We start from the raw sequence: 144,179 nt of genomic DNA, 5'->3' as shown, positions 1-144,179 counted from the left end.
TGAATGAGGAGATACAAGCTCTTTGGGTCAGGACCTTTACTGATTCTTTGGAGACTTCTCCTTCAAGCCAGGTAGAATAATTGAAAGAGAGAGAAGACCAAGTCAGCAGCAGTTAAGAAGTTAGGAGGTTTGCTTTAGAAAAAAACCCTAAAGGACCAACATATATTTAGAATACAGCTGGCAGATGGCTTTGTTGGAAAGCTATGAATCCAAATTCATTTGAATAGTCCATGTGCTACTGGAAAGAAATCACTGGAGCAGAGGAAGGTATAAGGAAACATGGTAAGAATTTAAAGTAGGGGTGGGCGAGGGGAAGTCTAGGCTAAATACAAAGCCTGGGTTGAAAACATGTATGCAAGAAAAAGACTAAAATCTTCTTGGGAAAAGAAAGCTGAAAAATGGCCATAGCACATTACTGAGAGCAGGGGGAAGCCTCTTCCAACTTCAGTTTCAAAGAGGGTCTTGCCCAAAACGTTCTTTTTAGAGACATGTCATTTAAGTGTTGGACATAAGCTACAACTGCCCACTCTTTCAAGCCAGGCTCCACACTCCCCCCTTGACACTTCCCCACCTCTGTCTTGCAGCCCACTCTGCACACACGTTCTTCCTCCTCATTCCACCCCCTCTCCAAGGTCTAAGAGAACAAGAGGTTGTGAAAACAGGCAGCGCCCAAATGTGTGAGTGTACAATCAAATCTAGATGGTGATTCAACTTGGCCAGTTAACTGTAAGCTATGTGAGGGGAGGCTAAAGTTTATTGCCAAAATCTCTCTGGATCCACTTACTGTGCCGCTTGAATTCCTTTTGCAGTTTGCTGATTTGATTGCTCTTTATTCTGCTTCCAGACAGAGTTTTCATTTTCTTTGGTTTCAATGTTGTTTTAAGACTGGGTCCAGCCCTGGCATCTACCACCTACAACACAGAAAATGCATGCCTAACACTTTTGCATCATGCCCAGATACTGCCCCAGTCAAGGCACCTGTACTGACTTGGCTGAGGGTGCTCAAAACCAATTTAGTTAATCCAAGGCAGTTCTGTGCTGTGACACTCTTATGTTTCATTTAAATCTGGCTTGTAAGAGGCTGAGTCTGCAGGGAAACGCAGAAACTAGTTTTAAAAGCCCATTTAGTTCAACTTTTGCCAACTTACCATTTTTGACAAATTCAGTTTAGCCCACAACAGTTGTTTGAACTAATACAGGTACAGTTAGGAGTGTCTGCCAAGCATTTGCCCTGCAGTTTTTGGTTTTTTAATCATAAATTTAACCTCTGAGGAAAGCTAGCAGTAGTGATAGCTATAGTTCTGGCTGCCATTACCATCCAGGCTTCCTGGATAAAGATTATTACATACACAAGGAATCCTGATCATCTTCCCAGCCCTAGGCCCAAATTGAATTAGGTGTATCAAACCAGAATATATGAGTGGGAATTGCTGCGAGATATTAGTCATTGTAATTATCTGGTTAAATGACATTGATTTATGTGTTGCTGGAGCAAGTCACTTGCTTGGAAAAAGAAAAAGCAACCCATTTTGGATAGAGGCCAAATTTGAAATGTTTTGAGTGTCATAAGAGACTTTTGGACAAAGTTATGAGCTTGTGAAAACAAGGAATTACAAGGTAAGTCAGTCTGTGACTCCATCTCGGGCTTGCATAATCACCATTTGCACATAAGCCAAACGAAGGCAGGTAAGAGCCACATAATAGGAAATACTCCAGGAAGGATTTAGAGATGCTGAGAGTGGGAAGAGAGAGCGTGGGGGAAACAGCAACCCCCAAATCTTTACCAGCACCTCCCCTCTCTAGAAAGAGTTGGTTTTGGGAATGAAGAGAAATAAATTACTAACGTGATTCCAGTTTTTTTTGGATCCTGCTGGTAATTTTTTCCATCTTTTCACCAAAAGAACACAGGCATTGCAAATATCTCCTGAACGGGCCTCATGGAGCCTGGTAAAAACAAAAGGAAAAATCACTTAACTACAGTTAATAAAAGCATACCTCCACTTGATAACAGCAAGAAGCATAAAAATTGATGAATAAGAGGAGTTCTGAAGCTCTGTTTTTCGGGCATTACAAGTCATCTGGGGTGCTCAAACATTGCCATTTAAAGACCAGGTCTCACTTTCAAAAAGCACTATTCCACACAGAAATAAAAGGTGTCATAATCTGCCTCCAGAGGGGCACTGAAAACAGCAGTCCTGTCACCTTCAGGTTTTGGGGTTCTTTCCCCCAAAAACCAGAAAACAACACACAGTTCCAGTGGGTTTGTTAGTTTGACTGAAGAAGGAGGAATAATCATGTTCTTCAAACGTACATTTGGGAACAAACATGAACAGCTTACTCAGGTCTTAACTTTCTCACAGAGCTTCAAGGATGAGTAACAAATACCACCTAACACACTCCCACATAAGCACAGGATAAGGTTTCAGAAACAGCAGTCACTGGAATGACAGCAATACTCGCTCCCTTTAACAAGCTTTCTTCAGGAATCATCTCTACTGCTAATCCTTGCTAAAAGAAATATAAAGGGGAAACCTTGTAGAATTTTACAAGCAATTTAAATAGGAAGACTTTGAAGATTTATAGATGAATGGGGCAGGCTTAGATATTTGCTCAGTGTTAAGACTGCATTTTTACCTTGGCAAACAGAAAGCATGAGACCAATGGCCCTGGTACACTGCAAGCTGCTTTACTGTAGTTAACAACAACCAAAAAAAAAAAAGCAATGTATCTTCACACAGTCTTTGACTGCCAAGGACAGTAGTCAAGAAATATGATAAGGAAAACTGTCACCACCAGACTTATGTACAAAAATCCCTGGTAAATACAAAGTACTATAAAGTTGTACATGAAAGTAGTGTTTCTAGAAAAAGAGGGGAAGAGGGAGATATTTATACATAATTTCAAAGCTCTTCGAAAGTAATTTAAAAAATTTAAAAGGTCACAGTAATTGGCACAAGAAATCACTTGTATTTATAGTTTTATTACCAGTGCTTTCGAGCAACATTACCTAATTTGAAAGCTAATTACTTGATGCTCGTTTTTTCCATTAGAAGGGGTTTAAAACGAGAAGTTTTAATTACTTGTTGACATGTCCTATTTGAACAAAGACACCAATATCCATAACAAGTCCTTCACATAAACGCTGCTGAAACTCCTAAATATTTCTCCTCAAGTTTTATCTAACATTCTTGAATCTTCAGAGCCACAGAGAGCCTCCATGGACCTGTACAGTTCATCATTTCGTGTAGGTATTTACACCTCTGTGGAACAAGCGAAAAATGCACAGTTTGAGAGGGGTTTAAATCCCTGCATGTGCTGTGAGGTGGGTGAGGCATGAGCCCAAAACTTTGCTGTTAGGAATTAACAGCTCTCCATGGGCAGTGACAGCAGACCAAAACTAAAATGGTACCGTACACAGCAGCAGAGGATCCAGCCTCTCCTTGTCTGCTCAGGAAAGCTGTGAGGAAGCCACAGGCAGGCTTTTCCCACCACTCACCTCTGCTAACCTAATCTTTCAGTCTTATAGAGCAAGGACAGCACACCAGGTTAGAGGCCCGGAGATCAATGTCACAACTGACCACGACGTTGACTAAAGAAAGAATCTTACCCAAAACAATTCTGGAAATCCTTTTCATAACGTTTGCTGTCAGTGAAACGGGAACTGGAAGACTTAGCTCTGCAAATACAGCAGCCCTCTATACTGCGATACATCTTCGGTTTGTGAAAGCCAAACATCTTTTCCTCCCAGCAGTAGCCTGTGAAAACAAAGAGAAACTGGTGTTACTTATCACTGTAGATACTGAAAGAAAAACCTGGGCAAAGGTAAACTATAATTCAGGTGGGAAACTGCTAGAGTGGGGCACCATTTTTTTTATGCCATGTTGCCTCAGAAGAGCAGAGGCATCTAGAATGCACTTGTTAAAAAAATTATGTAATTAACAGCTGGGATATTAAGCAATACCCAGCAGGACTCGTAACAACCTCATTTACTGCACGAATCTACTCTAAGGGCACATCTAGAACAGCACAACCCAGAGCTGTGAATGCAGCTGACTTGGCTAATGAAAGCCCTATGTATGTGGTAAAACAGGCTGCAGGACAGGCCATGTGAATCTGCCTGAGCTCCTGGATAAGGAACTGGCAGCTGAACTCCAGGTCACTGGAACTACCTCGTCACCACCACCGGTGTTGGTTGGAAACAGCCCTGCCAAACCTTGCTGAAAGTGAGTAGGAGTCATTTCAAATGAGCTGCAGTCATACCTCGAGGCTGTAGGGCAGACATACCTGAAAAGCCACTCTAAAAACAGCAGGGTGGAGTCCCACCCAGCCCTCAGTGGCCATGTCTGCGCTGCAGGACCAAGGAGCACTGCTCTGTTCTCAGGCCCGGGTGAGCATCCCAGCCACATCCCAGATCCATGTCAGCACATGCTCTGTTCTCACCCTCCTGCCTTCCCCACCCTGCTTTCCATGGGAAGCAAACCTAGCTAGAAAAGGGCCAGGGAGCAAGACCCTGGGGCACATCTCAGCATGTGCCTACCACACATTGCTGCCAATAACCCTGGAACTCCAGTTACAGGGAATTTTTTAACCACCAGCTCTGCAAACTCAGCACCAACACAGAAAGCCAAAAATGCCATCCTGCTCTCACAGGTCTGCCTATTCTTTTCCTAAGCTAGGATTTGCTATCAGAGCAGGTATCATGCAGTGAGGCTGTTTTCCAGGCAGAAACTTTTCAAGTTACTCACAAGTGGATTTACTGCAGTCCCTACGACACAGACCCTTTCAACACATGATGTCCCCACCACCAACAAGTTCTCCACTGGTGCCAGCTACTCCCCAGTGCAGATTCCTGTTAGGCACAGTCTGACACGGCATGAGAAGCTGTCAGAGCAAACACAGTTCCCACAGCACTTCAAAAAACCAAACCAACAACTGAGCAAAGCTGGTGCTTTTCTGGCGCTGGGCCTGGACACACAGCAAGTCCTCACAGGCCACACAGCCTCTGCCTCATAACACAGGCAAGGACTGTTCCAAGAAGTTCTCTTTTGAACAGACCCTGGTGCAAGGTTTGTCTCAACCACCTGCTGCAGGGACTGAGCAGCCACCCCTGCTGCTTATAACACACTATCTGCTCAGAAGGGGACAGGCCACTGGCTGCAGGAAGCTCCGTGAGAACAGGTTCCCACTGCTGGGAACTTCTGCTTTTAAAAAATTAAAATTGCATGGAGCCCTGCAAATAACACATTTCCCCCTCTTCCCTTAACAAAAGACCAAGTCGTTATAGTTTCGTAGAAACTACCAGAAAACTAACTGACCTTCCCACAAATGCTACTGAAAGACCCAGTAGCTCAGGCAGGACTTTTGGCAAAGGAGCATCTCCATCACTTGTGGGCTAGTCTAGTGAGAGGGAACTCCCAGTCACTTCCCAGTCCCAAGGACTGCCAAGTCCCAGCAACCTAACCTGGGTTACTGGTTAATGTATGTGGCATAGGCATGTGTCTCCAAATCTTCCACCTGCAGGAAGGTAAGGAGTGTAATTCTAATATCTTCCAGTGGGACAGAGAAAATTAATCTCAAATCTTCAGTCTACACTGCCAAGACTTGCCACATCATTATGGCAATAAAATAATTTGAAAAGCAGGTTCAGGTGAGGTCAAAAACATGCTTCCACAAAACAACTGTATGTAGCATTGTGCTTACTTTACTGCAGAGAGATTTTGTGCAAGGAAAAGAGATTCTGTGCATTTTTGTGGGACCACAGCAAAAGCTAGTAAACCACCCAGGCCTAGCACAGTCTTCTACACACAGAGGTGAAAACACATCCCCCCCACTAACCCCAGAGGGGAAGATCAAGAGCACAGCAGTACTGCAAAATAAACACAGAGTTTCCCAAGCTGTGAGAATAAGAGAAAAGCAAAAACTGTATCCAATATTTTTGGTTAATACTCTTACACAAAATCCATTAAGGAACCCATATCCAGCTGAGAGTGTATATGTTTACATTTCAGTATAGCACACACAAGACCACTTGGTGCCCACTGAGGTTGAGTCTCCTTGCAATTACCACTGCAAAAACACTTAGGAAGACACCAGTCAACTCCCCATAAGGCTTGTCTTGACTTTGCAAAGCCTGTTAATGGCAAGGGACTAGTGCCAGCTGAATGCCAAAGAGATCCTCCAAGCTTAGGAGAGAGATGGAGGGGATAGGTGTCTCCTTCCCCGTCCCAGCTCATGCTGTCTACCACAGGCTTGAGGTGCTGTATTCCTTTCTTCACATTTGCACCACACTCACCTAGGGCTACGTTCTCCCAAAGATGACTTGTGCAAATATCCAGCAAACTCACCCCAAACGCTGCCAGGCTTTTCAGAACATACACTGCTCCCTGCGCTAGCACAGCAGTGGCCTGGAAGCCATGAGCAGGTACAGTATCCAGTGCGGGTGGCAGCAGGTACGCAGTCCATGACCCGCTGAATGGGCTCACTGAGGGATGGTTACTACTCTCAGCTTCTGCTGGGTGTGTTTTCAGGGACACATAGCAAACTAAAGCACAACCCAGTCAGGTCAGTATCCCTGCCCTGTGAAGGCAAATACGCAACAGTGTGTAGGCAAACACTCAGAAGTATGTATTTTGTTTCTTAGCATCTGATGTGCTTCTCCAAGAGACACTCTATTATGAACACTTTAACAAGCCTCCGGAGATCCAACAGCATACTCATCTGGGAATTTTCAACTTCCAAACAGCAATTTTAGATGTTGTTTGACTACCCCAATGTTAAATCCATGGTCTGGTACTTTTATTTAGAAAGTTCAAGACTAATTGCAGACACAAGGTTCACCAATGCTGCAAAACTTATGCAGCAAGTACATCTTGACTGCTGCATGGCAAGCACAGAACTCGTATCAACATCAACAACGTGATTTACTTTCTAACCCAGATTCTTCCAGAAATCCAGACGCTGATAAGATGATCTCTGTCACCAGCTGGTATTTACACCACAGTAGAACAAGATATATTAATGTTCTGGCAAAGACTGGCACCAAACACATATTCTGAAAATATTTTGTTTTGCATCATTGCTGCCATTCTCACAGGAGCGGCCTTTCAACACCATCCTTCAATAGAAGGGAAACTAGTGCCATCTGTTTCCCACTTGATGAATGGTCAGCAACAGTATTACCATACATCATGCCTGAATGGGGAAGAGCTAGTAGCAAAACCACAAGTTAAACAGATTTCTCTGACAACTGCATTGAAGTGCAGTTATAAATGGAAGGCGTCAGTTCAGTCACAGATTTAATCCTAAACAGTTGCCATTTGACCATTATACACTAAATATTCTGTCAGCTGGAGAGCTTAATAGCTAATATGCACTTAGAAGTATATAAGACTGTGCCCTTTGAAAGGTTTTAACTTGAAAGCTTTGCTATTTAGATCTCAAATTAGAACCAGGGAGTTAGACTGCCAGCTACCCGAACACCTGAATCTTAGCTGTGGTATTTTAACCATGTGAAATCTGGGACAGATAAAAAGATGGCAAGTAGGAAGTAAGTAACTTGCACAGAAATTAGAAAGAATTACACAACATAATTTTGCCAAATCTAAGCACATTATTAATGTTACTTAAGCTTGTTATTATTTGCCAAATTTAAGCATGTTATTAAAATATATATGACATTTTTTAAATCAGCACTTGCGAGAAGTGAAAGGGACAGCTCACCAGCCACAAATCAGAAATCTCAGCGGAGCGTATCTGTCATTCTACAGAAATGGAGATTTACCTGCATTAGCAGGGAAGCTGTATTCCCCCAAGTTAGGGGAAAAGTGTTTCTCCTCCTCCTCCTCCCTGGTCTCCCTCTCTGCAGCTTCTCCCTGCAGAAGTTCCTATTCCCCCAAGTTCTGCTTCAGCAACTTGAATGGACTCAGAAAAGGCTACAGGAAAAACCTCTCTCCATTACTCTACCCTCTCACTTTTGGAAAAGCAGCATCAAAACCAGAAACTTGTCTTGCAAAAAAATTTGGAGTTAGGAAGAGAACAATAAAGTAGATGGGAAATAAAAGAATCTCCACACCCTGCTTATTACCTTTGTGAAAGGTTGGTACAAAGCAGCATGCATCATTACATGTGTGAAAATAGTTTCATGCTTTTGTTGCCTGTCAGGACTAGAATTTAGTGCTTAGTTTTCTTTGCAAAATTTAATTTGATGATCTAAATTAGAAGGAGGCATTGCTTCAGATACTCATTAAGTTTTCAATTTATGGAAGAACTTCTGAACTCTTAGATTTTAAAGTAAGCTGAGCCACTTCCATTTGCTTTTCCAGATTCCTTCTGCATTCTTTCTGATCACCCAAGAAGAATGAAAACCTTTTATAATAGAAAGGATGGAATTCCTAGAAGGCAGGCATGTCTCCCTTTGTAACACAATTATCAGGCCAGTTGGAATGAACGTGCTCACCTGCTTCTTGCAAAGATGAAAGAGAAACATTCCCTGGAGTTATGGGAGAGCAGAGGGATGCCGGTCCAACTACTCAATACCTTCCTCTCTTCCTATTTCCTCATTCTGACCCTGAATTATTCACCCTTTGTACAACCCAAAACTGCCAGTACATTGACAGAGAAGAGGAGAACAATTTGATTTGCCTTTATGTGTACAAAACAGCCTTGGCACAGCCTCCCTCAAGTTGGTCTACAAAAAAATACGATCTAGCCTACATATGTTGATGCAGCCGGTTCCTGTCAGTAAAAATCTCACAATTGTTGTCTCTATAGCATCACATTGGAACTAAGAAACATAGCCAAAATGGTATGATTTTTTTTTCTTTTAAAGGGAAAGAAACAGATGCCTTAATACAGAAGGAATATACATGCTCTGCCTTTTGCATCTGCAAGTGCATACACCCAGGCACATGCACACACACGAAAAATGCTTCCAGAGCTGTCTAAGGCGCCAGGAGCAGAGTTGTTTCTCGCAATAAATTCTTGGGCCTGTCCCTCTGCTGAAATAAACTGCAATACCTCTACTGAAAATCAACTGTAGGACAGAAAACTGTACATCAACAGAGGAGCTGATCTATATCAGAGACTCAATGTAAACATACCTCCACCATGAGTTTACATGCTGCAAAAAAACCCCCTTGGAACAGAAGTTAAAATTGGACCCCCCAAAAAACACTTTAACATGCACAAAGCCAGAATGCTCCAAGGACATAAGAGACCAATCTAATTGGGGTCATCTGAAAATGCAATTTCATTATCTGCAGCAACATTTCTTTTACTCGGTCATCTGTCCTTATAGCTCAAAAAAGAGTGACTAGTTTCCAACACCCATAACCTAGCATTGGGCATACTGTACACTCCTCTGGCCCCCTATATCCTCAGATTTTCCTTCCATTTCCCTTCCTCTCTCCACCCAAAACAACTTTACTTGGAGGAAAGCTGTATTTGGCCATTACAGCCTAGGACACATCTGAATATAACAGCATGCTGTGGAGTTGTCAGCACTTGATGTCCTGAGCAAAACCAGCAAAACTCAAAACTACATTTCAGGAATCTTTTCTCTGCCAAAATAAGTAACTCACTCCTTTGCTGGTAGTTGTCCACAGCTACTGTCGCGTGCTCAGAGCTGCAGTAAAATCTTAGCACACCAGATGCAACTGGCAGCAAATACTAACCACGTACCAAAAATCAAATTGGACATTTCTTTCCCGTGTTTGAGCATTCACAGCATCCTGGCTGGGTCACAAGCTGTTCTGAGTTAAGTTTTCAGGAGCAATCAAGTCACAAAGGAGCCTAGTTACCTGCTGCTCTTCACTGGGAAGTAAGTTCCTAGCCCACTTAAACTACAGAATTGAAGGGCTAAGTCACTTGGGTGTTCCTCTAAACTGCCATGTGGTTAGTCCTCCAGAAGAGAGAGGCCAAAGCATGAAAACAGTAATCAGTAAGATTTGCATAGGGGTTAAAAAGAAAAAAAAATACCTAACCTGTCCCACCTGCAGACATTCCATCTTGAAAGATGACTCCCCCTGCTCCCTGTTGCATAACTAACATCATGCTCAGTCTGAGCATGAGCCCAACAAGGAGAATCTGGGATGTTCTCAAACAAGCGCTGGAGTTGTCTGCGATGCTTATCTGAAAACAGTCACCACAACTGTTATGATGCTGTTTGCAATCACCTGCTACTGAGAAAGCATCACAGACACTTGTGATCATGAGACACTGAACAGTTTTGGTTTGTGTTTTTTGGCTGGGGTTTTTTGTTTGTTTTTTTTTAAAGAAGGTAACATACCTAGACAGGGATTTGAACAGAAGGTGTAGTAATTATTTGGCAGAACAGCTGAAATGACTTCATTAAAAAGGATACATTTTCATTTCATTAAGTAATATTACTGATAATTCCACTTGGACTTTGGACTGAGCACATTCTAAAATGGCAAAGGCTTAAGCTGTGAAATGGAGTCCTGCTCATGCATTCTGCATAACCACTCAACTTTCAAGCCCCAGCTCCCTGGCTTCTTTTTTGTGTTAAAATGTAAGTGCTACAAGAGGTGCAAGTGTGAAGCTGATTGTCAAGTAGAACCATGTGTATGTTGTTCATCTCGTTAAGAAAGAGGTACAAAGCATCAGGTGTTAAGAATCAATGCAAAGCAGAGTTTGGTAACAAAGAGCTGTTTAGCACGAGTAAGACAAACCATTACAGTTTTAACTTTATTTTTAACATCTGTGAATTTATCATCTCTTTTAACGTCTTCTACTAAGAAATCAGTGATATTTTCTTCTTAAAGGAAGACTGATCACATAGGCAATTAGCTCCTTTTGGAGAATGAAGTGAGGAGGAATTTTTCCCAGAGGCACTGGCACTCAATCCCACCTACTTTCAGTGGGAGCTGGATGCTGCATGCCTGTGAGTGTGTTTGAAAATTCCGACTTGCTACTTGCTGATTCTCTACCACATACCACAGATCTCAAGAAACCTAGAATTTACCTGCGTGCCAAAGGAGGTCAGTGTCCACTGGTGTCAGCAGAAAGGTTTCCAGTTCACTGTCTGTCCCTATGGTGCAGAGTTTGTGCGATCTTGTTCTCTTTACTTAAAAAAGCTGTAAACTACACAGTGAAACTGTGTCCAGATTGGAAAGGGGTGCACACACCCAGCACATGGCTGACAGAAACTGTCTCACCTCTGTAAGTACACACACAGTAGTGAAGGAGTTCGCTGAGGAAGCACTGCTCTCCTAGTGTGCCTTATCAATGAGTTAAAGAGTTGTCTCCATGGCCATCAAACGGATCCAGCTGCACTGCCACCTTCGTAAGCACCGAATTAAAACTCAAAATGAAAAAGAGAGCATCACTGGTTGCACTCAAGCAAGTTACTCGCTCTCCACCCCAAGTGCAATGCTATTGCAGTTCTGGGCTCAATTCAGGACGCTGGGCCTTCTCTTCCCCACTCCCCAGCCACGAGGGGACGGTGGCAGGGCCCGGCCTTGAGCCCAGAGAGACACGTGTTCCAGGCGCACAGCGCCAGGTTGGGGGGCAGCATCCTGCGCCAGCTGCCTGCGCAGCCATAGCGCAGCTCCAAACTTCTTTGCAATTGTAATGATTATTAAATAATTTGGGTCGGAAGGACGGGCTGCCAGCAGACTGAAGCAGACAAGGCTCTTAATAGTATGAACCGGGGCCGTTCCCGCCAGGAAAGAGCCACCGGGGGAGCCCAGGGGCAGGCGGGATTCAGCCCAGCTCGCTGCGTTAAGGGACGGCCCGAGTAAACAACAGGTTTGGCAGGTCCCTTTAAATCCCCTTCACGAGATGGATGTACGAGAGGAGTCGGCAACTTTTACCTCACGAAAGGGAGAGCGCGACTGGGAGCACTTCCTCGGCGCAAAACACCGCAAGTTTAAAACAAAAACAAAACAATAGCGAGTGAGAGATGCCCGAAACGGCACAGCCCGGTCGCGCCGCTCCCGCCGCTTTCCGCCGGGCACCGCGTGGCGCGGGGAAAGCGCCGGCCCCGGGCACGGCCCCGCTCCCCCCCGTTACCGCCGGCGGGGCTGGGGCCGGGGCCGGAGCGGGAACAAAGACCCTCCCGGGGCGAACGACCTACTTTCGCGGGCGGCCCCGCCGGTCAGGTGGAGCCGCGGGAGCGCACACGCGGGTGGCCGCGCCTCCCCTCCCTCCCTCCCTCCCTCCGCGGGGCTGCCAAGCGTTCAACTCGCCGAAAGACGAACAAAAATTAAAAATAAATGAGAAGAGCGCAGGAAGGGGAAGGCGGCGCGCCGGGGAGGAAAGCCCCGAGCGCGAAGGTGGGCGCTCCGAGGCGGCCCCCGCGCTGCAAACACCGCCCCACCACGCGGTCTCGGTGCAGGCGCCCCATCCGGCACCGGGGGAAGCGGCGGGAAGCGCGGATCCAGCCGCACTGCCGAGCACCGGGACCCCCGTCCCGGCGAGGTGACGGCCGCCGCCCCCTTCTCCGGTCCCGTCCTCCCCCCCCCGCCCCGCGCCGGTTCCTCATGGCTCGGCCCTGACGTAATTCAAACATGGCAACAGTTTCACTTCAAAGGGCCGTCGCAGACCTCCCAGCAACGCGGTCACGCCGCGGCGGGGGCCACACAGACCCTCCCCCGGACCCCCGACCCCGCGGCAGCCCCGGGGCGGCCGGCGGGGCTCCCCCGCCCGCCCCGGCGCCGTGCGTGCGGCGCGGCGGTGACACGGGGAGCGCGGGCGCATCCAAAGTTTCGCCGCCCCTCCAAACTCCTCCAAAAACGGCAGCCAGCCCCCTGAAAAACACTGTCCCGCGCGGAACAAGTGTCACCCCCACCGACAACCCCCAGGCGCCAGGGCCGAGCCCCCCCCCGCCCCGGCGCGGCCCCCCCCCCACCCCCGGCGCGCCGGGAGCCGCGCCGCCCGCAGCACATGCGAGCCCTTTGTTTTCCCTGCAGCCGGGCGCTGCCTACGTGCCGCGCCGGGGGCACGCCGCCCGCCCCACTCCCGCTCCGCACAAACGCCTCCCGGAGCCGAGAGTTAAAACTTGTTGGCGCCGGGCACAGGCACACGCCGGCGGGGACCGGAGCGACTTGAAGCGGCGCTGGGCTGCGGGAACGGCAGGACGCCATCGCCGCCCGCCACACTGTCCTCCCCACGCTGGCAACGCCGCGCACCGGGCCGGGGGCAGGAGGGGGAGAGGCCCCACGCCGCGACCTGCGCGACCGACAGCACGTGTCACACACCAGCCCACAGACACGCGTTTTGCCCCGTCTCGGGGCGTGCACACACTCCGACCTCTCCGCGAGTAGTAGTGATAACAGAAAAGCAGCTGCCGGCTCTCCCCGCCGTGAAACACGGTGAGGGAGGGATGGCGGGCACCGGCGGCCCCCCCCTCCCCTCCGGCGCGCCGCTGGCACCAAGTTGTGCTCGCCGGCGCTACAGGTGTGCGCTGCGGGGCGCACCCGGGGCCGCACCTGCGGCACCCGCTCCGCACCGGGCAGGCACGGCCGGCGGGGACACGCCGTCCGCGTGGCGAGGATGGGCAGCCGCGGCCCGGGAAAGGCGCCGTGCAGCCCGTCATCGCCAGGCAGCCCAGCTTTCCCAACCCGCTCCGCATCTTGGGACCGCTTTCGAAGTTAAGTCGTAGGAAACCAGCTACTCGTTCCCCCTAAAGGCTTTAACCGTACTTTGGGGTGGGGAGGACAAGTCAGAATTATCGGGAAGGGTCTGCAACAATGCGGGGGGCGTTTCTCCCCGCCCGCACCTCATTTAAAACTCCACTAATAGATGAAAAAGAAAAGGGGAAAACGCCGCGCGCAGAAGCCACGCGTGTCAAACAGTTTCAAGGAGGCAAAGTCTTTTTGCCGCTACAGAAACTGCAGACACGCTCCAGGACAGTAAAACTTGTGTGGAACAGAAACCACCGGCTGCTGGATTTAAAAAAAAAAAAAAAGAAAAAAAAAGAAATCCCAACAACAACAAAAAATATTAAATCCCCCAAAAGCTAAAAGTTTAAACCCGCCGTCCGCTCTCGCCTGTACTTTTCCTCCCTCCCTCCCCACCGAGGAGCCAAGGGAAAGTAGTCACTCACCGCCGCGCTGCGCCCACCAACACACACCCGTGCGGTGCGCGGCGCTCCCGCCGCTGCGCGCGCTCCCGGCTCCCCGCGCTCTGCCGCCGGCCGCGGGCGGGGGCGCGCGCGCGCGCCAGCCCCCCCACCCCTCCCGCCCACACTCCCCTGCCCGCCCCGCCCCCTCGCCGCTCTGCGCAGGCGCCGTTCCCACGGCCCCATTGTGCTCAATCGAGCCCTCTCCGGCTGCGCGCGCCCCGTTGTCCTTTTAAGGGAGAAAGGGCCGCGCGGGAAGCGCGGGAGGGGGCGGGGCCCGCGGGGACGGGCGGAGGTGACTTCACGCGCCACCCCCCTCCCCCCCGCACCTGCCTCCCGCCCCTCCCGCGGCCCCGGAGCGCTGCATCCCGCGAAACAACACGGTACAACACGACACCACACCAACACAACACGGCACAACAACACGGCACCGCAGCCGCCTCCGCCGTGAGACGCCGCTCCCCCGAGCGCGGCGCGTCTCGTCCCCGCAGCGTGGAGCGGCCGTCGGCGCCTCTCCGCACGGGGGGACACCGGCGCTGAACCCCTCGGGCGGAGCGTCACGGCCTCCGGGAGAAAGAAGGAAAGTTGTGGTTTTTTGGGTCTTTTGGTTTAGTTTTTGTTGTTGTTGTTTGATTGTTTTTTGGTTTTGTTTTGTTTGATTTTTGTTTTTTTATTTATTCTGATCTTGAGAGGTTTGGAGGTTTTTTTTAATTTTATTTTTTTTTCCCGCGATGGGTGCATTTTTTTAAAGCGCTTTAGAAGTCGTCATCAGCGCCTTATGTAATTTTTCCCGCGGCGTCAGAATGAGCGAATTAGAAAAAAAAAAATCGGTTCACGCTCTTTTGTGCGAATGTGGAAGAGCTGCTTCACGAGGCGGCGGGCGGGCTGTGTTGAAATAGGTTTCCTTTAAAAACTATGTCAGACGGATTAGCATGTGATATACAAGGTAACACCTAAGGAGTTATGACTTAGCACCATTACAGCCGATAACTGCAATAAAGTTGCAAGCTACTCCCTCCCGGGCTGACACTCAAATCAAGCCCGAAGATGGCATGCCTTCTTTCAAAGTGTTTAAAATTTTCCTACTGAATGAACAGCAGCTCAGGCACAGTGTGCAGTTGTTGTTGAATACTCTAAAATACTAAAATAATACCATTTCTATATTTCTATAACAATTTCTTTCTTTTATCCTGCTAGTGACCTTTTCAGTCTAATCCTGATTTAGGCACAGATTTAGCAACTCACAAACTGCTGAAATGCTGCTTCTTCTAGCAGCAGCACTAGCTAACCTCCAGGAATTTTCAGGAGAGCAGGAGAGCAGGACAGGTCACTTTTCCTTACCTTCGTCTGAGCATCTCACATCTTCTCCACTTGTGTGTAAATACCTGGTAGTTCTACACCATCTCCTTCCTCCATGCTGCAAAACCAGACAGTTTGGGCACACAGTGTGAGAGGATGTCTCCCAGGGAAGTCTCCAGGGTTTTTTGATTTTTTGTGTTTTGTGTTTTTTTGTTTGGGGTTTTTTTGGGTTTTTTTGAATGATCATAACGTGCTGCCTTTGGTACCAGTGCTTCCTTCCAGACACAGCTAAATCAAATCACATTCAACTTGTGTAGCAAATGCTGAATATTGTCTCAAAATACATCTATAATTTTCCTGGTTTCAACTAGTCTAGGGAACTCTTCTAGCACTTTTGGCAACTTTTGTTTGCACATAACATGTGTCTGGGTTTATCGGCTTCTTTCTTTTTGGTTTGAGGGAGTGATTCTCCCAGATTTTCTCCCATTGTTACCCCATTTTTTTGTTCTCCGTACTTCTCAGGGCCCCTTAGTGACATTCCATTTACTCCAGTGCCATCTAGTATGGCATTTAAATCCCCAAATGAGGATGAAACGGCATTTTCAAGGAGAATTCTTGTAGGTATCAAGCTGCCTTTCAGCATCCAGTGGAATGAAACTGATCTCTCACTGCCAATCAATTGCTGCCCTTGTCATCACCGTGCTGAACATCCATGGAACAGCTCAGGGTGAGCTCTGACTGCAAGCAAACCAGGGCCAGGACAACTGCTTGGATATTTATTTCACAGTTTATGCCCTTACACTCTGACTTTCATGAACACAGTTGTTGCTGTAACCTGGGGAAGATCTGAGTTTCCCAATTCTATGTTGCTCTGGCCTGTGAACAGCTCGGCCGCCCCTGGCCTCTCAGAGGAAAACAGCTTCTGTCCACAGAAGGCCAAATGGCAACAGATAGATAAAAAACATGGTCAAACCCTTCATTTCTGAAACATCTCCAGTCTCCTTGAAGTGTTTGCCGGGGACATTTCAGGGCTGCCCTGTAACTCAATAGTGGGTTGAGTTCTCATTTTTGGCTGGTAGCCGGCTTGCAAATAAATAAAAGGCACTTAAATAGCTAATGAGCTTTCACCAAGGTCCCTCTAGGCCCTTACCCTTGAGCAGGCCACTTGTGCTCCCCACACCATCAGAGGGACACCTTGTCTGACCTTGCTGTGTGGATAGAGGGTGATGAAGAATAGCTCCAAACTTGGGACTATTAAACTCCAAGCCTAGGGAGTTTTATTTGGAAAATGCAGAAACCACATATGCACCTTTACACTATGGGTAAAGCCTCATTTGACAAGGCTCTGTTTTAAAAAATTAAGCATCTTCCTTTCCACTCAGAGCATGGTATAAAGGAGGAATATGGGATTTCATGGAGATCCCAGGTGACCTGGAATATGAGCTTTAGTCCAGGGAATTTATTCTCATCCAGATCAGTTCTAAAAAACATTTACTTTAAGAATGTGTGTGGTCTCTGGAAAACTAATGGGACCGTTCTGTGATCCAGTTAAACTGGTACCTTTCCTGCATGGGCTCTTAATTATTTTATCTGGGAAGCTAAAGTATTTCAATGGTGTCATAATAAAGCTAAACATGAGGGGGTTTTAAAGATAAAACATACATGTATCATCAATGCTGAGGCAGAGGTGCTAACATAGAGGAAAAGTAGGGCATTTGCCAGCTAGGACATCCGATCCTATTGTGTTATTTTTCAATATTAATGAATAAGTAAACACAAATAGGCTGCTTGTTGTGAGGTGAAGAGCAGCTGTCAAGATCAAACCCAGGCAGCTGTTCCTGCTTTGAGATTTCACTGTAAAATATTTTTTATAACTTCAGTAATCTGAAAATTTGCTTTATTGGCTATATGCCTGGCCAAAGGGTTTTGAAAAAATTACCAGGAGTTCTTTCAGGAAAAAGAAAAAAAAAAGGTGTTGATTGACTTAGAGTTGTAAATAAGATTTTGCCAAGAAGTACAATTTTAGAGGGAGATATCATCGACAGATCCGTTCTTTAGCTCCAACTTGAACCAGTTGCCTGTACGAGTAACAGGATGTTAATTTTTTGAAGGTGCAAATGCTCCCATAATTGGTAGTTTAAACTAAACAAGCTAATAAAAAAAATGTGATTTCCCCCTCTGTTTTATGTTTTAGCCCAAATAACAGATGGCTACAAACGATGACAGCAAAGTTTGATGATGATAGAAATTGATACTATGATATTCATGCTGCCAGAATGAAGTACTCAAGTTATGTGGCTCAAAGAGACAGGACTCTCAACTGGTTTACTCCTAGGAATAAGGCAGATCATTTATAGCCCAGCCTAAGAAATCCATCAGGGCTTAACAGACGCTTTCTGAAGCATTTTTAATTGGCATTTCAAATTCCTTAAGAGGAAGATAATTCTCTTAAATTCTTAAAAATTGCTCAAAATCTATTGCAAAATGACCATTTTCTATTACTGCTTAAACACCTTTAATGCAGCTTCTCAAGTGCTGCTCATTTCTTTGCTTCCATACCTATTAAAGCCAGTAAGATTATTCTATGGGGATTTATATTAAGGCGATTTGAAGACACCATTAAGAAGATCAGTCCTCTCTGCCTGCCAGGCTGTTTCCTGTCAAGAAAGTTATCCCCCCTCCTCCTGCCATTTGGGGCAGTTCTGAAAATGGAGACCAAGTGTTTGGAAACCCAAAAAAGATCTCTCCTCTGAACCAAGACCCCCATCTTTCCCAACAGCATGGAGAGAAGTTCCAGATTTTGTACTGATGATTTCAGAGTAATCTTTGGGGAAGAGAAAGTTAGTAACTCCTTTGGAGAGTGTTGTGTAGGCCTAGTCTCAGGTGAGATCATTTAGGGGACAGAATTAGCTCTTTGAAGTTTCTTACTGAACCTAGGACTCCCAACCGAGTGAATCCATCTCCTTAACCCTGTTTACCACTGCATGTCCCTGAAAACAGACATAGGTGGCTGGGAGAAAATGAAAAGCAATGGTAGGTAGCTGGGACAGCATCCATAGTGCCTAGAAAGCAATACCTCAGTGTGACAGGCTTTTTCTCTTGACCTCTTTCTCAACAGGAATCAAGCAGGTAAATAGGGATGCCTGGGAATGGAAACACCTAGGGAAGCAAATTGATTTTTGTCATGTTTCAGAAAAGAGGTCATGTCCTGGTGCCTGATATCCTCTCCTGGGAGCAGCCAGCATGTTCAGCACAGGGGGCAACAGGACTCCTAGTGGGAGCTGCCAGGAAGGATTTTCTTACAGGTGTAGGCACTCTAGGCTCATACCCAGAACTCTGCTAAATAAAAACAAGCAACCTGAGGCACTATCTTTCCAGGTTAAAGCATCACCCGTTCTTTCTTTGGAAAGGTCTGTCCTCAGTGACACCACTTCGTAATCTACAGTACCAGCAGACAAAGTTCCCTTTTTTCAGGGGGAAAAAAGCTACACACACACACACACACAAAAGAGATAGCCCTAGCAAAGGAGAAAGGCACTTTGTGGAGGTGACAAAATTTCAGATTTTGACTACAGGGAGCCAAGTAAACCAGGGATAAAGCATATTTCTCTGTGGGCAATTTTTACTCAGTCAAAGCAAGGCAGAGGATGTGTACAAAGAACAGGTCTCATGAGGGGATAGCACTTTGATGACCTTATTGCCAAGCTGCTAGAGACAGAGAGAGTACTTCCAAGTCTTCTGTGAGAAAGAAGAACTGTGGGCAGACCTGACTAACCAGGGAAAGGAGGCAGTAGGAGGAGATGGTCCTTGGAGAAAATATGCAGAACCTGCAGTCTCAATCATAAGCTTTGATCAAGTAGCCAAGAACCAAGTGGAAATCTGCCTCCAAAATCTGGAGGGGGCAGCTGGAGGCATAAATTTTTGCAGGGGTAGGAGGGAATGGAGTTGACTAACAAAGCCACCACATTACAGAGGTAACTTCAGATAGCTTAATTAGATTGAGTCAGCTAATTGGACTGCAACAAATCAACCAAATTTGACACTTAATATCCTCTAAAAAACAAGCCAAGGGCAGGTAGAGGAAAAGGGCCATCAGGAAGAGTGCAGCACAAAGGGAGGAGGCAGCAGGATATATCTCCCCTCCTCAGGGCAGAGGCATCCCATTCTGAAAACAAAAAGAAGATAAGGGAAGGTGAAAGACTTTCCAGGAGGAAGTATTCACTCACTTCACATGTAGATAGAGGGAGGCAGAGGCAGGATGGGGAAGCTTCAGGCAAAATTTGAGCAGAGTTGATCCCGGAGATCCCCAAAAGCAAGTTGGGTCCCATAATGGATGGTCATAGTCAGGAATTAACTCTACAGGGTGATGAAAGAGACTTAAATAAACCCAAGCCAGGGCACATGTCTGACCATAGCGACTTCCCTCAGATCTGACTGCTCGTTCATATTGCAGATTACAGCATGCAGAGAAGTCAAGGGACCCAGATGCTGCCTGCAGGGCAGAAGTAGCAGAGCCTGAGCCACAGAGCCAGTGTGCAGCATGAGCCCTGTGCTACCCAGGCACAGAGTGATCTGATAGACATCTCAGGGCCAGCGGGAAAGCTCCTCTGCCCTCACTGACCCAGTGATGAAGAGACCACCAAGGACACTAGAACCATGTGGGTATAGAAAAGAAGGGATGCAAGAGAGCACTGCCCTGCAGGGCCAGAGAAGGTATTTTGCAACTTATCTCCATCCCCAGGAAAAACATATGAAGCCTCTAAGAAAGGAGAAGGCAGCTTTTGAATCAGGAAAGTTTAAGACTCCTATACCACATACATTTTAGCTTCCAAAGAAGTGTGTTTGGTTAGAGCCATGGTTGAGTTTTTTTCTTTTTCAGTCACTGGGATGTAACTGGGTTTAGCTGTGAGGGGTTATGGCTGATTAGGAGCTGTGGGAGGAAGGATACTCCAGCTGGGACTGAGCTTACCTGAGCGAGCTGGGGGTTCAGCCAGGCAGCAGTGCCCTGAAGCACATGGGAAGTGCAGGAAGCCCAGTCTCCTCACAGCACGGCAGGTGAGCATGTCTAGGGTGGCTCCTTGAGCAATCCCCAGGTTGGGCTCCTGGGGACACTGAATAAGAGCATCCTGCAGGGATGACCAGGCTGTGAGGAGGTGTCCTAGGATGGTACTGTCCTTGAAGCATGGGCATTTTTTGAAAAACAGCTAAACAAGTGATGGCTATTTACAGAGTAACAAGCTGGCCAGAAACACTTCAAAAACTGGCTTTCCTAAAACCAACTAGCAGTGTGGTTTCTGAAATGCTATTTTCAGCATGCTGTCAAAACAAATCTCTATCCACAGCTGAACTGACTGACTCTTCTTGTCAGGATAACTTCCCTTAGCAGTGGCTGAACCAGTCCTAACACAAGGTTTCAAAAGCAAGAGCAATATTTACTGGTTGATTTGTTATCTGTAGGAGGGAAGTCGGAAAACTGGATAGCTCTGGAAGTGACCTCTTGTGCTGATCCTTCTTTGCCCTGCAAATGCCAGGGCTCAGTACTTGTACTCAGAGTCAACTGGGGAATCATGAACATCCCATTCTTGCCATATAATAAATAAGAGAAAAGTTTGAACAAGGGCTAAATCCCTCCTGCTTGGGCCAACTGCTGGATGGTGAACAAAACAGTTCAATGTTTCAGGCACTTTTCTCTGTGCCATCTAGTACCAGCCATGGCCCCAGACAGACCCAGACTGCAGGTCTGACCAGCCTGGTTTTCCCTCTACTTCTAGATCCTCAAGCTGTTTCAGAACAGAGAGACCCAACACACTAAGCCACACCAAGAATGCAGGGGGAGTGGCTCAGCTGAAACCCTCAGGAACCAGGATGGTGGTGCCCATCAAGCAGATGCGTGTGAGCTGTGAAGGTCTTTCCTAGTTGTGTGTGTAAGCATTCAAATGCTTCTCACTTAAATAGTCGGGCCAAGTTTACCCTCTTATAAAACACATCCTGCTGTAAATTAGAATAAGTAGCCATTCATAGGAAGCCTGCAAAACAGGGGGTGTTTTGTTTGTCCCATTCTTTAAGGCAACAGCAGCCCTTTAAAACCTCTTTTATAAGCTGTGGTAAATGGGCTTCCAGCATCTCCTTACACTGAGTCAGCATGTAGATGCTGACTGGAGCATGGAAACAGCATTTTGAGGGTGTGCTGGGAGGCTTGGGGGACAGATACAAATGGATAAACTCAAGAGTCCGCTTCAGATCAGTGTCAGCTTTTTATCTATCCCTAGACAGGTGAGAACCTTATGGAGGCACAGCATGCCAGGAACTCAGATTCATGGGGACTGACTCTGAAACATGTCAGTGCCATAGTCCACTTTCCTTCAACCCTTCTGCATGGATCCCCTTGTACGTAATAACAGACTTTTAAGTCTGGTAAATACTGCCTTGGTTTATAATCTCTGTGCCATGACAGTCCCCACTCATGTTCATGGCCCCAGGCTCTCAACATTCCTTGCCTTAAGGTTGTGATGCTCCTGTGCTGGCTCTTACACCCATCCCAGCTTCTGGGGGACAGCAGGGTGCAGCGATGCCTCCACAGCTTTTCGCCTTCCAGATATTGTGGTGCATCTTCGCGCTGGCCAGCTTCTGCTCTGCAACAGCACGCCTCCCTGCTGGGTTTATATAATCTGCTGTCATCACTGCTTCCTGCTCCACATGTTTTTAGTGCTTTAAATGCACAGAGAAAGACTCAGACTCCCCCCTCAACAGGTACATGCAGTCATGCTTCAGGCAAGTCATACTCTGATACAGGACCCTTTCCAGGCAACTCTTGTGGTAGCAGTTATTCATTTTCCATTCACCAAGGCTGCCATGGTAGGTAGAGAGGAGTAAAACGTCATCTCCCTGTGTGAAATTCACGTACAGTCCTTGCAAAAACAGTGAGAGTAGCTGGCTATGGCGTCTTAACTACATTCCTCATAGAAATGCAGGCTGAGTTGATGGAGTGCAACCTGTTACCATCAGTCTGGAAGCCCTACTAAGTGGTTAGTCTGATGTGGTGGATGACAGCTGCTTCAAACTTGAAAACATCTATAAATCTCTTCAAGAAGCATGACAAGTTCCCTTCACTGCTAGTTCTCTTTTGGCACTGAGGGCTCCTAAAACTCACCTATATTCTAGGTATGGTCCTGGTGTTTCCCTCTCCATAAATACGAAATGGGAGTACCCAACTTCCCTAAGGTCAGTCAATAACCTGTTGCTAGAAAACTCCTGTTTCTCTCTGAGGTAGCAAAAATAATGCCCATAATAACGAGTCACAGGAAATTAGAGATAGTACTCAGCTATAACCAATTGCAAAGTACATGTACCATAAAATGATCTTACAATAAAACATCTTCCAAAGTAGTCATCGAGTAAGTGACAGCATCCATTCCACACAGCTGTCAAAAGAGCCACACATGGTGTCTGAAGCAGAGTGGTCTCCTGTCCTGGGAAAGTAAATTGCATCATTGTGTCCACCTTAAAAAAAACCAAAACAAACAAAACCCCATCTCTACTGAAGGATTTTGACACAGGCCTTTCAGTAAAGAACAGACCTGGACTATGTTATTGAGCCAAAAGTCATCAGATTCATGCTTAGTCACCTGTTGTCTTGGAGGACTTTTAAGTCTGGTTTTATCTTTGCATTTCAAGGGTTTCACATGTCATTCCCCTGCTCAGCTGTTAGAAAAAAGAATATAAAGATACATCCTCCCTCCAGCTCTCTCCTCCTTCCTCCTCCTCACAGGGGCCAGCACCACCACTGCTGACGTGCTGGTGTGGTCTCTGCCACGCTGCTGCTCCTCCTCCAGCTGCCTCTGCCTTCACCCAGGTCTCTGACTCATGCTCCAGCACAGCAGCAGGGAGTGAGCACCAGTGTTTTGCCCACTCTCCTGGCATTTTTTCCTTGTCTCTTGCCTTTCTCACTTTAAAAACTTTGTGGAATAGCACTGGCTGCCTGCCTGTGAACCTAGACTCTCCACCAGCCCCAGCCTCATCCATGGTGCCACACAAGCCGCCTCAGGGCTGGCAACCCTATTGATCTCAACTGTAGTTTTGTTTCTGCATGAAAACAGAAGCACTTCTCTAAACGTTTCCGCAATTTCCTTCTAAGAAACAAGGGTTTAGGATTGCCGATGCTGTTCAGCTCAGCAAGGCTAGAATGTTCACAAGGCTTTACATGCTCTCGTAATCCTAGAGTTCTTAATTTATTTATCTTTTAAAGGTTCGATAGACTCAGATTAGAGTGCTCAGAAGTCAGATCAAATCCTTTCAAGCTAGTCTGGCATTGTCACAACTGGAGAAGAATTACATCAGGCCTGTTCTGAAACATCTTTATCAGGTGCAAAGAACAACCAAGGAGTTTCACTCGCTTTTGCACCAAAGGTTCATTTTGTGCTTGTACAAAACACACCTGGGTTTTGATATAAATGAGAATACACAGGAGCTGTGTGTCCTTATATCAGACTGAACTTTGTTCCTGGCTTCACATTCACATTTTGTGCCTTTCTTTTACATTACAGCAGATCTGCTATTGAACATGCATTGCACATTTAGCCAGAGATTCAAGAACATTCTTCTGTCTCATCAAAACTTTTTTCACCTGCTTTAATGTATTTAATGTTTCATCTTCCTACTTCCTTGCTGCTTTTGCTAAGAACAGAATGCCCTTGGAAAAATCTTGTTTCACTGCATATATCACACCGTGTATATCTGTGCTAAATCCAGAGATGGGCAAAGCACAATGTAAAGGTGTTCAGACAGCTTTGGCCCCTGCCAGCTGTTTGTCTTTGTGCTTTTCATACATTTTTAATTGTACACACTTCTGCTTGTCCCCAGCTTAATCCTTTCGTGAAGAAAGCCTGGTATACACTTGATCTGCAGCTATCCACTTCTTTGCAAGCAAAATCCTGTTTCATAACAGCCTTACTGTAACTTGGGTGCTGGTTATACCACAGAACAATGTTTTAATAAATGTTATTTACATTTTTCAGGGTAGCTAGAGGGCTTTTGGTTTTAATTAGCTGAGTAAGAGAGTCATGAGTTATTACACAGACACAAACAGAGCTGCTACCATCATCTACCAGCTCCTTACCCATGGTTCCTGTGCCAACACAGGAAAAAAATAGTACAGGCCCTTGCAGGCAAGTATTTTTTGAAAGAGGGGGAAGGGGAAATCGATTAAGATGTTACAGGGAGTATTGTGCCTGGAGTCTTCAATAGTTTTTCATTACTATTGAGAAATTGCCTAAGCCAGAGGTAGAAAGTCTCTTTTACATTTGGGAGGAGCAAAGGGAATACAAGCCCTCCTGCCATCCTCCCCTAAGCAATACTTTGGCGGGGGAAGTCAGGGAGTTTGCTTGCATGGAAACACTGCCTGCTGAGAACCATTTCAATGAACTATGGACTCCTTCCTCCCCCATCTTGCTGCTGCTTCCTTCTTCCCTTCTTAAACCTTACTCTCAGCACAAAAGTCACTCAGAATCCCCCTGCTTATGAAACCTGGAAGAAACAAGGTCCAGGTAAGAGAGGGGCATAGGAGGAAACTCTTTGAGAAGGGACCTTGCTCAATAACTCAGCTTAGGGCATCACCAGGAACGTGGCCAGCTTGGATGGCAAAAGAACTAGACAAGGCATTAGGCTTGCAGTCCTTGGAAAAACTTGTAAGTAACCCTGAACCATTTTTTCATGAAAACTTCCCAACACTTTGGACATTTCCAGGAGCTGGTACCATTGCAAAGAGATTTAACCTCCAATATCAAAGGAAAACTTAATTCAGCTACAGGCCAGGTGTGAATGGAAAATGGACGAGTGCATTTAGTAGCAAAATGCTTCTGATAACTTGAGCCTGGGGCAGCTGTGAAGAGGAGAAAAGGGACATGCCTGTACTGATGTCTTCTATGGCTGGTTCCTGCTCTACTGTGGCAAACGGGGTCTCAGATTTGCCCACGAATGTAATCTGTGATACTGGGCTGGAAGGGATCTGCCCAGAACATCCTGCACTTCGTGATAAGACAAGCCATGCTGTTCACAACTCTACACAGAGTCAACACCATCAGCCTTCATGGTCAATCTTCTGCTTGTCAGACCCTGTGTACTTCCACTTTTCTCTTCCAGGCTATCTCAACCAAGAGACGAACACAAGGCTTTTGAATATCTTCATTAGCACAAGCCTGGCCCTTCACAGAGATAAGTATTTGTGCTTAAAATGCTGAGATCACCTAGAAGCAAATTCTTATGTATAAGACTGGGACTGTCTTAATAAACACTGTGTGTTGAAAGTAGGAACAGTAGTCACTTTATTATTTTCCCATAAGAGAGTTGCTTCTCTTCTGTGCACAAACTAATAGGTTTTGCAGACTACAGTGTTCATGAATGCCTGTCTAAACTCATCAATTTTAGGAACTTTCACTGGCTTCAGCAAGCCATGGTGGATCAACTTGTATTTGCACTTCCCAGGACACACATTTGAAATGAAGATCAGCTAGTTCATTCCTCACTTTTTAGCATTGTGCCAGTTAAACACAAATGACTAAGCCCAGAGCAGCTATCCTGTTTCTCACTGAACACAGCTACCCACACTACCCCTGTCTAGCACAAATTCCTGCTGACATCTGAAATTCTCTTCTAACAGAATCCATGTTGAGGATGAATTAAATAGCTTCTCTGATCTGCAAGTTTTTCCTTGTTCTCCCGTGTTCCTGTTACCATGAATGGAAGCCTTTTCCACAGCTTTAAGAACATGAAAGCTGGGCAGAGCCATGGAGTGATGTTTCCACTTATGCTCCCTGAATGCAGTTTTTCTGAAAGTAATTTTATGGGTTGGGAGAGAATGTCCTGTGCACTACACCCACTTTGAGCCAGCTTCATACTATTTAAACAGTCAGGAACCACAAACCATCTGAGAGAAGTTTAGATCCCAGGCAAGCCAGTAGCCACACTAATTCCAAGCTGGTGGGTTCATATTCATGGTCCAATTTAGAACACATCCTATTTATCACACGGGGTAAGGACAGTCCAAAAGCTGCATGTGTGCAAGCAGGTAAACTTAATTCAGGTGAGAGCATTGAGTAGAAGGAACAGGCTAAGGACACTTCATGGAAGAGTTCACAGCTATCTCAAGTACAGAAGCATAATCTTGGGTCTGACTTCCCAGTTCATTTGAAATTAAATCCATGCCTTTAAAAATAACCCCAAAATCACAACCAAACACCACCACCACAAAGATGATTCTCGGCTGTGCTGACAATTTCTGACTACTGCTGAAGATCTCTGGTGAGCACTTCGTATGTCTTCCTCCATGCATTTTCTGGGATGGCTGATAATCTATTTGGGCTTACAATGAGCGGGGACAGGTTGTGGGGCAGAGAGGGAACATGATTTACCCGATGTTAATGAATGTCTGTACCTCCCAGAAGAACTATAGGCTCAAGAGGAAAAGCCAGGGAAGTTGCTTTTGCAAAGTATCTGTTTCCTCTTCTTCCCTTTTGGTAGGGAATTGGCGGCCATCCTCACACAAGCAAGTATTTATATGCATTTCTGCAGTGCTTAATCACATTGCAGATAGTAACAGTAATTACTGTATTGTAGCTAAGTAGGAGAAAACCTGTTCTTTTCTCCTAATGATTACAAAACTCTCTAACAATATACTGTTTGACAGACTGGCACATGTCCACACCACCACCAATCAACAGGTTTTACCAATGCCTTTAAACTGGATTTAACCACAGGTGAGACCTCAGACCACTTCTGCCACAGCAGCATTGAAAAGCAGCTCTCAGTCACACACCAGTGGATGCAGGATGAGCAGCTGCTGACCCCAAGGCTGAACAACCTACCTTGGTGAGGCAGAGACTGGCTCCAGTGAAGTCCCAGCACTCCCTAACTGCAAGATAGGCTGTAAGCATATTGCTTACAGCAAGTCCTTGGTGGAAGTTAGGGAGACCTAAAAATTGAAGCCACATTTTCTGGTCTCTCTCCTGTGCCTCTGTAAGACAAATAAGGACTTTGTCTTCATATCTAAATTACCAGTATATTGTAAAAATACAACTACCTGAGTCCATCACTTTAACCTTTCACGCTTGTAAACTCTTCATTTTTTTAATGTGTAAAGAACATGTCGATATATCACTTGGATGCCTTTGAAGGAATGAACTCAGCATGGGAGGACGGTACTGGGGGAGATATTCATAATGACTAATGCTAGCTTAGCCTTCAGGGACAAGCTGCCTCTGTTGGACTTCTCTAGGCATAATTAAAAGCAGCCTAGTGAGGTTTCTCCTTGCAAGGCCTACTGAAGGAGCCCATCTTTTCCCACTGGCTGCAGAGGCAGGGCAAGGAAAATGGCTTCCTTAGGCTAACACCAGCCTTTGTGGAAACCTCTCATTGAAAGCAGGAGAACGCAAGGATTGCAGAGCACCAAACCCAACATCTGGCTACTATTGAGCTTATTTTTTTTTCTTTAGTTTAGGCTTTAGTATCAGCTGTATCATTGAATGCATTGTGTGAGGACTGGGACATCTCTTGCATTCTCCATGCCTGCCTCTTGCTGAGAGAAGAGATGCCCTGTGATAAGCATTTGAGATCTTCTTGGGGATTATATCTGTTGCACAGTCCTGCCAAATGCACTTTACAAATAAAACTCAATTGTCCATTCACCATCTTCACTTATTTAGCCCTTCTCCCTACACAGGGCTTGAACACCAGAAACAGGGTGAACAGACCACTCCACAATTTACCCATTGTAACTGGCTGCTTTGGCCACGTCTAAAAGTCATTGGATTCAGGGAAGAGGTCATGTAAAACCAAGAGGTCCATATATTACTATATTACTCCGAGTAACTGGTACGAACACCTGAGTCTTTCTGATGGAACCCACAACTATTTTACATTTATGGATCCCATTGAACTCATTATTGAGTGATAACAAGGTTGTCACTAGATGACATAGCAATGAGGTCATTTACAGCAATGTCTTTTGAAAAATATGCTGTGGGTAAGGACCAGGGTGGCTTTGGCTGCATTTCCCCTGTGGCTTCTTCTCTGCTCCCCCCCAAGACAAAGATGGGCTTGGTTCAAGGAGAAAATAATTTGTCTGGTCACATTCTGAGAGAAGCTCTTTCAGAGGATCTGAGATGCCCTATGAGGTCTGCAGGGAATACAGATGGGCCCATTAAAGTGTCAAGCTTTCCCACAGAACTCCAGCTTCCCACTGGCAAATCAGCTCTGCAGTGCTTCGGAGGATAGTTTACCATAACCAGCCACCAGATAGCAGACCCATAGAGAAATCTTCCCATTCCCTTCACATCCTGTGCTGAGATCAAACCGGCTTATAATGATACATATCTGATGGAATAGCAGGAGAGAAAATAGGAATGTCAGCAACGAAATGCTCCTTGACCACAATGACAGGAGCCTCAGCCCCTGAGCTGATGGGGTGGCAGCCAGGGAAGCAGCTTCACTCTTAATTTGAGCATAATTTTTTTATCATACAAGCTTACCTGAAATGCTGGAAAGGAAAAAAAGGTTGGTGAGCTCTTTCAACTCCTACCATTTTCTCAGTTTTCTTCTACTTACCCTTCGCAGAAAACATTGCAGTGTTCCCAGACTTCATCAAGGACAGTGCAGTGGAGAGGAAGTTATTTGCACTTCCTTATCTGGACAAGCTTAGTCCTGTCATACTTCAAGTACTTGCTGCCTTTAAGATCTCAGATCTCACTATCTCTAATTTACATACATAAACCTAACACATTCAGTAAGCAGGTGCAGTATTAAGTATGGCCACTCCTCCCAGTGACATTTGAAAACAAGCAGCCCTATGGATTTTATCCACCGTTATGGGATCCTATAATTTTGCTGCAACACTGTTGATAAACACCAGCATAATCAAACAATATATTTCAGGATTTCCACATATATGGTCCTAAGCTCTGAGACTTTCAGTCCTGAGATTCTCTGCCTTTTCAAAACTGTGAGTTAATACGAGTGAACAGACATGCCCCACCTCACACACACCACACACACATACATGCAGGGGTCTGCATTTCAACTATCAAGTTTTCAAAAATTCTGTTTTTGCAAATTTCACCAGATCTAGAGCTGTGAGGGACATGGGGGAAATTTCTGAAAATCCAGTCCAACCTGGGCATTTCACTATCTTTTTGTTGCAGGCATCCATCTCTCTCTTGTCCATCAACCCTTCTTCTTGCACAAGACACTGACAGACTGGAGGACATGAGTTTCATTCCAACATTTCAAATTATCAGAGCAACTCACATCAAGAGAGGAAAGAGATCCTTGGCTACAGTTCCCATTTTGCTTCCAACACTTTTGCTTCCCACACTTGCCATTTTGCTGCCAACAGGATCCTACCCTCCTTCTCCCCACTATTCCAGATACTAAGAGCAAAGGAACCCAGGGTGCCTGGCAAATGCCACCCTGGTTAGAACTCAGCTTCATTGGGATCCCATTTCTTCCCTTTTATCAGCCATGCTTTCCACCTAAGTCTGCTTTCAACCTAAGAGCTCAGGCTCAGCACAGTCTCTGCCTCCCCTTTGTGTCAGGGGAGGCAGAAGGACAGGTTTTGAGAGCAGGCCCTCAGACTCCCTTCTCCCCCACTTTGCTGCAGCAAATTCCTACTACCAGGAGTCACTATCAGCTGAATCATTTTGTTGGACTCATTCCTTCTATGAAACGTGCCCTCCAGGTTCAGAGCAGCTCTTCTGCTTGAGGCCCGAATCTCTTGGTTCCTCTGCAAGGAGAAAGTGACACCAACCATTATTCTCACAGTTTTATTTGTAAAGGACATAGCATGAAAAGCTGTATTTCAATGTACTTCAAAACCTGAAAAACCCATGTCGGTTTGTGGTATGTATGTTAAAGTGCTTGATAGAGCGATACTTTTACTGATGTCGTCTTGAAAATAATCCAGTTCTTATTTCAGTTAGTAGTAATGTAAAGACAAAATATACTTAATGGAGACATTTAAGGATCATTTTAAGCTATACAGGGCACATTTGTACATTTCAAGTGTAACACACAATATTTTCCCTTAAGATGCGCACCTTCATTTGATTGAAAGAAGGAATTTTCTCAAATATGCTGTTGCGCAACTATCCTAAAAAACCCACATTTTTGAACAATGATATCTAATTACACAAACCAACTTGGAATAAACATGAGCAGATTTTTCACTAAACAGTACGATTTCATTTATTTCAGAGAATTATAAATACATATTTTGTACATAGTGAGGCATTTGATTCTCTGACTCCCTCAAGCTACCATGCTGGGTGTTAGTATAACAGGACTATGCAAACTCAGACATCTGCAGACGGGCATTGGATAGGAGTTTTTTGTTGTTTTTTTTTAAAAAGCAGATACCAGAGAGCTTTGGTCTTTTCCAAGATTCCCTTTCTCAACCAAAGAAGGTGCTTTAACACTGAAGTAAAAACTGTGTTAGCTTAGAAGAATCCCAATGGGTTTCTCACCGTGGGTAGAATGATTTCTGTAAACCTTACAGAAAAAAACTCACAGTTTCCAATAAACAAAAGTAGTCCACTAAAAAATTAATCATACGTGGTAGAATAAAAATTCACTACGAAGAACTGTACTCCCAAGGTTGTCAAAGAACTAGTCTTCTAGGAATCTGAGGCACTCAGCTGTGCCCCTTTCAACATATCTTAGGGTGGTTTATTGCCTACAAGGAAACATGAGACATACATAATTTTTATTGTATTATTATTAATATGATGTGAAACCTGACAAAACCAAACAAGTCAACACTTGCTGAAAAAGCTGATGTGAAGTTGTGTTAAGTGCTCAAAGGTTTCTTAATGTAGTTTGAAACGGGGAAAGGCCCTGATTTGAATTTTTAAAATTCTCAGGTTTTCACTTCTTCTAACTTCATGTAGTTATTGCCTTTTTCTCTTCGTGTGGATTATTCATTTAGATGAATGACCTTTAGAAGTGCCCACATTTCTACTTTATTCTGCTTGTGCTTAACCCTTGTCATGTCAGCTGAATGTTATGACTGTTTAAGTCATATATAGCCTTTGGAGAAGTATGCAGCAGTATACTTTGGGAAGCATCCAGCTAGTAAATGCAGATGATGATGTGAAGAAATCCAAAGACTAAAGAGGTGGTTATTTCAGTAAAATGAAAGTCACTTAGACTGGGTTGGGCGTGAAAAAATCCTGTATAGCAGTCATTAGACATAAAAGGCCTGAGCTGTAATAGAAATCAAAACATCCTAAGCAGTCATTACCAAATAATGCTGCCACATGGTTTCTGGTGCTAAATGTATAATTCATTGATAGAGTTAAGTACTAGGAATGCATTGTCAGTTGCTGCTGAAGGTTTGTCATGCATCGTCTGCTGACTTTAAGCAGACTTGCCTGGCCACACAGAAAACCTTAACAACACAAATTTCACATTTCTGGTAATGTAAGAGAGATGTCTAACTCATGACACCATTCACAGACTTTACATTAGTTACTCACACTCACAGCAGTGACATGGCAGTGCTGCCTACAATGTTTGGGATGAACTTAGTTTAAGGAAGCACAAGCCCAGGAGATAAAAACAGTTATGAAATGCTGGAACCCTTATTAAAGTCAAAGACTCCTTGACAGTGTTATTTTACTTTTTCTTAGAAACAAAAAAAAAAAAACTTCTGTAACATAAAACTCTCCAATGAAACAAAGTCACATGAAGAGTTTTCTTCTGGCTGGGAATATGACGTGAAACTTTGACACTAAAGTGAGCGCTGTTTTAAGAACTGGACAGCAGGAGGACCACAGGAAAGTAGAGAAGCTTGACAAAAGGTAGGTGAGAAAGCAAACCCTAATTCTCGTCCTCTTTCCTTTTCCTTATCTCTCATCCCTCTTTCCACAATGTGCACACTATGCCAAGACCTGCTACTGCCCACCATTCCCAAGTCCTTTCTAATGCCACGTGAGAGAACAGTGCAAGGCAACACACTTACAGTACCAGTCAGAGGCCTTTCCCAAGGCACAGCTGACAGTGAGACTGTCTTTCCTAAGAAATCCACTGACAAAATGCCCAAGATCATAGGGAATAAACAAATGGAAACAAACACCTATATTCAAACTAACCTCCAAAACCTAAAACCAGGTGAAGCTAACTGTGTTCTCGGATCCTTCCAACTCCCATCCACAAGAACGGAAAATATTCTCCGTATTTGCTGCATGGTATTCACAAGATGATTTTTATATAATCTCTTGTTCAATTTGTAGCATACAGGATTTCAGTTGCTTCCAGTTCCTCATTAGGAGCTGCATCTATATATATGCTCCATATTAGTAACACATTAACTGGAAAAAGTGTAGGAGAGAAGCCTCAAAATACCAAAGTGAGATTCATTTTTTTCCTCCTTTTACTTAAATCCTTTTCTTTTTGTAGCTGGATCATTTAAATAAAAAAAAAAAGTAATCAAAGATCCTGTACTCCCCTAGGAACACTGATTCTGCAGGATAAAGGAAGACTTATAATCTGTCAGCATTTCAAAGCCAGCTGATAGAGTTCAGAAGCACAGCAACATCGGTGTTTGTGGCTCTACAGCAATGATTCTTCTCAAGTACAGCAGGAATTTGGTATAAACCAAATTCCTCAATGTGGGGAAAAAAAGAAAAAGGTCATCCACAACATAAACTGGCCAACGGTGAGGAGGAATCATCAGGATGTGCAGACAGAGAAGGGACACACTGAGCAAGTCAAGCAAGCCATCATTCCCCACCTCAGGCTGCAGCAGCACTGCTTAAACAGGTGTCTCATGGTGCCTCAGGTTCTGAGGCTGACAGCAGTCCTCCTCTTAAGCATTTCAACACGTTTCCCCTTTTGGAGATCAACAGAAGTGACATAAAAGAACTTACAGGAAAAAAAAATGATGGCTCACAACTTCCATGCATGGAAAGGTGAGTCTTCAAACAAACTAAAAACTAAGAGAGACCATGTACAGTAGGGTAAACCAGCATATTCTTACAACATTTCCAAGAGTGACACAATCACAATGGCTACATAAGGATATTTGCTGTATTAATTTGCAATACCTGAAAAAAGCCCTGCTGAGTTTGCGCTGTATTTACACACTGATTGGCTTCTTCCTTGCAAGCAAGTAGCGGTATCCCTTCCCACCTTGGTCCTTCCCTCCCCGAAGTCCTTCCCCTGGGTTTAACCTACTCATAGTCAGAACAAGAACATTCAGTCTAAGAAAAATTTCTTAGAGTAATATAATTTCTTAAAGAAGATAGCATATTTACACACATCTAAACACATGAAAATACTCTATTTTTGTACTAAATTTCTGTTTCAAATAAACTACAATACTGCATCTTAGCTTTCTGCAGCTTTATAGGACAGTCCCCATCGGGCACAAACCGGGCTTCCCAATTCCGCTTCAGCCGGCAGCTTTGCCTTACAGTGGTGCACTACCATCGTGTTCAAGTCCTGACAGGTCTCCAACTGTGGTTTGCTTGCTTGGGAAAGGAATAATGAAGTTCTCAGCAAAGCCATGCTAAACATCCACTCCTTTGATGAGTGATCCTTCTAGGATGATGTTGAAATCTTGCAATGTCTGTAGCACTCGGATAAGGGAGTTGACAGTCATGCGGTCCCGTAGGAGAGCATTCTCCTCATACATCCTTGTAATGGGCGGGCACTCTGCCAGTAATGGGATCCACTGAGAGAGCAAGTGGTCCCTGAAAAAGGGATGAAAGGAAATGTTTCAGCACCAAGCACAACAGATCTCAAACTGAAATTCTTCTCCAAGAACACAACCCAAAACACGCAGTCCCTCTTTGTGAGCAGCGTGTGTTGTTTGCACATAAGTGTTTCCTGTGTAATTACAACTCTTGATTTTGTTAGTAAAATACTACATACTGTAGAAATGAAAATGGAAAGGTATCAGCAGAACCAAACACTTGTAAGAATTCAGCAACATCTTCAGATCAGGAACAGGGAAAGTAAAACTCAGACAAAACCCAACAGACTGTTTTCCAACTGGCTTTCCAAGCATCCAGAGAGACAAGACAAAAATGGTACCTATTTCTAGACATATCAACTTCCACCCTCCAAAATACAACTAACCCCCCCTTCCAAGTGCAAGACAGAAAACATCCTATTAGGAAAGAAAGGTTCATCTAGAATAGTTCTGTCAAAATTATAACAGACAACCCATTTTCATAGGCAATTCAATGAGGATTTAGAAATTCACCAGCTCCTGAAAAGGAACTCTGCATTCCCAAAATCAGTACTTCATCAAAAACAGCGTTTCAAGGCAGATTTCATACATATGACTGTCAAGCTAACAGTTATAAAAAAGCTCAAAACATTTTTAGCAGTTTAGACACTAGCCATGTATCATTACTGCTTCTTTGCTCCAATTCTCACATAGTATTAGACCTGCCTAAAATAGGCATGCCTTAAAATGGAAAACTAAAGGTAAAAACATCGGTGCAAAAATATTCTAGTCTTATGCAAGAGGACACACATAATGCAGAGCAGGTAGGTACCTTGTCCCCAGGCAAACCAGGATTTGGAATTTGCCATCCTTTCCAATGTTCCTTGGAGCTGTATTGATGGCATTCACGTAATGACAGAAGGTTTTGCATGAAGATCTCTGAAGCAAAAGGGCCTCCTCATTGTCTCCAATCTGATCACTGGTTTCAAGATAAGCAACAGCTTTCTCTGTGGAAGGGAGAAAATCAGAACTCGGTGAGCAGAAGTACTTCATTATGACACAGGATTACACAAGGGAGTCCCTAAAAGAACAACCTGCTGAGAGCTCTTGAACAGTTTATATATGGATTCCTCACTCTGAAGACCACGGGTAGGTGGTCATGTCCACCACTGCAATGACACAGCAGTGGTCAGACTGGCTGATGTCTAATACAGCCAGGTAACATCAAGGAACTGCTCCAGAGTACCTATCTAGGGTTTCACTGTAAGTGATACCATCAGCTTTGATTTTTCACTTTTTCTGAGTAAGCACTGAACCTCAGGCTAGGTATCTCAGCCTGTGAGCCCGTTTTAAAGGGGTAAGTACATCTTAAATTACTGCACCATAGGCCTACAGGTTAAGCATCACCAGAAGGCCAGCACAGGGATTAGGAGAGTTCTCAAGAGCAACTAGAAATCTATACCTTTCATTCTCTGCCCTTTCCCAGCTCTCCTCCAAACATCAATTCCTACTCTGCCCTGACCTCCAGCCTACTTTCTTTCTGGGTAGAAAAGCAGCTGTTTGAACATTCATCTACAAATAAATTACAAGAATCTGAAGTACTCTTAAATTTCTGCACAGGCTCACACTCTTCCCTTACACAGAGTTTAGTATTTCTCATCTTCCATCTGGTTTCTTATTGACTTTAAGCAACCTGGAGCAGGTGCTTGGCAGGAGAAATGACACCCTAGCTGATGAGAATCCGAGGTCTGTGTGTGAGTAGTCATTTTGCTCTAATCTTGCTTTCCCTTCTGCCTCCAAATCACCTAGCAGCTTACCTATGAAATCCCAGATGAAGACGTTCTTATGAAAAATGCGAGCTGATTTGAATCCATGGTGGAAGACCTGCTCCAGTGCTGCAACCAGACCATTTTCTCCACACAAGAGAATGGTAAGGCTCCCTCTCTGTGGGAAAGGGAGAGTTGGTAAATACAACTTGCCTTGTTTGCATGCCAGAAACTTCAAATCTAAAGGTAGTACATCTACTGGTACTTCAGTTCCATTTCTGTTTATAAAAATATGCAGGTAAGTAATGAAAAGCAGGATTTACCTCTTTCTCTGGCTTGTGAAAGTGTTTCACAATATTGTTCACAGCTTCCCCGATTCCCTCTTGGATCTGTCCTGCATTAGGCTCTGTGAAATGATAGACAGCATACTAGCTGAAGTGTGGTTTCTGAATGCTGCATTACTTTTGGACGCTAATCTTTCCTGGCTTGCATTTCAGCAGTCACATCCTCTAGTTTTACAGGAGTTGGACAGATGTATGACCAGGATCTACACTATGCTTTAGCAGATAAAGCCTTGCATGACCTTTACAGTCCCATGTCCTGTTTTAGCCAGGTGCAGTTACTCATAAAAGTTAATTTTAGGGATGTGAAGTTGATGTCCCCCAAAGTCCCCCTGGAGATATGCTCCTCCGGAAGGCAGTTCACAGCATCCACATCAAGCTCTGAACTGCCCTTCAGAGAGAACTTCCCACTGACTGCAAAGTGAGCTGGGAAGCTGAGCAGCATCAGCTACTGCAAATTCTGCTGCCTCCTCCTGCCTCATCTCACATCTCCATGCTCCAAAGAAAGTGATTATTTATCCCTCAACTGTCAAATAGGGACATTGAAAGAGGCAACGCAAACACAAACTGGGGCAGGAAAAAGTCGTCAGCTTGCAGCTGTTCCTCTGCACCAAGCCTTGCTTCAGGACGACCTCTCCTGTTCACAGGAGATTTTTCTTCTCAGCAGTTGCTGCCCCCTTCTCCAGGGCCCTGAGGAGAAAGGGAAGGACTTACTGGTGTTCCTCCCTGTGAGGGAAGTGATGCTCAGTCGCCGAGTCACAGTAGGAGATTTCTGCTGGGGTGGGGTCCGGCACTGCTTTCCCAGCTCTTCGTCAGACGTGGAGGACACCAGCTCTCCAATGAGTATCCGTTCCAAACTGCCATCGTCGACACCTTTTCCCAGCCATCGCCCACAGGGAAACCTGCCACACACCCGGGACAAGCACAGCTCAGACACACAGGTAGTGCAGCTTGATCTCAAAGCTACAGGGACAGCTAGCATCCAAAAAACACTGATAACAGGCAGGGAGTACTCAATACCCTGAAACTTCTCAGACCAGAACCCTGCAGGCAGCATCCCCTGCACCACAACTGATCATCCTTAGGAAAGGAAATACGCAAAGCTTGGGTTATACATGTATTTCACAGTCCACATCTTGTTTTCTGCCTTTTTCACTTGCAACCACAACTGATATTCAGTCTTTAAAAACATTGTGATGATTAACAACTAAATCCTCACAGAGTTCCCACTCAGATGAAGCTGTGACATCTCCTTATACTCAAAACTCACATTTTATTGCAGTACTCTTTGACTCCATACACAGTCCTAATGAAATCCATGCACATGTGCATACTCCCAGCCCCTGTACCCCATTTTCTCCTACTTTCCCCTGTATGCAGTGGCTGACTCTGAGCTCTGGAGCTCACCTCTCTGCATTCTAGTTTTCCAAGTTCACATTTAACAGAATTAAGTCTGCTTAGCCAGATGTTTTGTAAAACCAATGATGAGTTAGGAGATCTTTTTGACACAGGTATGTACTCAATAGAAGATTAAGAAATCATCAAAACCTTTTATTTTCTTGTAATCAGAGTTTCTTAAAAGAAAAAGAAACCAAAGATTTGCCAACTCTGATTTCAGCTCTTGGGGTTTAAAGAGTTAATTTGTGCACAATATTACCACACTACTTTAAAACAAGAGATTTAATTATTAGACACAAACATATGAATCACTTCAAAAGTATCTATACCGTCTGTCCTGTCTCAGAAAGATGCAAAGAAAATCCTACATTCAACTCTCATTTATCAGATTATCTAACTTCAACTAGGCCTCATTCTGAAATGAGAGAACCGGGGGTGGGTGAGACCAACCCAACCCTATCGGGGACCCAAATCAGCCCACAGAGTGTTCCACCAACTAAGGAGAAGGTGAATGCCTTCTTGATTTCTTTCAATTCAGCACAGAAGAATCTCAGACAAAGAAAATTAAGACTTGTTGCTTACTTGTACGTGTGTCCTGTTATTTCATTCCTGACCATGACACAATCAACCAGCCACTTGGCCAGCAGCCCTGAGTTGTCATGGCCAATCTGAACGGTCGTCAGCTTCCCTAAGTTCTGGCACTGAAATGAGTAACAGTTTTTACTTAATTTGAAAAACAACAGACAACACACACCCCCACCACATGCACACATATGGTCTCAAATGTATGCCTTTATTCAGTTTCCTTTGATTTATAGAGCAAGTATTTTCAACCAAACATGCAGAGCATTTTGAAAAACTGCATAATTATTTTAAGACAGGAGCAAAGAAATAAAACTCTTAAAAGCTTGTGAAGAGATTATATTGTTTGTTGTGAGCACTCAATATTTCTGAGAAGTATTAATTTCTGAGCTAAGATGATAAAAAGGTGTGCTTTTGTAGAAGAAATAGATCTTCAATAAAAACAGCTTTTCAAAAATGCATTTAGAGCATACTGACCTTCAGTCAACTCATTCTATACTACAAAGCAGTCCCTAGATCCTTTATTATTTTAAGAGATTGATATGCTTATTTGGGGCCAAACAAAAATCACTAACATGAGACTTAGCACCATAAAGTCACAGAAAAAGGAAAACAAGGGGCTGTGAATTCCAGTGCTCTATGTAACTGTAGGTGGGGCTGGCAGCAACATCTGTTAACGTCACCTAAACACTTTCCTTGCAAGACCTTGGTTTTCATTGCTTCTAATACTGCCAAACAAGCAGCTTGGGCTGACATTTTCCATACTGGGTGGCTACCCAAGGTGATATTTTAGGAAAGTTTCAGCCAAAAGAATAATCCAGAATAGCATTAATATGGTCCTTAGAAAAACGTCATTTTGCTTGTTAGAACCCTGGAGATCTTTTCTGCAAAACAGTAGTATCTGAATGAGAAGCAGGCACTTATCACAAAAATATCCTCCCTATGTCAAAATCTACCTATATTTGGCAACAGCCTTTTTTTTTGCTATTGTTGCTGAAGGTCAGTCTGCATATGCTCCATGGATGCAACCTTAATTTTAGCAGCAGATTTTCCTACAAAATCACTCCTTAATGGATATGGTACAGCCCGGAGGGAGCTGCAGGAGCTTGATGGGGCTCTCCCTGCAATTCCCGCTAGCAGCTGCTTTGGTGTGGCACGGAGCCAACCTGTAATTGATGGGCGGGAAAGCAGAGGGGAACGCCGGGAAATCAAACCTAAAGAGAAAACTCCAGCGAGCTCAGAGAAGAGAACCCGGTGGGGATGGTAGCTCTTGGGTTTTCCAGGGGCCAGCACCAGAGGCTGGGGTGTTGAAGAGCTCAGGGGTTAGACTGGCTGGTTGGAAGGAAAGCAGTAATGCTGGACAAGGAGCTGGAGCAGGAGAAGAAATCTGGAACTGCCCAGATGTAGAAAGGGACCTGGGTGGTGGTAAGTGGAAAGACGGACTGAAAGAAGGGAAAAGAAACTTGGAAGGCAGATGAGGAGTTGGAAAAGAGGGGTGAAAGGGAAAAATAGGCAAGGAGGCATGGAAGGGAATGAGATGTGGAAACAGACTGGCTAGGTGAGGAGTCCTGGGCTGGGACAGGGATGGCAGTGAAGCCTGTGGTTAAAAGTGGTATGTGCTCATAGGAAACCTTCATCTCACACAGGAAGGGCAGGCAGCACTATTTTCTTGTACATATTTGAATGTACAGTGACCTTAAAAACGGAGACATAATCTGCTCTTAATAACCCCAGACCAAATTAATGTTTATTTGAAAGCACATTTCAAATTGAAAAGTAAAGTGTAAAGAGCATGTACTCACCTCAAACGTCATTTCGAGGTGATTTTTAGGAATTTGCATTACTCCAGTATCTCCTAGTTCTCCTGACACACATATCCACGGGTTTGACGTGGTTATTGCATTGCTCAGTTTTTTGATGGGAATTATCACTGACCTGTAAGGGATCACTGAGAACAGGGCGGGGAAGGGGAGGGGGAAGTACGTTAGTCTTGATTTTTTATTTTTTTTTCCTCTTACAGTAAATGCAATTTCTGGAGCAAAGCACGCCTTCCCCTTGAAGGGAAGTTCTTGTCCCCTGTCTCAGCAAACAAACAAGGAGAACCCCTCCTTCCCCGTGCTCAGAGGGGGCGGCGGTGCCGCACGGTGGTGCTGCAGCCCCGCGGCAGAACCCGGCAGAGCCGGGGCAGCGCAGGGAAAGTTCCGCAGCCTGCCCAGGGAAGGGACGAACCTGCCTGTGGCAGGATCCGGGGAGGAGGGGGTGCACAGCAGGATACGAGGGAAACGAATGTCAGAATCATTGAACAGTCTGCTTTGGAAGGCACCTTTAGAGGCCATCTAGTCCAACCCCTCTGCAGTGAGTAGGGATATCTTCAGGTAGATCAGGTTGCTCAGAGCCCTGTCCAACCTGATCCTGAATGTTTCCAGAGACGGGCCATCCACAACTTCTCTGGGCAACCTGTGCCAAGGTTTCACACCCTCAAGGTAAACAACTCCTTTCTTATAGCTAATCTAAACTGACCCTCCTTTAGTTTAAAACCATTACCCCTTGTCCTATTGCAACAAATAAATGATAAAATGTTCATCCCCCTCTTTCTTACAGGCCCCCTTCAAGTACTGAAACGCTGCAGTAAGAAATGCTGGCATGGCCAAAGTCTCAAGTATGATGTGTCTCTGTGGATACCTCCCCATTTATTATTCTTATTCTTTTGGTTTTAAATCCATACCACCTATACATGCTTAAGACAAGGACTGCCACCCACCCCAATTTGGATTTGATTCCCAATACTGCACCTCTAGCACTGCAAGATTCTCTCTCTCCTTATGTTTCACAAGCTGCCTTTTTGACTGGGGAAGCTAAGCCAACCTTTTTTACTTTTGTGTGCCATCCAATGATATTGCACTCAAAAAGAAACTCTCAAATTCCAAGCACTTGTCCTACAGGGAAGAGCTGTCAAGCCGGATGCCCCACAGAAATAAGGTAATCAAGGACGAATAAATCTCTTTGCGCTGTGCTAATTCTGAGGAGATTTCTTGCTTTAAGAGGAGAAAAAGTAGAATGAGTGCCTGCTTTGACAGCCACGTAAAGATTGCTTCACTTCACTCTGAACAGGCAGAGAAATGAAGACTAAGAACTGCCCAGGTGAATCCAAATAATTAGGTCATCTCATGGGACCCTGCCTTTTCCACATTGACCAGTGTTGGAAAGACAAAAGATTCTTTTTCAGATATCAATCCAATCTCTGCTCTCCTCCTTAAAAGAGAGGATGAGAGAGGGAATCTTTCTGCCGTTTAAGAAGAGACAAAAAGAGATTTAAAATATACAGTGGAGCACAAAGTCCCATGTATTTCATCCTCCAATCTTCCATCTCCTTCTCAGTCTGAGGAGAGCAGGCTGTTATGGTGCACGCTTAATGCAAGACCAGAAAGAAGCATTAGGATGTAGAGGACCTGTCTGTGAGGGAAGATGAAAGAAACTATACAGAGAGCGGCACTCTGCTGATTACTCTCCTTTGTGCAACGCTCTTATCCAGAGCACTTCCATACAACCTTGCCCCTCCAGCTGGTTTCCCAGAGCAACACCCAGCAGCCTCGCAGCAACAACCAAGGTTTCCAGATAAGGGCTCAGCTACTCAGGCACCAGCAACACCATCTCTTAGAAATCATGACAGCAACTACTTTTTATTCAGGGGGAAAAAAATTGATTCTCCAACTCACTGATTGTGGTGAAGACGCTTGTGAAGCAGAAGTAATCCACAGCATTGAGCGAGAGCAGGTGATACAGAAACTGTTCCCGTTCCTCCTCGCAGCGCAGGAAAGCGTAACGCTTGTAAAGTTTCCTGGTAGGAACAAAGACATTGCATATTTTTGTTGCTGTTGTTGAAAAAAGCACCACATATCTTAAAAGGTGTTTGAATCTCGAAATATCAAATGAAGAGCGCATCTTAATGGCAGGTATGATTCCCCACCAACACAAGCTGCTAGAAACCCACGGAGGGTGTGTAAGTCTGCTACACATCTGCGTTACAGACCACTCTCGGCTCCACGCTCCCACAGCAAGGCTACAGAGGTCATATCAGTTTTGGGTTTGCTGCAAGGCACAGATATGAACCAACATTACTCACAGCAGCAGACCTGGACCAACCTAACAGCAACCTCATTTCTTCCCCATATCTCCCCACTCTGGAATGGTCTTGTCTAATCTTCTTCTCCATACTGTGGCAGAGAAAACTAAGCTGAAGGCACCAAGCAGCAGATGGGATCCTCCCACCACTCTCTCAGTTCAGGGACCCAAGTGTACATCACCAATTGCCCTAAGCAGTGCAAAGGCACACCAGGAATTAAACTGGCCCCGCTCTGAGACAGCACAGAGCTTGTGACAAGGCCTGTAGTCTGAAGGGAACAGACCCCTGAAGAATTGCTGAGGTAGGTAGATGTAGATGCACCTTCAGGAAAAGACAGGTCTGCCACCATGCCTTTAGTTGAACTCACAAGAGAGGACTGCCTCCAGTTACTCCTCTTTCTTCCCCCTAGCAGAGTATTTGGTAGCTTTTGGCATAAATCATTAATGCAACCCATGACAGAGCCAGAACTACTTGCAACAGCTAGGATGTTTTCTTTTCCTAAGGTTTAGGGGTTTTTTACTAAACGCATTGTTTTGAGAAAATGAAGTCAGGGGACATCTACACAGGTGATCCCTAAGTGCCTGTGCTTGAAAAAAGAAGGCAAAGCTGGGAGAGCAGGCTCGGAGGGCTGGCCTCTGACCCAGCTCATGGGCAGTCAGGATGGGGGCCTGTTCTTGGCTGGAGTCAGCCTAAGGCAGGGCTGCTGTGAGATGGGGCATTCCTGTTCCTGCTGCTTCATTTGCACAAGACACAATGAGTGTAGGGCTGTGATGTGCCTTGGATCAATGCACTGATCTGATCACGACCTAATGCCTCCTTCCTGAAAATTGTGACGCGTTTTCCATGCAGACGAGCAGAGTTCTGCCCTGCTGGGTGGGCAGTACCTCCTCCCCAAGCTACCCTCTGCCCTTCAATCACTTCTAGCTGGAAACCACAGTACCCAAACAGGGTGTGTGGCTGTGCCACAAGCAGCAGCACCTTGAGACATCACTAAGGCAGACATGAAAGCGAAGCACTGAGAAAAGGAGCCAGCTTACTTTGCAAGTGCCTGGTTGGAAAGCAGTTGCTTCAGGTGCTGAGATAAAAGCTTCTTCTCCAGAGAAAGCCTTATCCAGGCTCTGGCTCGCCCCACATCAGTCTTTATCTCACTCATGTTCTGAACATGCCTGAAATGTGTGGGAAAGAAAATAAATAGATGAATCATAACAATTCTACAAATGGCAACATCCAGTGTGATGCTGCAGCTGACTGGAAGATATCTTCTGACATCAATTCTACAGAGACCCCCAGCAGGACCCCCCAGAACCCCTCATTGTGGCACTGAGATCTCTGGCAGCCCCAGACTGGCATGAGAACATGAGGCAACTTTTCCCAATGCACTACAGCCCAAATCAGCCGCTCTGTGTTTGCTTGGCCAAGGTAAGTAGGGGTAAATCTGCTCATCCCCGCATTGCTGGAAGTAGATGTCCTCATGGACACTGCTAAGACCTAAAAAAAGCAACCACCTTGTGACACCCAGTTATATCACAGTTGCCCCCTCAGGCTGCTGAATCAAAAGGGTGCATCTGGAAGGGCAGAGGACAAACATGTATCTTGAGAGTTTCTCCAAACGACAGTCTACTTTGAAGGCTCTTTAAAACCCCTTGAGGGCAGCAGCAATGGGAAATCTAAGAAAAGGAGGACTGTTGGGGCAAAAACAGCAACAGGAAGCCTTAAGCAGAATCACATTTTCAGAGATATAAGAGGCCCTTGTGTAAGTGATAATTTGAACAGCCTTCCGCATGCTTCATCTGTAGGAAAGCAGAACTGTTCCACAGGGGCTTTCTTCTATGGTTTTGCTCTTATTTTTTTTAAACTTCCCACATTTCAGTTTGGAGAATGCCAGAAAACTCTAGTTTTAGAGCACAGGGAGTTTTAGAAGAGGAAGAGAGCGGCCATGGCAAGGCCAAGCTGCTTCCAAAAACCCCCCACTTGGTTAAATAAACAACAAGAAAAATGAGTAACGGTTTCCAGCCGGAGAAAGAAAAGGCTGCAATTTCTTCATTTTCATGCAGTTTGCATGTTAAGTGCACAGGTGATTCAGCCCTCCAAATCTCTGTGGCAGGCTCCAAGTACCATCAGCTGAAATCTGATCTCTGCTGCGATTTCCTGTCCAACTCCTGCATCTTCCTTGACAGCCCTCCACGCATCGCTGAGTGCTAGGCAATATTTACTCCAAAGGAAATCCAACAAAGTCATGCTGTGACTGATGCTTTTTACATTGACTACTATAGTCTCACTGTCTCGTGCTTTCCCCCATCTGTTACACCCAAGCGTGTGCTTTATTTAGATCCTGCATTATTTGAGAAAAGTACTCTCTTGTTTATAGAGCTTCTAATGCGACAGGCCCAGGACCTCCAGGGCAGATTTGCAAATACAACTTAGTGCTGTCCAGAAATACAAGTCCACTCTGCACAAATGAAGTGGATACTGGACACAGTCCAGCTGCATTCCAGTCAGTCCAGGACAGTCCATGCTCTCCGTCAGGCTGCCCCAACTCTCAAAAGACAGGTCTACCTTCACAATCCACGCTGAGGTGTCTGTAACACAAGGCTTAGTGCTGTACGTACATATCTGAAGCACCATCAAGAGGAGTGATGGTAGCTTGCCAGTGGCAAAACCTACGTTGCTTAAAACCTCTTAAAAAAAAAAAAGAAAAGGAAAAAAAAGCCTTTTTTTTTAAAGAAACTTCCTCCTGTTTACTAACATACACATGGATAGTTTTCTGATGGACCAGATAAGTTCTAATTCTTGCTGAGCTGTAAAACAAACGCAGGAGGGCACATTACACTCACACACGTGTCCTTGCCCTTTATAACCAAGCTCAGCAGCCTCCCTTTGTCAGCGGTGATGTCTACCATCTGAATTGCTGCTCAGAGCCTTGCTCCTGGCACTGGAAATCCCTGGCTCAGGATGTGGCAGCCAGTGTTAGACCTTCCAACCCAGACAGCTGGATACATGATCCGGAGTCCTTGAGAAACTGGATGCATATTACACTCAACTACATCGTGTTGAGACACTCTTCTCAGACATTTCAAGTCTTTTGAGATGGGAAGATCAAAGCAGAGACTATCATCTCCCTCCCTCCCCTTCCCCCACAGTGCTTGGCTTGAATTACATCTAATATGAAACACCGAGTGGAATATGTTATTTCACTGTGAGAAGATTCAAGTACAGATGGACTCAACCTTATTCCATGCATGCTCTGTGCCTCTTCATTACCTGCTTCTGGCTCAGACTAGATTAGCATTAATTCTGCATTTGGGAAAAATAAGGATCTGCAACCATACAGCTTGCCAGAGACATTAAAAAGATCCAGTAATCAGTCTTGGTGTCAGCAAAAGCAGAGTGTAACAGAACAGGGCATTCAGGAACCCAAATTTAATTCACTCTCAGCTGTGAGAGTCAGAACAGCTCTATTTTTATCAGTGACCTAAGCGTAAGCACTGTGTGCTCAACACTGCACAGCAAACTCTTCTTGTCAGAGCACTGAACAGCCATTTCAATGCAACTCCCTTGGCTGGGACTTGCTTTTAATCCCATTAGTAATAACAAAAAATCTATTTACCCTGTCAAATGTAAGCCTGGGGTATGGGAGGACATACCCTCTGCAAACAGCTGTGCTGACAGAAAAGGTTACAACTGCTCAGTGCTGCCATGCCCCTGGGGATGGTGTGCACGCTCCTTGTCCCAGCACCATCAGGAACGAGCCACACTAGCTCATCCCAGGTAGGCAGCAGGTCTTGGCTAAGCCTTCTTTTTGACCACAGCAGATTAAGTATCACTGCTGTGGGCCCAGCTCCCAGCTCACATTCTCCACTTGCAAGTTCCCCGCAGGAGGGGAGGCAAAACACAGGCACGAAAGCAAGTGCTGATAGCAAGGATGAACATGCCTGAAGGGAAAGGATCAGAAACCTGAACCCAGCTGGACCAAAGGTTTTGGGGAGTTGCCTTGGTGTTGACTGGTTGGGTTGGACATGCAGCAATGTGCCTGAGGGCTGTGGCCATGCTGGAAGCAGGTTGCAGCAGGAGTCTGACTGGGAGCTAGAAGAGGGATGGGAGAGATGCTGCAGATCCTCGTCAGGGGAGAAGCTGAAGGGCATACCCCCAAACATGCTTGTGCCAAGACTCCATGCACAAAGCCAAAATAAACACTTTGAGCATCTTCCTTACCACATCTAAGATGCCTGGCTTTGCAGGGGAGGCAGAGGACACACCACCTTACCTGTAGCACAGGCTCATGGCACACTCAGAGCATGACTGTGACTCAGCCCTGCTTTTTAAGTTGTTTACATAACCGTGCATGAGCCATCAAAACCAAGCCATGCTTAAGGCAATGCTTAATCCTCTAGCCATTAGTTCAGTTAGCACCGCAACCCCAGCAATTTAACAATTACCCATCCTTCTAACTTCAGCCTGAATCTGTGTGTGCAAACAAATACTAAGTGGCATTCCCTCCAAGCAGGAGAAAGTATGCCACGAGATTACAAATGACAAATTCAACTCACCATCTGCCCAGCATTTTCCATGACCAGACATGTTTGTGCACAATCACGAATATCCAAGATATTACAAAAGATAGTGTTCTGCTTCTTTACTTTTTCCTCTGAAGAGCAGCAGAAAGAATTTTGTGATTCAAACAAAAGAGCTCAGATCTGTGCTGGGCTTTCATTACTCCAGTGGAAGTACGTGGAAGACAGAACCCCTGCTCTCAGCAGTGAGCACACACAGCCTCCTCTGCCAGCAATCCCCTCCCAGCACGTGAGTTTCCGCTCCAGATCCTCCTTCATCCTTTCCTCAGACTGACCCTCTGCATGCCTGTCAGCCTTGCAGGACTGCATTAAGTAGATAGCTGCCACATCCCATGAGAGGGATGCTAAAATGACAGACACATGTTCAAAATGACCTCTTGGCACCATGCTCCTAATTACACTGTATATATTCTCTCTCCCACTTTTGCGTGTTGTTTTAGCCTTATGTGACATGTCATATTCTTCAAAATCAGAGCACAAGACTCACACTATGTAGCATCAAACAAAAAGGTGGGAAGTACAGTAATTTTCTTTCAGAAAAGTCTGACTAATCTGTGCGATCTCGCATCAGAAAAAAAATATATCTGCATCAATACACATAGTAAAAATCACATCACTGTAATCACGGTTTTGTGAACTTACTACAATTAATTTTATTTTTGCCATAAGATTGTTTGCCATATTTTTATGTGTAGGGAGGACATGGTATTACAAGAAGAAGTACTCATGTTGTCTCACACATTAAATTGCCAGCAATTGTTAGCAGCTCTTTACAGATGAGCATTATTGCGTTAGTCCTCCTCTCTTTTCATGGCACATTGGCCCACTGCAATCCTTAACCCCTGCAAAACAAGTGTCAAAAAAGTAGCTTGACCTGGCAGTGGCTTGATCGAGAAGATGCCCTGAAGAACTTCTGTCTGGTGCTGTCACATCAGCCTCCACCTCTTCTTACCCTCTAACCTTTCTGGTTCCAAACCAACATTGCTTGAATAGGTCTCCATAGCTAGGCTGTGGTCTCCAGCAGAGCACCTGCCCTAACTTAACATCCCAGCTTTAAACTTACCAAATTCTAAATTTGAATACATTTCTAAATTTGTTCATTTATTACTATTTGCCATAAAATGCTAGCTGAGGAGAAAGAATGTTGCTCAGGCATTGCGAGCAAGTTTTTATGTCCTTTGCTCTATCTATCAACTGTACTTGCTCAGTCAGTACTTTGACACAAACAAAAAGAAACAAACTCAAAGAACCAAGGAATTCAACATATCTGCTGTTAGTTGTAGAAGTTGGCTTTACTGCTGGAAGAACCCCACCCAGGGAAAACTAAAATCCAAGTAAAACGTGTGTGGCTTTCACTGTCTTTTAGATAAAACAGATCAAGTGAACTTGCAAAAAAGGTTTTTCAAAATAGAAAGGCAACATGTCATAGATTTGAATGTGGGCTGAAGAGAAGGTTTAATTCTCCTTAGCCTTTGTAGACCCAAAGCCAGCGCGGATCTTTACCTTATGCTACACAATTAAAACCACAATCAATGCTTTAGGAACCAAATTGTGTACCTCATATCTTGTATCAGGGAAACCCTCAATGTAGGCAGAGTAATTCCTGTGTCAGACTTTCGTCTTTCTGTTCCAACAGCAACTGCAATGGAGAAAACACATGAAGTTAACGCAACACTACAGTAATAGTCTGCAACGCATTTATTTCACATACAGCTGAAAACAATCATAAGTGGCTGGTAACTGCAGTGTTTCTGTGCATTATCACTAACTCCATTCTGGAAATGTAGAAGTAGACAAAATGAAAAATGCTGAATACATTACCTATTCCTTCCTTAATCCAGCACTGAATTCAGAGATTTAGCTTCCTTTTTTGTATGTGAAATACATTAACATAAATCTGATGAGTTTTATTAGTAAGAGATGTTTCTGTGGAAAGCTCACAACTGAGAAGAACTCAATAAAATGAAGCTACAGTAACATATTCAATGCTAAGAATGCCACGCGTTTCTGTGCTCTGCTACTCTGATCAAACTGCTTTTTGGTGACACATTTTGCTCTCAGGAATTTGTGCCTGCCAGCCAGATTGTTTAGTGCATTACTCATTGAAGCTTATTAAAAAGTCTTTTCATGAGAGAGACTAGTTTTTCCATAAATGCACCTTTGAGGACTGATCATACAAGTTCCCATCAGCAGGATTTGGATTGGAGAGTCCTTGGAAGATGACCAACTACAGTTCAGAGACTTTCACTACAATACCCCAGCCACTGGGCAGGGAGATCTCCAGATCATCAGAAAACCAATCTCTCTCACAGCACAGAAGTAATTTAGTGATTGTAAAGGCCAAGCCAAAGCTTAAACTGAGCACCTAGACTGATGTACAGAGATCAATTACACAGTTTCTGAACTGTACCATCCACCAGTATAAAGATCTAGTGAATATGGAGTTATTCACATTGGGATCTGAGAGACAGATTATGCTCGCTGAAAGAAAAATGTCAGCTGTCTTATCTCCACTTCCACACCTTTAGCTTCTACAGAAATCATCTCTTGTGGAAGCACTGCTTCTCACACCTCACTCAATGCTGATTAAAAGGAAATGAAAGTAGTGAACATACATCAAGTGATTTTCCAGACAAGGATAGTAACTCTGTTCCTTTGCCTCCAACTATTTCAATCTATTTAGTCCAGACATCAAGACATCCTCACAACGATGATGAAAAGTCTCCAAATGTAAATGTGGTATTAGCAAAGAAATACACCAAAAATCCTGCATGGGTTTCCTGTGGTTGCACTGTTCCTCCCATGCCCAAGTTCATTCACTGTGATGGACCCTTCACGGAGTCAAGTTGCCAAGTACTCACCTGGTGACTCTGCACTGTGCTCCTGCTTCTCTTCTCTCTCTTGGTACTGAAGCAAATGGGACCACAGAGCAGATTTCCCCTGAAAATGGAATACGTAGCACACAGCTTTAAATAAATTCAGGCAAAAGAAAAGAGGCCAATAAACACAGCAAAATAGTGGAATGGCATTTAAATGGGTAAAATGTTCAGTAATGACAATCAATCCTTCTCTCTTGGATCATGAAACCTTAGGAAAAGGAGAGGACCATCCCACTGACCTATTAGTCACACCACCCACCTTGTTTCTTTGTCCTCCCTCTGGGTTTCCCTTGTGAAGGTTGAAAGAGAAGAAACCAAACAGATACTTGACAACATCACTGCAGTTTCCAGAGGCACTTCTCAAATAGAAAAAGAAAAAAAAAAAACAAAACAAAACAACTCCACCCCCCCAAAAAATCCCTAACACCCAAAACTCTTCAACCTTGGCAAGACATGAACCAAGGACTCCAAGCCCAAAGATACCTCCCACTTTATGTTGGAATGACACCACTGAGTAGCAGCTTAAAAGGTAGTGATGGCATTCAGTGTTTGCTAGAGTAGTGTTCACACGAAGTCCCAAGTTTCCAGCTACCAACCTGCTTGACCTGCAGACCATGGCTCCAGATCCTTTCTAGCAGATCACAGAGACTAGCAATCAATGTATTTTCCTCCAGACCTGTTATGTTGGCTTCTCCATGGCCCAGCTCAACTGCTTCGTGGCCCATCTTCTCTACCAACATGCGTTTAGTCTATAAATAAATTAAAAAAAATCCCCAAAGGTTTCTAAGAATATTATCCAGCAAGGGACAGAATTTATAGATGAGTTCACTTAAACGTGCTTAATACAGAAACCATTGCTAATAGCCTGACCAGAGAAAGTTTAAATATCTTTACAGGGTTTTTAAATTAACAAGAATAATTGTATTTTAAAAAGTTTGCATGATTACTTCAAATCACAGACTATCCTGAGTTGGAAGGAACCCATGAGAATCATCAAAGCCCAACTCCTGATCCTGCACAGGACAGCCCCAAGAATCGCACCATGTGCCTGAGAGCATTCTCCAAACACTTCTTGAACTCTTTCTGAACTCTTTTTGAACTGGTGCTGTGACCACTTCCCTGGGAAGCCTGTTCCAGCTGTCCTATTTCTATACCCTTTATCCATTGTCCTATTCCTATACTGTTGATCTATCACCAAGCAGAGTACAGAGCAAAACAGAGAAAAGCACTAGATACACTTTCAGTCTTACTGACTTTCTGGTTTTCTTCTTGTTACAGCCATTAAAGTTCAACACTCAGGTAATGCAGTATAACAACAACTGCAAGAGACACAAGCTATACTTTCATGTCTATAAAAGCTCCTTTAATATTAGAAACTGCTATACCTCATTTGCTCTGCATAAACAACATGCACAAGTGACACATGCTGAATTCTTCCCTTTTGACTGAGGGTCTCGAGCCTGTTCTGTTTAGGCTACATGTAAATATGAACAATTAAAGGAAATCCTCCCAGAGATGTCCGATCATGCTGATTCTCCTTCCTGTCCTTTTTACTCTTTACATCAACTTCAACTGCATAAATAGAAGAGCGAGGACACGTTCCTTTCTTTTCTAGCTGTTGAAAAATGTAACACTAAATTGATACATTAATGTGTATATGTAATACTAATGTAAATGTTACACTAAAGGGGGATATCCACACTGGTGGATAGTCTGGTATCCCAATGGACTAATACCACTCCAGCTGTGAATCAGACCACCATCTGCAGATGCTATTTAGGCTCAGTGTAATCAAGGGGAGAACACATAGAGGACGACCTACCTTCATGCGACATTCCTTCAGTAACCCCTCCACAAACTTCCAGTTGGTTTGTGCAATCACAGCTGGAGAGAGGTCTGAGAGTTTGGGCTGCCTTAAATTTTTTCCTAAACTCCTTGCCTCCTGCATGTATTTCTAAAAATAAAGAGAATAATTTTAGATATTACAAGTCAGAGTGTCTCTCCTCATCCTAATCCTAGGCAAGCAAATGCTGGTGGAAAGGAATGAGCTAGTGTTAATCTAGGAACAAAATCTTGATTTGTCTGATGTTTAGGTGTCAGGCTGGAGGAGTGGAGTGATCCCTTTTGACAACAGAAAAAGCAAGATATTTTCCTGCGTGGTACAGAATCAGTCAACGTTAGCTAGTGAACTGTGCTGTTAGCCACCAGCATGAAGTTAGGCACAGCAAGTGCATGAAGTGCAACACCTTCATTAAGCAATAAAGTCAAAACACCCAGTAGAGTTTCTTTTCACTGTTAAGTCTCACTTAAAAAAAAAAAATTAAAAAACTGTCTAATTTGTGACCAGACTATACATGAATAGAAAAAAAAATCCTCTGAAAATAAATTACAAGAAGCAGAAATACACTTAGTGAAGGAGAAAGATTTCATCCATTACTTTTCATCTGGATAGTTTATGTGGGAAAAATGAGACTTGTCTTTATTCTCAATTAACTTCTCGATTACGAGTGAAGCTCATTTTAAACAAAACTGACAGTAAGGATCATTTTTATATGGGGTGGTAATTGTGAAGTGTGGACAAAAAAAATCAGCATACTCTTTAAAGAAAGATCCAAGCTGTAATAAATGACTTTTAAACTTTCTTGCTCCACTGCCTTGTGTTCAGGGGTGGGGTATTTTTCAGTTTGGCTTTCATTTGTTAAGCCAAAAAACACACACCAAAAAAAAAAAAAAAAATCAACAAGTGACCTCTGACCCAAACTTCAGTGAGAGGGCTGAGCAAGGCTGAGAAGTTGGCCAGTTGATCAAGCATTACTCATAAAGTTTTTGCTAAAAAAGAGTAAGATAATAAAATGATGCCGAATAAAAGTCTTGAAACACAGTGCTCATAGCCTGGGGTGGGAATGCTCTGTTTCCATAGTGTGTTTTCATTCAGTTAATGATGCCTCTTTGGGGGATGGTATGTGACAATGATCACTCTTTCCCAGAGGGGGCTGGATCACATCTCCCCCAGGGACTTAGTGCTGCTGCTGGCTGGGTTTTCTGGGAAACTGAGAGGTCACTATGGCTGTTGCATCCTTGGAGCTTTCTATCTGGGCAGAAAATTTATTTCATAGAATAATAGAATGGTTTGGGTTGAAAGAGACCTTAAAGGTCATGTAGTTCCAACCTTTCTGCCAGGGCATGGACACCTTCCACTAGATTGGGAAAAGCAAAAGCAAAATCCAAACATATTGAAGTTGATTGAAATAGCTCACTTTTTTTTTTTTTTTTTTTTTTTTTTTTTTTTAGGGAGAGTACAGTTCTTCTGACACAACTGGATTTTTTCAACACAAAATTTGGACAAGAACCACTTAATGTCACCCCAACAGGTCAGACAAGAACGTAGGGTTCTGCCATGAAAATCTGTGTTCATCAAAAGTGCTCAGTTAGGTGATTACAGTTGCACCAATGCTGTAAAGATTTTAAAATAGTTGAAAAACTACAGACGGCAATAAAAAAAAAGTCACAGATGATGAAAGCGTGTTGTCCATCAAGCAATCTCACAAGTGACTTCCATCTAACTCAGTGCAAAAATTAACAGCAAAACAAGTGAAAAAAGTAATAAAGGGAATATATAACTAGGAAATCTAATATTTCTTTTTAAAGGGATAAATAAAATGCAAAGTGTGGTTATAGTCTGAAGAGTACAAAACATGATAGCCTTATTTTATTCATTATATATCTTGTTATTACACTAAAATAAAAAAGAATAGTATTAGCTCTTGTAAATTCAACAGAAGAACAAGGGTGGGCTGAGAGAATCAGCTGATTGCACTTTGCCTGTTCATCAACATCCACCACCACCTTCTTCCACACTGGGATGCAATGATTCAGCAGTCAGAAAGTGATGATTTTTGGATTTGACACCAGCTGAGCAACACGGGGAAAAAACAAATTCTCGTCTTTCAGTCTTGGAACCACTGTGTTTGCCAGGGAACTGGAGTGGAAGCTCATTTCCAGCTACTTTTCTGATTATAACCACACTTCCAAGCGCTACAGGGACGTGCTCCTACTCTACAAGAAAGGGAGAGGTTTGAGGCGCCGTGAAGACAGAGGTTCCTCATGCTAGCAACATCTCAAAAGCAGCTTTCAACAAGAAAAACTAAAACATACCAGGCAGCATTCAGAGAAGGATTTTTTAGGAGGCCGTGCAGGAGGGGGTGGTCCCTGATCCCACTCCCAGAAGGCCATTGAGTTCTGACGAAGCAAAAGCTCCTCCGATGGCTAAGAGGAGGCAGATGCCCCAATGGCAGAACAGCCAGAAAGAAAGAGGAGACAAAGCAAAAGAAGCATGCATATGATCCACAGCCAAAAAAAGAAAAACGTAAATACATGACAAAGTATTGAAAAGGCTCTGCTGAGATACACACGAGGCACTGTTTAAAATATACTTGCAAAGCCACATTAGCAAAAATAGCAACAAATATGTAAAAGTGCTGTTTTGCTGTGTTTCCACTGAAACATCATTTGAAGCTATGGTTGAAGAGTCCACTCATCTGCTCAGGTTCTTTCAGAGGGCAAACTCCAACACTGGTCAACATTATTCAGCAAGATTTACCACAAAACAGCATGAGTATTTTATTTTTGCTAGTGACATACAAAAGAAGCACATGGACATCAATGGAAAAATGTGGCAGAAAATATTTAACGAAGGACAAGGAACTGAAAAGATGGGAAAGAAATGCATGTACGTGACTGACATTTATAAGATGCATGGGAGTTTCCAAGCTTTAGGCATAAAAAGGCCCCAAAGTCTCAACCTTTCAAATAGGCTTACTCATGTCAGGAACCTATGCAAGAGAAAGAAAAAAAATTCCTTTAAAAGAAAGGGAAGAACCCTGCCTCATTCGCTTCTACAGCACTGACATTTATTCAAGGACTTGACTTTTCCAGAGACCTGGCTAGAGCTCAGCAGCTGCTCTCAGGAAGGCACCAGGGCTCTGCTGCCTGCATGCAGCAACACGACCAGGGTCTAAAACAGCAAATAAGCCATTTTTTCTGATGACAATGGGGCTGTCTTTTTCCTAAATAATAAAAGCACTTTATTTACATTGCGTACTTTGAAGTTGTACAACATATACAAGCATCTGTGACAAGCGAAGCGGCATCTAAGTGGCTACAGAGACCCAAACAAATATCACAGTAGCCACAAAACTGCCCTAAGCAATAAGCACATTGTTTGTCCAAACCTCCACCTCCTGGATCACAGCTTGTGCTGCCCACAGATGATGCCACCTACCTCCCTCAAATCGTTGTCCAAGCCGATGTGCTCCGAGTGCTGCCGCAGGCGGTCCTTCCTCCGCTGTGTGGTGGTGCTGCGGCTGGCCCAGCGGCTGGGAAATCAGAGAGAGAGAAGACACACATGAGCAAGAAAAAAAAAAAAATCAGGAGGGAAAACATGGGTCAGGAGCCAAGGGACACCCGATGGGGCTGCAGCAAGAGAAGGAAAAGCCCAAACTTGGACCATGCAGTAAACACGGGTGCAAAGTGGCACCTGACCTCCCCATGGGAAGCCATCTGGCAGGCAACAGGCCACTGTGCACCCAAATGACAAATACCCTGATGGAAACGTGCCCACTGCCTGCCATGGTCTCCAGTGACAGCTCCTGGCACCCAAAACACAGGTCATGCAGCACCACTGATGCCACCACCAGGTAAACTGTTGTACTTAATTACCCAACACCACTGTTGCATTTCATGAAGTTTGATAAAAACAGTGTCTGTAGAAACAAACAAAATTACAATGATGTATTTTGAGCAGCAACTTCTATGATTTCCCTCTTTTGTGAGAAGTGCTACTTCTCCTTTCTGCACTTTCAGGAACTATTTGAGAGAAATTTCTCATTGCAATAGTAACTACTGTGATATTGGGGGCATTTATGTCTAAAGGTTATAAACAACATTGATGTTCCTGGGATTAATCATGTTGCTATCTTCACCTTCTGTTTTTTTGCATCAGGTTTCTAAATACCAAAAAAAAGGCCTCGTTATTTTCCACATGTTCATATACGTCCAGTTGAATTTTTCCTCATCCGAAGCTGTTGCCTGAAAGCAGCCACCCGGTAACCAGGTTTGAAACCGGGCAACTTTGAAGCTCTCAAGTGTCCAAACTCCTTTATGCCAAATCCTTGAAAACAAAAAATGCTCAACTGGTGCAGAGAAAATGAAGTTAATGCAATATTTATAAAAGAAAGCTGAAATAACACTGTATAAAGCAACCAATCAAGTATTAAAAATAAGCAACTTAATGCACATAAAGGCTATGTCTTCAGAATGTCACTTGATTACTGTAATTGTGTTTATTAAGCTTAAAATTATCTTTCAAACACGGTTGAAAAAAAGCCTTTAAGTGTATAGCCTTTCAGTCAATTCATGAAGTCACCTGCCTCTCTCCTGCACTCAGAAGATAAAAGAGTGAAACTAAGGTGAAAGAGAACACAAATCCTGTTCAGAGCAGTGCTCCAGCTCTGGTGCCTGGTGGGATGTATGAAAAAGGCTCTACCTACAGGAGGAAACTGCCTGGAAGAATTTGAGGGGATAACCTCAATCTGGAAGAAAAAAAATAAAAATTAATAAATAATTTTTAAAAAAGTACTAAAAAGAAAACAAAACCCACATTTGCCAACCTTAGCACTTGACTCAAAGGGACCCTTCAAAAGCCATTTCCATCCTGGCCCCTCTACTCCAGATTGAAGTGTCCATGCTGGGCACCATGGCAGAACAACTGCTCTGAGGTGGCTTTTTCTATAGGAACTGTGATCAACAGGCAGAACCCCTCGGGATTTGGGTTCTCTACTTTGATAGATCTATACAGAGGGAACCTGGAGATGCCCACATCAAAGACAGAAGCGTGTGCTTGGTGAGCCTCTCCACATTGGTGGTATTGGTGAGAACAGCAGTCTCCAGATCCCAAACCCATTAATTTCTGTATGCACCCCAAACAAGAGCATACACAAATAAGATCTGAGATCTGAACTGTTTGGGCAAGGAGTTTCAGCTGGTGACATAGGCAGATACATGCCAGGGGGAGAAAACTCTTGCACAGAGCTGGACTTGGGCTCTGACGTGTCTGGCAGACCATTTGGGATGTGTAGGGAGAGGAGCCTGACCCAAGAGAAGTACACAGATGTGACCCCTGATAAACAAACCCTCCTGTTTCCAGAGAGAAGGACTTTGCATACATGTACCTAACTAACTGTCTCCACCAATTCCTCTGGTGGGTCAACTGAAGACTGAATTTTGGCTAACTGCACCAAAAAAAGGGGAGAAAAAAGTCATAGGAACTATAGTTTTTATAGTCAAATTGAAGTCCTGTCCTACCTCCCAAATAACATCAAGAAAACAAGTACAAAGGAAGAAATCTGGGTCTGCATGTAATTATGGTTCTTCACCTCAGCATCCCATACAACAAGGAATTTATTTTTAAAGCAATGTAGCCTCAAGTCTCTGGTAACTAAATGAAACAGCCCAATAGGTGTCTGCACAGTAAATGCTGATACCTTCTCAAAGGAATACATTACTGACATAAGTGTCTCTGCACCTCTGCAGAAGTCTTAAAAATAAACAGCCCCTGAGTTTATTAAGTCACAATTTTTAATTTTTTTTTCAGAAGCAATAGCCAAAACCTTATTAGATGACAGAAAGGGGAGAAATAAAATCCTACATTTTAATAATCTCAACAAGTAGAAATGTAGCACAAAGCCCCACACCTTTGAACAGAAGATAGCAGACATAAAAGTGACTTTAGCTACCTGGCTCTGGAGACCTTCCATTTATTGCAAGCCAGTACCATGTTTATGTTTCACATGACAGAACGCCAATAACACATTGGAAAATTAAGCTATAGATCAAACATTACCCATATAATATTTTTCTGCTCCAATTTATATGGTAGTTTCTGAACTGTAGACAGAGCTTGGATCCCTCTCCATCTGCATTTCTGCAGTTACTGGAAGACAAAAGAATTGCTAGAACTGTCCTTTGAGGGAACACGTCTCATCAAAGGTGAAAGCAGAATGAAAGCTACAGAATAATTACAGCTACTACACCATCATTAAAGAATCTTCAGTTCATTCCAGTGCTGTACTTCATCTGGGAGAAGGTACAGACTATTCTGCAGATTATTAATCAGAACCATTTGAACATTTTAAGTATACAAATGTAAAGATCATTGAGTGTTAATGAAAAAAATGACTGCTGCTCATTAGCTGGAGCAATTACACATGCAGTGAGCTGCACGTTCCTTCTTCCCCAACCTCTAAGCTGAGGAAGAGGAGCTGTTGAGACACTGAGTGAGGTCTGTGCGTTGAGATGCTGCTCTGAATCTCTCCAGGAGATTTTGTGAAGATCTAACAGCAGATAAGCAGGATTAAGCAGCTAAATCTTTTAAAGCCTTTTCTTTACTGGGCCACATAGAATTTTCCCAAAACAATGTTTCAATATTATAATAACCATTCCCACTCCTCTTACAAGCAGCAACTGCATTTTAAATTATTCTTCCTCTCCTTTTGATCACTCAGAGTGATTTTAAGGGGGATAACAACCCATCCCAGCAGCCACACCACCTTCCCTGGGCTGTCAAAATCCCATCCGGGTGCTTCTCCTGGCATTGCCATCAGCTACTGCTGTATTCACACCTCAGCCAAAGCAGTGAGCAAAGCTGTAATCCCACCAGCAAATACCTGCTTGTCAGCCCTTAGTCTTGGGCTTTTCAGCTGAATCACTACCACCCGTGTCCTTACAGAGCAAGTACCTGAGGAGACCAAGCCCTCCTGGAGGGATGAGCCTGGCACCTGGGAGTGCACAGCACTGCAGTGCTGCTGCTCAGCATGGATGCTGCCCAAGTATTTCCTGACCCACAAAATGCCCTCTCCCCTTTATTTTTTGCTGGTAGAGCCATGAGCATGGACTACAGGCATGCTTCATTTATTCCTCACAGCGGAGGCATTGCTACAAGCACCAAGTCTCTGGGGATTAAGCAGATGCAGCTCAGGCACAGTGTTGTGGGGAGCCCAGGGACAAACTGCCTACATGGAGAAGTGAGAAAAGGCTTGTTTCAATATGTCTGCCTGTATCTAACTCCCATGTTCACAGATGAGTGCTCCTCACCTTCAGGGACTGCGAGAAAGCAGGGATATTTCAGAGGAGGGATCAGGGAAGACTGTGCTCTGTTCAATATAGAGAAATGAAATGAAGGCATCTCATGATAAGATCCTTGTAGCACGAAAACAGTGAATTTCAGTCAGTGTTGTTTAATATCAAATGAGACACGACAAACATAGGAATAGGTTTGCAGAGGCTGGAGGAAACGTAACAGTGATAACTTGCAAAAGAAGACACTTAACCTGTGATGCTTAATTTCTATAACAAAAGTGGTAAGGTAGTCAGCATCAAAGCTGTCAGAAACAATCCAGCAAAGCAGCAGCATCACACCAGGGACTGGCCACGTTGTATTGCAACCATGTGTACATCTCTCTCTCTCTTCCCCTTTTCCCCACCCTGCTTTATAAAGCTCCATGGAGAAATGAAGAAATTATGTCTACCCAAACCAGACATGAGTTTAATAGGCACGATATATACTGCAACACATGAACATGCTGCCAGAGAACTTCATTCACAGATGGATTTAAACAATATTGCCATCACCATGAAAGTCACTATCGTAATTTACAATCTATTTACAGTGTTAAAAGAGAAGGAAGTAGAGAAATGCACTTGTCTATAGGACGGAACCTAAATCTCCTCACATAAACCATCTCATGAGGCAGACTGCTACTTAGGTCTGCAAATCATGACAATACCCTTTCTACCTATATATGCCCATCAAAGAGTTATCTATGTTTCTGTATCCACAAATTACCACATACCTGTACTAAAACCTCCACCAAATCCCCCTAAAGCATGCATGCAGCCTCCACACATTAAACACACTGCTTGGGTTCAGATGCAGTTTGTGTGGGGCAGCACAGAGATTCCAAATCAAATACATGTCAGACCAAACAAAAGGAATGTCAAAATGGAGTTCACCCAATGGAGTTCACGGGGCTGACAGGGGAGGGGATCCACTCTATGAATCTGCTTCACGAACACTGCTCTGTGGTAAGGAGAATGAAAGCTCAGAGAGAGACTTATGCACCTTTCCCAGCTCTGATGTAGGGTGGAATAGGAAAGCTTTGAAACTGCTCATCGGGTGGACAAAAATGAGCAAAATGCCTTAAAGAGAGTGGTCTTGGACTGACAGGCTGCCTCATCAGTTTACATGAAAAGAAGTGATTTAAAAGGGTGGCACCCACAACTGCCATCCTCTGCAAGGAACAGCGGCAGCGAACCGGTAGCATCACCTCTGGAGCTCCGAGGAACCACTGTCCTAAGTGGTATTTAATTTGCAAAGTCCCTTGAGACAGTAGCACTGTTCAGGGGAGAGCAAATGGAACAGAGGATGCAAGGATTCGATGTGGTTTTCCCTGAGAACTTTAATTCTGTAGAGCTGTGTTAAAATGATATATTAACTCAGAGAAGTTAGTTGCACTTTCCCCACCTTGCACAAGTTGAGCAGAGGATCAGCAGTTCAGGAGACTTGCCCATCAGGTTCCAAGTCACCACAGCACATATTTCCTATCTCAGAAACCACTTTTAAGCATAGATTGTCAGTCATACCTTATTCTCGAAAATGCATGTATTTAAATACAAGTGGTTTGTGTTTTCATTGCACCTGTCAGTGGTTTGCTGTATTAGGTTACCTTTTGTGTAGTAACTGCATCTTTCAGATTTTCATATGTAAAAGGTGAGCTTTTACTACTCACAAAGTTTAAATAACATCAGAGCTGTGTGTGGATGGCTCGTTGCTGACTCATTTCATGCTCATTTAGATGCACTGCAGAGATGCTATGCTATATTACTTGAAAATGCAATTGTCTGGCTTGATTAAAAAAAAAAAAAGCTTAATTGAAAATAGACAGCCTTGAAATGGTACCCAGCAGATAGGGAGGTAATAAAAGACCACATAATATGTACCACTCAGTAAAAAAAAGACCATCTCTCATACAAAAACTAGTTCAGTTAAAACCAGAACAAATTCTGTCATCATATAGAGATTCATCGACTCCTTTGCATTATATATATATATAGTATTTTATTAAAAAATATTAACTGATGTTAAATGTTAGTAACAAGCAAACAGCACTCCTATTTAAAAATGGGGAGAACCAGAGCACCAGGCGGCCCTGGACAGTTCCCCTGGAGGAGGGGGCTGATGGTGGAGGCCACAGGACAGTGTTCACACAAGCTGTGCCATAAACTGGAGCACAAAAACGAACCGACTTCATACACTCCTAGTGCACGATTTTCACAAATAAATACTGACACACACAGTGGTGAGATCAGCAAAATACAGATCAGGAACAAATGCCTGGAGAGAGCAAAGAATTTTGAAATCTGCTTCATGGGCAAGAGCAACTCATCACTCAGCTAAAGCCTGAGGTTAGGGGACCAAGTATAGCAGGATTTGTGCTTGAAGACTCAGGCTGTGCCCTCCTTTGGGGATTGCTGCAAGTCAGGCAGGACACAGAGGGCAGACAAAGCTGGAATATAAGGGAGAGGACTCAGGAGAAAGAAATGGCCAGGGCAGGAAGAGGAAACAGGCTGGTCAGGGAAGTAAGCAAGGAAGAAAGCAGGGTTCAGATAATGAAGAGGGGGGGAAAAAAGGGCTAAACAGAAAGGAAAGCAAAAAAGGGTAGTTTAAGCTATTTTGTAAATGTGTAACAAAGCAAAACCTTCATTTGAAAACCAAAAACTATAAGAAAAAAATCAGTTCAGTTGTTCTTTGCAGGCATTCACTTCAAATCACCAGAATGCAAATATATTCCCATGCTTTGTGCACAATCAATGTTTTCCTCTGCAATATTTAATCTCATTTATCAAGCTTCTTAGTACAAATTAAGTTACAAGGTAATCAATTAGATTGAAAACACAGCTTGTTTCATTGTTTTAATTTTGCACTGTAAGCATATTCCCCCTAATTTAACAATTAGCTAATCAAAAACCATGAAGTGTTTATGTAGCTTGGCTTTTTGTCATTCAAATTCCACTCCTGGATCATTGCAAATGCATCAGTCAGTGGAGCTCCAGCTACAATTTTAAAAGCCTGGCAGAAAATGCACGCAGAAAGGGAAGAAGGGAACATGTAGAAACCACAGTGTGGTGCTGAGGTTTGAGAAAGGAAATGAGGACTCCGGAAACCACGGCTCTTTTCCAGAATAATAGACAAATTGCCTAAGGGACTGCAGCCTGTTTTCTCCTGGGATGCTTTCTAGGAGGACTTCTGCAGAAGCCACTGCTTTACAAGGTTAGAGCAGCATGATGGGGGATGCTTTTGTACCCAGAGGAAGCTGCAGCTGCTCTCTGCAGATTCAGAAGGTCTTCCCATGATGTGGGAGATGTATCAAAGGCAATGAGAGCAGAGGGAGTCCCTCAAGTGGGACACCGCCTGATGGGAAAGAGAACAGAACTGGGTGAGGTGGTTTTGGTTTGTGCTTTTTGTTCAGTTGCTGTTAGCTGGGATGAATTGCTCTTTTCTTTACAGAAAAGTAATATTCCTTTAATTTACAGAAAAAATTTGGATACAACAGTTAACATCTTTCGTTAAGTTTAGATCTGCATATTCTGCAGTTATCCATGTTCTGTGGTCTTGATCAAAAAGATGATTAGGGAAACTAATCATATACTTGGGACCCCATTCTCCAGTTTTATGGAGGTTTTTTTAGAGGGCTGGGGTGGAGAGTTTTGTTTGTTTGGGGTTTTTAGTGGTTTTGATTATTGGTTTGTTGCTTTGGGTTTTTTTTTAATTATTTGCTTACTTTTAAACTTTTCATTTCTTTTCAGTAAACTGAAGTTTGGAGTTTTTTTTCACTGAAGTTCTTGTTTAGCTGAGCAAGTCAACATTTCCACACAACACCACAGGGGAAGACGTGAATATCAGCCCTAAATGACACTGAGCAGGTACCTGCACCCTAACAGCTGGTAAGAATAGGAGCAAGTGTAAGAAGAGATGCTCTCCTGATCCAGAAATGACCAAGCAGGTGAGAGAAACCAGCAAGAGCCTGATGCTGGCTGGGGCCAGAGAGCACAGGTTCATCCCCCTGTCCAGTCCTTTAAAGGACACCTGTAAAGGGGAAGCAGAAGGAGGTAGCTGAGTGACAGAAGTGAGGCAAAGTGTGCTGCTAAGCACGGCCGTGGGCTGACAGATGAAACATCAGTGGACTTCCTTTGATTGACAGACTTCAGTGTTTTAACACTTACACATCCTAATGTGATCAACCCTCCAATATGAAAACTGACCACTTACTCTGATTCTCTCTTTTTCATCATTTATCCATGCAGGAAGCTTCCCTTTTTAAGCCCTCATTGTTTAGATAGGTTCAGGATCCCCATGCCTAATGTTATCCCTAAGGAACCTTTAAAGGCCTGCCTTCTGCTCCCATGGAGTTCTTACTCTCAGTTCCACCATCCCTGTCAGGTTTGTACTGAAACAAACCTTAATCCCAGTCTGGCCACGGCTCAGGTTCAAATACACCAGGTTCAAATTGTGATCTTAGCAGTGGCAGGTTTACCGTTGTACTCAATGATCTTCAGGGCCTTTTCCAACCTAAATATTCTATAATCCTAAATAATCCTATGTGCCTGTCGACCCCACCTCTGTGCCCAAGCCCTGCCCTCCAAGCCCCCAACAAGCAAGTGCCAGACACCTCTTCTCCCAAACACAATTTCTCCCCGCCTAGGCAACACAGTTTTCTGGGATCAAATACAGGATCTAGAACTGAAACTAAAAGTGTTTGTTGTTTGCATTTTATCTGTGATTTTGAAGTAACATATTATACATATAACAGCCCAGCAACTGACAGAGGTATCTTTAGTGCTCTGCCTGGTTACAGGAACATTATGAGCTCTACTCAGTCTATCAGCCCAGACAGGGAAGCAATAAATACCTGATTGCTGGCCACTGAGGTGAGCTTTTCAGCAAAACAGCTTTGAATTGGTTTATTTGCTACTGTTTAGCAACAACTGACTGAAACACGGGAATGGATTTTTTTCCCCCCTCCAAATATACTTCCTTACAATATTCAGGACAAAATTTGCTATACTAAACTGAAGCTGTCTGCAAAAAGAATTCTCATCTACATAGCAATATCCTTTGCATTAACTTTATAATATAAACACACAATAGCTACATCTGAAGCGTCTGGGAATGTAACTGAAATGTTCTCTTACCCCACACCCACACGCAAAGGTCCAGTCCTATAAGCAAATAAAACGTATCTCCAAGAATTATACACTGGGAAATTCAAATTAATGGAAGACTATACTTCAATTGATTTCGTGGTCAAAAGACTCATGCTGTATTTGCAGGGAGCATGAAAAAGCTATCTGTTTTATGCATGGGTGTAAATTCAACAGAATTACACATCTGAAATGGGAGAGAGCGTCCTCTCAACTGCTCACATGAAAACCAGGAAGCACAAAGATATAAACAGATGGTCTTGAGATTTTCCAATTACAAACCTTTTTGGCAATATACAACTGGAGGACTTCCAAACATTTGTCACTTTGACATCGCTTTGCAATAAGTAATGGGATTTTTGTACTTACAAATTCTGAAACATGCTGCAATCTAAATCAAAATTATCACTCAAGGAGTTAGAGCCACATTTTAGAGTAGGTACCAATCTAACAGAAGCATCTCAAAAGACATAAGGAAAACTATTTTTAATTTGATGCTTATTCATAGATAAGATGCTGTAACAGAGCCAGAAGATATAACAACTTCAAGCAGGCAGGGCACACTCACACTGTTGCTGACACTGTAAAACTGAAACCCACCATAAGGATAAGAGGCAGACTGCTAAATACAGCATCCCACAAGATGAAGAAATCCTCCATTCCTCAAGGGACCATTACCCATAAACTTTTGTCTCCATTTGCAGGATGACTGCAAACAAAGGAACTTTGAAACATGTGTACCTCCTTTTCTCCTTTTTTTTTAATTTCTGTTAAACAATTGCAATTCTTTAAATATCAAATCCTTAAGAGTATCATTTGCAAATCTTATTCCTAGCAGGTTATTAAAAAGGGATTAGATAGCACTGGGGTGCACAAAAGGTGTGTAAATAGAAATGAGTGGGAACCTCATACAGCAGCTCAGAGCAGCTTGTGTGCATGCACACATCTCAAACAAGAACTTGCTTTAACATTTGGACAATTGTAACTTTTGAGGCTCTTGGATTTATCTGTGCTCTCACATTTTGACTCATCACAGAAACTGGAAGTGAGAGCTTGAGTGAATAATTTAATGAATTTGTGACCACTGGTACACAAATATTTCATTTTTGAAGAGGGAGAAACCCCCTTGGGGGGGGTGTTTGAAGGAAGAAAGATTAAAAAAACTCCCAGCACTTACTTTGTATTATAACCGTACAAATATAAAGTGTATCAGTATTCCAGGTTGTTATTTTACATTAGGTACATTACCTATGTACTGGCATGCTCAATTACACAGCTATAGGTACCCCTACCTTCATATCAAAGGACACCACAGAACCTTATCGGACTCAAAAGAGAAACCCAGGTACAGAATCACATCCTTTCTACCTTCACCAAGTTATTCTTCCAGGGTATTCCAATGAGGAAACTAAAAGAGGCTACAAAAATCTCTGGGTCATGTCATAACAGTTAAAGAAAAGAGAGGAACAGAGAGGGCATTAATTTCATTCTGCATGATGGTGTGGAGGTTTCAATGCCAAGATTTCTTTCAGAATCTGAATTTTGGCTTGGGTTTCAAAATTATCCTATTCAGTGCAAACCAGCAAAGAAATTACTTTTAAATTCAGAAGAGCAATGGTAAAGCTAAAAACATATATGAGAAGACAGAGTACTTACCACTTAACAGAAAACAGTTCTGAGGAATCTCTCCCAAACCAGAGCCGACGCTTCCTAACATAACCCAAACTATGGTTATAACTTCAAAAATCATAGCCCATACAAACCAGAAATGGAAAGAGTTGCTGGTTTCAATAAACTGGAAATATGCCATCCAAAATTAAGACTTCCGTTCAAATGTGAATCTTCTGTACAAGAAATGTGCTTTTAAACACAGAAAACAAAACCCGTGCTTACTTGTTATTGGTGGGTCCCGTTGCCAAGACATCCGACTGCAACTTTGGGAAAAATCCTTGCTCGTACTTCCCTTGGCCGATCTTCATGTCGAGTAAGTGCGGGTGGATTGCTGTGTGGTCGATCTTCATCAGCCTCTGCTCGATGGACTGGGCTGCAAGTTACAGTCACAGGTGAACAACCGCACTCGAGAACCACCTGAGGGCACGTGCTGCCACAACAGGAGGGGTCATGCTCACGTCCCTGAAAACCCACTAAAACAGTTAAACAGTGACTTCAGGCACGGAAATCTGTCGCTTACAGAAGTGAGGAGACACTTGGGTTTTTTTAATTTTGCTTTTAGTTTCTTTACCCAACACAACTAGCGCTGGCACAAGCAAGTTAAGCTATTAAGCAAGCAGGTATTCACAGGAGCCTCTGGGATGCATCACGAATTGGCAAGCAGAGTGCAATCTTTCCCTGCAATTCCTTGCTTGGTTTCAAGGCTCCTTCAGCAGAACTGGGACCTCTGAGGCCAGCTGCAACTCTCTGTGGGACCGGGCACCTCGCTTTGCCCAGACACATCTCCCTGGGCAGATGCATGGCGAGGGGAAACTCGAGTTTTGCAAACATCTGGCACCTACAATGATCCTCCTCCTGAAATCAGATATGCCATTACTGGGTGACAGGCCATCAAAAAACCATAGCCAACTGTAGCAGGGCCTGAGCAGCATCAACAAGATGAACAGATGCTTGGAAACAGAGGAGGCTACGGAAAGAGGACTCCTTGGGAATCCTGGCTCTGCTGAGACTAATGCTCAGTTGTTTGCTTCAAGGAAATGAGGGTTTCAATCTCAAATCTTAAGCAGGATGAAAATAAAACCTGTCACCCTCTCAACACTGAGTCAGATGAACTTGTGAAGGATTGGGGTGTATGAGGGAATTAAACATTTAATTAGCAACTTTAATATTCAACTCTTTATAGCCACCCATTAATAGGCAGGCCTGTTCTTTCAGCTTATCACAACTACTGAATAAATATGCAAAATGTGGAAGCTAAACCCCTTTTCCATTTTTCAAGAACAACATAGAACTCATTTCCTAGTTTATAAAACTGTGATGGGAAAGAAACTGTCATAAGATTTACACATATTATCAGTAGAAACTTGGCAGGGTTTTTTCCCCCTTTAAAAAAAATAAAAATCACTTTGTATGGTTCCATTTTGGAGAAAAGGAGTGGGTAGAGTGAGGTCAGAGGGTTTGAAGGGTTCTGAAAGTAGTAGGTTAAACAAACAGGTGCTGGATCAGTGCTGGGGTGACATATATTGTGAATGGTAAATATGAAGGAAAGTTGGTATTACTATCAGCTTGCTGCTTTTCACAAGACAGAAAATGAGGTTCTGGTGCCACAATATCTGCCAAAACTAGACGCTGAATAGATAGTTGACCTGCAAATTAGAATTGGGTTTAGACAGAAAAAGTTAAGCACACAGAGATTTCTATTTCTGCCATGTTTATAACATGTAAAACCATTCTGAAGGAGTTAAACAAAAGAACCCCATGAGAAATGTGTTTGCCTCAGTTTATTAATATATATCCCAACAAATTTAAGAATATAATTTCCCTGTATTACTTGGAAATGAAATAAATACTTGTACATGTATTGAGTAAGTAACTCCAGTATAATTTGAAAATGCGTCCTGTGAATGTAATGGAAAATAATCCAAGCCTTCAGTACACAGTGTATTGTTCATTAACAGTGAACTCTACTGCTGGAGGTACTAAATATGCCACACAGGATTACATCCCCAGCATCCCCCGCTGCTCTAAACAAATGGCATAAGGCAAAACAAGGTCTTTTTATGGGAAGGGGCAGACAAGGCCAGTGGAGCAGACACTGGGGCTCGACTCCTTGGCGTGGCTGGCACTGGTCCCACCACCACGGCAAAGGAAAGCTCTCCTGGCAGTAGAACAGGAGCTGCCTGAAATGAGAAACCCTGAGCCCAGTGCCATGGTTTGGGTTGTGTTTATTAATGGCACCAGCCCAGGAGAGCTCAAAGGGAAGGTAAAGGCTCACGCTGTTTCTAGTGTTTAAAAGCATGCTGAAGTTTTTGCTTAGGGGAGATAAGGGCACTGCTGAGCCCTCCTCAGGTAGCTCTAGAGCTTCTTCATTGACTGCAACGCTCAAGTGACTGAGGACCTATATTTCTTCGTGGCTGACATTGTACTTTTGAATATTTTACTATCCCGTCTGGACGTACCTGCTTCCTTCAAAGTGCTGCATTTCTGATAGTTGGATGTCCTCAGTGCAGGGGCCCTCACATTATACAGCTTAATTTTCTCAATTCGGGAGTCAAAAACTCGTAGGAAAGGGTCCTTCTCTTCCCACTGGGAGATTATCTTATTATCTATGAAGGTTGCAAACATCTGTGTTTCGATGAAGTGTGAAAGGAATGGGAGGTAAGGCTCAGGTTGGTCCGAAAGGAAGGAAGCCTGAAATACAGAACAGCTCATTAGTGCCATGTTCTCACCCAGCACTGACATGACGAGTCATCCTGCAGTAGCAAATCGATCCAGCAGCCAGCAGGAAGGCTTGGGCAAGGCTTTCCCACCATAAAAACACCTCTCAAATAGGTTCTGACTCCATCTACAAAGGGGGTTTGGTTCACAGGCCACCTCTTTGGTCACAACAGTGAGAAATAAGCAGTCAGGGAGGCTTCCAGACAGCTGGAGCAAAGGGGAAATGGAGTTACTGAAGGAGTGCTCACACTGCCAGCTTTTGCAAAGCAACCTAGCAGCTATCACTCACGGGAACAAGCCCTGGGCAACACATGCCAGACCACCACCATGTGTGTCCACTTCAGACCTCTGGTCTGGGCATTCCAGCTTGGGATCATATCCCATATTAAGGTGTCATACGTATCAAGGGATGCACAAGTGCTTTTCAGCTAATGCTCTTTTGTGATACTACACAGGGCAATTAATCATGAATTTCCAATTAGAACTGACTGTGTGCCTAAATCTCTAACTGAGCTTTGAAAACCCTAAAATTAACAGCCCATTTTATTGTGGAAGCACTAGCAGAGATTGCCTAAATTACCTCCGTCTTTTGGATGCTGCACTGTTTAATGCCTGAATACAAACAAACCGATAAAAGGCAGGGCAGCAGGTTTTTAACAAAAACTGACTCAGATCAGTATATAGCCTGTTCCTCATTGCTTATCCTTCTAACATTCTCCTTAGAGAAGGACTTGTATCTGAAAAAGCTGATGGCTAAGAGCACTATCTACTCCTAAGAAAGAGCTTCCCAACATTTCTCATTCCTTTGGCTAGCCTGCTGTCTCTATTTCTCCATTTCTAATCTCAGCTTCCTTTTCACTCTTGTGTACACACTGCAATGGAATCAGAACAGTACTCTTGTGCCACACCAAAGTGATGACCTTCAGAACAACATTACCCATTACCAACAACCTCTACTGTGAGTTTAGGCATCATGAAAGGCTGGATTTGGGTTTTGTCTCATGTGTGCACCTCTCCTCTCAGCAAACAAAGAAAAGAAAGACAGACAGAAAAAATAGTCACTTTCCATTGCTACCCTTCCACCAAAGCCAGAGGAGCAGCCCCATAAGCAGGCAGAAGCTTGCCAGCTTGGTTTGTGCCAGCTGGGACAGCTCTGACCAGCTCCACGGATGTGCACCGATGTGCTTTGGCAGGTGATGTGGGCCTGTGTAATGAGAATGGACAAATCTCCCGGCGAGGCAGAGGAAGAACGGCAGATTAAAGAGTGCCCAGGCCGTGTATACATAACACAGCTATGCTCCCTCCCCCTCAAAAGCACTTTTAGGTGGAAAAAGGAATACATGGCTATCTTTACTTTGTCAAAGTTTTGCATTTGTTCCCTGTTTGTCAGCCACGACTCCATGTCGGGGGCAGCCTGGATGACAAAAGCCTCGTAGTCTGCGAACATCTGCGTGAAGCGGTTGGCAAAAACCTCGCGAAGCTGCACGTTCAGTTTGTAGTCCCTCAGCTCCAGCTCCTCGCATGACAACTTGCCATCCTTCTCCTTCTCTGTGAGGGGAGTTGTGATTTTTTCCATCGTCACGCCCGTTCTTTTGGCGAGGGCCTGCAGGCGGGCGATCGTCTCGTTGCCCTTCAGCAGCTCATACATGTTGAGGGCGTTGCTGGGGATGTTCCCGTTCTTCTTGTCGTTCACCAAGTCGCTAAGAACCAAGTTCTTGAGTTTGGTGGCGCTGTCACTGCAGTGCAGGTTGCCCTCCGGGGGGATCCCAAACTGCAGGAGGACCTCGGAGATTTCCTGGATAAACTCCAGCTTGTTGGGGAACTGGGGGAATTCCTCTGGCAGTTCAATGAAATGGTTATCGATGTCCACAAAGCACAAGTTTGCCTGAAATACAAAGAAAAGTTTCAAAATGGACACTTGAACTGGCTCCTCTGTGATGCAGCCTTATTTTCCCAGGTTGCTTCGAGACAGAAGGGTAAGTGCTAACACATGGAGCAGACTTTAGCTGTGTTGTCTAGCCTGTGAGCTCAGGGCCAACTGGATGACAATGCCTTAATGAATAAATTAAGTCTCCTGCCCTCTCCTGTAACATCACGGCTTACAGATCCCAAACTTTGCACTACAAAGATTTGATAAGCCCTCCCAGACCAGCCAAGGACACAGCAGCAAGCAGGGTAAAATAAAATTCTCAGCCCCTGTAAATACCCTCTGTGTGAATTACTGCACCTCACGGGCCCATTTATTTTACCACGACCCAACTGCAAGAAGCCTCTGTACCTATGCTACCAAGGAACGAGATGTTCAGTGAGAAAGATGACATTGCTAGGAGCAAACTACAAAAGAGGGTCCCATGTAAATCCTTTGGGATCATGTCTGAGTACAGCATGTCCACTGGAAATAGTGCCCTATTTCCCCATTCTCTTGACCTCCTGTTTCCATGGAGGCTTTTAATCTTGGCAATTCCTCTGCCTGAGATTTAAAGAGAGTGCTTTTAGCTTTGCTATGAATGGAGATGGATCTCAGCCCGTAAGATTAAAGTTAAGTGAAGACATTAATCTAGCAGAGCAGATACTTTTACTAGGAAAATGTCAATGGAGGGATGGAAGAACCCCATATAAAAATTAATTACATTGCAAATGCACCCTCAGGAATAATAGCAGAATGAAAAACAGTAATTGATCTTCTGAATTGAGGCTTACATCTGAAATTCGCTGTCTGAGTGCACTGTGCTCCGTAAAATCTTAAACCAGGTCAGATTCCCAAGCTGCCGAGCATTGACAGGTTTCGCCCTGGCATAAAGCTGCAGAATGGGAGATGCAGAAACCCACAGGGCAGCAGCAGCAGGTCTTTGTTAGCTTGATTTGACCACTAGCACAGCTCCTCCGCCTTCTCCAAGGCACTTTGACTGTTCTTTACTTCTTACCAAACACTGTAGACTAATCTTCAGATTATGTGAACAGAAAGGACTTATTTTCCTCCTTTTCTGAAAACGTTAATTTTCAGCAGGACAATACATTCCACAGCAAACATGTTTATAATACATCGGATATTTTAGGGACATGTTTGACATTAATCACCTTTCACATAGATATTTTAAAGGGTATTAGGATTCATTTGGTAAAGCAGAAGTGTCCCTTCAGCTCATTTTTTTCATATTAAATTCAGTCTGTACAAAGAAAAGCATTTCTTCTTACAAAATGATTTACTTTATTTAACTATGCAGCTATTAAAGAGTTGTGGTATGCATCAGTACGGTTCTTTAGCTCAGGGACTGCCTTCTTATCTATCAATATTTCATTTCAAAGGCTTTTTAATTTCAGCTCTGCATATCATTTACAAAATTTGAAAAATGAGATTTGGATTCAGAAAACCCCGGGGGAATTGGTCTCACTTCTCTCTTCAAAAACATCTGATGATTAAAGTTAATGCAGAGAGATTAGTAACCTTAAGACAGCACGATGGCCAGTTGTTAGAATTTTTATCTCTAACAAACAAATGGTTTATATTTAGAGCAAGAGCTTGAAAAGCTAGCCCCTGGCCTGAACAATAAAGCAGTGCTAAAGCGAAAAGCACTTCACCACTGCTCGCATGCTGAAGGATTTTTTGGTTTTTTATGGTCTACAGGAATTTGAGATTAAGATCTTGTCTGTTCAATATGCCTTCTTTCTTTCCCTCTCCCAGAGTTACTGGACCTGTAGTGTTCATAAATGCTGATTTTTTTCACTCATTTGTTAAACATCAGGGGCGGGGGGCAGATTCTACCCTGCTATTGCTCTTCTCTCCCTGGTGATACTTAATTTGTTATTCCAGCGATACTTCAAGCCTGTCACATTAAAACTTTAATTTAAGGAAAATGACAGCTTAATCTGCTAACTAAAAGCATGTGACTAATAATTTTTAAAATCACAGCAATTATATAATATTAGCATGCTTTTACTGAGGAGCGTAGCTAGATACCAGCTCCATTTCCTCATCAATGCAAACTCCATGTGCTTTGGTCATTGTATCCATGAGGTAAAACCTGATTTGCAGTTACATGCCACTGAGGCTAAGACTCAGTCACCTCCATGTAATACTTAAAACAGACCTTTATAAAAGAACATATTTTCCTTACCCTGTGTGTATCCCCTCCACTTCCACATACAAACTCCCTCTCTAGCATATTCTCCTTGGCTGCTGCTTCCAACCTGCCTTCCCAGTAAGAGCACATATTTGCAAGCCTTAGGAACTCTTCTCCCAGGAGAGGTCTCTGCACATAGCTGAGCTCAGTTCTGCCACTGTCACACTGCCATATGAACAGTTATTTTTGGGGTTCCCACTGATTTTAAGAAGAAACCCAAGTCAAAAAGCATGGCTTGCTCTGCTTCCAGTCACCATCTGGAATGCAGACAGGTTAGCCATCTCCCAAAGACTTTGCTGTATGACCAGATTAGAATGTGAACCAGTTTTCACCATCTTGGTCAAATTTCGAGGAGAAAAATCTCTATTTTACTCACTACCATAACCTAGGATTTTAACACCTAGATGAGGAAGATGGCCTCTCCTTCCTTTTTTTTTCTCTCTAAGTGGTTCACAGGCACAGTATCAATGCAAATCTGGCTTGTTTGAGGCCAGGGTGCTGGTCTAGTAATAGACCTCAACCCAGCCACGAACACATGGGCTCACAAAGGATGGGATGAGGCTGGCAGGACAGGGCACGCTTCGCAGCAGCAGCAGGGGAACAAGTTTACACCATCTAGCAACTGCACCTGAGATCCAGATCCATAAAGATCATCCCCGAATGAAATACTCTTTAGCCCTCTGTCAATAGGACTGTGACACTGACAGAGTAACAGAACCTGGTGGAGCGTGTGATGCAGGGAAAGCAGAGAAACTTTCAGCATCACAGCAAAAAGCAGAAGTCAAGACAATTAGTGGTACTCATTAAATTCAGAATTGGACCAGGAAGGGCTGCAGAGAGTCTCCCTACTATCTCAATACTGCTGACAAAAAGTCGCCACAATGCCAGAGAGGCCTCCTAACACCAGGCATAGCATTTTCCAGCAGGAATTCACACATATTAATAATGCATTTCAGGATAGCAACCCCAAAGACAGAGACTGACCTCCTGAGGCAGCTCCAGCTTGGAGCGGTCAGTTCCCTCCTTAGACTGCAGCCCCATCAGGTAGGGAACAGGAGCATCCAGAAAATGCAGGAGAGAGGCAGGAAGGATGGGGACGTACACATGCTGCCACTGAAACGGGAACAGCAGCGTTGTGATTCCCTCTGCCACCGTCATCAGACGCTGATAATCTAGACAGGGGGAGAGAGAGACAGATACTGAATTATATCCCCATGTTTTGCTTTTGAAATGTGTTTGGCAAGGACATCAGTGACAAAACAAGACAGAAACCATGTTTATATGGTAAGATGTTCTTTTGAAAATAAGACAGTACTTACAAACCTTAAACTTAAAAACCTTAGACATTATTTAATTTGTCAAAGCTCATTACTCCCGGAAAAACTGCTGAGCATAGATATTCATATCTTATCTAGATCTTTTCTGTCACTACATTAATTTATTAAAAAGATACCAAAAGTTCTTTCTATAGTACAGGATAACAATACCCTAATTCTATAAAAGGCATGTATTTTTACAAGGGAAAAGGAGGAAAAAGAAACAGACTTCAAAGAAACATTGTGGTTTCTTGCTTGCTCCTGCCTGCCCGCTTCTGCTCCACTTGCTACTACTTCTAAGGCTGAGTGCACTTCCCAGAAGACTTGCCTTGGTCACATACCAGCAGAAGTTTACAATCCCTAAGTATTTAAAAGTACTGCTTTCAAGTAAAATCCAAACAGAAGCCTAATATAAATTTAGTCCTCAAAAATATTCTGTGCAGATAGTATATTTATATTGCATTACTTTTCCAAATTTGTATTTAATCCACTAGTTCATTGCTTTGCAATGTTTTGATTCAAGTAAACACACCACGCATTATTTTTTAAATCAAAATTTATTTTGATCCAGCTGAGCTGCCAAAATATTTCAGAATTTTGGTAAGAGCAAATTATTTCTCAAATATCCAGCTGGCATGATGGAATACCACAACCTATTTATTAATATAAATATGGGAATACATTGAGAACAATATTTAAAAATATATAAATCACACGTTGGTATAAAAGATATCACCCTTACAGCAAATCTCAAACTGCAGACAATCCATCTGGAAACAGGTAAAGACCCCTGGGTCTTGTAAGCTGATGGTGAATGTGAAGCCAGATGACCAGATGTTTGCTTCTACCTCATCTTACAGCAGCTTCTGAACTAATAAAAACTCCCCTAAATTTCGCAGAACACGAAAGTACTTAACCCCAAATTCCTTAGGAATCTTAGCTGATCATGAAGAAGCAGTGCATCTCATTTAAGGGTAGTGGTTAAAGACAGGAACACCGAAGTGCAAGGCTGTGACTTGCGCAGAGAAGAGGGGGAGTCAGTTCTGATTCCCACTCTAGGCCTCTGCCACTTGTGAAAGCTGTTCTTCACTATTTGCAAAAAGAGTTGTTCCCCTCAGCTTCAGTGCATGGGTATGTCATCAATAACCACCAAGAGTGGTAAAAGGGATGTGTCCTCCATGGCTGTATCCAAAACCAAGTCTCATCAGTGCCAGGTGAGTCTCACAAGCTTTGGCTTGAGCATCCAAAAGACTTTCTCTCTCACCAAGGCCAGACAATGATCCTTGGTAACACTTGGACTGCTGCCCATCTCTCCTGATCCCTCTGCCCCGCTCCAGAAAATTAAAGATACATGTAAGAACACTCTGGTTTGGAGTCAGGTAAGAAGGCTTTTTTCCTATAGCCCCATTGACTGCTTTTGCCTGGAGAGAAACCCAGCCTGGCCCTTCCCGTTTCCTGAACAAGCAAGCCAGACACCCTGGAAAACATCAACAACAGCAAAAGCGCTGTCATCTGACACTGCTCAGCTATTAGGAGGTCACTGGGAAGATACACTTGAATAAATATGCAAATTAGAACAACAAATTGCATAACCCATTCTCCTTGCTAGCACTTCTCTGTGGAAAACCAGCCTCGATCTGCAGAAGGTCAGTCAGCAGGGCAAAAACATTTTTCATCTTGTCTTACCAACAGCTATTCACTCAGTCTTCAAAATTAATTCATGCATGCAAGTCAGTCTCAAGGTTACACCTCAAAATCACTCCCAGCTACAGATCAGCCATTTATGAATCCCTCTCCGTGCTGCAATGGTCTATAATTACACATTTCCATTCGCTGTCTTGTTGAGGAGCACGTATACAAACCCAACTTAAAGTACCTACTGGTGAAGCTTGGGAGTCTCATAACATTTCATAACTCTGTAAGCTTTAAAGGTTAAAAAAAAATCAAATACAGAAAGTAGCATGTCTTCATATGCATGAGAATTTCAAAGTCCTTTCTGATCTACATAGCCACATGAAGTAACAGGTTTTGACAGCAAAGGTGCAAGTATCTTTTAGAATAAGGGCATTCAACTCAGGAAATGCATGCTCACTTTTCTCTGGTGCTACTGATAACCTTTAACATGGTCATTAGCACTCGCTTTGTAACCACTTTCTTTGAGGAAATCTGTTTAAAAAAAAAAAAAAACAAAACAAACAGCCAAAAAACAACTAGTGATGACCAAATTATCAGGCTAATTGTTACCATCTAGCAATGCTTGTCAGTGATTAGCACAGGTAATCAGTTCAGTTTTGACTGAAGTTCCCAGGTTCCTCCAGAAACATAATATAAAAAAATCTGGAAATGGTTCTTTTGATATCTGGTCAAAGAAGTCATAAGCTCTAGCTACTTTTTATGTTCTTTCAAGCCTATAGAAGGTTAGACACCTATCCTGTAAGGCCTGAAGTGGTTTTTTTGATGGAGAGGTCTTGTACCAATCATCATTTGTGAGAAGCTTACATGGTTACAGAGGAAAACCTGGAAACAAGGGATTACTCAATTTTCTCAAACCAGAGACAGAAAAAGGGGAGGCAGAACAGGGAAAAAACCCCAAACAAACAACCAAACAAAAAACCCAAGGGAAATGGAAGTGAATGGAAAAAACAGGGTTTGGGTAGACTCTGTGTGCTTGTGTAAAGGGAGGGAGTGTTTCCAGATTCTATCCCACATCACTACTACACTTTGATAACAATCTCCAACTTCACGACAAGTTTTACCAGTTATTTTATGAATTACAGGTAGGAAACCTACTCTCTGATCCTACTCCAACCCATTCACCTCTCATCAAGAAACATCCAGAAAAAGATACAAAAAGTAAAAAGACTGTGATAAAGTAAAAGATACAAAAAGTAAAAAGACTAGGTGATATCCATAGAAGCTCACAAAATCAGAGTGATGAACGGCTCAAAAACCAGGCAGTTTCCTGAGATCTGTAAAACAAATCCTTTCCTCTTCTTGGGGCTCACCCACCTCATGAGGTGCACAGCACACTGGTGCAGTGAAAGGCCCTGCCATGCCAACAAGGAAGGTTACTGCCTGACTGCTTTAAATGCATGAGCTGAAAGTCACAGCCCACGGTGATGGCCCACAGCAGCAGCTGCTGCCACCAGAGCAAAGATCTGACCCATACAAAATCATCTCTGGGTACAGAAATTAATAGTGGACAGTTGAGACCTAAGCCCAGGGCAGTGTCTGCCCTTCTCTTTGTTGTGCAGCCCAGGACAGTGGAGAAAGGACCCAAAAGATCCTGAGGCTTGCCAAGTGTCCCAAACAGCAGATGTGTTTTTCTAAAGCATGCAGATGGGCTTTGAGCCTTAAATTTCTCCTGCCCTGGATCTCCTTTCCATCTAATTGCTCCATCTCTCTTACATGCATCACATACACTACATTGTCAGTGATTGTCCCCCTGTCCTCAGCACTGGTGAGGCCACACCTCAAGTGCTGTGTTCAGTTTTGTCCTCTCAATACAGAAAGGACACTGAGGTGCTGGAGCGTGTCCAGAGAAGGGCAATAAAGCTGGTGAAGGGTCTGGAACACAAGTCCTATGAAGAGCAGATGAAGAAACTGGGGTTTTTTAGCCCTGAGAAAATGAGGCTCAAGGGAGACTTTCTCACTCTCTACAACTACCTGAAATGAGAGTGTGGCAAGGTGGGAGGTTGGTCTATTCTCCCAAGTAATAAGCAATAGGACAAGAGGAAATGGCCTAAAGTTGTGCCTATGGAGATTTAGATTAGATATTAGGAAAAATTTCTTCACTGAAAGGGTTGCCAAGCAGGGAAGGGGTTGAGTCACCGTCCCTGGAGGCACCTAAAAGACATGTAAATGTGGCAATTAGAGATATGATTTAGTGGTGGACTTGGCAGTGTTAGGTTTATGGTTGGACTTAATGATCTTAAAGGTCTTTTCCAATCAAAATTATTCTATGATTCTTCATGTTCAGAGTTAAATCTCTAATTTGTTCACAGAACACTTTCCAACAGAAACTGCTCAAGGAGGATAATCCCAGGGCAAAGTGGTCCCTGGGGCTTCTATTGCAACTGCTGCCTCCTAACAGCCACTTAAGCTGGATTTGGCGCAGCGTTGTCTCTCACACTTAACCTTCTCCCTGAGTGAAGAACAGGGCAAACCAGTCAAGTTAAAAGAGCCTGGATCAAACTGCCTTTTCTGGCATCATCTGTTGGGGGCCCTCAGCCAAGTCCCTGTATCTCAATTCCCTGTGCAGGACATGTAACTGCAGCAGGGACCTGCTCCGCCGCAGGCTGCCAGTTCTGCACGAGCACCACACTCCAACCATGCTTTACAAAGGTCTGGTAACATTCATATCTCTCATAAAATACAATGTAGTGCTTAAAATGCAAATCCTGAGACATTCCTGTATAATTACGAATCGCTGTTTTCTGCTGGAGATGGAAATGGTTTCAACGTTTGAACATCAATTCCCTATAAATGTTTTTCTGAAAGAGGACAAAAATTGACAATTATTTGTCTTGATGTTGATTCTCCACAACACAATAACAGGAAAATAACCAATCAGCATAGTATTACAACAGATACTGTGCATAAAGAAATATCTATCTCAAAGAGCTTAAAGTTCAAACAGAGGCAGTGACTGAGAAAACAAAACAAAATAATCTTCCTTGCATTTTACAGGCTCTATAGAAGCTCTGAGACGTTAAACAATTCACAAAGCTCAACATAAAAATTACTTTTCCTGCTACAAAGGAGTCTGATATTTCAAAATCCTTCCAATGCTGCAGCAAAGCAGAACCAAGATCCTTCTAAAGGGAAAAGGGACATCAGTGTTATCCCTGCCAAATAACTAAGATCTCATTCAGGTGCTACTTCCAAAACAGGTTCAAATCTCCGGTCATAATCAAACACAAGAGAATTTCACCTGTGACCTTCCCAGCAAATGCCCAACCACAGGAATTTTGTATATAGGGCATGTGTAAGAGCACACATGCTCATTCAAACCAGAAACGGCATTCCTGCTGTGATCAGTATACGTTCCAGTTTCAACACCCCCCTCCTTCCCAATGAAAGAACAACTTGGCAGTGTTCCAACTCTCTGTTCCTGTAACCTACCAAAGGTATGGCAGGAAGCCTACCACAGAGCTGGAGTCACAGCCTGGATCCTCTAAATCCAGTCCGATGCTTTAAAAATAGACTGTGCTTCTTTCCTTTCCTTTTAAAGTCCCGCTTTACATACAGTTTAAAAGCACTTGGAAGTATTGGAGATGATGAGTTAGCTGGACACCAGTTCCTTCCCTCTACTGTTTTTTGAACGTGCATGAAATATAACTGCAGCTTTGCAAACCTATGTATTTAATTATGTATCCTGGAAGATGGTAATCAGAATATGTTCTCAAAGAGTACCTTATCAAAATGCACAAAACAATTCTAAGCAATACTTTTAAATAAAACAAAGCAACAACAGAGAGAAAAAATCATCAATGAACCTTAATGAATAAAAGCTAATTCTTCAGAGTGAAACACCTGTTCAGGCTTTAAAAAACTCTTGTGACCTATAGTTTTTCAACATGCTACCCCTTCAGTTAAAGTATTATAAAGAATTGCTGTTCAACTGCTTTTTTTTTGGTAACAAGATATGAATTAGATGAGCCAGGAAAAACTGGAAAATAAAAATGAGTATTTTGCTTTGAGCTCTGAGCATGAGTCAGGAACAGCACATAACTGCTATGAGACCTGTCTTGGGGCTTGGTACCTTCAGATCTCTGATGTTTATATATAGCCTACTGCAGATGAAAAACAAAATCTGAAATTCATATCTGAGACAAAAATTGTTTATGAAAGCAAAGGTTTTCAAATCAGATCTCGGCAGCTTCACAAAAGCAGCACATATAAGTGCTGCAGACATCAAAGCACCCTGGAAGCTTCCACCTTTCATCTGCTTTGTATACTGGCAGCTGCGATGAGTGGCAAGCCAGTCCAGGTGATTTTCAAGAGATGTTCAGATAAAAAGCACAGAAATGGTTTAGGAAATGTTTATTCACTATACAAATCACCTTGTAGCAGTGCTGCATTCAGGGAACTTGGGCAGGTGCAGTGACATGGGGTTGTAACCAGCAGTCTGTCCTGGGGAAGCGCCCCATGGCACCTCAGTGCCCTTCATCCCCAGTGGAAGAGTGGATTTACCAGCGAGTGACACAGCACATGAGTTACTTGATAAAAGCAGAGTGGCATTTTATGCAAATATCAAAATACATATTTTCTTAAACAGAACGGTCAAGATGAGCCTGCGTCTAATTGCCTGAAGTAAGAATTAGCCTCTCAGACGGGGGGTCAGCTCTGCCCACAGGGAATCATCCCAAGGCCAATATTCACCGAAGCCAGTTCTTACCCTTTTCCCTCATTGGCAAATGTATAATGTAAAAAAACCATCCCATTTCTACTTCAATGAATTTCCATTTATACGATTTATCCGTGTCACAGCCTGCCATTAATGGTTTAGCATAAATTAGTTTATGATTTAGAGCCACCTTAAGAATTAGCTCCCATTACCAGCATGGTTAAGTCTCTGAGAGGAGGGCAAAAGTCCGTGACAAGGCTGACAAGGTGCCAGCAGGACACATGAGGATGCTCCTGAAGACACAGGGAGGCCCTTGCTTGTCCCTGCAGCTGCTGGGACACAGCAGGCTCCCAGCAGGCAGCGAGGTGGTGGAGAGGACACAGACCCCAGCAGGGAACAACTTTGCCCAAGACCACTTTTGACTGCTGTGATATTTATCTGGCATTTGCCATTACTAGAATGAAAAGGCCTAATTTAACTTTCTTCCCCTCATTCTTAAAAGGAAAAGAGGTTTCATCATGGAAAATAATGAGATCCAATTAATGAGGTGGTGGAGTGTGTGTGCATGCATAGCGTTAAAAGCAGTGACCCAGTCTTCCTTTACAGCTCATTGTGAACAAAAACAGGAGTGGAGTTGCAGTACAGACCTGTACTAGCTCTTTTTCCTTATTTCCAGATGCTTTAAAACCTTGCTTTTTCAGGTTGTATTGACTTTGGCTAACAAGATCGAACAACTTCTAATTAAAAAACAGTTTTGTCTTTTCACTTGAGTTAAACAGGAAGAGTATAATTCATTCTCTGATTATTCTATCCAGTTACTTGTCTCCTTTCCAGGGGAACATGTACTGTGGCCTCCTCTGAGTGTGGTGTTCTTGAGGCCCTAATCCCAGGTCTCTTTCACAGCACAGATAGATTTTCACAGAATCACAGAATATGCTGAGTTGGAACAGCCCCATGTAAATTGTTCTCTGCAATAACTTCCCACTGATTTTGGTGAATACTACTGTGGAGGGCAACTATTTAAACAATGAGCAGAAGAGCAAAGGTTTTCTACATAGCTATTTGGTGTAAAAGTGCTTTAAAAGACAAACACATCATGTGTATATTAGTTTTTAAAAATTTCCCCCAAAACACACTTCATAAGAAAGATCTTTCAGACACTACCTTTTTCTAGGCAATGACTTTATGTATGCATAGTCATTTGTATTATAATTTCTAAGATTAAAAAAAAAGGCAAATAATATTTCAATCTTGGAGAAGCAATTACTTAAGCCCTTGGAAAAACAACTTGGAAAATGCTCAAAAATATAATGAGTAGAAACAGTCTAAGCTCTAAGAAGTTTATCTTTGTCTCATCCACACGTTCCCTCTCGTGCTTTAATCCCTGGAAAGGCAGACATACAAAATGGATTGCTGAGGTTTCTGCAGAGCTTACAGTTTAATTCATCTCTCTCCAGCAGAAGTCTCATGCCAGTGGCATTTTGTTACCGATCCTTCAGAAATTGTAGCAGCTATTGCAGAGTGGACATAACAAGACCCTTACATCTGCGTGGTCTTACTGGAGAGCTGTGCTCTGAATAAAAAAATGGGCACTTGCATGAGCATTGCAAAGACTGCAACCCTAAGAATTGCAGGGAAAAAAATTTCTAATCTCTCTCCTTGGTTTTCAAAGCCCCAAGGTTAAAATCTGTCCCTATTTAATCTTAAAAGTGTTCTTTATATGCAGAGAGATGTAACCTGAAGACATCGGAGTTCAGCTTCCAATGCTTTCAGGTGCAGCTTTTTATATCACCTTTGCAGATCAAAGCTGGCACTTAGAGCAGTCTATTACATCTACCCACCAACAGTGGTTTTGATTAACTCCCTGGAAGTCCACACTGTCTCCATGAACACTAAGGGCTGATCTTTTCAGTCTCGTCATTGGGGTGCAAGCACAGGTCTCTGCCAGTCAGCCAGCTGTGTCACTTTGTTCTGTGTTTTGCCTTAATGCTGCCACAGCACCATTTGCTGCTCCCAAGAACCATGGACATTTCAAAGATTCAGACTGAAATGCTTTGGTCAGAGTGGCTTTTGCCCCAGAAAGATACAGATACCTACATTATTAGTTCCCAAACTGTGGTTTCTAAAGCCACAGGGAGAGCTTTGTAGCACCAGGCTGCTTTAAAGTACAAACTGTAAACTTGAGGATTAAGGTAGTTGTCTGCAGTCCAAAATGCAGCTTAAAAATGAGCTCGTCATTCTTTTGTCAGTTTGTCCAACCTTCTGCTTGACTATCACAGCTGTAAATTGAAGTTACAGATCACTACAATCCCTGCATTTTCCCAAGTGATGGGATACCACTCACCTGTAAAACACCACGAACAATGCAACTAGATACCCAAAGTTGACTGCAGCAGCCATGGTACAAACAGCTACCTGTCCTGTCCCCACTGCAGAGCTGTGCCAGACACTCTTGTATCATGCTGGGAAAATATCCAGGGCAAGCTGGGTAAAGTCACCCAACACCCTCACCTCTTCATCTAGTTAGGTGCCTTTGTTCAGGCTGCTGGAAACATTATGCCTCAGCTACGAGGTTAAAAATAAACTTTTTCGTCATCAACTCCTGGTTCCCTTGAGAAAAGCCACTCCAGAAAAGCCAGTACAGCCCCTGTGCAACCTTCCTGCCAGCTGTTATCACCAACTAGGCTCATTGTATGGTCAGGGTTGTGCACCCAATTATATTTTCACTCAACTTTCCAAAATAATTATTTATTCTTTAAAAGAATAACAAAATTTTTGGCAAGACTGAAAGAAAAGCTTCCTTCCAACAGGGCTAGGAGAACCACTAAAAAGTCAGCTTCCATTTCCCATACATGTTATTAGCAGCTCTCCCACTGAAATAGTTTGGTGAACTAAAGTAGGTTTTGGTCCAGTGCTCTGATTTCTTGAGTATTATAGCAGTAAGTCAGTGAATTCTGATTTCGGTAAATGATGCTGTCTTGCTTGAGATCGCAACCAGTGGATGCAAGACCATCTCCTACTAACTTCTTGTTGAGTTTGGGAAGGTCACAGGAAGGCCAGGCTACTGGAAACACAATCCAACGAGTCCATCCTCTTGAAAGCAGGAAGGGAAGGAAGGATGAACTTGCAAAATCCCTCTCTCATTCCTTATTTTGGAACAAGAGATATGTAAGCCAAAAACTTTTCCTCTTTTGCTTTGAAAGAACTTGGGAGTTAAGAAAGTGTTTTTCCCCAGTGGATCTCAAAGCTTAGAGAGATTTCAGTGGTATCTAGGCTGGTTACATCTCAAATAGGAAAGTAGCTGCTGTTTTCTCTTTCAGGAATCGCAAGACTGACATTTAAAAGAAGCCACAGCGCACAATTAGCCAAGTACTCAGCTGTCAGGGTATGCCAAAACTGAGGCTTTGCACTTGCCCTCCACTCCACACTTCTCACCTCTGGGAACCGGCATTACGATGCTATTTACATAATCGCAGAATTTCCCTAATACAACCATACACTTTCCCCCATTCACCATTAAGTTGTGCCTATAATAAATAGGGAAGTAAAGGTCACGTCAAGGACATCCCTAGATTTACAAATTATAGAGGGAGAGAGAAAAAAAAAGTAATCTGAGTTTTGGAGGGTGGAAAGGATTACTTCTCATTATCTCATTTTTGTTTAAAAAAAAAACCTACAGAGAAAACAAAAAAACGAGTAAACCCTTAAATTATAGACAGTAATTGGAAGAATAACATTTTTCTAACTTCTGGTGGCACTGAAAATTGAGTCAAAACTATTTAGTGTGTATTTTGTATCTGTCTGAAGGACTGTTACAAAAGTAACGCATACACAGGTTACTCTCTACAGGTACAAAATATTAAAATATAACCTGACAAGCTAATACAACTACCTTAGAGGGGAAAAAAAAAATCAGTTTTCAGTGAGTCCATTAGCAAGGACCAGGGTGGGATTGACTAGAAAGGATGGGTGGCGCTGCTATTTAATGTCAAATCCCAGTGTAAAGTGACAAAGGCAGCACAATTCAAACGAGGAAGAAAGGGGCTAAGTGCACACACACACACACACACACAGGAGCAGAAGGGAGTGGAAAAGGAGCCTAATCAAAACTAACAGCAGGATTTCTGCTCATACTTCAAACTGAGAGCAGATAAACCCCTTCATTTTCAGTTCTTGCAAGTAAACCCCTGGAGCTCATGTGGAGAAGAGCTCTGCAAAGAACTAGCAATCCTTTGAATTCCATCATTTGCAGAGGAACTATCCTCTTTCTACCTCCCTGAACTTTTTTGCCCATTCTCAGTCATTTAGTTATTAGCATTACCATTACATACTTACTGACCTTTTCTTTTCTATGACAAACACAAGCATTCCCTTTTGAAGCCTGAAGGTTCACTACCTGTACTCATTTTAGATTACTTCCCATCCTCTCTCCTCCCTCCATTTCAAGCTGTGTGTTGCTTGAGCCACATCTCTTGAGAAGCCTAGGTATTCAGCACCTTTTCCTCTTTTCAATAAAAGGTATGTATACCTCCTGGCTTCATGTTTTTCATTCTAGTCTGATGAAACCAGCCCCCTCAACACCCCAAAAATTTTTCCCTGAGGCACTGTTTCCTAGTTTAGGGTCAGCATTCCAGATTCCATTTGAAAACCCAAATAATATGAACAGGGATCCAGTGAGACTTGGAGGAATCTCCAAAAACTCTGAGCATCCCTTTGAAAGCCAGCAGGAAACTTGAATTTGACATGTTTGGGCACTCTGGTGCATTGAGACATTTGCAGCACTTACTTTTAGTACCTGAATATCACCAGGGACAGACCCACAGCAACCAATATTGTACAGGAAACAGGGTGTAAAACCTCAGAGCATTCCCAGGGCTAAGTCGGGATTCCCCAAACCTGTAGCAGAGTTTTGCACTATTGCAGAAATACACAACCATAAGAGAAAAGGTACAGACCAGATTTTCAAAAGATTACTGGCACACTTCAACTGCACAGGCTCTGTGCAAGCAACTTCTGCCAGTGTCGCCAGCCTTGGCCAACTGCAACCTTAAGTGTCTCAAAAAGAAGTACCAGCATCCTTGCCAGCAAAGGTCCCAAACAGCAGGACTACGAAGGGATGACTCCACTCAGTTTCAACCCTGCATTACATCTTCAGCCTCCAAGTGCTAAAAAACTCCCCGCATTTTAACCAGAACATATCCATTACACAGGAGGGAGGAAATTTCACCAAACATGGGTATGCTGTTGAAATTTGAAAAACAAAGTAGCAAGAGTGTCTTCTCCAAGATGTATTACACTTTCTGCTGGTATTCTTGCGGAAGACAGGATTTGACTCATGCTGTCTTGCAGCATGATCAAGGGCAGTGTATGGATAATAATCAAATTAATTCTACTGCTAGCTTTCACAAGTGACAAATACAACACACAATTAAACAAGCAGCACCAAGACTGCCTGGAGGAAACAATTATTTAGTGCTTTCATTAGGACAGACTCACTTCTCTCACATTTTTTCTTTACATTCTCACGTTTCACAAATCCTCTAAAGATAAATGTTAGCTCCATATAACATTAAATTATTGTATCTCCCGTGGCTGCAGCTGCCCAGGAACTGCCCGATGGAAACAGCCCCAACATGCACCGCCGGACAAGCACCCACCTTGTGAGTACAGAAGGATCTGCATCTCCAGAAGAACGCAAGTGAAAACCTGGACCAGGTTCTCCAGGCCCAGCAGCTCGAAGACCTCCCGCAGTGGGTAGTCAGAGAGCGGCAGCTCGTTGGGCCCAGGCCTCTGGCAAATGATGGGCTCATAAACCCCATAAAACTTGAGTGACCTCCCCGGGGGCGGCAGGGGCACCTCGTAGAGGATGTTGTGGATGTAGCTCTCCAGCGGCAGCGGCGGCGGCTGCTGGGAGGTCACTGCCTTATAAAGCTGGATCAGGAACTTCTTGCAGGCTTGCATGAAGGGCAGGGGGGTGATGAGGCATATGCATTTGGAGACATACAGCGTGTCTCTGCTGATGTCGTAGGAGTTGTACCGCTGGAGCTTGGCGAGGGACGTGGCGTCGCCCTCGTCGATGCTGCTGGCCAGGGAGTCCATGCTGCATGAGGAGGAGGCACAGACACTGCTGTACTGCTCTGCATTGTGCATCTGGTACAGTGTTTGCATGGCTGTGCAGATCTGTTTGCTCGTGACCTCCTCGTAGAACGTGAGCACAAACCCATACGTACGAGACCCGTCCTCTCTGGTGATGATGAACGAGTGGAGCTGCGGATCCCTGTTATCTGCCTGTGTCCTGAAGGACAGCCCTTTGGGCATACACAGCTAAGAAAGAGAGAAGAAACAGACATAGTTATCTAAGCTACAATTTTATTTTGTTATTTTTGCTGTATAGGCACATTCTTTTTATCCGCTGCATCACAACAAGCCATTTATTATTAAACATAATCCCCCTGAAAAGTATTCAAGAACAAACAGCCTGAAACTGATGCTACTTAAAAGAAGAGGTAGACACCACTGAAGAAAGGAAAACACCCTTCAAAATTACCCATCTATTAAGTCATTATGAGTAATTTTTGTTACTTTCTGAAATTATTTTCACTGCTGAATAGTCTTTGTGTCGTTTACTTAAGCATCATATAAAAACATCCAGTTTTGTTCTCATTTCCATATACCATGCCCACAGTGCTCTAAAATCAGAGAGGCAAGGAAGCATCTTATACCACTGAATTAAAATTAAACAGACTTCTTAAAATTCTTTGATCTTCCCTAATTTTATGGAAAAAAACCCCAACAAACCAAACCCCAAATGACTGGCAGCTATTAAGCTACTACATTTACTGTCTTCTTTAAGTGCTACAAAATAGCTTAGATTGGAAAAAAAGGGTGTGGGAGGGGATGGGGAGGGAAACACCCAAAATCTATGACAGTCTCCTTTTTGATTTACCACTCAGCAAAATCCTTTGCAGTGATTCTACTACACTGGGTGTTTCTCTGAAACATGGCCCTGGTGATAACTGGAGGCATTTTTCCAGACATTCCTCGGGAATGCTATCAGCCATCTAATACAAAATAAGAAACATCCAGCAAAACTTGTTTGAATGTGCATCAGCAGGAAACTCTTCATGTTCTAGCTAAATCAGTATGTTTATAAACGAAGAACTAAAGCTGCCTTTGTACCTTCCAACTGAAGAAATAAAAAAGAAAGAAGAGAGGAAAAGCCTTCAAAGTGTTCCTCCTTTTCCAAAAGGCAACAGTTGAAGTCAACTTTCCCAAGGGATGTGAACCTACACACAACTGAGTGTATCCCCTACTGCCTCACCTTGACCCACAGTAAATTCTTCTGATGGTAGAAGAGGTCAAGAGAAATAATCATATATTTTCAGGCACATCCTACCCTGAACTTCTGCAGTGCACCTTGCACAGACCACTTGAAAGCCTGATTAAGCTGCTACCAATCCAGTTGGGATTTAGGCAAGTGGTCCAGACTCACTTCACAACAGGCTATCAGGCCCCTAAATTATCTAGGACAGCTCTTATGTATTGCTCAAAAAGGTAATGTATAGGGAAATAAGTAGCATGGAGCTGGCAAAAGGATTTAATTCAACTGATGGGTTTTGCTGATACAAACCATGAAACTGCAGCTTGAACCATTTGTAAACAGCAGCCACATTTTCATTCAAAAGCTTTATAGCTTTTATTGAGGCGTTAACAGTAGTGCCATGGTTAAGGCTTCTCCAATAAAGAAGTAGTAAAAAATCCTTGTTTCACACTTTATTTAAATTTATTCTGCCCAATAAATATCTCTCTTCACCTCATTTTTTGACAGGCTTGTTTAATAAAAATTTATTTCTAGAATGCAGGCTTTCAATGGTGGCTATAAGCCTTATCAAAGCCAACCAGGCTGAAATCACAGGTTTAAATCTTAATGCTATCAAAGATTATATTTTTCTTCACTCTACAGAAAAATACCTGCATAAGCAAATTATATATACTGCTAAGATCAAGAACAGATAAGCATCAGGGAAATTCAGACCAGCTGAGACAGTTTCAGAAGCCTGTTTAAATAAATTTCCTCCAAGATTTAATTATTATTCCCTTGTCCTTTATATACTGAGTATATACACACAAAGGGATACTCATCTATTAAGTTTCAGCCACAGCTTGACATACGTAGAATAACAACATTTTAAAACCCTGGCTGCAAACCCCAGCACAGAGACTGCTGCTGTTGTTAGACCTACAAGAGGACATGGGAGAAAGCAGAGAAAGAAAGAAAGAAAGAAAGAAGATGGGAAGCACCGAGGCAGGAAGAACAACCAGGAGGCACTTAAGAAGCTGAGATCAAAAGGAAGAGCCTGTACTCATTTACCAGCAATATAGAAAGCTTTGAATTTGCGGTTAATGCATGAAAACTTTCATCTTAGGGCCTTGGACATCAATCACTTCCCATCTCATCTGTGTCACACATGCCACAGGAGAGTGTTGGGGAAGAGCGGCTTGGGATGTGCTAAGGGGGGGTGAAATCTTTGCCTGCTGGTGTGAAGCTGGCCAGCCAACAGTGAGAAGGCAGTCAGTCACCTGTACTGCATCTTTGTACAAACGCTGAAAACTGTCCAAGATTACTGATCAAAGGACAGGATTTTGGTTTCCAGAGCACTTTACTATTTACATTTAAACGTATTGATCAGCAGAAAAATGTGGAATTAAATCGTATTTGCAATAAGGCTTATAACCAAGATGGTTTGTAAAAATAAAAGGAAGCTGCACCAAGACAGTTAAAAAGGTATCAACTAATCCATAACCTGTCTCTAGAAGTCATGAGTAGGAGATATCCTTTCCCTAAACACAGAGGCAGGACACAGACACTGTAATCCTCCCCTCCTTCTTCTCCTGGACATCATCCCTTCCAGATATTTCTGAAGCAAAGGTCCCCTCTGGACCACTGCCCACTAGCACTGGTTCATCTCTTCTCCATTAGATCCTCCATTTCACTTTTTAAGCCTCTATATATTTCTCATGTTCACAACATGCAGCGGCAGCAAGCCCATACCCAAATTGCACTGTGGGTGAGGGGGTGGAGAGAAAGATGCTTTTGTTTGTGTTAAAGCCTGATCCTTCAAATTACACCAGGGAACCTTTGATTCTTTTATTTCAGTACATGAGACATTAAGCAGATAACGCCTCCTCGGAGTTCAGAAATACAGGTAAAGATTTATATAACTTGATGAATCAGAGGGCTAAATAGGAGGTTTGTTTCCTAAAAATTCCAGTTTCCTCTCTACTGATAACTTAGGTTTGGTACAACACATCACTTGCAGAGTGGCCACAGAAGACAGTATGTGAAGCTAGGCAGGGATAATCACAAAAAGCAGTGGGGGGAAAGAAACACTTCCCTATTAAACAGAACTCTGTACTTTGATACATACTTTGAAAGTGAGAGAAAACATGACTCTTAGGCAGCTTGATTGCTTAGAAGTTCAGGGGGTTATTTTTAAAGCAATAGGATGGTTCCAGAAGGCAATTGAAATTCCTTAAGCATCCAGCAAAGCCAGAGTTCTCACAAGTTAACCTTCAAGGATTTATGCATTTTCTTCTCTGAGGAAAATTGCTTCTGGAAGCTCACATAAAGCAAACACATAGGCAGAACTAATACAGCAAGGCAAGATCAGAAAGGCCAATAATTGCCTCAGGGGATTCTGTGGAGGTGGATATTTCTTTAAATGATGCTTCAGATCAAAACAATAAAGAAGTTTTCCAAAAGATGATTTAAAATATCATTAAATACTGCTGCTGTTAGTAAATGTTTTTTTTTTCCTCCAAGACACATTGCAAATGAAAGATGTGTTCTTCAGCAGTTTGATTTTAGTTGAATGAAGCTCAGTTCAATTATTTTATTTTAATAGGTCTCTTGCTGGTTTTAGCATTCCATTTTTATCTGATACTATGACTACACTTCATGAATATTAGATATTTTCAACTGTAATGTGAGAGACAAATAATGCAGCAATTCCAGCTGCTATATTCCTGCTGCACAACCCCCATCACTTCTCCTCTTAACATCTCCAATTCAAAGGCAGAACTAAAAGGCATAAATAGCCTAGGCAGTTGAATTATTACCATCTTAACTGCTGATGAAGCATCGCTCAGAGTCCTTCATGCCTTCTGTATAAGCAAAGTGATGTGGAGACCTGCCCAAATACCACACTATCTCCATCAGTGCACATTTGGAAGCAGAGGACAGAAATCCCCAGCTGTCAGCAGGAGGGAGTGACCAGGCTCATCTCTGCCTTTCAGTGCGTGTGCAGTGCCACAGTATCAGCTCTATGTCACTGCTACTTCCAGATCCTGGATTTCCATGTTAAATATTTGGCACAGTGCTTAAAAAGAGAATTCAGTGAAAACTCTGAGATGAACTTCAGATTTCTACATCTTCATGATTGCAGGGAAGTTACAAATGCATTTTTGCATTTGTAAAACCCATTTTATTGTGGGTTTTATTTATTTCTCACCTCTCTATCTCCTGGGTGAGGGCCAGGAGATTCTCCTGACTTCATACCTGCACCATACAATGAGATCAGTTCTGTTTTGTAGCTAGTATGCAATCCTACCCTCTGCAAATGCAAAGAACATCTAAACTAGACTGGGGGGGAAAGGGGCTCCCTAATTTTCCAATATTGAGTTAGATCCAATACACATTTTTGAAAACAGCAAGAAGCTGGTTGCTTTTAAGTTGTAAAACAAATAGTATTTTCTGTACTGGGAAGCTCAAATACCAGTAATCTGTTGTCAGGTTATATTCCTAACAAGTGTTCGCTGATTTTCAAAACATCCTTTGAATATCAGCTCTTCAGAAAAATTCCCAGTGGATCATCAGTCTTTCAGTTGCCACTGCCCCTACTACAATAACTGTTTTTTCCTCCCTTCCCAGTCCACGGGACTTAGCAACACAGACCCCCACATCAAATTTAGCTGAGAGGAAAGAGATGTACCAAAGATACATTGATGCAGAGGTGCCATTAAAAGTGATGACCCAGTAACAGCTGTGATTAAGGTAAGTTCCAGTTTCTGCATAAAGATTCATCTTTCCCTTGCTATATGCAGAATCACAAGGTGTTTTGTACTCAAAAATTTCACAGGGATATTAATATCTTAAAAATTCCCTGGTTTGCCTCCTGTGGATATGTATCCTGGGTAACCACACCCCTTCTCACCCAGTCACTGGGACGGTGGTTAGATTTGTTCCATCATGGAGTAGACTTAAAACTACAACTAACGAGGGAAATTCAGTATTTTACTTTTGCTGTGCCTGAAAGTATCCTGTATTTTCACAATACCTCCTCCTCTACAGCTTTTCAACCAGCACACCCAGTGGGTGCTCTTAGTCCCAGCAGAAGCACCTTGTTCATCACATCACAAGGGCAGGTTGGAAACAACCCAGGAACTGCTTAAGAGTTGAAATTGTCAGGTAACAGCCTGAGAAGAGAGTTTCTCTACCTACCATGTTGACGGCATCCTGGTCAAAGGGGTTCCACTCGATGTTCTGAGGGTAATGGGCCAAAACTTTGGACTTGAAGGTTCTTCTTAAGGGACTCTGGTCGAAATTCTCTCCTGCAAAAAATGAAGAAATAATGACTTGTCGCAGAAGTGTGGCTTCAGAGGGAGCTCGCTTGGGCAGCTTTCTTTTGTTTTTCTTTTTTTTCCCTTTTTTTTTTTGTGAAATCTGAAGGGCATTTTCACTTCCAGAGGTACTACTCTTAAAAGAGAAACAGAAAAGATGCACATTCAGTCTGACCTTACCCTCCTTTCCACAAAATCTTACAAACCAGCTTCCAGCTTAGTATTTACAGCATAGAAATATATTGTCAAGAGAAAAATGACTGCTGGGATTTTATAGAAAAAGATCCTGAAATGAACTGAATTCTTGACCTTCCCCTATAGCTTGAATATCTATAGAGATGGCTTTACTTAGTCACTGAAATAGCACTTTCCCTCAAGTTTGTTAGAAACTGTCTTAAGGTCAATAAAAAAATATGAGCACCTCTTGGCTATTATAAATTATTCAAGGATTCATTATAGATGATCTTTTTTATATCACAAGTCCTGTGTGAAAATTAAACATTTATTTTTTCTACATCAAATTTCAAGGGCAGACATTTTCCACACAAAGAATCCAGCAAGTGCAAAGAGGAAGATCGAAATTAGACTTCAAGCAGAAATGCATCCAGTTATCAGCATACAAATACTGTATTTCACAGTGATATTTTTAATGGAGTTTCCCCCACTGGATTGCCTACAGTATGCAAAAGAGCCATCAAAACAAGAAGTTAAAGTCTATTAATTAAATTACCATCTACTACACTTTTTTTCAGGTATCAGGTTACTAATTCCAGTGTTCTTGCTTTAAAAACTACAAGTGGGTCTTTTCTATTCATTTGCTTTCTGAGAGAGGTGAATGGGATGGCACCTTAGGTTCATAACATGGAAAGTTTTTCACCAACCCCTGCTTTGCACTCAAAAGCTCCCTCTGGGACTTCTTAGTGTTACCTAAGTACTTCTCAAAATACGTTACTGAAATAAAATTGGATTTCTTTTCTTTACAAAAGAATATTATTTCTCCTTATACTTAAAGAGAGAACCAATATTTCATTAATGTTTTTAATGAGAGGTTATTTTGGATTAAAAAATAGTCAATTGCTTGGTGAGTTCTAAAGGCAATCCACCACTCCTGAGGTCACTAACCCCTCTCTGAAGGCAACATGGACCACAGGTGTATAACTTGTGTTTGCTGAGTTATATACAACAGCTAACCCTTCGTGCGGCGAGCAGCCTATGAGATGTTGCAAAATTCACAGTTCAGGAGTTACTTGAAGGTGTCTGAGGCTGCATCCACTCAGCACGTTCCCTTTGCTCCTTGCAAAGCACAGTCTACACAATCATTTGTCTCAGAGTGAACTGATCCAAGGAACTTTCTGTACAAACTGACATGTGAAAGCAGAGCTTTTCGGTTTTTTCACCTGGCAGAGCTTAGGGTCTGGAGGTAATTGAGGGGAACACAAGGTAATGCAGAAAAACACAGTGGCAGTTCACAAGGTAAAAATTATCAGGGCAAAGTTTTAGGAGGGTTGAAAACCATTTTTGTATGAAACCCTTAGCACATCTTCAATGCAGAGGGCAGAAGCTGCACTGTGTCTCAGGGGCCACAGTGGCAGGGCCATTGCAGCAGCACCTGCACAACAGAGGCAGGTGGAGGAAGACGAGGCAGAGGTCAGGCATTTCTTACACCAACACCAGCTGCCTGTTTGGTCAGGAAGGGGAAGCAGAGGCTTATGCTGGAGTTTCCTTCCACGGGGATGTGTGTAGGTGGATGGAAATTCTTCAAGACACATGTGTCAGTGGTGCTGGGACTGCATCTCACCCTGCTGTGAGAGCCACTGCACTGAGTTCAGGAACCTGGTAGAGCAGAGCAAACCAGCTCTTCCAACAGCACTCACATTCAAATGCATTCAGAGGGTTTTAAATCTTTTTCTTCCCAAGTAATCTCTATGATTTTAAAGATACAGTTATTTTTATACAATGGATCATTTTGAACACAGGATTTAGACACATTGCAGCATTGTGGTGAAATCACCATACCTGGAAGCGTTCAAAAAAAAAGATGTGGATGTGGTACTTAGGGACATGGTCTAGTAGTAGCAAGGCAATGCCGAGTTAACGGTTGGACTCGATGATCTTAAAGGTCTCTTCCAACCTTAATGATCATATGACTATTTTTCTTCTAGCACTACACCTGTCTCACTTGGTTTTGGTGGGTAACCACGTGAGGAGAAAAGCAAATAAGCTTCAACAAGGCTGTTTCGGGCTGGGGAGGAGAAAAAGTCTGAGATGATGCAACGCTGCAGCTGTATTTCCTGGGGAAGGAAACGGTAAGGTGAGGAGTGGATGAGGGGACTGGGGAGATCTCCTCCCTCTGTACAACTGCCTCAAAGGAGGTTGTTGTCAGGTGGGGGTCAGGTTCTTCTCTCAGGTAACAAGTGACAGGACCAAAGGAAACGGCCTCAAGTTGCATCAGGGGAGGTTTATACCAAATATTAGGAAAAATTTAGGGTTGTTAAGCATTGGAATGTGCTGCTCGGGGAAGTGGTTGAGTCACCATCCCTGGAGGCATCTACAAGACATGCAGACGTGGCACTTAGGGACATGGTTTAGTGGTGGACTTGGTGCTGGGTTAATTGTTGGAGTCAGTGATCTTAGAGGTCTTTTCCAAACCAAATGATTCTATGATTCCACATGAGGAGTTCTGGTAGGTGAAAGCAGCCTGCTTCTGGAAATGCTCAAGGCAAACCAGAAATCCAGCAAAAGTGTATGCATCACTGAAATAAAGAAAACTGAAGTTATTAGCTAAATTGGATCAAATTCAGAAACACGAAGACCCTCTCCATGCTCAGCTACAAAGTCAGATTGAAATACCAAAAAACAGAGATCATTACTCTACTGCAGAACATGGCAGTAGAATAATCTCTTATTTTGGTCTAAAAGTTCTTTGCAGAGGCATTAGAGATAAAGACATAATGCCACCCACCAATTCCTAAAGCTTCACAAAATAAAGATTCCCAACAAGCAATACCAGCAAAAATTCTCTCTCCAGGTATGTACTTTAACATACTCAGCAACATTTTTAATTCTTAGTATCAACCATAATTAATGTGCTTGCATAATCAAACAAATATGGATGAGGTTATTGCCTAATTAGATCTTCAAGAATTCTCACATCTGACAGAGTTTACCTGACAACCGTGAATTGGCAGAAAGGCAGATATTTGATGCTAAATTTGTTTGGTTGCTTCTACTAAAATTTAGAAGAACTGCATGACTTCATTAAGTTCTCCACTACTGACAGCAAATGATTGCTGGAGTCCAAATTTCTTTAAAGTCTTCCTTTTCCATAACACAAAAAGGTTACTGTATCCTAGTGGATGGATGCTAATCGGGTAATTTGCGTGCTTCAGAGGTACTCATGACTTTTGCAGTTCATCACTCGAGCCCTTCACAGGTTCTTTGGGGGCCAGTGTTCCACTCTACATCACATAGATGTTGTAAAAACACCGTTTGCTTGAAAAATTTATTTCCAAGTTAGACCAAAAACTACATCACTGGGGATGCAAGAGCAGTGAAGGCCCTGATATCTTACTGTTCTTATTATTTAACATCCTTCATCTCATTTTTCCTATAAACCACCCCCCCCCCAACTTGGTGGGCAATACTCTGGAGCATCTAGAACCAGTGGAGAAAAACAATAAATCACTATAATAATGATAAAATGAGGGTTTCAGTCAGCTTTTGGAAGTGACCAATAATTTGTATGCTGCTGAAGATATTTGTGCAGTTGTTTAGATGACAGATAGGTCTAAAAAGTTTTGGTTATGAAGCACAAGCATTGCTTTAAGAAATCAAGCTTCCCAAAACCAGCAGTAACAATGTTCTAGTAGGCTGACAACATGGATTCATTTTATCCGGAAAAGTAAATGGCACAAACAACTTACCTTTGCAGAGTCTCTGCAGTGTTTGCATTTTACTACTCCAGTGGTTTAATAAAATATAAATTAAAGGTAAAACACACATAGAGAAAATATGATTTTCTCAATCAGTGATCACAAAACAAAAGAGAAAAAAAGCCAAGAACCCACACTGCAGTGAATCAATCGGTCATTAGCTCACAAGAACTCAACATTGCACCCCCCCATACAAAGCTACCTCCCAGAAAGTCAAACAGGGCAAGCTTTCAGAGAAGACACACAATTTAGGAAAGAAACAGCATGAGGATATGACAGGAAGCAGCCTGCATGTCAGGGTGAAATGTTATTGTTTGGCCAAACTAGCAGGAAACCCCCCAACTCTCACTGAAATGAGATGAGAGACAAGGACCATGACAGCCAGCCCCACACTGACAAGCAGCTGGAAGAGAACCACAGGGAGCAAAACCTTCTTGGCAAACAAGAGGGAAGGGATCTGGAGCAAAACCTTCTTGGCAAACAAGAGGGAAGGGATCTGGACCAAAGGGTACCTGATAGTATCAGCTCTGAGCCTTGGTAGTTCTGAACTACTGAACCACACGTGGCAAATAGAATTTATTTAGCTGTTATTCTAGACAAACAGCGAATTTTCATTAAATCTACTATGTGCTTTTAAGTGCTTGCTTACTAACTTCCCAAACAGGATTAGCAAGGCACATTAAAAATGAAGCAAGTATCAAATGTGAATTGAATCCATATACTAAAATATTAATGGGCAGATAAGAGTACTGCGAATGCAGAGAGAAACATCTTATTTGGTGTGTGGTGCCCATTCATGCAAACAGCAGAACTCACAGGGTAAGCTGCCCCTCAGAGGCAAATTAAAAAATTGAGTTTGAATAGAAGCCTTTTGCTCTCAGGATATTTTAAAAAAATATTCAAGTACTTTTCAAAATTGTGTAAAATGTGTCACACTCAATTTCCATTTCAATTGGACACTACATCCTACGTAACTGTACTCTTCACAACTTGTCCCTTCCCTTTAAGGCACTGGTTTTTAAAGGAACATTTAGTTTCAAATTAAAAGCAAATGGTGAAGTGACAGATGCTAGATCAAGAAAAACTGCTAATTTAATTTCAAAATAAGAAGATTTCTCAAAATTAGAAAATACCTGTGTTTTGGATACAGGATACAATTACTAGGGAAATGCAGCTACAATTGTGAGGTTGTCAGTCATGATGGCTTTCATAAGAGTGATCCTATGTATAAATTTAGTGATCTTAAGGTTTAAGCAGATCTGTTTCAATTAATAATCACAGCTACTGAGGCATAGAAAACCATGTATCAAATAGGCAGAGGCATCCCTCCACCCACACCCTCTGGTCCAGGGAATGCAAGCTATCTGTCTCTCCTTCCAAGCTCTGGAATGTCAACAGGAATGCCTGTGACTACAGAAATAAAAATATCTTTTATTCCTTTAGAGGAACATACTGGGAGCACAGCTATGCACAGTGCTGCGCCTCGTGGTGACCATCTCTTTGATAGCTATTTCCAATTAAAAGTGTTCGGCACATCCAGCTATGTTCTCTCCCTGCAGATGGAACTTTAGGTTTATTCTGGATGACCCCACACAAGAAGCAAATAGTATACAAGGTGTGAGTGAGAAAACAATGTGGGAGCAGCAATAACAGTGCTTGGCTCGGGAGCAACTAAGCTGTTAATTGTCAAATTCAGGAGCTGGTAAGTTTAAGTAGTACAGAAACTGCTCTGCTGGTTTTACTCCGAGCCCCACCAGGATGCCAAGGTGGCAGTGGAAGGCTAGTCTGAGTTCAAGGACATTAACTCAAAGGTGTTATTTCTGAGCATAATCTCACAGCAGAGAAGGGAGACAATATCAAAGAGAGTACTGGGACAAGGCAGGCAAAACAGTTTTCATTCCAAATTTTTAAAATTTGCATTGTCTGTAAGATGGTGGTGGCTGTCTGGGGAGCGGCTGAGGAGGGGGGCAGTGTCTAACCTACCTTTTGCACACTGATACATAAAGGAATTGATGGATCACATTTAAGCCACAGGGGGTTGTGTACCCTTCAATACATCTAAATTATTTGGATTTTTTGAGGGCAGGGGCAGGGGTGTGTCTGTGTGAACCTCACCAGTATTACTATTTAAATCTAGACTGCAAAACATGCTTTCTTGAGGTGTCAGGAAACTTTGGGTCTCTGCAGCAGATATTGGTGCAGCTGGACCTTCCAGTCCCCTTTGTTCACAAATCCACACAACCAAGCCTATCTAGATTTGTAGATAAGTATCCTCCAATGCAAGATATTATTCAGTCTTTATCAAGCACAGAAAGATCTAGCATATCTCATCTCCACCAATATACTGACTCCACTACTGGGATTTTGCTGGAGAGGGGAAGCACATCTGCCAAGAGAGCATCAAGAAATAGAACAAAATTTACCAGATATTGATTTAAATTAGGTAAAAAAATTAAAAAGTCCAAGAATTTTGATCTCTGATCCTTAATTTGATTCAAGGGGAGTTGGAAGACTGAAAATAAAGAAACAGAGAGGGCCTGGTGATTGTTTTGTCCTTAACCCCTTTTTACCTGAGGTTTTGTCTGCAGTATCTGAGCTCTTGCCATGGAGATCTGCTTGTAGCCATTTGTACAAGACTACACAACATAACAAACAGAAATAAAAAAAAAAAGCAAGTATGAACAAAATGAAAGGACATCCAAATGTACTGGGGAAGGGAAAAAATGTGAACCAGACATTAAATACTCCCTCTTGCAATCTCTCTTCCCCCCACTACTGGCAAAGGGTAAACCCATGTGACAAACAAACCCCTCTATGACTGTATTACTACAGAGGTGTTGAATGCAATGACAGACATGGTAGAATACTTGACAAAATTAGTAACAAGATTAAATTCTCAGTACTTCAAACAGCATCCTGCCTTACAGCTTCCCTATTATGAAAGACATCTTTGTTCACATATTGAGCCATTCCAGAGCCTGTGAAAGTCAGGGGGAAAAAAGACATCAGTTCTTCAACTAGTGTTGAACTAAACCCAAGAAGTTTTATTTAACATAATACTGTTAGCTATGTTGTTACACCTTCAATCCTGTACTGCATACCATTTTCAGGACTTACTGAAGTTACCTAACAGCTCTAGTCATCATTTCTGTCTCATAACTGGGTGTTTTTAGACTAAAATTTTGATAAATAAGCTATGTTTAGAACTTGGCTGAACAATTTTAATGTCTTCCAGCAACAGCTATCCCAGCAGGCACTTCTAATGGAACAGCTTCCTGCTAGCCTGCCTGAGGTTTCTTCCAACTGGTTTGCTCATCTCCTGCAGAAAACCAAAAAATGTTTTCAGATACCATGGAATTTCTTCGTCAAAAAAGTCGCATTTGCACACTACACAAAGGCATTACACAATCCTCCTCAAGTTAAATCTATTTTTATAGACCTGGCACCCACATTAGAGCTGCAATACCATTGGCCTCTCTAGTGATTCAGTTCCTAGGTGTAAATTCAGAGTATTTCCAGCACAACCTCGTACTTGACCTATTAATCCTGTTCAGAGGACCAAGACAGTTCTGCCAAGGCCAGATTTTTTTGGAAGGCAGTACTCAGCAGAGGGCACAGAAGTTCTTCCAACAGAGATTCTTAGATATGAATTTGTATTTTAGGATAACTTTCTCTTTTCTTTAGGGCACAGGAGTTCTTCCAATAGAGATTCTTAGATGTGAATTTGTATTTTAGGATAACTTTCTCTTTTCTTTGGGATGCACCTGAAGATAGCCTACATTAGAATCTGTAGGGTGATGTTTTTCCACCCCATGCATCTTAAGTTACTACATTCTACTTTTGAGCTGTTTGAACTAAAAAGTTTCATAAGTATTTAAATTAAAGAAACAAAACAATTGTCAAAGTTAGAGAAGACTCTTGCTAATTGCCCATTATCCACACTACCTTTACAACTCTATCTGCCAGGCTGTCCTCTCAGTTCTCCCCTAAAGATTATCATACAAAGAGAATTGGGCACCGAGCTTCCACAGACTTTGCCACCATCTCTGCAATAGGAAGGGTGAAAAAGGAAGATGTAACAACTTTGTGAATTAATGTATAGCTCAATGAACTGGGAGAAGTTTCTACTACCCATTTCAGTACTTTGACCATTTATTATCATCAATCATGCGGCTAAACAATCACAGATGTTATGTAAAAGCTCCTGCACAAGAAGTCAAATTGACAACAGTGATACAAATACAGAGCTACGGACACCGTTGTACAGCCTAGTTCTTTACACAAACACAATGTAATGGAATACTACCATTGCCACAAACTAATTACACTTAGGAAAGGCTCACTATTTCAAAAATTCTTTTTAAAAGGAGTTTTGTCCATCCAAAAGAGTTACTGCACGTCTAAATAAGGATAAAAAGGCTCTAACGTGAGAAGTTTAGTTTCCAGCATCCCTTCCTTCTGACCTTGATTAAAATACTGAACTCTCTGCCTACAGAGTAACACTATACAGCACCAACACAATCAGAGTCTTAAAATAGCCCCAAGTCCCAGCTGCCAACAGACCACAGACATCTCACTACACTCACCAACAACTATGAATCATACCACCCCTTTTACATAAAACTTGCATCATAATCTTGTCAAATTAAAAAACCTGTGGCTTAAATTACGTCAGATTGAGAGATTTTTTGCACTGGGGTGGGCAGAGTTAAAAAACTAGGTACCCAAGGCATGGTACTCCTACACAATTGCCTGCTATCTTTTTGTTTAGTTACATAGCAAGTGAGCATTGTACATAAAACCATATGAAGGGTTAGAAATCCAGCTCTCAGCTCCCAGAAGAACAGCAGAGCGAAAAATGTTCAAGCAAGAGCAAGACACCAGCACAGGTCCCTAAACACAGCAGGATGCTAAATCTGTCTAGCAAGGGATTCCTGGCTTTGGAGCAACAGGCACCCAACTACGGTCTTGGGCTGAACTGCCAAAAAAGTGAAGGCATTTTAGATGCCATCACATTCTCTATGAAGTTTGGATAGATTCCTACTCATTGCAATCCCTGTTTCCCACTCCTCATTTCATGTGCTCACCTCCCTCCATGGACAGAACACAGAATGAGGTACCCGATCATGCCTTTTGCACAGGACACCTTTCATGCTTGTGCTTTCTACTTATTTACCAGGACAGGATCGTGTTCAAACAGACTTGATTTCTGTGTTAAAATACGATGTCTCATTCTCAGTCTGGTTTTGGAAACAGACTCACAATTATAATTTTTGATTCAAATGAATCTTAAAGCAGGTTTTGTTCTCTACTCCACTATAACAGAGGTAGTACAAGGGTCTTGTCTCAGGATCTGCTTTGCTACAGTTGGTATTTCTGGAGAAAAGGGGAAGAAAAGACCAAAACCCACAAACAACCAGAACTTGTCATTCTAAAAATCCCTGTATTATTACTGTTTAGGTTTGTGTGCGAGAATGCAGGAAAGAAAGGGGAATTTTTCCGTAAACTTTGCCTTGGGGCTTTTTTATGACAAGAACAGCCTTTATAATTCCATCAATCCAGTTGTCTTTCAAACTGGGCTGTATTAAAATAGATTTCTTTTTAAAACCACTCTGTAGTACACGTAATATCATGCACCAATATCAGTCTCCGCTCATCAGGATAGCAAGTTTCAGGTGTTTTGTTACTTGAAGCAGTTTCACCAAAGCTGTGTTTATACAGTGGCAGAGTGTGAATGAATTCACAGATATGACACCTTCTGCCACCCTAATTAAGCTTAGTTTGCAAGTCACTATAAGAAAAGAAAGAAGTTTAATTTGGGTTGGAACGTTTTCAGCACTAAACAACTGTGATATAAACAGAGTACAAAGATGCCCATACTGCAGCTCAGCTAACCAACGATGCCTGATTGGGGTTTTGTTTTTTCTTAGCTTTCCTTTTACCCATCTCACACAAGCTTGGGGTCTCAGTTCCCTGGACTCAGCACTGTTGCACTGCATTTCTCCAGTTTAAAGGAAGCCCTTTCTTTCTGATGTCCCCAAGAGCTGTCCCTCGGTGTACTCAGCCACGAAGAGGATCCGAAGGACTCGTGGTTGGTTTTTACTCGGCACTTCCCACAGGTTATGGTGATGAGAAGGAAGCTATCCCCAGTTTCCAGGGAAGATTTTTCTTCTTCAAACAGCACAATCCACAACCCACTACAGGCACTCAAGACAGCTACTTAGAACACCCTGAGCAGGGACAGTCTCTTTGCAGTGCTCTGAAGAACTGGCCCACACCTGTGAGGTTTAGACAGATGGTTTTCTCAGTGGGCAAAAAGTGGATTTAAGGAGAGTGGGCCCAGAAGTGGCCCCTCACTGTAGTGAGTTACTTTTTTTGCATACCCTGTACAAGTAAAGGAAGACAACTGTTGCCTGTCAAAGGCTGCAGCTGCTAAGCTTTATGAAAATTTAGTTAAAAAGTGGTTTTGATGAGAAAAGGGTCTGGTAAAGAAAGAACTTCGCTTCTTGTAGTCAAGAAAGCTCTTTCATTGGCATGAAGTAGAAACACTCCCTTGTGTAGCACAAACTTTGTTTAGGGAGTTCTGAGAAACTGCTGTTTAAGCTGCTACCAATAAAGAATTGTTCTTATGACAGTCTCCAAGAGCCAGTCTTCTGCCAGTTTTCAACAAATGAATCCTTTTAGAGTAAGAAAAGACAAAAAACCCTTCTCCACACTGAAAAGTCACCAGAACCCTCAGGCAAGGCTTGAAATTACCAGAGCTTCTGGACGGAGAAGGGTGGTGAGCAGGAATGAAGATGCAGAGAGACAAGGATCTGCTGCCCACGCAGCCAATATTGGTCCTTAATGCTGGTACTTCCACTTAAGAGCTACCTCAGAAACCATTTCAGTTTGGAGATTGCTCTCAGCTGCTTCAACCCAGTGCTGTACCACAATAACTGGAGATCAGCATATCGCTGCAAATGCTTCCAATGTGGGCAAAGCTGTCACTGAGATCAAGGCATTTATGCAACGTGCTGGATTATTAGCTTTGAAAAAAACCTCAACAACTTTAGTTTTGTCAACTAAAAGTGTTAGAACATTGTTAAGAGGCAAAAATATCATATTGAAAGAAAGATCAGTTGTTGTAATTACTCAGTTAAAATACCTCTTCTACCATGAACATCTCTGCAAGAACCTACATGTCTTAGTCAACACCAACTTTGTTTACAATCTGAAGAACAGGCTGCTGCCAGTGAGTTTATAGAAGGGATGATTAAGAAGCTATCAGTGCACAGTAATCGTGCATGTAAGCTACACAAAAAATATTTTTTATGCTTGTGCAAACCTTTAGTAAATCACTACTAGTTAGATACAGCTTTAGTTTTTTTCACTGCAGCAGAGCTCTAAGTATTTCAGACAAAGCATAAACAAACAGATTTACGCTTTATCAATGCTGCCTATTTTGTGGCCAGTTTCCAAGTCGACTGAAAATACAGAAAGCTGAAACCAGGACTCAATCACCAAGTCACTGTAAAGTGTCAGGATTCAAATCCAAAGGCATGGACAAATATTAATTTCTGGATCCAAACTAGACTCCAGGTGGAAAACTCAAAGCATAGCAGGATTTCTACCTTGCCTCTAGATTTAGTTCAGATCCCTACAAAGGCTACCAGAAACCAAATCCTTTGGCTTCCCTTAACACCTTGGGGAATATTAGGTGCCAAAGCAGCTGTAGAAAGATGGATCTCATTTGAAAAGGTCAGAAGAGTAATTGTCTCTGGGTTCAGCTCACAAATGCCCCTGTGCCTCAGATCCTTTCTTCCCTTGTCCCACTCATCCCCACAGACATCTGGAAATGGAGGATATTGTGATTCTGCAAGTGCAGTCCTAAACTCTGTGCCTTAAAAGCACCACTTCAAGGCTTCTATCACATTTCCTCTCTGGTGTATTTTGGGGTTGCCTGCTCTCCCAACAACCCAGCTTTAAACTCCAGGATACACCGTCCACTGCCATCAACAAGATCTCTTACAGAACACACGTAAAGTCCCTCCCACAAAAACTCAAAAGGGATCAGTGCAAAGGGCTCTGTATCCTAAAAGTCTCTCCTTTGCTGAAGCCCAGTAATTAAAACCAGTCTCTTGACTCTCTCTCTCCTCACATTTCCACTTCCAATCCTCTAAAAATCCCTCTATAGAGTAATAAATATCCATGTAAGAACAGTACGTTTCAGGGATGTTTTTAGACCCTAAAGCTAAGAAGACTGCAGAGAACAACAAATGGGAACTGTGAACATTTCCTGGCCTTAAACAGCATTGAAAAGAGCCAGTGGAACTCTGAAAGTGGACCTGGAGAGATGTTCAAAAAGGAGAGTAAGAAATTGAACTCCACTTTCACCCAAAGTGCGTGTTTTGCCTATTATTTCAGTGCCCTACTAGTAGAGATGAAAGCAGCAGAGGACAGAGATCTAAATAACCCTAAAAATTACTTGGCATTTGAGCAAATGTTTCGTCTTTACCACTAATCCACTAATCTTTCGGTGCCTGGATCCCAGGTTGATTGGCATGCTAAAAATACATAGGTAGAAGGCACGTAATTGCTGCTCTAATTTTTACGTAACCGTGAGCTGTCACCAACTCCAGAGAAGCTGCTTCTAAACCAAGGCTTTTAGAGCCAAACAGACACTGGAGCCCCCCTGGCCATTGCACACAACTCCTGCTGTTTCTGCATGACACATGTTATTGTATTTTACACATTCCTTTTGCATAAAGTGGAATTTTATGGAGTTAAATAAAATGCTTCACCTAATGAGGCAAGACATACCATGCTGTTTTGGAAACCTCAGTAGCTGTTACAACATTACACATTAGAAACGGAGTATTTTATGCTGAGCAGATCAAGGCTGCATTAGGCATGGGCCATAGCTAAACACACTTTAATAACTATGGTTTCTGTGAGTATACAGAGGTCTGGAAGGTCAAATAAATGCAAGAAAGTGCCATGCAAAAGGAAAGAGAACTAACAAAATGTATAGGATCTGAAAACAATGGTGTCTTGGTGTGACATTGTGTGACAGCTAAATCTGAGCATCCTGTTACAAAAAAAACCCAAGAGCATTTCCATTTTGCTTGGAAAAAGTTGCTATTCCTTCAAATCAAGTCAGGAGAGACTAATTTTTAATGCATAAGGATGGGTTTCAATAGTCCCCACTCAACATTCCCTATAAAACATAAGCCCACCAACAAAAGAGCATTATTCTGTGTAAGAGAGAGCATATGTGTAATGCATTCACAGCCACATACATGTGCATGCTCCCTCTCTCCCAAAGAGAGGGGACTGGCAGGAACAGTCTGTTACAGGTTCCAAAGCTGCACCCTGCACCTGGGGCTCTTCCACAAAATGGCCCCAGCAACAACAGAGAGTCCCCAAACCTGGGCACCAGCTGGCTCATAATTCCTCACAAGACTGCAGCAGCATCAGGAGTTCCTGCATTGCTCCCATGGGATTAAAATTCCCATCTCAAATCAAACAGGATACACACGTCAGATTAAAGAGACGCAGGCATTTGCATACCTCTTCAGGGTTTGACAGGTTTCTGGTGATTTATTCTGCAACATGCAAATACAGTGAGAGTATCCCTGATGGATACCTCCTCAGTGCACAGGTTAACAGGTCAGCGTGCCTTGGATTAAATATTTACATTTAGGAAGCAATTTTTTTTTTTAATACTTAAATAGGAAGTACACACAAGAGGAAAAATCCAAACTATAAATATTTGTGACACCAAATGATGTAGATCTCAACAGTTTCACAGCTGTTAGCAATAAGCTTAGCAGAGGATAGCTGAGCACAAGTATTACTGGATATTTGCTAAAATAAAACCTGTGGTTCTATTATCAGGCTGAAAAAATACTTTTTTGTTAAGGGCTATAAGATAATTCACTAATATAAAATTACCACCGACTATAATGAATATTTCAAGGGCTTCACATGTACACAGCCAGTCAGTCCAACAGGGCTGGTCTCCAAGTAGTCATAAGAACAGGGAGTACATGTGGGGAACAGAATTCCCCCTTGAAATCAAAAAGACTATGTATGTATATGAGATTAAAGGAATTTGAGCACTTACATACATCTTACAGCTGCAAATTCAAGGGTCACGAAAGAATTACAAAACATTCAAACTTCTAGCTAAGCTTATTTATAAGCCAAAACAACAAAGCTTCCAAAACACACTCCTCTTGCCTCTGAAAAAGGCTGCTTGCTAAAGTAGGACTTCACCTCAGGCTTTGAATTCAGCAAGTTTTATTCTATGTTTATACTGATATGACAGCCTGAAAGTGACTTATTTTAATACAGAAATATGAAACTTCAACCTGAATCTGTATCTTGTGGCATCAGAGTATCAATTTATAAACAGCCTAAGGAACTGTCTGTTCTAGTGGTGCTTCTGGTTAACCTTTTCCCAAAATTAATGCCTCCCCAAAGAAACATCCTTCTGCCGCTCATTCCAGAGCTCTGAACTCTTTGGTGTATTTATTCAGGTACCCCCTCACCCTTCCTGCTTCCTTTTTTATACTGGTGCTTCCCAACATAGCTGGTTTAGGTTGCAGGTTAGTGCTGAGCCACGTTTCATTCAGGTCGGGAACACTTTGATTTTACAGTGAGGGTGGAGGATGTACTTGTAACAATCCTCCCAACAGCACTATCCCATATCACCTTCCCACCTCTCCACTGCTTTCTCCGTGCCTAAAGAGATGATGGATTTTGATACAACCCATGGGGGTAAATCTTGAGCAGTTGACTTAATGGCAGGAAAACCTGAGCCTCATATGGGCACAGCTCCTCCTCCAGGTCAGATCAAAGTGCAGTCGCCCTACCCAAATGATAACACACAGACTCACGACTCCACAATAGTCATCCAGCTGGACTCTCTGACAGAGGTTTGTACTTTCTTTGGCAAATGACAGCATTGCTTCATCTCCTTGAACCATCAGGGCATGTCAAAGAAGCCATGCAATTAACACTGTCTAAAACAACTGGTGTTCCCTAAGCCTTTTAGTTTCTGCTTTGAAAATGCGTTTAATTGCAACCTTGTGTTAACCTGTAGAAGCAAAAGCACGCACTTCTGTTCAGACACAAGGTCAGTTTTTCCCTTTCCTTAACCTTTCTTTTACTTAATATTTTGGAAATTGTGCTCTTTTGAGGAATATTGTATCCTATGCAATTGTAGTTCAGTAAGCAAGCCACAGTAGAGTGTAAGTAATACAAAGCTGCACCAGCTTGAATTTACTGTGAGGCTGGTGAGGCACTGGCACAGGTTGCCCAGAAAAGTTGTGGATGCCCCATTCCTGGAAGTGTTCAAGGGCAGTTTGGATGGGGCTTTGAACAACCTGTCTAGAGCAAGGTGTCCCTGCCCATGGCAGGGGGCTTGGAACTGGATGATATTTAATGTCCCTTCCAAGTCAAACCTTCTATGATTCTATGAATTTTCCTGAAGAGCCTTTCTACTTGAAAATCAATAATTAATTCCCTAACACGCAGAACAGCTCTGCACTTCTCACAGGATGCCCTGAGGCAGAAAGCAAAAAACTGACATCTGGACAGGAAGGGAGCCCTCGACATAATGATCTGTCAGGAGAGTGTGGGTAAGCAAGTAGGACCTCAGACCCCAGCACTGGCCATCACAGGGAGCATCAAATCCCACATTTGTCAGGGACACAGGTTCTGTTCAAATAGACTTGCAGAGTCTTGCTGCTCTCTTCCGAAACCCAGTTTGTCATCGCCAAGGTAGGAGTGAAATGATTCCAGCATCCCTTTAGCTGCCATCTGCACTCCCACAGGGAGGGGGCTCAAACTTGTCAAATGCCTTAAATTAAAAAAACCAACCTCTTACCTCAGAAGTGTCAAGAGGTGGCAATTTCAGGATAACAGACTGAAGCCACTGGTCATCAGCAGAGCACACTGCCTATGATTAAGCATGAAAATTGGTCCCCAGAATCCAATCCCCAACTGCACTGGGGACAGCAACTTTTGAAGATTCAGAGATTCATAGAGAGACTCTCAAATTCAAAGTGGTAACTTGTTTAGGAAACAATACTGGTCTTTAAGGACAGAAGATAAAAGGGAGTTTGGATTACAGCAAATATGGTTTCTCTTACTGGCCCTCCCTCTTTTAAACAGCTATTTTTGATCTCTATTGTCAGGGAAAGAATGAGACATATCAGTAGCATGAACATTGCAGGGAAGATATTGCTGGAAGATGACCAGGGAAAAGGAGCAACCTGGCATAGAATGGTCCAGTTTGCCTGGCAGTGTGGGATGTGAGACTGATGAGGAACCAGATCCTGCCCAGCCCTCCCTGTCTGCTCTGCCTACCTGCAGCACAGGCACAGCTCACACACAAGCCATGATTCTCTCACCCAGGACAGGAAAAAAACAAAACCAACCAATAAACCGAACAAAAATCAGAGCTACCGGAGTTGGAGAGGCTCATATATATTTTCCACAGATGCATGTGGGGACCAACTATTTAAATGACTATTTAAGGATATGCATTGGAAGCTCCCTTGAAAGTCCACCCAGTTCTGTTAGTACCCAACTGGACAGCATGTTTTCAAAAAATCAGTGGCTTTTTTGTTCAGTTGGGTTTTTTTTAACCTTTTACTTCCGCTTAAGAGTCCGCCACAAATCATTTCACCTCCCTTCAGGAAAACCGTGTTTCAGTAGGTACTGCTGGTAGCTGATATTCTTCTGCCTAATTAATAACCTCACACCCACTAAATATTCCATGCCGTCAGACACTGCCTGAGTAGACAATCTCCTGTACCAGTAAACACAAGGCAAGGTTGGGCCTTTGCTCCCTTCTTCACCAAGGCCTGAAGGATTTGTCTCGTGATGAAAGCCTTCAAAAAGCTACTCTGTTCCTGTGTCTCAGTTCACTCAGACAGGTTTGCTGCTAAAGATTTTTCCCTAAGAAGGAGGATTTCTTATGTTGCATAGCTTTTAATTAATTGGGGCACCTCAGACCAGAAGGTCTGCTTGCTCCCCCTAAGTGAGCTTCCTAAACAACAAAAACATGCTTAACATGTGGCAGGGTTATGGTTCAAAAGTTCATTTGGGCTTAGCTTTGTGCTAGAAAACAGTTTTGACATGTAAATTTACACAGACTCAGATTTACCAGAGGTTTAGGAGGCCTAGAAGGCATTTAGAGCATGGCTGTGCTGGCTGTGAATAACACATGAGCGTGCCCATTTCATGTTGTTACACACTGCACTGTCATAGCTGCAGTCAGAGAAGGGATGACTAATGCTGAGCAGACACACAAACAGACAGATCCCTAACAGAGTCACAGAGGAAATTGGAGAATTTCAGATGCAGAATCATCCAAAACATGTACCTGTAAAAGCAGGGGGACTGAGATTGAGTGGATCAGAATAATCGGGTCGGGAAGGACCTCTGGAGATCATCTGGTCCATGCCCCCATTCTAAGCAGGACTGACTTCAAAGCCAAATCATGGTGCTCAGAAGCAAGACAAAAATATTTTTTGAGATGAAAAACTGCAAAGAGAATTCAATAGTTGTCGGGAGGGGAGTGCAAAGTAACACGTCAACATTTCAGCATCTTTGGAGCAAACAGTGTAAGTCAGGATTTCTCTGATTTAATGCTTTCAGTGCAAACCAGGAGGCACTCTTAAACCTGCAGTGTAAATACCAGGTGGGAAAACAGAGTTTGTGAGGCATTAAAGGTATGAATCACCCCTTGCCAAGACTCTGGTCTTCTCTTTGAAATACTTCCACCTCCTAGCAGAAGCATCAGTAACATCATTTTTTGGCTGGAGACCATACATTGAACTTATTTCACCGTTTGCCACCTTGCCTCTCCAGGAGAGGAAAGCCCAGAATGCTCAAAGGCACCATTTGTATCTCCTGGATATTACAGCTCCATGGTCCCTGCACCTTCTCCTGTGACCTCTGGTCACATCCAGCAAATCATGCCCATTTCTCACTGGGAAGCCACTTTTTTTTTGTAGTTGGCTGCTTTCACAACAACAAGGCCCAAGAAAAATAGTCCACACAGTTTCGGTGCCTTTCCTAGTGCAGCTGCATCCCAGGCAGGACTTAGGCTAATCCCTCCTGAACAGCCTTGTTGCTCTTGCCTTGCTACAGAGCAGCTTGCTGCAGCCCTCCTGACATTGGTTTAATGCTGATTAGTCCCGACACAATTCTGGTGCAGGCTTCCTGCCAGGCGAGGGAACGAACAAAATTGGTTTGCGCACAGACCAGACGACAGCTGCAGTCACTCCAGCTCAAATCTGTTGAATAAGGACCCTTTTCTTGTTTACCAAGATGAGGCTAAATTAGCCCAGCATGAGACAGAAGGACAGAGCAAATCCTAAAAGCCAGCGATGCCAACCTGGCTCTGAAGGTGCGAGATGTGACTTGGTCAGGCCCCGTTAGTTGTGCTCAAAGAAGCCACAGGGGAAGCATAAGCTTTGTGTTAAGTGAATCCCCCAACTCGGGGAAGAGCTGGAGTTTTAAAAAGAAAGTATTTTTTGGGAGGGGAAGATTACAAACAGAACGCCCTCAGGTTTTTTCAGAGCCAGAGAGGCAGTTCGTGCACACTTTACTTGGAGCATATTTTTCCCTATATCTTTTTCTTCCAGCCCTAAGAGGAGAAAAGCCTCCAGCCTTCATGAGGCCCCTGTACAGGGCCCTTAAGGCAATGTCAAGCCCTAACCTCTACCACTTTTTCCTCCTGTTCTGATTTTTTCTTATGCTGAAAGACTGGAATCAACTTGCATTTCTCCGGCTGACTTCAGATGCTTGTATTACAGTATTTGGAGCACTGTAAAGCTTATCAGGCATACACGTCACCACACTGTTGCCAAAGCAAAATTCAACACGCTTTCTGTCAAAAGTCATTCTGGTACACGGTTATGGACAGACAGTCTTCAGGTGCAAAACCATTAAAACTGATAATATACTGTTCAGGTCACAGAACATAACTAAAACTGGGAGGCATCAAGATTGAGAGAAGCACTACAAGTAAAGGTGCACTTAGATGATTGCTGTGCTTGGTTTAGAGATGGGGAGATAGGGAAAGAAGGAAAAATAAAGACAGATTCAATCACAAAGGAAACAATGGTATCCCTGTCTATGGCATGGGGGTGAGTGAGGTGGTGGGAACTCTAAGGTTCCCTCCAATCCAAGTCTTTCTGTGATTCTATGAATCAAGTTATTTTTCGACAAGATGCTTATATCTTTCTCATTCACCTGTTCTCTCGCTAAAACTGCATTACACATAGCCATGGAAGCTGCCTGAAGAGCAAAAGGTTAAGGGCATGCTTTTTGTTTGATGGTGCAGTTTGAAGGGAAATTTCTATCATCTCTTGAGCATATGCTTCCATGCTCCTCTCCAGGAGAGCACCTGGGACTCCTGTGTGCTGGCCCTCCACATGCAAAAGATACTCAGCAATCTCAGAGATGCTTTAAAGAGAGCGTCCACAAAGCTATGAAAGTGTCTAAAATCAGATGCTCTTATCAGCATGCTGTCAGTAAGTACCTATATAACAGTATTAGCTATGATGCTTGTTTTTAAAATGCACAGGGTATCCCGTTTGGAAGGTTTCCCGCTCAAGAGTGATCCATTGACTTCATCTGGAGGATCATCTCTGTTTGCAGAATGACACACAGATCTCTTGACATGAATCACAGAATCCATCACCTTCCCAGAGGCAGCACGTGCACAGAGGCAACAGTTGCACATGAGCTGCTTTCCCAACTTTTGTCAGCAAGGCTGGTATTACTCAGGCTCTTACAAAGTGATTTAATGGAGAAGTAACACTGCTGAGCTCTATGGTATTTGCAAAATCTTTAAACCCATATCCAAAAGTGGATACAGCACCATAGGATTTTCCTTCTACATATAAGAAGAGCCTGGCTTTTGGCACTTGCAGGGTTGGCTGCTCACTGATTGGGGTTTATGGATTTGCTAAATAACAACTCCTTTGGCCTGGGCATCTCAGCTCTGAAGGATGCTCCTGCCCATCACATTTCCTTCCTCAGTCACCAGAAACAAATCTCCTGCCCATGTCAGCCACAGTTCAGGCACCACTTTGCCTGGTTTCCAATCCCTGCATGGCCTGATCCAGTAAGGAAGCAGGCAAGCTTCCAGTGTTTTACAAGCACAGCACCCTCACAAAATGCAGCTACAGCTTTGTGCTGGTTTTGGCAGGGGTAGAGTTAATTTTCTTCACAATAGCTAGCTATGGCTTGGATTTGTCTTCCATAGTCACTGTTATGTGTGATGGAGCCCTGTTGTCCTGGGGATGGCTGAACACCTGTCTGCCCATGGGAAGGGAAGAATAAATTCCCTTTTTTTTCTGCTTTACTTGTGCATGCAGTCTGTGGTTTACCCATTAAATTGTCATTATCTTAGCCCACATTTTCTAATTTTTACTCTTCTGATTTTCTTCCCCATCCCACTGGTGGAAAGTGAATGAGCAGCTCTGTGGGGCCGAGTTGCTGGCTGGGGCTAAACCATCACAAACTTCTTTTTAAGAGAATAACAAAAGTCAGCTCTAACATGGTGCAATAGGTAGAACATTTGCCTTCACGCATGAAAAATTTGTAAAGTTTTTTGCTTGCTGGAGCAGGGCAAAACTGGGTCTAAATTTTCCCTCTCCCACCTCCCAGAAGAGATGATATCCACCAAAAATGGCTTGCTGCACGATAACAGAAGTGCCTCATCAATAAGTTGAAAAGGACACATGCAAGAAGGATCTCAGCCATGATCCAGTGGTCAGTATGTTGTGTCAGTGCACAAATATTCCTGGGATCTGCTCCCTGCCCAGCCTCACGTGCATGGGGATCTTCCTAACCAACACTTAAATAGCAGTAGTCTCAAGGTGGTATCTCTCAAGTGATGTGTTTAGCCATCAAAGGAGATTCCAGCAACTAAAAGCATCTAAAGAAAGGTATTCCTTATTTTAGGCTTGCTTCATATATCATCTACAATACTCCAAAAGAGCAATACGGTATCTTTTATAAAGTTCATTTAAAAAAAAAAAAAACAACAAAAAAATCAAAACCCAAACAAAATTTTTTCCTGTTAACAGGATTTGGGGCCCATACATTCTTGAACAGCAAGGGAAGAAAGAGCAAGGGAAGAAAAAAAATAATTTTGTTCAGGACCATCAGAAGGCAAGCTGAGGTAGGGGAAAGGTAATTGTGTCTTTGAAAGAGTGAAAAAGAAATGCAATAATTAACTTTTCTTGTACGTTTATTAGTGCCTATGTAACTTCTGTTTCACATATACTAATCATAAATGAATAAAAACACAAAGCTTAATAAAAGCTTTTCTTATATCCTACTCATTTTAAAAAAAAAGATGTCTCTCTTCTCCACTCAGGTATGGCCCTCAAGTTTTAGGACAACTGTATCACATTGCCTAAAAATGTAGAGCCTTTCTCCACTTTATAAAGACCAAATAAACCACAAGCCTGAAGGACTTTGGCAGCTATCTTTGGCAATAAACGGTATCCTCCAATGACTTGGGTACCTGCAGAAGAAGGCGGCATGTCACCCTTCTGACGGCACAGTAGGGCTCTCAATATCACAGCAGGGTTCCCAGAGCTACCAGCTGCTACTTCATCATCCCCGCAAGCAACTCCCACCAAAATTCCACCAAAGGCAGCTTTTGCTCAGAGGGAAGAGAAAAAATAACAGTCTTATTGATGGATGTTGAAAAGAAAAAAAGAAACAGTTTTAAAAGACAAAAATGGACACAAAAGGGGAGGGGAAAGTACAAACTGAACTTTTATGCCTATATATTGACAAGACAGAAGTGTTACTAATTTTAAATTCAGAATTTATTCATGCAGTTAACAGCTTTTCTGAAGTTCCTCATTTTATCTCCAAGACTTACTGTATCTATCTATGTATCAAAGACTGAGGAAGATTTTAAGCATCTCAAGATGAACATCAATAAACCACTGGTTTCTGGAACAGTAATTTCACTTCCCTGAAAGTTGCAGATGGGGCAGAAAGGCCAGTCTCTTAGCAGTCAGCAACCGTCAATAAAGGGTTCAGTAAATTTACCATGGCAGACTTATTTACTGCACCAGTGCTGGAAAGTCACTTCTGCGAAAACATGATTACAGGTGAAGCTCAGCAGAACTCTTGGATCCAACAACAAACAAGCAGTGCACTCCTCGTTCCATCATCCCTCTGAGAACAGGCACTCAAATGAGTTTCTGGTAATCCCTTTGCTACACTATTGCCTTGTGACTAAGTTGCACAAGTCACCTTTCACACCGACTGTCACCTCGAGTGACTGACTAACGCCATTGCTGGTCTTGAGTGAAACTTCGTAGCATGCAAAGTGTTTTGATCACTGTTACATATAGATTTGTAAGATTCGATATGGGAAAATCTAGTGATTTGCCACCAGCCCTTTAAGACATAAGGCTTAGTCAGGTACCAAACCAGCACACAGTTGGCTGGCTCTTGGGGAGATTGTGGGGTTAGAGGGATAGGAGGATCTCCAAGGCAGGGAGGTACAGTCAGCTGTTTGGCTAGCAGGAGGTAGTACAAGAAAAGAGAGCCCTAGTCTTTCTTTCATCCCTGTTCACCTGTTTTTCTCAACTTCTCAATTGCATTGTCCGCATTTCAATCTTGTGATTTATTTAATAAAATAAATTTAAGCCAAAATATCTTTTATGTTGACCTCAAACTGCTTCCAATAGAAAAGGTTTCATGCCAAGTGATGGATAGAAGATATTGTCTTCCTTCGGGGCAGCTGTCCCAAAAATCACTGTCTCAAACCCTCTATCCTCTGGATATTCTGGAGAAAACAACACAGCTCTGAGGTGGCCATCCCTGGGCTGTACATGGCAGGACACAGCCAGGCTGGCTTCCTGGCACCAGCAGGACAAGGGGTGAGAGCACCCCAAGCCCCAACCCTGGTGCCAGGCAATACACACAGGCCAGAGCCAATTTGCTGACTCAAAGAGTCCACAACCAAAGGCAATCAATTTATCACAAAGTGTGATTGATAAATAGGTGTATATTGCTACGGTTTGTTGCTTTGCTCCCTTCCCTCCCAACAACCGAACATCTTATTCCTATTCCTAATCCCACCGGCCCCAGGTAATCCTGACACTTTAGCACTGGTAAACAAGCATAGATTGCTCCAGGAGGCACCATGTTGTGTAACAGAGCTTGATATTATTCAGAGCAGAACCCCAATTCCCAGTTTGCAGTCCTGCCATTTTCCCTTCAGTCCCTCCTAAACCATCTTTGTTACAACTCCCTATTTCTTTACTTGCACATGACCCGAGTCACAAACAGCACTATAAAAGAGAAAGAAAGCTTGCATTATATGATTATGATCAGATTTCCTTTGCTCCTCATTTGCGATGATCTTCTATCCAACCTTTACAATAATCTAAAAAGCAAGGCAAACTCAGGCATCCAGAGAGAAGATGGAATAAACATTTGTCTGTTTTCATGTGTCCTCAACTGTTATTTATATAGATGTCTAATTACCCCAGGCTTTTTGCAGTACAAAAGCTGACTTCAGCCTGCGCTCATGCCACAGGGCTTGTGGATGTTTTCACAAGGCAAAGCTTTTGAACAGAAACCAGAACAAGCCCCAAGAGGTCAGTTCCCAAGCAGATAACATGCCTTCCCACTGCTACTATTCACCCCTCTCCCCTGTGGAAACTCCGTGTTCACCAGCATTAGTGAGATAACAGCAGTGACATCTCAATCTGCTGCCCAGGGGAAGTCAGGCAGAGGAAGGGGCTCCCTGGGAGAGGCAGCTCGAGGCCAACCCAAAGTGGGCAAGTGCCACAAGAGATGCTGGTTGCCTGCTCAGCACCACTCGATGGAGAGGGGCTGTCCCAGCTTCTCACTAACGTGTGCAGGAGCAAGAGGGACGTGGGGCAGTCCCACCACTTACTGGCAAGTGTTTTCTCCCTTGCATCCCTTCAGTGGTTGCCCAGGCCCTGCCAGGTCCTCTCTTGTGTCCTCTCCCATCTCCAGGCAAGAGCAGCCCGGTGACCTAATCTCCCCATTTGCCTCTCCAGTGAGCTCAAGGGATGAGCACCTGGAGATGGCAATGGTGACCTGATATGCTCTTGTGCTAGCAAAAGTAGATGGCAAAACTGGGGAGACCCCTCTGCTGCAGCCAAAGGTGGGTGTAGAGAGAAGATAAGAGAGAGAAAAGGACACCACAGCTCCCACCAGAGCTGCCATGTGCCCTTTCTCCCCAGAGACGTCACACAAGGGAAACACCACAAAATGCCCCAGCTGTGAGGAAATGATTGTGCTCATTCTCAGATGGTAAAAATCAATCATGCACAAGGCAAATCCACAGGAGACCTGGGCTCCATTTGTTCCAGCGCTCAAGGAACTGCTGGTTGTTTGCTTTAAATATGTATTATTTCCACACAATAGCAGTTAACGTACCACTTATTACTCCCACCATCTGATAGGAAGATGTACATTGATGCTGGTTTGTAGTTGGCATGCAAGTCACCTCCTGATAACCCAGGAACTGTCTCTTAGAATTGCACACAAAGAGCACTTTGCAATTTAAGTTGACTGGTAGTAGGAGAAAAAAATAAATCCTCTTGCAAGCATAACAAAAACCTGTTTCCAGTGTTTGTTTCCATCGTCTTCTAGCTACTGTTGGAAAACAATAGCAGCCCCTAATCCTCAGAAAGATACACTTCCACTTAAAAATACTGCACAAAAATGAAAGAATAAATTGGAAATTACAAACTTGCAATAATGACAGCAACTGCTACTAGAAGATTTTCTGTGCCCTTCTGGCTCCTATTTAGCAGGTTTCTGTTCCAGTGTAACCATAGGAACAGCAGTGAAGAGTCTCATTTAAAAGCCTTCACTTCAGCTGGTAGGTTAAGTTATGAGACTGCAGTGGGCTTGAATATTAAAAACATTCAAACGGCTCTAAAAAAAGCTCAATTTGTATTGTAGGAGACAGACATCTGTGTTGTAAACAGACACAGTGCCCCACCAGCAAATAGAACAAATCAACCCTACTGAAGGAGGTTGCTAAAAATCAGGCTCAATAAACAGGTTAAGAATACAAATTGTGAATTGTTTAACACATTAAAACTGAAACCATATGTTTCCTGTGGCTGTTGTTTTGTTTAACAGACCACAGCAAGACAACTGGATGAACAGTGACAGTCCTCAGTAATATGACAACTTCACAGCAATGTTCACCCAAACCAGTAAATTTAATATCCTAAATTTTACCTAATCATTCAAAGTAAAAAATTCCACAGTTCTGACTCATCATCTTTCTTTCAGGAAATATGAAAAAACACAAGTTAGCTATCTTAAAAGAAAGCCACAGGAACCAAGCCAACCAAATACATAGCCCCAGCAGACTAGGGGTGTTAAAGGGAGCACTCAGGAGCAGGTGAAATAAATAAATTATGAATCAAAAAGGTGTACCTAGGTGCCCTGTATCTATGCCCTTACACCTTTCTCCTAAAGAACTTAAGACAGCCACTTACCCTAAAGCATCTGTGACTTTTCACACATTAGCAGGAAACCATAATGTCCCTTTTTTATAGGTTAGTGAATATGGTAACTTTTAAGTAATTATTATGTCCACGGTCTAAAGAAAAAGTGAATAATCTTTTGTTACTTATTGGTACAATTTGCTGCCTAAATTCAGAAAGACCATAGACATTTTTCAAGCAGTTACAAAAACCACAGGATCTCTGTAAGACCACATCAGAGATGAAGCAGAATATAAAATGAAGCTTCAGTAACCATCTACATACATTTTAGCGAAAAGGATTTGCTGTCCTTAAAGTGTCTGCAATCTTCTGCCTAATTTCTCATCCATGCTCCTGCTCCACAGGCTCCAGCTTGGTAGAAGGCAGGAAGAAATGAATACTTTGTTCTCCAGGCTGCCATAGCATCACTTGTCAAGTATTTAGAAAGGATCACACACATCCATATTTTTCTTTTCATAACTTGAATCATTACAATTTTGCTGGCCCATTTACAATCTTCTGTCTATTGCTACTGTTCCAACATGGTCTTTGGTCTGTCTTACACACATTCACTTTTAACTAATGCAGAGGCTTTGTCCCCACAGGCCACTATCTGCTTTGTCTGCAGCAATCAAATTTTCAGGAGTGTTTGAGATCTCTCCCTGCAAAGTACAGCTGATGTGGTAAGTAACATGGAAAAGCCCCAGTACTTTTATGTTCTGTGGTATAATGTTGGTCATACCTAATCAGAGCTTCAAAATTATGATCTTTGTAGCATTAGAGAAACCAAATAAAACGTAGGCTCATGCCTCTTTGAGCTTTTCACATCCAAGCCAGAGCCAGCATCCTTTACTGGCTGGACTGTCATCAGGAGGAGACTACAGGTGTTCTACCAAGAAGGTTTGTACTGGCTATAAATAGGCATCACAAGCTGTGCTTGTAGTTAATTTTGGCTTTATTTTAAGGGAGAAATCAAAGTTTTCTATTTCCCGTGCCCTTGTTCTAAGCACTTGTGCAGCTCAGCCAGTTCCCTTTGCTACAAGTGCCACAAAAAGATCTCAGACATCTCTGGTTCAGGTTTTCGCATTTCTTTCAAATAAATCCCCTCATTATTAATGCAAAGCCCCATCCTTGTTTTATTTACAGATGGTAAGTGATGCTATGTTCAGATCCACATATAAAATTTTCATGTTAGACATCTGCAAGTTAATTACAAGATAAAAGTCTCCACAAGCTCCAGCGCATTGCATGGTAGGCTGGCGATGCCTCAGAGGTGATTTTAGCCTCTTGTGTTAAAAAGACACCTGGAGGATGGGAAGGATATGGAGAAAAGGAAGCAAGCAGCACCAGCTTTAAACAGTTCAGGGAAACTGTTTCTGATTTCACAGACAAAAGAAGCTTTAAATTTCTGAAGAGTGGAAATTTTTCTTTAAATGAAGAAAGGTTTTAATGTGCATGGATTAAAAAAATTACAAAAGACATTTTCTCTAGAATGTGAAACCTCAAACTTGCAAAAGAAAACTGTGAGAATACAGAAGAAAGGAAAGGAAGAATGAAATATGTGAAAACCAACCTGAAATGTGGAATGATGAAAAATATTGAATCACCTCTTTTTGAAAGAAGGTTCCCATAGCTACCTTACCAAAAGGTGGCTTACGAAGGGATAATTGTGGGGTTTTCCAAATATATAGCCAGAGACTCCCTCTCAGGAGGATACTGCTCATTCCTGCCCTCCTTCCCACTCCCTCTCCCACACATGCTACTGCAAGGCAGTCCAATACTATGCTGCTATTCAACATGACTGCATTTATAATTTACACCAAGGAAACCACTGCAGTGAGAGAAACCTGCGCTTGAAGAGCCCGAGGCTCTTCACTGCTTTGCAACAGCCATCCCTGCCGTGAGCTAGGGACATTTTATTATTTTTTAAAAATGCATTCATTATTTTTAAATAAAGGATCAAATGAAGAGAACTACCAGTTTTACAGAACCATTGAACCACAACAGCTGCAAACATGAACAAAAGGCCATCTTAGAAACATATGCAACAGTGCCTGAGCTCTGCATATCGCAGACACGGACCATGTCACTGCAAGTGGGATGCTCCAAAGCATTGCCAAGTCAATCATTACCTACAATCCTTCATTAAGGGTTATGCAGTACTTCAAATGGTGCCATGCCATTGACAATACTTTCATAAAGGAAAAACACCATGCCTGGCTAAGCCAAAAAGCTAATCAAATGCCCACAGAGAAGACCCATAAGGTGACACCACTCACCTGACTGGGATGAGCTCAACGCTGTCAGGTGAAACACCTAGCTGGATCATCAGATGGATAAAACACAGGATCAAATCCTGGGAGTTTGGGCAGGGACTTCAATCTCATGTTGAACCTTGTAACTGCATTACAGAATTAAGATTCCTCTTGTGCTCTGCAGCTTTCCTTAGGTCAGAGAGATTTATGAGCCCCATTAAGGAGGTGGTGATGAACAACTGCTTTTTACTTCCTGGGGCAAGCTGTTTTATAAATATGAACTTAGCGTCTTAAATCCATGCAGATTCCTGTAACCGGCACTGCTAATGTCATACTTTATTTTCCGATGCTTCCTCCCTACTATTCTGAAGGAGAAGAAGGGCAGGGGAAATCCTGTTCACATGCATATTTCAAGATGATCTTTGCCTGCTTGAACTCACACATTGAACATCAAGTTCTAACATTTTAATGCGATGGTTCAACCATGTTTGTTGTAATTAAAGTTTAACAATTTTTCAAAGCAAGATTTTAAGCTCTACATTAATATTTCACAATGTGCTGCATTACCTAGGTGCCATGCCCTACCAAATACTTTACACAACCTGCAAAATCTTTTTATTCAGCCAGATCCTGGAGTTCTCCAAGACACATCAAAGCAGTGACCTGTCTCCTGCCCTGGGAAAATGCACTTCTTCACACAGCCCCCCAGAGCCACTACTGGCCTTGCAATACAATCAAAAGGTTTGTCCTTGTAAAGTGAAGGTAAACCTTGGAAAATGAACTACAGGATGACGTTGAAAAGATGTATCAATTTATGTTTTATACCATAAGGATATTTAATCTTCTCATCAATGACAAATGGGCCAGGAGCTGCTACTCAGAAATCATACACAGTATCCAGTCCTAGCCATTCCACATGCTCACACAACTTCCAAAGAGATTTCCCAGCCACCCTCTTTTCTTCCATGAGACACTTGCTGTAGGCAACCATCATACACAGTGGGACCTTAAGCTTTCCTTAAGTAGCCAAAGTACTTAATAGCCCCTTTGTGAGGAGAGTTTTAGCAGGAGGACTTTCTCTTTCCTCAATCCCACAGATACTGTGCATCAATGAGAAGGCAGTGTTTTAGTGTCACCACTTCTCCGGAGGGGCAGCTCAGGAATACTGCTTAGAAAGGAGAAGGGAGAAGGGAACAGCAGGGAAGAGCACAAGACTCTTGAGCGGAGCCCTCCCAAACCTCTGTCAGCCTGTGCCACTGTTTCCCAGGTGCTTGGAGATGCAGACGAATCCTCACCCAACCACAACACAAAAACACAAATTAAAATAGGACCTAGAAGCTCTCTTTGCTATTCCTAGAAGGAATCTGAGCAGTCTGAGGAATTTTCTATAGTCAAGACCAAACTTAAGGCCTATAAACAGCTATGTGTCTACTTCATCGGCAGACCTGCAGTGAGAAAACACACTGATAAACTAAGTTTTGCTACACAAAGTTGCTTCCTGTGAAGCACTAAGACTGTCTGGGGAGAAGTAATAGCTGCATAACAAATGAACTGGATAAAATGAATGCATCAAACAGCAAAGTATCGATGGAATCATTTGGAAATGAATGGAATTCATATTGATGAGTCCATTACTTTGTTGCAACTGCTTTTGTGCTAAATAGGAGGGCAGTTTTGATTAATGTAATGATTGTATTGAACTTCAATTTGCTTAATATTTTATTTCTTCATATTCTTGCCTCTGGTTGAGGGACCATGGCTTGTTGAGCATGAGTAACCATGCACTGAGAGGCTGCTGTACCATTTGAGACAGGTTTCCAAAAGGGTAGGGTACACCAGCTCCCTTTTGGGGTAATGCACGCACTGCTGCTGCGGTTTAAGACTACTGGAAAAGTCCAATATCTTCCTGAGCTGGGACAGCTTCTGAATATCGTGTAAAAGAGCAGCGAGCACATTTTTCAAAAATGTCAAATCTGGCTGCACTGGTACAGTCTTCAGAAAGTCAATATGGCAGCCTCAAGGAAGCAATCCAAAAAGCTACATTCTCCTCTCTCTCACTTCCAAAAATATCACCATGCCTCAACAAGTTATGTCATTTCCCTCCCTTCCCCAACTGACTAAACCACTTTCCAAAATAAGGTAAAAGTTCCAATAGAAAGGTAATACAGTGATGGGGATAAATCCCATCCATCAAACAAAGTTAGAAAGGCATCACCTGAATTATTTTACATGCTGGAGATGATCATGAAGAGAAGAACTCTGGATGCATTGGAGACAGCAAAACAAAAACTCACTTTGATATCAGTAGAGGATGAAAAGCTGACTGGCCATTGCCCATGTCTGCCTGTCACAGCACACTGGGCTCAGCAGAAGGATGCCTGAGCACACACACAAGCTCCCTACCATTTTAGTATGTAAATCAACCTTTCCAAAGGGTAACCATGAAGATGTGTCCCTGTAGAATAGTTATTTCATAACACTGTCCATTAATCATACTCCATAGCAACAGCATATACCAGTTATTACACAAGATGGACAGTACCCCTGACCAGGATAGGAATTCCCATACAAGAGTTACCCACCATGAGTGGGCAATAGAAAACACTCTGAATCCTCTCTGGCATTAGGTTGACCCTTTGGCCATCTACACAGACATTGATATGCAGTGTAGAACAGCATTTGATGCTCAAGCTACTTAATCAACATGTGGCATTGCCTGGAGGAGACAACCTAGCTTTTAATTCAGCCTTCCAACAAAATTTAACTCAGTAATACAACATATGGCCACAACTACAATTAGTATGGTATGTTTCAAAAAGGAAATTACTTTTCTTTGGAGATCTAGAAAGGTAAGACGTAAAGCAAAGAGAGCGGTAAGACCTTTTCCCTGCTATACGGGTGAAGTATTGTGGAGAAAGATGAAGCTCACAGAGCAGAGGATTCTTCTGAAGGGTATCTACTGTCAGAGCAAGTCCTTGGAAGCCTCTTCCACCACACTCCTCCTTGCAAAATAGGCTTACAGGCCCTGAGATAACCCCTCCTTTTGTTAATACTCCAATACAAGGGCTAAAGATCGGAGGATAAGAAAATTTATTTTGAAAATTGCTTTTGAAGGAAAGAATTTCAGATACCAGTGAATGGACTCAAGACTTTGAAAACTGTCAAAGTCCGTCCCATGCTCCCCACAGGATTTTTAGCATGACAGTTCAGCTAAGTCTTTTTGTGCAGTTAAGTGTCACCAGATAGGCCAGTCACAATGAAGTCAAAAAAATCTCCCTAAAGTTTGTCATCAACAGTTGCGACTCTTCCCCCAGTCAGTGCTTTGCCAGTGCTGCAGCAACCATCACCACTGCTCTGAAATGGCTCAGTCCTCACTCACTGCTCCAATAGCAGGACAACTTTTGCAGCCTATTTCAGAAGCCACAACTATGTGGTGCCTTCAGTGTAGGGACCAAGAGGATGCAGCCCTGAAAACCACCACTACCTTGGCTGATGACATGCCACGTGCTTGGAAGCTTCAAAGGGAAAGAAAAAAAGACTGCTGTCAGCCATTAGTTGCCTCTAATACCACTGAACACTTTAGTGAACGTGGATGTAACTGAGCTCGTGCTTCCACAGCATAAACCAAGCTTTCTGGATAAGCTTGTGGAAATGACTCCACATCAGAGCCATATCACAAGAAAAATGTAAATGCTGTACCCATTTAAGAAATACTGTGATTTTGTCTGTCAGAGGTTTAACATCAGATCATCTTGTAGTACAAATATATATATACATATATATATATGAGTTAATCCCTACATGCCATCTATCTCAACAAATCCTCTTAGAAACATTTATCAAAAGGACTTCCATTTATGTCTTTTTACTTCTTACCTCATAGATTTTGAAATATGGATTTTATATTCAGAATCCTAAGGAAGTTAAGAACATTATCTTGACTTATCATGAACATAGATATGTACAAGAAAAAAAAAAAAGATTGATTTCTTTTTTCACATTTTCCCAACTTTCTGTTAGTGAACTGAGGGATAAGGCGAGGGAATGAGGTGTCAAAATTCCTACTGTTAACATAAATGAAAAGTTTGGAGAGATTTAGAGGCTCACTCCCAGTGGAATATTAGGATTTGTGGAATAATGAGGCTCTTTGACAAGCATTAGAATTGGTTGTCATGTGCCACCAAGGAAAACCCACTGCATGTTCTTCATCTGCGAGGGGCCTCGGCGCCAAATGAGGTAGGCTTCTTTCCTCAGATCACTGACTGGACACCCCATGCAAAAAATTACTATGGTTTTCCAATCTGGTGCACAAAAAGCAGTCACAAGAAGCCTTTAAGTCTCCAGGGTTCTTTCTGAAGCTGTACCTGTTGGCCATCAAGGTCATTGTTTCTCACTCAGGATGATCAGAAATCTCTACTGAATTCTCACCTAGTGAGTAGAAAACAGTCACAGAGTTGTGAGCCTGCAGAAACTCAATTTTATAACAAACAGGGTTACTTGGGGTCCTTTCAGCTGTGAGAGAAGAGAGCAACTTAATTTGCACGTGTATCTGTACACATACACACAGAATTCCCCAAGATCTGGAGAAAGAACAGCCTCCACTACCCTCAGCCTCCCAGGCACTGTGCATCTTTGCTGTAAGGATTTTTGACAGTGTTGGAAAACTATCTGACTTTCAGCATCACCAACTCATCACTTCTGTTTGATAATCTTTTTTTGCCTTATAACCTAGAAAAACCATCAGGTCTATTACCAGTATTGCATATTTCTTAGGCCACAGACTTCTCCTTACCTACAAATTTCTGCCAGTTTGCTTTTCCAAACAGTAGTCTATATTCCAGTTTTAGTGTGCATTTTAACCCCAAGCTTTGTATCTGGGCTATTTTAATGCAGCTCATTAAATAAAAACAAAACTTAAAGATAACCTTAAGTTAGGAAAAGGCTTGCATTCATTGCCTTCTATTCTTCACACACACAACCCCCCCCAACACTATTCAATGCACTTGAGAGTCACTTCCTCTGGGTCCCACAGAAGCACACACCGTGGCCCTTAATCCAGGGCAGGAATCTCACACACCCAAAGAGGCACACCCATGACCACAGACAAACTACATCACTCTTCCTCCTACATCACTCTTCCTCTGACTGCATTCAATTCCTCTTTTTTGTCAGAACTTCTTACTAACCAGCATTTTGGATAGCACAAACAGAAAGCTTTCATTCCAGGCCTGGGAACACAAACCCAGCGGGGATCCTACCTGTTCTCACAAGGAAGTTATATAGTCTTCCGTCTTGCTTGGCTGGTTAAAACTTGACTTGTTTTTCAGAGGCATTTCAAATACATTCAAATATTATATTCAAGTATACCTCAACAACTTGAGGTCTCTATCTTTTTTACCTTCAGAACTTTGAAGAACTGGCATTTATCCTGAACTAAAGCAACATGCATTTGACAAGGTTATTAAAACCACCTTCCTGCTCAGGCTTGAGCCTGTGCCCTCCAACTTCCTTCTCCACCTCAATTTATCTTCCTCCAATTGAAATCACTGTTACAGCAGATGAGGTTTATCAGGTTTATCAAACAAAAACAGCAGCTCCTACATCCACAGCTCCAAATGAACTCAAATGAAAGGCATTCATTTGCACACCACTCCTCGCCTTCCTGATTAAAGTAACGACTAATTTGGTAGGATGTTAGTCCCTCACTATCCCACTAGACAGGCTGAAACCACTCAGAGCTGAACTGGTTCAGAAGCATCCAACTGTACATATAAATGACTGCAGCTTTCATAGCCAATGCTTTCATTGCCCTGTACAAATAACACATTTTTTCCAGTAGACTGCAGGAAAGCCAGAACATAAAGCTCCTTGGGACCTACAGTCAGTGCCACATCAAGGACTAAAATTTAGGATTTAGACTCCTCTATTATAACCCTTATTCTTCCAGATACAAATAATGCTTCTGTATAATAGGATGTGAAAACTCCTGGCTTCCTCTTGCAGCTCCCAAATAATCTCGGCTTTCCTTCTTCACAGAGAAGGAATCAGATGCAGAAGGTATCAGATCAGACACATTCTCCGGAGCACAGCCTGTGCAGGCGCCCGCCCAGGCGGTGCCGAGTGCACACACAGACTTCCACAAGGAAGAAAATCCCTGTGGTGGTAACCCATGCTGCCTGCAGCACACAATTCATTTCTGTGTGTTGGATATGTGCCAAATGTCCCAAATTGACTCAGGAGGAGGAAATGACCCACCACCACCACCAGGTCAAGAAGGCGTTTCAGCGCTGACTTTCCAGTTCACACAGCATTTGCTCAGCATTTTTCATCACTTCTCTGCAGCTTTGAATGCTGCTGAGTAGTAAAGGCAGGGGTTGAAACTGCTATGCCAGGGCTTGTTCCAGCTTGGCAAATTCAATTAAGTACAGCAGAAAAAGTTCTCCTCTGATAGAGCCAAAGATTCTTTGGCTAAACCAACTAAATCAAGCGCTATTTCTACAAATGATGATTCCACCATTTTTGTCCTTGCTCTTCAGTAGTTTATCCTCTACTGCTCCTCCCTTCCTTTTTTTTTCTTTTTTTTTTCTTTTCCTTTTTCTTCTAAAGTGTAGAAAATACAAAGACTACACAAAAAAGAAAAGATACAGAAGGTCATACAGCTACCACTTCAATAAGCTCGATAGCTCCCAAGGAGCAGGATAGACATGTTGCCAAAAGCTTGGAGTGCCCAAATGGACCATAAAGAGCATGTCCAAAGCTTGGAGTCCCCAAATGGACCATAAAGCCAATGTTGGCTTCTCATACTCAATACTCATTTTAAATATAATGATAACACAACTACCTAGAGGTACTCAATGCAAATTTTTCTGAAACACAACTCTTTCAATTTTTTATCTCCCCCTCTTAAGCTAATGGTTGCACTTCTGTGAAGCTTGTTGTGTCACCCCATATTTTAGTGAAAAGAGAGTCAAGAGTGTCTCAGCTTTGAAAATTTGAAGCTGACTGCATGAAAATGATGGGCTTCCTCAAGCATAATTCCAAGGGTGCCACATAGGTGTTTGGACTTGATACCACGGCACTGCTGCACCTTAAAGGAGACGCGAAGTTTTTCTACTGCTTGAAAGGAGTTTAGAGGTAGCTGGATGGGCTGACTCCCGGCACATATATTTGATGGCTGAACTGTCATCACATGTCTCCAAAGAAAATCACTAACATCAGCTATCCCAAGCTGGCTAAATTACATGGCAGGACCCGACAAGCCATTGGCAAACTATTTAAATTCCACAAAATGGCCAGCACTAGGAGCCTGTATCAATAGAGGCAGCCTATCAGTGTTTAGACTGCCTACTATGTACCAGCTCTCCTCTTTATGTAAGAGCTGGGTACACTCTCATTTAAATTAATCCCACTGGCCAGGAATGCTGCTTCCCTGGGCCTCAGGTATTTATCTGTAGTATATTCCAGCCTCCACAGGAAAATTTGGCAGAGGGGTAGGCTATCAGCTCCTGCGGCAAAAAGCTTGGTACAGAACCAGGCCACCACATCAAAGGCAGTCGTTTTATTCCTTTAATTCCCTCAAAAAAGTTTCCTCTTTTCACAGTTGCCCGCACAGTAGAAAAGCCCTCCTTGCTCGAGCAGTGCTGGCTCAGACATAGCACTGTGAGGAAAGCCAGGGCAGGGAATCAGAGCTGGTCATGCTTCTGGCTAGCTGATGGCTTCGTTTTCATTTGCCAAGCAGCAGGCAGGGCAGGCAAGCCAGTGAGCCCCTTCTCCCATGTCAGCCCCCAGCACCAAGACACTTGCCAAGGCTGGGAGCAAATTTGGAGAAAAGGTAATTCCAGTAACAGCCAGAAACACAGCACTCAGGCAACGAGACCACGAGTCCCCATGCAGCTTTGCCAGCTTTCTGCTCATGGCTGGCAAATGCTGGTTAGCAGGAGAGTGCTGAGATGCCTGGGATGTTTGCAGAGGCAGGACTTGGGCTGCTCTGTTTGGGGGCGAGTGGAAGGTGCCAATTTCCTTTGGTTGCCACCACAGTCTTAATGTGACATTCAGCAGCAGCAAATTAACTCTTCTCAACAAGGGGAGCACTGCACTTCCAGCCCCCTTTTCAGTGATGCTCATGTGTATCTGCACAGCTATTGCAGCCACACCAGTCACACTTAATAAAAGGGAAAAATGCACCACAAAAGCGTTAGGAAGCACTGCACACACACACCAGCTCCCAGTACTGCATCAGGAGAGTAACAGCCCAAATAAATGGGCAGGACTGGATGGCAAGTCAGGATGTCTTTATCAGTTCTTGAGGTCCTGTTCATCTCCAGCTGGAAAGAAGAAAACTGCAGAGGCTTTACTCATTATTTTTGCTAAGTCCTGCAGCAGGATGTCTTCCTGCCCTCCAGACCTGGACTGCGCAGCTCTGTGCTTCCTCCAGCAGTTATACATAGAAACAATCCATTAACAGTCAGGTTAACGCACGGCACAAATAGATCATACTTGTCAGCATGTCTAAACCCTACAGGTCAGCTGGCCACTTTATTTAAGAGACTCTGCAGCAAGCTCACGGCAGGAAATGAGGACTTTCCAGTCTGGATTATAGGAGTAGAGTATGATCAACTAGTTTTTACTGCTGTTATTAAAAGAGCACGGGACAAAACTTTGCAGAATCACAGAATCGACTAGGTGGGAAAAGACCTCTAAGATCATCGAGTCCAATGTATGACCTAACACCACCTTGGCAACTTCAGCACAAGTAAAAAAAAATATCAAATGAAAGCTGAACATTATTTCTTCTCCAATCTGTGTCTTGTATGCTTATGTAGCAGAATAAAGGCAAACAACCTGAATGCAGCCAGATGTTGCATTTCAGAGAGCTTGGGTGGGGGCTGGAGAAAAGAATAGGACCCACTCTGGGGATCAGTACATGCATTCTAAAATACAAATATTTTAGAAGACATCAACACATCACTAATGTTATTTGCATGTTCATCTTGCCAGAGGGAGATCCTGCTATTAATAAACTGTGCTTAGTTTTGAAATTAAAAGCTCAAATACAAAGGCTCAGCAGCTCTCAAGAAAAAGACCCCCAACTTTTTCAGCATGCAAGCTGCATCCCTTCTCTATAAAAACTTGCTTTTAGAAACAGATGGCAGCCTGCAAGACCTACAAATCCTTTGTCTGGAGTGGCAAACTAGGCCCTATTGCCCATCAAAGTCAACCGTCACATTGTGAAGCACTGACCCTAACAAATCCATTATGTTTCTTTCTACCACAATGCTAAACCAGACAAAATGAGTCAGACTTAATAGGAAAGGGTGAGGGATTTTAAATCCCTTTACCCCCATCCCCACAAAAATAACGACAAAGGGGAGAGTCCCTGTCGACCCTTCACTGCCAAGCCCTGCCGCGAGGGCTGCCTGTTTGGGCCGGGCTGCCCGAAGGAGGATGGATTTGAGGTTGAAGCATTTCTGTGGCGCTGTGGAATGGCTTTGAAATCAGCACACTATGTCAGTCAAAAGCGAATATCCTGAGCAGGAAAGAAAGGCCCTTATGCTGGCTGAATAATTAGGTCTGATGTGCTTTGTAGCTTCTCGGCCCTCCCTTCCCAGCTCTGCTGAAGTGCTGTGCAGATACACAACACAGAGATGGGAAAAGCTCTTCACAGGTACTGCAGGGAAGAGAATATAATGATTTTTCTCCTCTGTCAGCTGAATACAGAAAATGTAAAAAAAAATAGGAGCTCATATCAAAGGACTGCTGCCTTCAGTCAAGGGAAAAAACAACAGAGAAGCCTGCTGAGGTGATGACGGACGAGGCAGTGGTGTGGAAAAGACCAAAAAGCCTTTTCCCTGCTATGGGTATTTGGTGCATCTTGACACACAAAAGGAAACACCCATCACTGGTACTGTCAGCAGACACCTCCCAGCAAGGAATACTTTTATCAAAGAAAAAAAATCTCTCTCAGTAACAGTGGGTCCAGTTTATGAACAATCCAACTGCTTTCATCTTGCATATCTAAAACGAAGATACAACAAAAGAGTCAAAGTCCTCAGAGCAACAATTTGGTTGGATTCTTCACACTCTCAGAGAAATTGCTTCCCACCCTACTCTTTTACTGGTTTTCTTCAGCATAAAACAATCTCTCAAGGACATGGCAACAACGACGCTGAAATTCAAAGCACTGAGATCAAACACACGAAGCTGACGCTCATTACGGCTAAATTATGTCACCTATCCGAAGGCTCAAGCTTATTATTTAAGACAATACAACAGTCATTAATCACAGCCATTGTGTATTGCTCCAAAGGCGTCTAGAAAGCTAAAGAATACAACAGAGATTTATTATACTATGGTGCCAGATTTAATTACATGGTTTTCTCCTCAGCATCTCACCACTTGTAGTTCACCACCTGTTTGCACCAGAGGACCAGAAATAAAGACATGCTGGCCCTTGAGGCCAGGCATGCAAGAGAGGGCTTGTGCTACGCTGTTCTATGGCTGTTGTAGCACAAGACCAGTGGGCCAAGAGAACAGACCGTTTTGGGGGAAGCTGGCAAGCAAATCACTTGTGTAGGGCTATTGTTTTCCTTGTGAAGTTTTACATTTCCAGTTCCTTTTCACATATATTTACACGCAGAAGAAGTACACTGTTGAGCCCGTGGGCAAGGAGAAACAGCTCGCCATCTTCTTCCTAGAGCTGCAACACAGAGATTCATGCCCTCACCACCACAACAATGTATTTAAGCAGTATGTCTGTCTGCTGGCAGCCCTCTGAGTTTGCATTTTCTTCTATAAATATTTAATGTAGAAGAACTGTTCATGTTACCCACTTTGCCCGAAGTGTTTTGACAGCCATGCTCACCACATGACAACGATGCTCTATTTAACACTGCAGCTGCAGACAGGAGGATTTGGTTTCAGTTTTACACAATATTGTGAAACTGATGACCTCCTACAAAATAAACCAGATAATACATTTTTAAGAAGTATAATTTAAATGCATTAGCAAGACAATTGTCACTAAGCCACTGCAAGAAAGAAAACACAAATTTAATTCCTGAATGAAAAGTTTGCTTAAATTTAGCTGCAATTTCTTTTTTATTAAACATATTCAGATAGTGAAAATAAAAGACAATCTAGCCTGCAAAAGCTGAGTAACCTCCTGAAATGGTTCTCTTAAACCTAGAATAATTTCCAAACTTTCTGAACCACAAATTATCAACAGCCTCAGAGATCCCTACAGACTTTTGTAAACTAGTTAATTGAATATGCTCAAAAGACGGCAACAGCTTAGTGAACTGCTTGGCTGGACCCATGAGAGGTTTGATCCCAACCTCTCTCTAACATACAAAGACTCAGCATGGTCTGGCAGCAACTAACCAAGAGTCAGTCTTTCACATCTGAAGCTCACAACATTTTTCAGATAGAGAAAGTTCAGGGAAACAAAAAGACATAAATAACCTGGCTGGTCAAACCCACACAAATAGCTCTGCTGCTGTTAGTGATGTGGAAAGGCACTTTTAATACTCTCACTTCAATGTGGAATCAGTTAAGCACTGTTTGGAAAAAGATATAGAGGTAACTTAAGAAAGAGAAACTGAGTCAGCAATGTTTATCATTTCCGATGTCCCTCCCAGTTCCCAAGAGTAGTCTCGGTTACCCAGGGGCTCATTAATTCATTCATCTATTACAAGCTTGCTGGAAGCATGGAGGGATCCCACTTTGGTATGAGCAGATTAATCAAGCATAGATTGCCAACCTTCCACTGCAAGGCAATGCCATCTCCTTCTAAGCCATTTCTGCGGGCAGATCCATCTGGATATTGTAATTTACTTGCAAGACAACTCATAAATGCAAAGTGATTAGCCATCCCTTGCAGCACCTTTTACTGGAGTTACTCAAAATTTAATGCACTTAATACAGTTTTATGACTCCTTATGCATCATTATCACTTTAATACATCTGAATATAGATCTTGGTTCTTAACAATATTATCAGAAAGGTCAGAATAGCATTTTAAAACAATAAAGCATAAGGATAAGCCAGTTTGGTTTTAAATGTGGGAAGGGGGAAGAAAGAAAAAGAAAGAAGCCTCTTCCCCACCATATTGTGTTGCTGTATCTCCCATTCAGTGCATTTTGAAACAATACAGAAGCATTTTTTCAGAGACACATCTCTGGATGCAATAGCACCAACACAGTCGCGCTCCTACATCCTTTCATTGAGCTCGAGGAAGGACTTGGACCCTGCAAACAACCATCTTAGAATTGCTATTTATTGCCAAACGTAGCTTTGCTCCCACTGCCTGTTATCACATTGTAGGAGCTGAGACTGAGCAAGAAAGACTAAGCACGACGACATTAACACACTGTACGGTTTCACAGGCATGGGTGAATAGCACTAGGAATTATGCGACAGGATGCCAGGACAGAAATCATGGTCCTCTCACCTGGAGCTCCTTTTGCTCACACAAGCCTGTGAGCCTAGATCTTTCTTCCTTCCCCCTCAGCACCACGAGTTACCTTCATTCCCAAACCCACCAGATGGGCAGAAGGCAACGCTCTCTCTGCTCGGATCCCAGCTCTGAGGCTGCCAATTAGCCTGCCGGGATACCCATGTGGAGGGGGCCTCTCTTGCTTTAGAAAGTTGCTTTTCCAGCAGCCTTTGTATTATTGGAAGGTTAATTAGGATCTCTGCTCTAGCTGCAGGGACTTCACCAAAAAACATACCCTATCTTTTCCATTTCATCTCTGACAAAATTAAATTGACCTGTGGGCTCAGAAGGTGGTAGATAAGGATACAGATTGGTTTAGGGGGTCGGTTTTTTGACTTTTTTTAATAAAAAGAAAAAAAGTCTAGTGCGATCATGTTATCAAATCACACAAGCTGAGTTTTGAGTGTGATAACACTATTAACAATACAGATGGTCTCCTGCGTACCGTCAGCTTCCCTTTTGAGTTATTCAGTGCACCACAAGCAAGCCTGGGACATAGTCAGAAGTCATAGTCACGAAGAGCTGACAAAATATTAACTAATAACCAAAACCTAATAGAGATTTTGAATTGCAAATAGCTTTCAGATCATTACCACCATCAAATATGAGATATATCTTGGACACTGCAATGTCATAGTTGCTCTGAGCAACTCACTCTCCACATTGGGACAGACCTAAATCTGCGCCTTTTCTCCCCGGCTCCTGGACAAACGCCTCTCCCAGCGCTAGCACAGACCTGCTGGCGAGGAGCACGAATACATCCAGGCCCCAAGACGAGATGTTTTCCCATTCTTATTCCCGCCGAAAGCACAAGAGCTGAACTAATCGGGTCCCCGAGCTCCTGGGTCACAGCCAGGGCACCCGCGCCAGGGACCTCAGCTCTTTCTCACCTGCTGACAGGGACAAAGAAGGGCTGAGGGGTCCCAGCTCATTAAGGCAGAGTTTTCATGGGAAGTTCAGTCCACATTAAGCTGGAGGGACTTTTCTGGGAGGTTGTTTTTTTTAACAGTGTGTTAGACTGAGCAATTTGCAACAGGGCTCTTTCTTTCCCCACTCAACTCACCACCCTATGGGCAGCTCCAAGTAGAAAGAAAACAAAGACACGGGCATAGAAACAACTAAATTATTACCCAGAACTGTTGTTGTGCAAGTTAACATCTCCCATCACCATTCCCCTTCTGCTAAGTGCGACAGCAGATCACAGCTACAGCTGCCTCACCCTGTGCAGATGTTCATATTGACACAGCAAAAAAATTATTACTTAATAGCATTCCTTACACTGTGATTCTTCAACTCTTAGTCATTCTCCAATTTGAGACAGAAACTCTAGACTACACATTCCTGCTTGAATTAAGAGTCAAACAACATCTGCTATTCACACTCACTAACGCCAGAAAGAGTTAACATATTTGCAAATGCCAGTAAGATAAACCTGTCTTGAATAGCACCATCTTGGGAAAAGGCTAAACACCTAATCCATCCATGCTGAATAGCTACTATCCTGATTTTCAGAGATATAAATATTCTACCTTAATGGATTTATAACAATAGGCATTATAGACAAATGCTGACAACCCAAAAAGAGACACTAGAGACACTGTAGTACCGTTTGTCCTTGATATTCTTGCAGTGTTTACAAGGCAGAATGTACAACAGAATACACCCTTCACACCTTTGTGACAGAACACACATCCACCAACAGTCATTTTACAAAACACCTGGCAGTTTTTAAGCATTTAATCTTCACATCTTTACAAAATTTTAAGGGATCAGGTGTTTTTGGTGTTTTGTTGGTTTTGTTTGGATGTTTTTGCTTTGTTTTGATATTTTTAAAATAAAAAGCAGGGATTCTTCTCCAAATACTTGGTGTTGGGTATTTTCAAACAGTTATACTGTAGGAATAAACAAAGTGAGAAAGCACAAAATCTACATTACAAAGAGTCCTATTCCAGACACAGTGCAGCAGCGCTTCATCTCTCCCATACCAGCCATCATCACAGCCGAAAAGTCTGTGTTAACAGAGCTGTTGTTTTGTTTTTAAGCATAAAATTGTTCTTAATTTTAAATTCATGTCACAGCCCGGCACAGCATAAAACAAATAAGAATATCAAGTGGGAATACTGATGGAGAAATAGTATTGTGTGAATAACTAACTCATCAGCAAATCCTCCCCTCCCTCAACAAAACAGAACAAAAAAAGCCAAATATTTGCTCAATTGCATATTGCATTCTTTGCTCAAATGCTTCATAATTTGAACTTAGAAAAACAAATCTGGATTCTCTTTCCTGAGTACCTCATGAGAAACCAGAGGGCCCAGCAGAAGGCATTAACACCACCTGACTGGATTAACCTCAGCAACAACTTGGAGAAAAAGGTAGGAGAGGTGGGCTACTAAATCAGTGATTTGGACCCTCCAGACAGCATCCAGGTCAGTGAGAACACAAGCTGCAGAAGCCATCAGACACCTGAAATCAGTGTAAGCAATACTTATTTGGACCATGACAGCAGCATGCTCTCCCAGCAGGCTCCAGCTGCATCCCAAACATTGGTCAGTCCACAGCAGACTGCTTGGCCCATTTGATCAATATTTCATTGAGGAATCACCAGTTAAGTGAGCGCTTGGTTTCATCTTTTCATTACAAAGAGCTCAGCCCTCTTGTCTTTCAGTCACAAGAGACTCAAAACACCTCTGACACTTGGGCAGCCTCGTGTGAGGAGCATCCGTGGTGATCCGTGATTTTTCCTTGTAACTATAGTTACTGCTAACACAGGTAACACGGCATCACATCGCGTGCCAGCGCACTCCAATCCATTTGTACATGGAAATAGCTATGCATGGAAATGAGCATAGGCTTATATAGATGCTAAGGGGAAAATGCAAATTTATACAAATAATTTCAGTCATCCGTGAAAAGCAGCAGCCACTACACACCCATGACAGTTGAGCTTTGCTTTTTTTTTTTTTAATCCTATCATTGTTTACACAGAATGGTGTTTCAGATTAAGCCCCCTTACCCTTAGTCCTTAACATGACAAGAGAATACCAAGAAGGGGGTGGACAGAGAATTCTTCTAGCTTTCACGTTGTGCAACCTACCACTCACACAGTTTCAAAGCACAATTTGACTCCATTTGATATAAAGCTTGGTGTTAGTTTTGGCTTTTTTAATTGCTAGATTAAAAGATCCCAGAATTATTATTGCAATTAGATGAATAAAGTGACTGCAAAGCAAAGTCAAATTCATGCTCCAAGGAGGAGGGGGGGGTGCCCTCACTCTCCGAGGCTGACATATTTAAACATTGCCTCAACACAAAACAAGAACTGCTGACATTTTTGTATGAAATTGTGAAGGTTGTTCTCCAGCAAGAGAACAAGTTTTCTTTGCAGACCCACAAAAAAACAGACCCATCCCCCCCATATTATATTCTACTAAGAGTTAATTTTTATACTATCACTTGAAGCACTAAGATCACTAAGATCTAGCAAAGTCCTTCAAAACAACTCAGACTATATATTAGCAAGGGAATACTCTTTCCATGTCACTCTTTAAACATCTGTTTGGATGTTCTGATGTTATTCTTCATGGATTGGGTAGGTAGATGGAGGTAGAAGCTAAACCTCACACCTCAAAAGAGCATGGCTTGCTTCATGTTTTCAGTCAGGCACCTTCACCAAGCCTAGACTCTAATGAAAGAACTCTCAGATAAGCTTTAATGATCAGACTGCTGATTAAAGTTCTTTGACTCCAAGCAAGAAGCACAAATGGAGTTGTTTATATTTTCATCTTGGTAATGTAACAGAAGCTTCTTCCAGCCACGCCAGTATCTGACACCTCAGCAGTCTGCCACACATCAAGCCATCTCCATAGTATGTTTCTTTTACTATGATGACCCATCACCATCTTTTCCCTAATTACTTTTTGAGATTATCAATATGGCTAACATGACCAAAACACCACAGCGAAGGTCTACTGTTTCCTAACCAAATTTGTTTTTCCTCAATGCAACTTTTCCTACCATACATACTTTTGCTATTTTCTGGTCGAGAGAGATAATGGAAAAAAAAAAAATCAAGTTATTTACGCTCATGAACTTTATGTAGGTTCACATATTTTGACTATAATAATTCCTCTCCATACACAAAAGAGGTGGCTGAACAAGCTACTTGTCATCTTCTTCCCACATATATAAGTGGCCCTATATGATCTCAAGCAGCACCCGCCAAACACCACAGCATTAACTACATCAAAGTGCATGCACTGTTTGTTTGGGGTTTTTTTCCTCCTTCATTCACATTTCTCCTTGACTCCAGCCCTGACTGCAACAGACCAGCAACTGCAGCGGGGAGCAGCGTGCCAGCCACGTATCCAGCATCAGCCCACGCAGAGGCTTTGCGGGCTGTACACTTGCCAGCATGTTTCAGGGACGAGCTGGCATTAAGGACAACTTGATTAGTCCCTGACAAGTGGGTGAAAGAAGGCAGGCAGGAGAGGCCTCCCGACACCCTTGTTCTGCTGGCTTACTTGCAGCCCAGCCCCTCCCGAAGCAGCTCGTTTTGGAGTTATTCCTGTGTCAAGCTCTGCACTGGCACAGGAGAGCTGTGGGCAGGGTGTCAGGGCACTGGCACAGCTCCTGCAGCACTGGGAAATGGCTCTGGTGAGGACACGGGAAAACAGCCGAGCAGAGAAATCAATACTGGAGTCACGCACTGCCCTGAGCAATTTGACATATTTATGGTTACCGCTCTTCCAATCTCAGAGGGGTGGGTATTGCCTTCCCCCAGATGCCACCATCCTCCAGCACCCTGAGGACCAGGGCAGAGATGGACGCCAACACAGGAGTCTCTCCGTTGGCAACAGGGACCTTCACATAAGGCTCAAAATCACCATCTCCATACCCTCCCTACCAACATCCAGCCGTGGTGAGGCCTGATCTGGCACTGCTGAGCTCTCCACCTTTGCCTTTCAGTGCTCTTTGCCCAAGGCAGGCAGCTGCAGCCCCGGGGACCCGTCCCTCCCCAGCCACCGCACCGCTAAGCTGCCAGGATGGGGCCAGCACTGACTTCAGGCTGACGCGCAGGAACAAGATTAGGGCTGGATTTAGGTCGTTCTTATAAAGGACAGCAGCTCAGCCATTCTGCCCGCCAGCACTTTGATTACTACTGCAGTTTCACTATGTGAAGGAAAAAGGCTACCTGCTGCAATGTTAACAGAGCAGGTGCTAGGATTGTCACTGAAAAAACCCTTCACATACACTATCACACTTTCCTCATCTGTGCTACTGCAACAGCCACTGGCAGCGAAACAGCCTCTGAGCATGCAAGAGGCTTTAGTCCTTCTAAGTGGAAATTAAAACATCAGCTTATCTGGCAAACAAAGTACAAGAAATTCTCTTTGGTTTAGCATTAGTGAGTCAGTGCTATTGATAGGAATAATGATGTTTTTCCAACCCAATCAATACCTTATTTTCAAAGGAATACGGTATAAAAACCTTAGATGAAGGTAAATGTATAACAGAATAGTCACACCACAGCTGGGGGAGAATTTAAATCCAGTGTTTCTCTGGCATATATAAAAATAGAGAATGAAAGTACTATTACTAAAATACATCACAGCCATTAGCAATTTCAGAAATAGTCTGTAATCCAAGTGAGCAAGAAAGTTACTCCTTATTAAAGGTTATTGTAACTGGAGATCATAGTTGTCAATAATATTGACAATTCTTTATAAAAAGCACTGTTTCCTTTGGCTGTAGTTCCTCTGGCTGAAGAAATCCTCCTACAGGAGCTAAGTCTTCAATGTATAATTCAGACATTTTTTTTAAATAAAATAAAAATCTTTGCGGTATTACAATGGAATTCTGGTTTTCCCCAGTAGCAAAAAAAACCCAAAACAAAACAAAAGAAAAATAAAAACAAAACAAAATTAAGCATAAACCATTACAGCAACTATCCATGCCACCACCTTTAAAGATGTAGAAGAGAGCAGAAACATATTTCTATTTCAGCATCAAGTCAAGGTTGCCCAGAAGCAGCAATTATCTCCATACTCCTTTAACTAGAAAAGCAACACTTTGTGTATGCAGAATGAGATTTGGTTTCACATGAACAAAATATTAACCCAGCTCAGATTTTTATCAAACAGGTTTTCTAAATATATACTATTATTATGACAATCCACAGAAAAATTACAGTTATTTCAATAATGCAGCTACTCCATCCAGTCCCTGATCCACAAGACTTATTTTTTCCAAAAGTCAGAAGACTTAGTGCTGTATTTGAGCATCACTTCTTAAGAGGGGCTGGAGAAATGCTTGAATTCCATCACTCCAACTAGCCCCACAACAACCAGAAATCCTAAGCAATCTACATCAACTGCTTCTGAGGAGCAAGTCGAGTTTTGTTACGTTCTACAGCGTAAGCCATCTCTGCCTCCACTTGTACCACTCTTGTCCACATCCAGGCTACTTAACCCAGACAATCCTTCCAAAAATGCTTTGTGCAAATCTGGACTGTACTTAAAAATGAAAAGCAGAACTCCCGCAGCCTGCTTTTCCTTTCTGTCAGCTGAGTAAGTCATTAAGAGGCATCACAACTGTTCAGATATTCCTCAGTAAAGGGAGATTTCTCAGTCTATTTCCAGTGAACTAGGAACAAACCCAATTGCCTATTTTCGGGAAAGCCATGCACACAAGACGTTGTATCGCTGTAGTAGTGCCACCAAGTTTTCTGGCAGAGCACTTCGTGCACTGACTTGGCATGAAGGAAGCACGATGAAGAATGGTGCAGGATGTGGGGAGACTCTGCAATGAGCAAGCACGTGGGTGCCAGGCACACACAAGGACAGAAAAGTCTTTTAGCTTTCTAAAAATAAGAGCCTACTAGATAAGAAAGTCAGCCAGACTGCAATATGCCTTGTTTGGATTTTAACATTTCACTGGAGGGAAATTAGTTACCAATATCTGGATATTTGTAGGGAAACAGCATGAGGTAGAAGTAGTGTTTATTTTCCCCGAGACATTCAGCAGTTCCAATGAGCATGAACAGTAGGCACTCTCAGCTTTGCTGATCATAAAAAAAATTAATTTGATCTTAAAAGTAGAGTAATGAAGCTCTCTACAGTCTTAAAGTATACACTGAATGGGACAATAAGACAGTGAATCTTTATGCAATGGCCAAAACTAGACAGTGTAAAATACGTTTGCTAGACAAGATACAATAACTAGAATGTCTCCTCACCGCAGCCATAGTCTTGAGGTAATATTTTACAGTTCATGTGTGGAAAAAAAGCTATAAAACTTTTCATATCACACAGCAAGAGGGCTACCACAACTCCACCAATATTCATGTTCTAAGACACAGAAAGCAGCACCCAATATGGTCCTTCAGGCCCCAGTTCTCCGGGGTGGCTTCTGACACCTTTTCTTCCTCCAAACTGCTCCACCAACAGCACCCTCAACGAAGCACAGACCAGTCCTTCCACTGCGGAACAAAACACTCATCCCTAATTCTATGCTTTCCTCCAGAGCACTAAGTTACTTCCCTAATAAAAGATATTTAATTTTATTTTTAATTGAGTCGTGTATTCTGGATTTTTCTAAATTGTAGTTTGTGACACACTAATGAAATACTCAAAGCAAAAGGTGAAGGCCACTACAGCTAGAATAATCTTGTGCCTTGCACACACACTACTTATAAAGTTTATACAGTATGACAAAATATTTGATAGAAACAATTTAATGAATAATTAGGTCTTTTTGTTAAATGCAACGTTAAATATTTACTTTAACGGATTCATTTAAGCGCATAAAATTCCAAGGCTGATAGTCTCAAAATGGCTTTACCTGGGAACAAACAGGCATGTAGAGGAAAGTGAACTGAAATTTATTTTCCATCAGCCCCTGAGCATGAGAGAAAAGCTCCCTGCGTTCTATTTTAGTGGAGTTCAAAAGGGCACTGAAACCAATACTGAAATTTTCACGCTTTTCAAGGTATTTCACATCAAATACCCAGCTTTTTTTTATGACCTCTCCAACTATTAAGTGCCCAAAAATCCTTAGTTAGTTTCCTTTCCTCCCACAAGTCCCTAGAAATTGGCGTTTTTTCCCTTCATCCTTGACCGAGAGCTTTGTGACAGTGCCACAAATGTTTTGACAACATCATAATCTATATGCAACTTCACTGAGTGCTTGGATACACTACCAAGCCCAGCAATAGGTAAACAGCTTTTAACTTCTCAAATTAATTTACTTAAAACCCCCAAATCAGCCATATGAAAAGCCAGCTGCAGAGCAAGTTGTTAAAAAAAACTAAGAAAATCTGTACAAAAAACCATCATACATGCAAAAGAAAAAAAATAATCTAAGCAAAATGAACCATCTGCTTGGTGGAAAATTCTCATCTACCAAACTTATTTTAAGCACTGAGCATCCAGTGGAACAAGAACTATAGAGCAAGTTACTCTTCCTTAAAAGCACGTCAAAACCTTACACAACTTTAAAACCTTGATTTTATTTCATTTTTCTGGACAGACCTATCAACCCTACAAGATGAATTAAGAAGGCAGTTCTTTGCTCTGCCTTCAAGAGTATCATTGAAACATTTCACTTCATGTCTGATGCAGCTGATGAGGATTTTTGGTGGGTTTTTTTGTTTGTTTGTTTTAACTGCAGAGAGTTTTTATGGAAAATGATTTTTGGCTTGAGCCATCAGGCAAGGAAAGCCTCCACGCAGGGGTGAGTCCCGGGCTGTCCTCAGCAAAGAGAGGGCACAGGTCAGGGAGCTCCCAGATGACGCCAGAGGTGAGTCACCGGCAGCTCCACAGCACACTGTGTACTCCAGGGAGCTGCCTGTGTCTCAGACGATCACCATCGAGTCCATCTGAAAGCCGAAAATCCCTCGAGGATTTTGTAACTTCTGCTTCTCTGTTCACAGGAGAGGCCCTGGGGCCTCCAGGGTGGCAGAAGAGCTCCTCTTGTCTCTTCACATGCTCTTTTGCTCAACCCCAGTGCAGCTCCACTCAGTCAGACCTGGGCTGAGCAAGGACCTTTGTGTACACTGGCTGCTAAGGGATTCACAGGTTTGGAGATAAGCAGGTTCTTGATGACTTTTTTTTTTCGCTAAACTGGGGATGATCTGTGCAGCAGCTTAAGTCACAGCCACTTTTCACTGGATGCTGTGACTTACCTCAACAAGCTCTTTAAGCACAGGGATAGCAAGACTTAGCTATCCCAGCTATATAACTCAAAACTGAAAGAACAGCATCATTTCTTTCTATAAAACACTTTAAGAATATTTTTACAAAGAATAGCCTTCATCTGTGGGTTTCCTGCGATACAACAGACTTTCTGTTCCCTCAAGCTTCTTTCTCCCCACCCATTCCGGCAATGAATTCAATCCTAGTAGCTTGGTGTTTGAAACCTGTAACACAGATTTGTAGGTGGGTTCTCACTACTGCCTGCCTACAGTGGCATTAGTACTCCCCAGGCTTTAACAGAAATGTTTTCTCAGTTATATCTCAAACCAGAGTTATTTTTTTCACGGCTGCATTATATTTGTGGCTCCCAGCACTCCCTGTTCCTCCCCAGCATTTCCCACTGCTGAGCTCCCAGCTGATAGCAGAAAGCTCTTGTCACGAGTCCCTAAAAATACAACATTGCTCAGTGGCAATATTAAGTCCCATCATATTTCTGTTACTCCACTTCTTCCTCTATCATATCCCAACACCCCTAGGTATTAAGAATGCCTCCCAAAGTGCCATTTCCAAAAATGTTTGTATGCACAAACCATCCTGCTGGACCTTGCCACCTACAAAGACGTTGCTTTAAAAACAACTACTTATGGTAATTTCTCTTTGAAATCATTCATAGTTGCATTACATTGTATAAATGGATATATCCTAGATCTGCCAAAATGTCTTTCTTTTACTGAAAAATTAAGAAGGAGATGCCTTTTGCTTTGTGTTGCTGGAGCAGTTCAGCTAAACCTACCGAATGACCATGAAAGATGAGCCCCATAGTCGAGGCACTACACTGCATGAACCCACCGCGCCCAGGCTGTCCTTGAGCAGCGCTCCCCAAGAACACACCTGTCCATCTCACTGGGAAATGGTGCAAAAAAATCAGCAAAAGACAAGTTTGAGAGTCTGGGTACTCATCAGGGAAGACAGAGCCTGCCAGCCAACATGCCTTTAAAAATAGTTTCTTTTTGGATAGAAGAGTTAGAGATGACTCAAACTTTACGTAGCTGAAACCCCAATAGGTCATATCATGCAAATCAAACCCTGTACACCATCAGCTGGGAGATGACGAGCCAAGAGTTTTCTACTAAAAGCAGCAAAACTGAAAACATACAACTGCGGTCACTAGAACATGTAAAAAACTCCCAAAACAGAGATTAAAGCACATTTGGCTAATGCTTCAGCTTGGAGATCCCGGGGTTACCTCCAGTGTGCGCTCACTGCAAAGGGTAGAGATTTAGGTACCTGCATTAAGATAAACCTCCTTGGAAAGTCTGGTATGTGCATCCACCCCTTTTACAGGTGACAAAAACATGAACTTCAACCAGTGTACATTGATCAGTGATGTAGATCATCAAGTCTTTGTCTTGCACAACCTGACGGCAAGGTACTTCCTGATGCAATAGCTGCAGAGACCTCACCAGGCTCCCACAGCCAGGATCCTATGGCCAGGCAGAGGTGCTCGCTGTGACAGTACAGCTGCCTCCAATTTGAGCCAGGCACAGCTCAATCGACTGCAGTGTAAACGCACAGGAATGGTCAAACACAGGCACCTGAGCACTATCAAATTTGTAAGATCATGAGGAAACGTTTAGCTTCCATGCAATTAAGCCCAGTTATTAAGCCTGAAGTCAATCGAATTTTATATGCAGAAACCCGACTTAGTTTCTTTTACATAAACAAAAGTGACATTGAGGAAGAACTGCTGCCTTATGCCAACATAATCGGCTCATATACAGTCATGAACCCACCAAAAATAAACGTTTTAGAAAATGCGTTAGATCCTATAGCAATAATTTTGTTCTCTGATTCTGTAACAATTTGGGGGAGGGGGGATGGAAGGATGCAGGAGGACTATTTCTGAACAGACATAAGATGTGAATAAACCTGCATAATAAAGATGCGATTCCATTAATTTATTCAGTTCTTCCCAGATCCCTCCCCCTCCTTTCCAGTGCAGATAGAGAAGAAAATGCATCTGCCCCGACAGAAAGCTCGGTCATTCGGCTCCCTCCAATTCCATAACCCTCGGTACCCTTTCTCCCGCCAGTCGCACCCCGACGACCGCGGCTGGGCCGAGGGCGGGCGAAGGCTGCGTGTCCCCCGCCACCACCGGGGACCAGGGCCAGCGGCGGGTCGGCGGAGCCCGGCCTGCGGGGGAGGGCGCATCCCGGCGGGAGCTGCCCTCGGGGTGGATGCTCCGCCAGCCCCTCCGGGAGGATGCTTTACCCTTCAAAGTCGCGCCCTCTCCGCGGCTCCCACCGCCGCGACGACCCTCTCCTCCCCTCGCCCCCCTCCCTCCTCGGGGGGCGCAGACATTTTGAAGCCGCGCATCCCCCAAAGCCCGGCGGAGCCGCGGCCGTGCGGGCGCGGGCGGAGGCCTCCCGGCGGCGGGCGCTCACCTGCCAGCTCGTCGGGCTCCAGCCCGCTCTCCGCGTCGATGCCGCACAGCACGAAGTAGTGGGCGAAGCGGCAGGGCGCCGCGCCGGGCCCGGGGGCGCCGCTCCCGCTCATCCCGCCGGTTCCCGGCGGCTCCCGGCGGCGGCTCCCGGCGGCAGCAGCGCGGCTCGGGCCGGTCACGGCGCGCCGCCCCCCATCCCCGGCGGGGCCGCGCAGGCGGGCGGACACCGAGCGGCAGCGGCTCCGGCGGGCGGGCACCGGCGGCCCCGCTGTCAGCTGAGCGGGGCGGGGACGGGCGGGAGGCGCCGCACTGCCGGACCGCCCCCGCGGGGCATTTAAACCCTGCGCGGCCTCCCCCCGCCCCGCGCCTTAGCCGGGCATTCCCGGCGCGTGGGGTGCGGGAGAGCCTCCGGTCGCTTTGTCGCGCGTTTTATCCACAATCCTCGGGATACGTGATTAAAGCTTAATCTTCCTT

At 43.1% G+C, this 144,179-nt stretch overlaps 2 protein-coding genes across 7 annotated transcripts in view; both read right to left on the bottom strand.

The window, feature by feature from the left end:
* Positions 1 to 14,151, bottom strand: part of SINHCAF (SIN3-HDAC complex associated factor) — an 18,328-nt gene extending 4,177 nt beyond the window's left edge. The window contains exons 1-4 of one of the 2 annotated variants that reach the window (XM_027680841.1): positions 14,066 to 14,151; positions 3,608 to 3,755; positions 1,845 to 1,944; positions 785 to 911 (exon numbers count right to left, since the gene is read on the bottom strand). In XM_027680841.1, the coding sequence (XP_027536642.1) occupies positions 785 to 911; positions 1,845 to 1,944; positions 3,608 to 3,735 (355 nt within the window). In that variant the 5' untranslated portion in view covers positions 3,736 to 3,755; positions 14,066 to 14,151. Of the gene's footprint in view, positions 1 to 784; positions 912 to 1,844; positions 1,945 to 3,607; positions 3,756 to 10,981; positions 11,000 to 14,065 lie in introns of those variants that run through there. The other variant, XM_027680840.1, reaches the window with a different exon arrangement.
* A 16,024-nt stretch (positions 14,152 to 30,175) lies between these two features.
* Positions 30,176 to 143,830, bottom strand: DENND5B (DENN domain containing 5B). Of its 5 annotated transcripts, none has more exons than XM_027680620.1 (23): positions 143,707 to 143,830; positions 98,370 to 98,435; positions 91,749 to 91,858; positions 85,906 to 86,572; positions 73,568 to 73,755; positions 69,817 to 70,347; positions 68,204 to 68,435; positions 65,967 to 66,117; positions 55,039 to 55,132; positions 51,580 to 51,711; positions 50,354 to 50,506; positions 50,017 to 50,049; positions 49,740 to 49,818; positions 48,436 to 48,517; positions 43,345 to 43,473; positions 41,901 to 42,022; positions 39,987 to 40,132; positions 38,185 to 38,303; positions 36,919 to 37,106; positions 36,187 to 36,269; positions 35,915 to 36,041; positions 34,930 to 35,104; positions 30,176 to 34,116 (listed from the first exon to the last, which is right to left on the bottom strand). In XM_027680620.1, exons 1-23 carry the CDS (start codon positions 143,816 to 143,818, stop codon positions 33,933 to 33,935), a joined length of 3,903 nt encoding a protein of 1,300 aa, XP_027536421.1. In that variant the 5' UTR covers positions 143,819 to 143,830; the 3' UTR covers positions 30,176 to 33,932. The 5 variants fall into 5 exon arrangements, with proteins under 5 accessions (XP_027536421.1, XP_027536424.1, XP_027536422.1 ...); XM_027680623.1 differs by lacking the exon at positions 143,707 to 143,830 and adding an exon at positions 113,342 to 113,375; XM_027680621.1 differs by lacking the exon at positions 50,017 to 50,049.
* Positions 143,831 to 144,179: the final 349 nt, after the last annotated feature.

The sequence above is a fragment of the Neopelma chrysocephalum genome, unplaced genomic scaffold, assembly GCF_003984885.1.
Source record: "Neopelma chrysocephalum unplaced genomic scaffold, ASM398488v2 Primary Assembly neopelma1_59, whole genome shotgun sequence".
Lineage (NCBI taxonomy): Eukaryota > Metazoa > Chordata > Aves > Passeriformes > Pipridae > Neopelma > Neopelma chrysocephalum.
This window is presented reverse-complemented; position numbering and strand designations above follow the sequence as displayed.

Coding starts and splice junctions, on each gene's coding strand:
- DENND5B (XM_027680620.1), bottom strand. CDS start 143,818: ATGAGCGGGAGCGGCGCCCCCGGGCCCGGCGCGGCGCCCTGCCGCTTC. Junction 91,859..98,369: donor TACTGCAGACAAAACCTCAG/GTAAAAAGGGGT, acceptor CATTTTTTGCAG/GAGAGAATTTCGACCAGAGT. Junction 38,304..39,986: donor ACCTCGAAATGACGTTTGAG/GTGAGTACATGC, acceptor TACTCATTTCAG/TGCCAGAACTTAGGGAAGCT.